Source organism: Ixodes scapularis, unplaced genomic scaffold (genome assembly GCF_016920785.2).
Source record: "Ixodes scapularis isolate PalLabHiFi unplaced genomic scaffold, ASM1692078v2 PGA_scaffold1__304_contigs__length_218370807, whole genome shotgun sequence".
In the NCBI taxonomy this organism is placed as follows: domain Eukaryota; kingdom Metazoa; phylum Arthropoda; class Arachnida; order Ixodida; family Ixodidae; genus Ixodes; species Ixodes scapularis.
In genome coordinates, this window is record NW_024609846.1 from 214,902,209 (window position 1) to 215,046,387 (window position 144,179).

Below are 144,179 nucleotides of genomic sequence, written 5' to 3' on the forward strand. Positions count from 1 at the left end.
CTAAACACGAGCCGAACGCCGACGCAGCATTTGCATCCAATCTGCGCCGAGTGCTGGTATTTGACGTTGAAAATCCAGCACGACTGGCTCGTTATCTGGGGGGCGATGGAGTGCACCATCAACGGAGCGTTGAGCGGAGGGTAGTGGCCAGGGCCAACCCCCTCTCCAACGAGACAAGGCCTCAGTACTCCTCCCGTGAAAGCCGTTGGGAGTAGCAATGATGCGATTGGCTGGAGTCGTTTTCTAGGACCTTTTGGAGGAGCCAAAGGTACTTTTGGAGCATAAGTACACACTTGATTTCTATCCACACCACTGTGAATATAATATGTTAAAATTTCTGTGTTGGCCTATCCAACTAAACAAGAAAAAAACATGCCTTGCCTTCACATTTACGATGACGAAAGAAGGACATTGAAGACAAACTGGCAACACAGGCTTCACGCGTCTGTGCAACGACAAGTTTGATTTCCTTAAACACAGAACTAGCTGTTTAGTTGCACATAGCAGCACTAGGCATGGCAACAAGATGGTGATCAACGAACGACATCTGAAGGTAGAGGCTTGGGCGAGTTGGCTTTTCATGACTTAAAGGTAACAGCGCAAAAGATGACTTGCACACTCGGACCACATCCACACCGTTAAAAAGGAACTTCTCGCGTCGTGCTATCAAATTTGGTTTGTATCTTCTTCCTTTACACCAATAAAAATTAAGAAAAAAAAACTTTTATTACGCTTAATTTTTTTTTCTTTTTCTGCTGCTAAGTAAGACAACACTTATTCTACATGGTGTTTCACCCTCTTCTAAACGATTTTATGTACTTGTTACTTTCGAGTGAAGTCTAGGTACAACAACAACTTCTCAGAAAGTGATATACGGTAGAAAGATGGCTAATACATGTCTCACTCTGCTTCACAATATTTGCTGCTTCGATTTCTCTTGTGATTGGGTGATGAGTCTTGCTGATTATGGAGTAGTTTTTAAAGTTGGCCGAGTATCCGCAGTCATGGTAGTGAATGCCCAGAAGTCCTGAATCGGCTACTTGGATGCTGTCGTTCTTGTTCTCTTAATCGGTTGTTAACACATCTTCCTGTTTGACCGCTGTAAAGTTTGCCACATGAAAGGGGAAGGGAATAAACCACTCCTTCTGAGCAAGGGATGTAACGGGTTTCATGACTTTTTGTACAGCCTGTATCGGTTTTACAGCGAACCTGTGATGCGCTAGGATCTGGGAACAAAAGCGTCCACGGATGTTGACAGAAAACTCCCCATTGGTCGTGGCATGTATGAATAAAGAAAAATAAAAAGGGGGCAACCAGCATAAGTCAGCCTTCCTTGGCATTATTAGACAGTGAGCTCCTGATCCCTCGTCATAATTTCTATGCATCGTCCGAGAGGTCGTCCTCTAGGCGTCGTCCTAGAAGTTGTCCTTGAGGTCGTCCTCTACACATCGTCCTAGATGTAAAACAAATAACAGCTTCGCTGATCCTTCACCTTTGCGTGAAGTGGAAGGGCTCTATTAAGTTTTTTTTTACATAAACCCGAGGGGTTGCGGGGGTCCGAAAAGACAACATCAATATTTGCTCGGTTACCAATCTTTTTAAGGATATGGGATATGTTGTGAATGTAGGGGATAACTGCCGGCCTTTGGTTTCAGTTTGTTTCATGATTTGCAAGGTGTCGTTTTACCCTTTTTGATTTGTTTAAAGAGGCTTTCAGCGACTGAGGTTAACAGGTGTGATAGTTAACCCGCTCTTCATATCCTGGACACGTGTGCTGCAAAGCTTACTTGGACTGAATGCGGCCAAGACTTGATAATAGAGGTTTTAAAGCACGGATTCACTATAACCTTTTTACCAACCTAGAACGAGCCGAACCATAATTAAGGAGTGGTTGTTTTCCCCCTAGGTTCCTATGACTAACATGCATGGTCGGGCAAAAGAAACAGTCTAAGATCCAGAAATCTTAAAGATCCTTGCTCAGGAAGCTCATCTACTAACAGGGCTAAACACGTTTTAAAATTGGAGAGCATGCTGGGCACAAAGTGCGGGATGACTTATTCGTTGATGTGTAGGAGTACTAAAAAGTCATTACGTAACGAAACACTTTTGTGACTTTTGAGAGGTCTAGGCACATTCGAAGTAATCCGTCGTGATGTGCGAGACATGGATCAGTGAGAATTGCCACTATGCAGCATCCAATGCAGACTCCCTTTTTTTTTTTTTTTGAAGGTATGTGTTTCTGTTCTAAGTTGCAAAGATGGAATTGAGATATCAATGTAAAGGAAGAAGACAAAAATACAAACCAGAGTTGATAGTCAGTGCGTTCCTTCTTGACAGTGTGCGTGTGGTTCAAGTGTGCGAGTTATCTTTTGCACTGTTACAGTGATGTGATTGGCCTAAGCCATTTTGGCGCACGTTTCGAAGCAACCAAAACTGTGTTTTGGAGCAGCAAATGTGGCCTTTGGAGCAACCAAAACAGTGTATTGGAGCAGCAAAAGCAGCTTTTTGAGCAGCCAAGACAGCGTTTCGGAGCAGCAAATGTGGATTTTGGAGCAGATATTCTTAGGAAAATAAAAATATTTGTTTTAAGTGCTGTACAAACGAAGGGCACTTTGTGTTGTGTTGTCTTCTGATGTGACGTGTTGTGACAGAACTCACTGGTTCTGTTTTTACTGCTCAGACATCCCACATGTGTACAGTGCTGTAGGCATTGCCAAGCAATTTCGAAAAACCGCTTGCCGTTTTACTCGTTACCGACGTGCCAGATTTTCGTCAAACGTAAGCGAACGTAAAACAATGAATTGCAAGCGTCCCAGCTGGTGCCTCAATCACGCAATCATGTTCGCATGCACGTGAGGTCAACTTCGACAGGCTTGCTGTTGGGCATGCTTCGCCGCGCGAGCGCAGACAACGGCTGTTCGATCGAAACCGAAACCATGCCCCTCAGCTCCGTCGCTAACTCATCCCCAAAATTGTGCACAAAATGTAACTTTCGAGCATGTGACAAAAACGGTCAGTGGCGCGTGCTTGCCAGGCCGGCAAACAAGGTACAAGCTAAACCCACAAGAAATAAATAACCTGAGTGCATCGATGCAAGATATTGCAAGCCAGCCTCAAAAAGTTCTTGGAGCGCTTTGTGCAACGACTGAACTCGAGACAAACAAGCACGCTGTGCGGGTTCAGCGTGCCGACCTTGCCTTCTTTGCTTTAGATCACTTCTCTTCACCAACTTTCTTTCACGGCAGATTTTTCACGTATCGAGGTCCCTCTAGAAAGAAGGCCCACCGAGAGGAATCTAGATAATCAATACTTTGACGGAGCAGTCTTTGAATTAAAGGTGGATTTTGTAGTAATGTCTGATGTAAACAAGAACAGGAATGGTGATGAACATGCGGCGGGACTTAGTTTCATTTTAGAAAGTACCATATCTGCAGTGATGTGGGGACGGATAGATTCGACGTCGCGCCACCACGGTGACTGAAAGGCAGTGACCAAATATGGTAGTTTTCCTACGGCCGTTGCCTCAGCTCACAAAGTAACTCCTGCCGCGCAATAACGTGGTTTCGTTTCACAGCATGACGTCATGGCTGGTACCCGGCACGCTAGCGTCCGAGCGTCTGCACACATCCGCGTCTATCGCTGAAAATATTAAAAAAAAGAGACGAGAGACGAGACCCACAAGACGAGAGCGCGAAACACGAGACGCCGGGAAAACCATGCAAGACCCGGTGGACAATTGATGCACGGTACTTTGTGTCAGGCGGCCGCTTGCGCCACATAACGCACGCCTGCTCAATTACAGTTCTCAGTTTAGTTTCGGTTTTGAAAGGCGAACTAAATTGGTCCTTTGGCACAGGCTTGGCGCAGGCTTGGCACAGATTACCCATATTTTGGCGAAATGTAGCAGGATGTAGCAGGGTTAGCCCCTTGGCGCAGTTTGGCGCAATTGGCGCAGCAATCGCATCACTGCTGTTACCTTTAAGTGACAAAGGATACATAGTATGTACTGCTATGAATAGTAATTTTAGGTACAAAATAAAGTGTAAACCAAATTGTATTTTTCACTAAACTAATGTAAGGATAATCCTGAGGACACAAATTGATGTTTCATTCAAGTTTCAAAGCTTGTAATAAAACAAATCTTTTATTCAATTAAAAAAAATTATATTAGGAAAATGAATGACATTTTGTATGTAGAACCTCATAATAACAGAGATCGGCATGTGAATGATAAGTATGCTTTCTTAAAACAATCCAGCAAAAGTTCAGGTTATTCTCAAGCCTCCTCCTACTGCTTCACCTAATTTACTCCATCTATTCTGTTGTCTGTACCTCAACCAGATTAAAACATATATGAAGGTGACAACTAAACAATGGAGTTCAAATAAAAATAAACCTATAAAGCAGTTCATATAAACTGTCTTGCGAGTACCCTCGCTAAATCACGAATTTGAAAAAGATATAGCTAGAATACCGCAGTGTATCATAAAAAATAGTCACAGTATAATTCAGAAATTTTTACTACAACTAAGAGCTGTTACATTAACACTCACGAAGTTCTTTTTTAACATACCAGACGCTTGCGTGCTTAACGTCCTGCTGTGGGAGAATGGTTTCCCTTTAGCACTCTGATGCACTGTGGTGAAGCAAGATAAGCAAAATTGCGATGCTTACTTCGCAAAAACCGCTTCACTGCAGTACACAAGAGCATGGTAAGAAGCGCATTTCACAAAGCTAACTTACACGCCAGAGCAGACTAGGAACATAAGGGATGTTGCGAAAATTCCGAGTATGTATTGTCAGTGTTTGACACTGGTAGACAGACCAAATAGGATAAAACATTATTTGTGGCTAAAACCGGAAGTTCTGAAAATTTGCACAAGCCTACCATAACGATCCTGACGTGTAGTGGGGCCTGAGTCGTCATTATATTTTCAGTATTTAATAAAGTGAAACCAAGTTTTGGTGCAATGTTGGGGCAAGTTCCTAACATTTGGGCTAAATGTAGCAGGATAAGCCCTTTGCTGCAGCAATCACATTACTGGAGTAAACAATCGAGCTTTACGGTATTGCGTAGAAGCGAAATAGCGCGTAGGTTTAGCAATGTGACAACGAGCTTTTATTAAAAGAGGCACGTTTTACTACAATTCAAAATGTGGCTTATAAAGAACATCTAACATTTGTTTAAATGTAACAGTTTCTACCATGTATGATTTCTAAACGTTCCATGCTTTCATTTCCTAGAAATCTACGTCAACATGCTTGTAAAACTATTCCAAGTCTTTGATCCACGGTGCTTCGTCTTCAACAAAGCTTACCGAAATGGGGCATTCACCGCCTTCATGGCGACTGACCGATTCTTACTCGGTAACCTGTCTTTTATGCGGCGTTTTTGTCTCGACCGATCTTGAAGCCCTGTTTGCATAGCAGCAACATCTCTATGCATTTTCCCTTAATCCCGGTCCTCTCATGCAGCGCGTTGATTCGGTAAGTAACTGGGCACTCTGCAAACTTCAAAGGACTGCATATGGGCAAAGGCATTTGATGTGTCAACAGTGCAGGCACCGCTTGCCCAGAAGCATCATCCATATAAGAGATCAACATAAAAAGCTAGTACATACACCAACAAATAATTATGTCCTCGCGTAAATAAGAGCTACTCGCCAGTACGTGAGGATACGTTCCGCAAAGAATGTTGTTCGAGAGTTATCTTCAGCCCTTGGCAGCTACATTAGCCGCATCAACTACGGTCATCATATTCAATGCAGTCATGTAAATGGCATAATGCGCTAGGGAAGTGCATCACATTCAAGTCGCTAGACAGAGAATCGAGACGCCGAGTGCGCATTCATTTTTCCCATGTAAACAGAGTTTGCGTCGCATTCTGGAACAAGAAGGATTGTGAGAAGGCGCTCGCCACGGGAGTAAGCCAATAGCTGAAAACATGGCGGCGGTGGAGAGCGGTTGAGTGTGGTCGCCCGCAGTTATCTGCCAAGAAACGAGAGCTTTTATTGCCATCATAAGCAAGCGGAATATAGCCAAGCTCCTTGGTAAAGGCGGCCCCCATCCATGCCTCACGAAGTGCAACTTGAGGCTTTGGCGCAAGCACGAACGACGCCGAGAGCCCCGAACACTGGTACCGCAGAACGAGCGGCTCCTACCTCGGTGCCATTCCCGCCTGCGCTGTGACCTCTCCGCCTCGGGGTCCAGTTGTTTTGGCGCGATCTGGCAAGGCAAAGCGTGGCAGCGTCATCCGAGCAGTCGGAAACGATCTCGCTCGCCGGGACGTTCGTGCCCACGTCGCCTCTGTTCTGGAATGGCCCACCCGGAGTCTGAGGCACTTGGGTTTCCTTATTCTTGTGTCTCGTAACTTCTTGTGCAGCACCAAAGACAGCGGGCACAATCTTATGCTTGTCAAAAGGGGCCTCTGTGCGCGAAGCGCCGGAAAACGTGACGTGGGGCAGCCAGTGCCGGAAACACAGCTTTAATTCTGAGATGTGACTTTGCATGGCACAACCTTCGCGTAGGACTTGATGCGCAACCATGTACACATTGACGCGTTGACCTCGTTCTAAAGACGACTGAAGTCGATGCACTCAAGCCACGTTTACATAAATGCGGCCATTGTTTTGAACACTGTAAACTAAATGAGTATTTCAAAAGGTGGGGAATTTCTTGCCTTTGAAAACCAACTGTGATATGACAGTTTCCTCGTGGTATGGCGCATATCTGTGCCTTCCATAATTTTTCGGAAAACTTAGCACCCCCAATTCCCAATTTGTGGTTGCCATGACACTGAGGCACGCAGAATTTGTTCGACATGTCAACACTGACACTGCAACATAGCGAGGACACCCGGGAACATGTGCAAATACAGTATAGACCACTTACAACGTAACCGCTTATAGTGCAGGACCGGGTATAACGCGGCTTTTTTAAACCACCGGTTCGCCTCCCATAGAACTCCATGTAATTACATACCGCTTAAGATGCAGGCGCGCGAAGGGAAATACCGGTTATAGTGCAATTTCAGGAACAGCCCGCCGACCGCGCCGACCAACTGGCGCAGCGAGCACACTTCCCTGTGCAACACTAGATAACAGCGCTAGCTGCAAGCGGCACTCGCGGGGGCAAGGATGGCAAGGAGGCTGCTCGAAGAAGCGGGGAAAAGCGAAGACAAAGGCTTCAGTCGCTTCAGTTGCCATAGCGACGGAGGGACGCACGCACGTGTCGTTCACGGCGCAAGGCGTTAGAGCGAGCCCAACCAGCCCAACTTTCCCAACCGCAATGACAGACCAATCGCAGGTCGAGGAGAAGTGTTCGCGCGCGTTGCATGCCGGTTGCCGGTCGTGGGCCGGCTTCTTCTACCTGCAAACATGGCGTCGGTGGTGATCGTCGATGTGAAAGTAACGTTGGTCGACGTAGATGGCGTGGTGGAAGCTCATCGTTCCACGTAAAAGCGCTATCCTCGACTGTGAATTTTCGTTGTGTGTCGCTATGATAACCCAGCACGTACTAGAAGGGAAGATCCACCTACTCGTGCAGCGATGTCGTGGCGGCACTCTCAAGACAGCAGAAACGCCCGTGTTTGTTTACTTCAACTACAGTGGTGCTTTCTAAGCATTTGTGTTTTCGAACATCGCCCGGATTTCTTATTTGGAGCATTTCATGCCTGTGCTCAAGTTGAAGGTATTACTGGCGCGTACCGTATAAAGGATGCGAATTTTCACACGTGTTCATCACCGGAGAAAAGTGATTAGTAGGGGTGTGCGAATACTCGAATATACGAATTCAAATCGAATAGAAAGTTCCCGAATATTTAGATTCGCGAATCGAATTTCGAGTATTCGGTCACTCGAATACTAGAAATACAAAAAAGCCGTTTTTTTTCTCCCGATGTAAGCGCCGTGATGTTAGACAGACTATGGGAAAAATAGCTCTTAATCCAACCATTCCACAAAAATCTAACGCACAGGTTAGAAAAAAGAAAAGTAACGAACGCCACAAACTTTATAGCACATAGATTTACTGACGATCGTGACACAATCTACACTTGAATCACAACCAAACATTCCGTTTGCGCCGCTTCCAGAGAGGAATTGTTGGGAGGCCGAAATCGCGCGCCATGCCTAATTCTTTTCACGAGTAAAGCCCCTCGTTTCAAATTGAAGCACCGATGTAAAATACACTTGGCCGCACACACAGAAATTGGTGACTGCACGATCACAGAAAGAAAACCACGTTAACCATGCCGATGAAACCAGCCGAGTTATCATAGTCGTTCTTTTGCAACCGCAAGCCGCAAACGCCGCAAATTCTGATTTGGAACGAAACGGAACGGAAAAATAGTGTGCCTAGATTTGAGAGGGTTTCCAACCGTTCGATAGCCGCATTTGAATTACGAACTGCGAGAAGGTGACGAAAGCGTCGACTGGGATCGGGCAGGCAGGGCACGGAGGGTAGGCGTCGTTGCCCTTCTGTTTGCTCACCTTTCTCCACGCTACTACACAACACATGTGCACTTACGACCAATCTGCACTGGAGCCGTCTCCATGGTTTCAGTTGGGTTTCAGTTTCGCTTGCTCCCTCTTTTAAATCAAAGCTCTCTAAAACAGGATAGATAGACGGAAAAATGGATGCAAAGCGGCAGTTGGACGGTGTCTTGCGCCGCCTATCCACGTTTCTTTTTACTTCAGATTATATTGTTTAAGTCTGTTTACTCAGATTTAACACCTATCCGTTTATTTATGTGAAATTAAATCCCAAGTGCCCTTCTTCTTCCTTAAAATGTAAACCAAATATCGCAAAATGCCCCTTTTTTGAGATATACAAATATTTATTAAAAAAAAGTCACGGTGTTAGGTTGTGCTTTTAAAAAGAAGGCATGCGTGGCTGTAACTGGTTTTTTTGTGACGTTTAGGGTGGATAGATTATATTTGTGCCATAAAATTGGATCTTTAGTGCCCAACATCCAACAGCAACTGCTTTTATTTATTTTTTTTCACCAGAATTTTTTTTACATTTTAGCTTTTGTTTTGTACAAGATACATATTCTGCAACAGGCGCATACTCTGCATATATAATGATCTCACTCGCAGCATACTTTGAAAAATTCCTACAAATAAAATCACTATTCGATATTCGGCTTTTTTTCCTTGATTCGATTCGCTATTCGATTCGAAAACTACTATTCGGTATTCGCACACCCCTAGTGATTAGGGTTAGCAATCCTAAACACTCGCAACGTCCTCCCACGACCCGCGATGCCGTTAAAAAGCTGTGCCATGCAAAAGTCACTCATTTCTTTCAAAATGTGACACACTTGAGAGAGAAGTGCACTAGTCTGGTGAAATAAAGACTTTTCTCAAACTAAGCTTTATTTTTTATCTAATATAAAATAAATTGTTTCACAAAGGTAAGTTGTCTCATGGCATGCATTTTGGCCTGAAAAACTGATGTTTTGGTTACAGAACGGTACCGCTTATAGTGCGGATTTTCGCGACTCCCGCGACATACCTTATATGCGGTCTACACTGTAGAACAAACGGCCATAACAAGAGCACAGACTACATCTGCATGCTCACTACGAGAAAATGCAACTAGCAATTCACGTCTACACAGGCCATGGCACGATGAGACACAATTCTGGGCAATCATTGTGATGCTGGTGCTCTATGACCCGTTATGGTATGCTGGTATGCTGGCACCATCTGTGCGATGAGCCTGGAACTGCATTTCACTACAGCGAAGGTTTGGTGCAACCTTCGAGATCAAATCTATGTACACAATCTATGAGAAAAAGTTGTTTATAACGTTGTCAAAAGATTTCCGAGGCAAAAAGGAAAAAACATGATGCCTGAAAACATAGAAAATATGCAGAAACTGAGCGTTGCATGGCTGTCCCACAAAAAGTGCCAGCGAGTTCTCTCGTCCTGGACAATATTTAAGATGTTACGGGCGGACGATTGTAAGCCGTTGCATGTGTGTGAACTAGCCACTCATGTTTCGGGAACCTCCTCTGGATCAGCAGAAGGGGTGTATTCGACGGTTACAATGACAAAAGGGTAGATGAAGGAAACTCAACAAATGGGAACAAACTTTGAAGCTCTCAGACGAAGAATAACCAACCTCACTGATTCGGTGCACATGGTTTGGTCCATTTAACCTTGTAAAACAACCAGCATAAAAAAAAATTCGGCAGGGACATTTAAAGATTGCTTATGTGTAAGAATGCAAAAGCATTCCTACATACAGCGCATTCCTACGAGCAGCGCGCCACGTCTTTCTTTTCTGCAAGGCGCTCTGGCGGTGACAAGACGCTCCCCCACTGCACAGGCGCAGCGAACCCCGCATGGTTCGCGCCGGCTTCTGTGACTAGACATCTGCGCCGTTGTGCTTTTCCTTGTGTTTTTACTTTTGGGGCACGTCCCTTTAACCTTGAGTGCTTCCGCCAACTAGTGTGACAAAGCATCGCGTTGCTGTGCTTTTCTTTGTGTTTTTTTTTCTGAGGCACGTGCTTGATAACATATTTTTATGACCATCTTTTGGGCACAACGCCAATGCTTTTTCACGCAATAACACAAGTAAGGCTTTCACCTTAAAAAAAAAAAAGTTCCTTGGTTTGATTTATGGGCAAGGGCTTTGGGGATGCCAAGAAGGCCTTCAGAGACACCAAACGCTACGTAGACCCCTATTTGAGAACCACCGCTTTAATCCACACATGCATGGCTTGCACTAACATAACATCGCATACGTATGACCACTATGAAAGAGAGAGAGAGAGAGAGAGGAAAGCTGCTTTTGTAGGAATTTTGAGCGATGGGTTAATTTTCTCTAATCTTCTGGGAGGAGATAGCGACATCGGGGCAAATGTGGGAGACACAAAAGAGGGTCCTGCTTGGAGGGGAGCTCCTTTTTCACCTCCTCTTCGGTGGCGGTCGGAGTGCTCTTTGGATGACGTCACAGGCAAGCCATAACGCAGCCAATTTCCTGCTGAGGATCAACAAGCCACCTTTCCCTCGTGACAGCATCATATAGACTTTCTTTCGGCTAACGCAAACTTCAAGCGTGACTCTCGAGACACTAATTTATATGTGAAGTCTTCGCTATATATGTGCCTTACACATATGTGTAAGAACATCCACTTGTTCGTAACCACAGCCTACAAGGGTAATCCTGTCTGACGGAATCGCCACATTGTTTGTAAGTTCCTTGTGACATGTGACGTCCACACTCCTATTTCAACGCATGCAGACCAAAAAGAGGGCAGTCCTAGCAGAGAATACATCGATGCAATGCACATACGCCCAATGCCTATTCAAACAAAGCTGGGGGCTAGACTGCAACTACGCTGTACCTTGCAATGTAACAAAGGGCAAGACAAAGTTTCTCAACATCACACGACTGAAACGGACGGCTTGAATGGGGCACCCTCTCCTGCGGCGAGCTTGGGAAGCAGGACGGTGTCGATGCTGTGCACCACGCCATTACCGACGGTGGCATCGGGGAGCACCACAGTGGCATCGTTGACGGTTATAGCACCTGCTGCGGGAAAGGAAAGCTCCAGTCAGCTGCGCCGCATTAGCCAAGCTTGACACGCACCTCCATTTGGGAAAATATGACGCAATCTTGGCAAAACTCACAACGGTGTAAGAGGAGACTACAGTCGACTTCAACTAAGGGGGGACACAACCCCAAAAAAAAACAAATTCTGCAAAAAAAAACTTGATTTTGAGAAATGTCATATTTACATCCACCAACATCTAGAGAGTATTCCCGGAAAGTTTCATTAGATTGCACTGCATTGTTAATTTTTTATAAATTATTTTCGGTCTACCGATGCTAAAGAAAAGGTAGAGGTTGGAGCACTTTGAACACATTTTTCTCCACCAACATCTAGAGAGTATTCCCGGAAAGTTTCATTAGATTGCACTGCATTGTTAATTTTTTATAAATTATTTTCGGTCTACCGATGCTAAAGAAAAGGTAGAGGTTGGAGCACTTTGAACACATTTTTCTCCATTCCACTTTTTGGCGTAAATTTCACTTTAGGAAAGCTATCGTTTTGTTATTATGTAACATGGGTTCATTTTTATAAGTTTTTCTGGGGTGAAATTTGAAGGTGAAGCTAGTTATGATCTTGTATTTTTTTATTTTTGTCATTTTTTATGCTCAAGAACTAAAATTTTGGACAAAAGATAGAAATCTAAAAAACAATGTGTTTATGTGGATTTTTGTCATGAAAGGTGGTATAATATAAAAATAAAGCTCTATAGCTACCTGCGCTGAACTGTCCAAAAGCAATATAACACATGGAAACAACAAATTTATAAGTATTTTCAAAACGATAGTTTTCCTATGCAGACACGCCCACTTTCATCTTTGAACATTTGCAATTTCTTTTTATACTTCACCCAGGTTAATAAAATTTGGCAGAAATGTTCTCAACATCAACCGAAACAAGCCCTGTAAATATCGTTTAAATCGGACAAGTAGTTCAAACATTCACATTTTTGGGTTGTGTCCCCCCTTAATTTGACCTTGACGGAACACGCGAAATTGGGTCCAATTATTCGAAAATCGAATTAAAAGAAGCGCACGAAATGTTGAATATCCAACACTTTAGGTCAGGTGGGCTAACATTTTTATAACAATCTGCCGCAGGGCAGTGGCCGTGTATGTCCTTCGCATGTTTGGCAGTGCCAGCGGTGACCGGCGAACAAACCACACCGCGCTGCTGGCAACGAGGCACACGTCACCGTTGCACGTGTCACGTCATCGGCGGCCCTCCCTCACAAACAACCAATCAGTGCTCGCTGCAGCGGTGTAGCAACGGTTGTTTTCTGTTGAACCCACCTGATTGTGTCCCGTGCCTCAACGGGTGCTCTCTTTTTCTTTCTTTTTGCAATGCTACGTGCACATTAAAATTTTAAGACTTTTCTTTCGTTGACGGGCGCAGTTGATCGCACTTGTAACTTGCCCACCGCATAATTCAGAAAACAAAAGGCCCGATTTTGTGCATCACGCATGGCCCATCGTGCCTCTAATTTCATTCGACCACAGCCGGTTCTCTCCAAGTCAAATTAACCAATATTTTCTGTTCCAAGATCGAAATAACAAGTTTTTTTTTTATAATAGAAATGTATGGGCTTTCGTCGGGACCTTCGAACAGGGTCGAATTAAATGACAAGTTGAATTAACCGAGGTCGAATTAATGCGAGTCGACTATATTGTCCATCGTAAGATTTACCGGCACGCTCACCTAACTCGCACGCTCTCCTTCATTGAGCAAGAAAGCTTGTAGGCGCCTTTTACCTGCCCAATTGCACAAATGTCGAGAGAGAGGCTAGAAAGATGGGGCTTCCTGACTGTTCCTCATAATGGTTACGTACCCCACCAGGTAAAAAAATTAGAGGATTTCTGGACTGTAGCATTGACCTGGAGGAAGTCCAATGAACCCAAGCTGTAACAAGTTTAGTGAACGATAGAAGCCGCTGGACCGACTAGTGTTTAAAAATGTAATTTTACACAATGCCAGCCTCGAGACCAAAGCATGTGGGTAAGCCCGTTCACAGCCGCGAGACACTTGCAAGCCATATTTTCAAAAAAAGCCGACGTCTTTGTACCATTTAAGCCCTCAATAAGAAAAATCCGCTCATCCGGTTAAACGACAAGAAGGTAATGATGAAAAATAATCTGCTCATACGTGAATGACAAACACTGAATTCACATCTCAAAATATTGAAGATTAAAATTGGACCTCGGCAACGAGTCCAGGAGCAATTAACAGTTCTTTCGGCCGTGCCGAAATTTCTATGCACGGTGCTTCTACAGTCAGACTTCTACGTAAAACACCGAACACGTACCCATATCGAAATAGGTGCCCGTCGACTACCCATGAAAAGCAAGCAAAGGACATGACAAGTACCTGCCCCAGACTTTTGAGCCCACCTATTGTCAGTGACACACTAAGAATTCAGTGGAGCCTCCAGCCTCCAGCCGGTGCTTGTTTCCTTTCATCGGGCTTTGGCCGCGTGTGCCAAGAACTGTTACCAAAGGCAGAAAGCTCAAATGAAGGCGAAACACACATTGAATTCTTAGCCCGTCCCCGATTATACGCGTACTCCTTCACCCTTAAGCCAAGACTGCAGCCAAGGCTACAAGTGCGAGCTAGCCCGCGCTCCTTGCCTCGAGACGAGCCTTTCTAGCACAAGCACTCGTCTGCAAAAGAATGTTCCAAAGCTGGGGTCTCGCGCTCTCGTGGTCTTAGCCTCGGCTGCAATCTTAGCACGAGGGTGAGTGGAGTACCATGGCTAACTGAGATGCTCCTCCGTGCGAACAGTTTCTCCGAGCGTGGCGATGCAAAAGGGTGGAGCTCACCCCATCACGTGCCACATCTGCATTTTTGCATTGGCACCTAACAAACGCCCGTTCCCCGCTACTTCAGGTTACCCCCCATCATTGAGTAGGTGCTTGCTGAATAGTGTATGGTAATCGATCGGCTCAACTGGACTGCTAGCTCGCTCGTTGAGCATCCTTAACGCACTGTGCTGCCTCCGAGCCAACGTAAACAGAACATCTCGGGTCAGTTTTGCGTCATTAAAAACGCCTCGAGATGATTGAACGAGATGCTGGACGGATTTATAGCGGGCAACGTTATTACATCAGCTCGGTTGCGTAACTCCCGCGGACGAAGGTACTCCCCTCTCACCTATCAATTGAAGCCCCATTTAGAGGCTGCATTTCAAAACTGTATTCTTTGGAGATGCTACGCTGAAGCACCACCTGGACACCGTGCTCCGAAACCTGCGTAGCTGTAGTTATCGCAGCAATGGAATGCTGACTGTAGGGGGAAAAGGGTAAGTACTATGGGCAGGTCCGTAACCGAGTTTATCTAATAACGTTGATAGCGGGCCTTTTCCAGGAATGTCTTGTGACCACGGGAGAAGTGCTGAACACATTGCTCACTGTTCACGTCCACGGTCAGCTTCTGTCCTTGGAGGGTCTTGAGCTGGCCGGGACTCAGCCCAGCGGCGTACCACACGTCCGGGACCACATGGTACAGGAGAACCTCTGTGGAAAAAAGGCCAATTTGATGCATGTCGGAGTCGTTGGTCTCTTTGTTTGCTAAGAGACCGAAATTTGTAAGGGGTCTTTGTTTTTGGAGTTATTTCAGAGTAGGTGGTTTCGAAAGAGGAATTCTCAAGGTAATGAATGGGTTTTAAAAAGAATTTAGTATCTTGTGAAGAAATTTTTTTTTAGCTATGATTACTATATTAAAAAAACTGGAACTCAAATGTTTTCAGAGCGCTAAATTCTAAATATTGCATACTTTTTCTTAAAATTATTTGGCTATAACTAGAAAGAACCTGCAGGTGGTTTTGTGCACTTTTTTGTAATATTTTGCTAATAAAATAATTCACCACGTTTTCGGCACTTTTAGTGATATTATTCTGCCATGAAAATAGTTTGTCAAGTTTTTGGCACCTAAAAAGTGAGATCAAGAAGGTTAGAGACTAAGGGCAACACTGTAATATGCGCACAGCTGTCGAAGGCAGGGACCTTCACGAGTCATTAGCCTGAAGGACATTGTCATGCAAGCATTTGGAGCAGCACTGTACAAGAGTTTCTGTGACCACAAGTACAAGCACTTCAGCAGTTTTATGATTGGCCTGTAACCAGAGAAGAGCAAACATAAATTTTGAGCCGAACTCTGCAAATCTGGAACAAACCTTGATATGATTCGGCAGGATCATGGTAAAAAAGCAGCCAGTTGTGCAATGGGTTTTGAGTTGCGCTCGCGCTTCAATGGCAGAACATCGTCGGGGAAGGTTACCCTAACTTCTTTTTTGCGCTACAAAGCAAGTCTCGGAAATTTTTAATCACACCTTGTAAAAGAAAGGCACTCCAGAGAATAGAAATATGCACGATTAAACATTATGACACTATATGCAATCATATTTTATTTATTATTGCGCACATTCGTGGTATTATAAAAAAACAAGTTGAATAAAACAAAACTTATAAAGGAGGGACATTCACAAGTACAGTTGAACCTCGATTTAACGAAGTCACCGGGACCCGCTAACTATTTCGTTAAATCGGGAACTTCGTAAAATCGAGGAAGGCTGCGCGGAGAATCCGAATTTGTTTGTTAAATCGGGAAATTCGTAATTGTGGCTTCTTTAAATTGAGGTTCAACTGTACCATGTTTCCCAATTTTCGTCACTAGACTGGTTGCAATCCTTTTTGTTTTTATTTCGAAGAGAGAAAACACGCCTCGACCCACGACCTCAATGCTATAAAGCCACAATGTTGGGTACTGCACCCAACAAACACATAACACACATTCACACAAAAACTGAACTTCTCTACAGGAGCTGATATGGACTAGGGTAGCGTTAAAGGAACATTGAACAAGGTAGCCTATGGGGACACTTGCTATTACAACCTTTGTTTTGTTTTTATTATGAGCCAATTTCACTGAAACTTGTTACGTATATGTATTTCCTGGTGCCGACTCCAAATTTGTAATTAGGTTTCAAATAGCCGTACGAGATCAGGAGATATAAATATGTTTGTCAACATATTTCAAGCATTTCTTGCGGGGCTTTAAAGGGGCACTGACACCCCAAAGGTCGTATTCTTTTTTATTGTCTAAAACGATGCAAGTTGTAGTCATAGACACGCAAAAAAAATCGCATCGCAAAAAAAAATTTTCTTGCGCGCGCGCGCGCCTTTTTATTTTTGTTGTTTATATTTCCCGCGCTAACCTCCTCGCTTCTTTTGATCGGTGACGTCAAAAATCAGGAAATTTAGAAGCTTTGTAGGCGACATTTCTATAACATTTAATAACGGCAATCGTAAAACATGTTTTTTAACGCAATGACGAACGCACTACAGCCTTTCTTTTTGAAATACCAAAAATCAGATTTCGGTGTGATGTCGCTTCCTGAATTTGTGTTCTCCCTCGGAAACCTTGGCGGCGCTCGAGCAGAGGCTTATCGCCGAGTCGGGGAAGACCGGTTTTTCCCCGCGTCGGCTCCCTTCTATCCCGCCTGCTCACCTCCTCCTCTCTTCGGGTCGCGGTAGCAACGGCGCTTTGCTTCACAGCGTGGTGCGGAGGTCCGAAAGAAAGTCGAGTCGCAGGAGACCGCAAAATTTGACTCACTGCGCTGGCGCGGATCGCGCGGGAACTTCAAATTCGGCATTTGGAAATTGTTTTTTTAATTCACAAATACTGAATTCCCAAGTTTCGAATTTTGAGGGTAATGTCCCGGCATCATTTTCAATCGTTTCGGATAATAAAATAAATTACGATTTTGATGTGTCAGTGCCCCTTTAAGGTAATTTCGCTGCGTCAGACATGAAAACAAAATGCATAACCATGATGCCAGACATTGTTTTTGTGTCCTGCATACACTTTTTTATTTTGTCTTTGGTTTTTGTGCGCTGCGTTGATCTTGCAAAACTTAGAACCATAAATGCTGAAAAAAAATAAGAAGAAAATCCCGACGACGTTTTAACAAAATAATAGTATGAGAGGAAAGAAGGATCGTCCAGCATCCAACTTTCTTCATATTTCTACACAATGATCAAAACCTTAAAATATTATAATTCTGAACAGTACTTGTATACAACCAAATATAGTCTACAAACCTCGATATAGTGAGCTCAGCTCTTGCATTCAGGCTTTTTTGTGCTAAAGTTTATTACCTTTCAGAGCAGTGAGGTTGTTCTTCAGGTCATTCACCAGATCTGGGCTCAGCTTTGCAAAGGCACTGTCGGTTGGAGCAAAGACGGTGAAAGGTCCGTCGGCTGAAAAGGATACACATTATTAGAGTAGGCTGGTAAACTTCTTTACAGGAGCTGTTCACCATGCTGCTAAATGCTGCATCATCATCCAGTAGTGTCGTCTTAAAGGGATGGTGAACCGAAATTTGGATTAAAAAAAAACTATGCTGGAGATGTAGGCGGGACGCTACAATCCCTACAGCACTACTACTAAGGCGATATCTCAAATGGACGGCCATATTTTTGGAAAATGAAGTCGAGATTGAACCAGGCCGACGAGGCGTGTGACCGTGAAGATATCTAGTTTCCTCCTCTCTTCGCTTCGCTCCCTCAAGGCCGCGAGGCGGAAAAGACGCGAGACCGTTCCCTCTCCTTCTCGGAGAAACATGACGTCAACATTCCTGCCAAATGCGCCTCTCTTTTTGAAAAATACGGTCATCCGTTCGAGATATCGCTGTATGAGTGATGTTTTGGTGTTTGTAGCATCCCGTTGCACGCTTTTTCCGCATGTTTTGGGGAATCCAGATTTCGGTTCAGCATCCCTTTAACTAGAGGTGAGCGAATATTCTAAATCTCGAATAATGCATGAGTCGTGTTTGCTATCCGATTCTATATGCGGCACACTTTTACCGTTCAAAGTGTTCGGAGTTCTTCAAATATTTCTCAAATATAAATATCTGAGAGTTACGAATGATGCCTTCAGAATTCTCGGATTTCTTGGCCTCAAGCTTTACTGTTTTGTACTGCTGCCCTGCCACCGAGCTTTGCCACTTTGCAGTGTGCGTCAACGTCCACTATTTTGTGCCCGTCCGCTAGGGGAACTGGCTGGCGCTTAAAGGGGCGATGCAATGATTCTCGTACTTTGCACGAATACCGTTTAAAACAGATCCCTGATGTTAATGACCTGTGAAACACGTGTTCGTTTTTCACCCCATGCAATGCAATAGAAGTTCCAATAAAAAATGAAAGAAAAACGAGCAGCGTTCATCCCCTCAACTCGCAGCCAGAGCAAGGGGCCACGTGGCCTGGAGCCGATTATATGCCGCCAGTGTTGATCATGGCCACGCGCTGGGGTTGGCAAGGCACAGGACACGCGCTGAGTTCCAGACATTGTTATGATTAGGCTATTGTCATTTCAGCGATTGGACATGGGCCACTACCCGGATGCTTCTCGAACTATCGCTTACCACAAGCCCAAATCAAGTGCCCACGCAATGCTCGGGTCCAATCTATGAACCGCATTCAAATATCGTCATTGGGATGTACTACGATCCCCACGTTACGTCATCAAACTTTGCAAAGGAGAGATTGAATAAAAATGACCGCTTTTGTCTTTGAAATTACACCGTAACGAAGGAGTTTCTTGGCCAGTGGCATTGCATGCGAGTATCCTTGAGTCCCACTAGTGCCAGAAACTGTTGTAAAGTGAAAAACATTTCAACTGAATATCGTTGCACCGCCCCCTTAACAGCATCTTGGTAGGCTAGTAGATGGTCTCAGAACTTTCGCTCACTATTGGAAGTCGGCCTTCTCTGGTAAAAATTATAGTTCAACCCCTGGTTTTAAAGGACAGTGCCAGAAAAGAAAACCTCAAGCTATATTCAATGATAGAAATGGCATTTGTCATTTTGTAGCAGGTCTGGTAGCGGGCAAAATGTTGGTCTGGAGCAGCTACTGATGCTTTTGGAACAGGTGCCAAAATATGTTAGCACATTACTTGAATATGACAGAATAAAGCTTGTGGACAGCCCATATTTGATGATGACTAAAGGTAAAATTGTTTTTATAAAACATATAAATTAAAAAAAAAAGATACATAAATATAGCCATAGAAAAAAGCTTTTTTGAGAGAAGGCTCGGGTCCAAATTGGTTCCGCTTAAAATAGGTATATAAATTAATAAATGATTGAAATGTCCACTTCTCAAACAGATCAAAAGCTTCTTCATGTACACCAAGTGCAAGATTAAAGTTTCAATAACGCATCTTCCCCACCCCCCCATCCCACCCATATTTTTGTAAAATTGCAGCGAAAGCCAGCACATTCCCTAAAATGTATATGGATGAAAATTAATTTGCCTAATTTGTATGGAAACTGTGTAAACAACCACCCACAAAAGATGTGAAAATTTACATATGTGCCTCATACTAACATTGCACGTTACTTTGCACGTTTAGCAGCGTTGGAGCCAAGTTCAGTCAGAGTTCAGTGACCTGTCGACAACTGATGCATAGGAGCTAAGTTGATTATCCTACTTATTAGGATAAAGGTCTATATTTGTGCTCGCCTTTTTACAAACTTCTGAAGTGTCGGTCGAACTGTGTTACAGCTAAGCATAATTTACGAGCCCATCGAAATAATGCAAATGCTCTCGTGCATCAGTTGCAGCTACTAGTAGCAAAGCAGTAAAGCTCGACCCACGTACTCCAATACAAGGCAAAGAAGCTTGACGTGCGCCGCACGGTACGAGTCTTTCTGAAATGTCTTTGACACCCGCACTTACTACTTGCATGATTGGACCAAATTGAACTGAAGGGAAGCAATTTAATATTAGGTTTAACAGTATAGACCACTTACAACGTAACCGCTTATAGTGCAGGACTGGGTATAACGCGGCTTTTTTAAACCACCGGTTCGCCTCCTATAGAACTCCATGTAATTACATACAGCCTAAAATGCGGGCGCGCGAAGGGAAATACCGGTTATAGTGCGGTTTCTGGAACAGCCCGCCGACCGCACGCTTCCCTACGCGACACTAGATAACGGCGCCAGCCGCGAGCCGCACTCGCAAGGCAAGGAAGTTGCTCGAAGAAGCGGGCAGAAGCGAAAAGGGAGGCTTCAGTTGCCATAGCGACGGAGGGACGCATGCACGTGTCGTTCACGTGCGTGCGTCCCTCCGCTGCATTGGAAACAACCGCAACAACAGACCAATCGCAGGTCGAGGAGAAGTGTTCGCGCGCGTTGCATGCCGGTCGCGGTCCGGCTGCTTCTATCCACAAACATGGCGTCGGTTGTGATCGTCGCTCATCGTTCCGCGTAAAAGCGCTATCCTTGACAGTGAATTTTCGTTGTGTGTCGCTATGATAACCCAGCACGTACTAGAAGGAAAGATCCGCCTACTCGTGCGGCGATGTTGTGGCGGCACTCTCAAAACGGCAGAAACGCCCGTGTCGTCGTGTTTGTTTACTTCGACTACAGTGGTGCTTTCTAAGCATTTGTGTTTTCAAACATCGCCCGGATTTCTTATTTGGAACATTTCGTGCCTGTGCTCAAGTTGAAGGTATTACTGGCGCGTACCGTATAAAGGATGCGAATTTTCACGGGTTTTCATCGCCGGAGAAAAGTGATTAGGGTTAGCAATCCTGACGTTAGCAACGTCCGTCCGCAACCCGCGACGCCGTTAAAAGGCTGCGCCAGGCGAAAGTCGCTCATTTCTTTCAAAATGTGTGACACACTTGAGAGAGAAGTGTTTTACAAAGGTAAGTTGTCTGATGGCATGTATTTTGGCCTGAAAAATTGATGTTTCGGTTATAGAGTGGTACCGCTTATAGTGCGGATTTTCGCGACTCCCGCGACATACGTTATATGCGGTCTACACTGTAATCGTGGTTTGTGTGGCACCACACACACTCCTACACGAGGACCTTCTTTTCCCTTTCTTGCATCACTCAAGTTCATCTTGACGCAACTATGGCACAACTCTTCACAAAAATGGTATATTGGCGCGATGTGTAGCAGGCTCGCATTCATGGCGCAGTTTGGCGCAGCGTTTCGATCGCAGTATGTTCCAATGAATATGCTTTGCTCGCAATGCTTCATCATGTTTCATTCCACTTATCTTATCAGGGCTATAGAAGCCCTGATAGAAGTATGTGAAATACTTCTCACATAACAGAACAGTTCCTTTTTATGAGCATGTTTCATAGAAAAGTTTCTTAGCCATGATTGAAAGTTGTACAAGTTCACTTCACATTAAATGTAAAATATTCCCATTCTAAAATATTAAAATTCGATTCGCCCAATACTGATTCTAACGTACACTGGGTGCTTCAGTGAAGATATTTAAAAATCACTAAAAATAAGGTGAGAGAAAAACATACTCCTTCTGGGAACAAACTGCCAGCCACAGCGGACATCAGAGATTGCAAAAAAACATACTAATTAACTAATAAATTTGCTCAAATTTACTAAAATAATTTACAAAAAAAAGATGTGTGGTTTTATGCAGAAACTTTCTGAGCAACATCGAAAACCAATCAATCAATTCATTTTAGAAAAAATATACGACAGGCTCTGTATTTTACGACATTCCCAACAAAAAAACGCTCAATTCGGACATATCTATAGTTTTCCCTTTCCTGTTGGAGCGCATCTTTCTGCCAACGGTCCTGCCCCCCGTGGCCGGAAAGCGAAGCCACCGCCTCGCCTCCCTTTTTAAGTGTGGAAAGAAGTATGGCGCACGTGCGTTGTGCATTTAAGCCATCATGGGGCAGGACCGCTGGCACAAATATGGGCTCCAATAAGAAACCGAATCCTAAAAACGCGTCCAAAAAGCGTTTTTTAAGGAACATCGTAACATGCTGCACCTGCCTTAAATCTTTCTCACATAAGTTGACTTGGTGGTTTTCGATAATGCTCAGCAGGTTCCTAATTGGAATTTACTAATCATCTTTTCAATTAGTGAAGATAAATATGTTCACCATATAAAAAGACTATTAGTAAATTTTAGTTAATTATTAAGCTAATTAGTATGTTTTTTGCAATCGTAGACGGCCGCCGTAGCTAACAGTTTGTTCCCAAGTTTTTTTGTTTTTTTTCCAATTACTTTTCTTGGGGGGGGATTATGAAAATCTTTGCTAAAACAACCGGTATACAAGGTGTTCTGAAAAGAAGTACTCACTGCAATAGGGGTCGGAAAACTTGGCACCTTCACATATCAAGCACCTATTTTCATTAAAGGTTTGATTTAGACACATATTTTACCTTGCAAAATTTTAAGGCATAGCTCTTTTTGCTGTAAAAAACTAAAACAAGATCCTTGACGTTTCCAAGGGCGGGCACCAATGCAGATGACCGATTCAAACGAGAGCCGTGTTTTGGCGCCACCTCCTAATACATGCAGCAACCACTCAGACGAAAGCAGACGACAGAGTAATCGTCATTTGCTCGTACTACAGTGGCTTAAAGGGGGTAGTGTAGTTACCGCGTAGCCCCCACCATGCATTGGGAACAGCCATTCCTTGGAAGATGGTGTAGGTGGCGGTTCGATCCGCAGCTTCGTTAGGGTGCCTCCATCGGCTGGCAGAAAGAAGCACCCTAACATGCTTCATAACTAGTATAAATACCTCAAAAACAATTTTTTGTTTCCAGTGAACTTCCAATGACATGGTTTGTGTTTGTAGGTGAATAAAAATGTAAAACTAGCAGACGACAGTGTAGAGTCGACGGCTGCAAATCGATCGGAGCTGGCCGGAGCCAAGCTGGCCAAGCGGCCAAGCCGGAGCCAAGCGGCCAAGCCAGAGCCATAGCCGGAACGACGGTGCTGCAAGCGCCAGCGCCACCCGCGGCCGTCTTCCAACGCTGTGCCGCCTCTCCGGTTTCGTTCGTTACACTACCCCTTTAAGCCACTGTACTCTTACATCTCTCTGCTCATATCCCAGGCAACGTTTGGTGCAAGCTCCCACAGGTGACAAAAGTGAAGCCAAGGAAAAGCTGCCAGACTGCTCATGTTAGAAACAGCCTCAGCTTCTCCCTGTAAACTCCCATTTCCATCCATATTCTCTCCATATTCCTTTATATTCTCAACAAACTTGTCTGCATTATTGCATCAGCCAATTCGACAAATATAGAAGACCAATCTGTGACGGATAAAATGCAAACATCTCTGACAATGATTTACAGCTTTATTTCATGAGAAAATGGCAGATGACAACTTCAGTCGTTTGACTTACATCGCGGCAACAGTCCTGGTGTTCAGATAACGACAAAGAAAATGCTAAAATTTTGCTGCTCTGCACTTCTTTTTAACACAAAAGTACTTGCCTAAATATTCTCAATATAATATTAGCAGTCTTAGCCTCTTGAAGCTCCTTGCAACAAATTTAAACAAGAAAAACTAAAATCATCCATAGTTTCTTTTCAAACGATATAGTGGTTGCTTTTTGCTGTTTATGGTTCTCTTCTACTGTGCAACAAAATTAGAAATCTGCACACACACGTCAATCAGTGAACCGACAACGCTAAATTTCATTGCAAGCTTTGTTACCGTCGGCCGCATTATTTAAGCGAAGCAACCTACCGTTCAGATCATTGTAGAGGTCTGTCATGTTGATGAACGAGTTGAGAATGCCGAAGCAGGGGCAGCGCTGCAGTTCAAAGGCCGCATTGCCCTTGTACAGGGAACACATCACCCCAGACAGGACGTGCAGTATGCCGTTCGAGGCACGGTTGTCCGGAGCAGACACAATCCTTCCAGACGCAGTTATTTCCTGGCCAGAAGAGGGGTGCAATCAGATTCAAGTTCTTTATCTTTTTTATTTTGGAAAGGGGAGGCAGAGAAGTACAGGAGGATGCTTAAGCCTTGCCTTTAAGAGTGGATTGCGATAGCTAAACACATGAATTCCCACTTGTTCCCAAGCAAATGTCTCCGCGTCACCTGGTCAGTAGCGTGTCTGGCTAGCAACTGAAGGGTCGTGGGTTCACATCCCGCCTAATATTCTTCGAATTCTTTTTTTTAAGATACATGAATTACTCCATAAAGTGAAATCATTTGAGACATGCAGCAACCTTTAATTCCATTACATGTCACGTTTCAATCACTATCATTTCACGCATGACGTCACATTTCATGCGAGCAGTGTGGGTTATTTGAAATTCCTGCGCGAGGTCATGTGGCTTTGACGTCATGACCCTATTGACCAATCAGGATTTTCCCGTCGCGCCAGCGACGCCAGACTTTCTACGACACGAGCTTCTGAAAGCTATCGCTTTAAAAAGCAACTCGGATGTTGACTGACGAGCCTCCGACTCCCCCAAGGCAGCGGAGACAGCAACGCATGAATATGCGAGGTGTCCTAAATAGTATCTCCTAGCGTTTCTCCTCACCACTACTTTCGAGATCCCAGAAACCACCCGAATACCAGCAGTTTAATTAAGAGCCACGATGCCTTAGAGGGCAACTCCAATAAAAAATTGAAATGAAACAAATGCCCTATCTCGCTTTAGCGAGGCACAGTACGACCACAGACATTTGTTTTACCGCTAATGCCAAAGTACACTGTGGAAGGGGAGCTGCGATCCCTACTAAAACAGACGTCAAAAAGGTTATCACCAGCTTCTCAGCGGTTTAGCTGTTGCTGAAGCAACACTCGGCAACGCATTGCTCTCCGACGCCACTTTTGTCAAGCCGCGTTTATTCTCCCGTGCCTTTCGCAGCTGTATCCATGGACGATTAGTACTTCTTATTGCATTTCCACTGATGTGGTTGGCCTAAGTCAGGGGTCTCCAAACCATTTGGCTAAGCGGCCAGATTGGAGATCTGTGGCATTATCGTGGGCCAGAAAATCAATAAGCAAATATAAACGAGCAAGCATATATTTGAAAATAAATATTTAGCTAATGATGACGTTATGCAATAATTGGGAACTAGAATACTCACCGGGCATAAATCAAAGCACATAGGAACTTTGGCATGTTCACACAGGGAAGAAGATTAAAGAGAATGATAGTACTAATGTGGACAATGTGTAATAGATGTGACACGCGACACTAAGCACACTACACAGGGAGTTCTCAAGGAAAGAGAACAGTGTTTTTGACCCGGTTAAATGAACTATGCATCACAGAAAGCTCAAGCTCCGTGAGAATGTGACGCTCGCGGTTGGGAGCGCAAACGTTTGAGAACATGATGCTACCTGGATCAAAAGACAACTGAGAAAATAATAAATTTCTCTAGGAGCCGACGTCCACCTAACCCTAACATTGTCAGAACAGAACTTGACATTGTGAACGCTTGTCGGATTTATATCAGTGGAAAACACCTGTCAGCAAGCAAAAAGAAATTGTTTTATTTCTTGCTAACAATTTTATTTCACTGAAATAGATGGTACAGGTGCCTACAATATTGTTTCCTGTTTTGACGATATTAGGCTTGAATGGATGTCGGCCTTAGAGGAATTTAGTTCTTCCTCCGTTACCTCTTGATCCAGGTAATGTCATGCTGCCAAACTTTTGCGTTCCTGCCCAACCGCTAGCGTCACATTCTCACAGTGCTGCTCAAGCTTTCTGCGATGCATAGTTTAATTACCCTGGCCAAGAAACACGGTTTTCTTTTCTCGGGAACTCCCTGCAGATGGGAATGCGAGGACATTTTAATATACATTGCTACCCAGATATAAAACGGGGAACTCAGAATAGTGATGCTGCTGATGACAATGTCCAATGAATAATAAAATGAGAGGACCCTCATTGCAAAAGCAGTTTTCTCTCGTTTTTATTTTGTTTTCTGGTATCTTTCTTTCACAGTTGGAGCGCCTTGTGGTGCCGTTTTTTTCATGTGCACTTATTTTTTCTCCGGTAGCAGGGGGCTTGCTGGGAGCGGGCCGAGGGCCGGGCTTCATTGGAAGGGCCACACCCAGTCACGGGCCGATCGAAAGACATCCGCGGCCCGGATTTGGCCCGCGGGGCCGGGGTTTAGAAAACCCCTGGTGTATGTCATTTTGGAGCACCTTTCGAAGCAGCAAAAAGTATTTTTGGAGCATAAGTACACATTTAATTTTCATTCATAAGAGTTTGGTTAAGACTCGTGTTCAAAGGGGCGGTGCAGTGTTTCTCATACTTTGGCCAATCAACTTGCAGGAATTAATCTGCATGCGTGCCAGAAAACCATGTTTTCTGGCACGCCCTAGTTTTTATTCGAAAAAATCAAAGCATATCGAACGTCGAAGTGCACCTCAACCCTCCACGTTGCCTTTTGAGTGACGTACTCTGAGGGATCACATGGTTTCCCATTGGGTTCTCTCTTCAGAGACCCCAGCTGCATATTCCGCGATTGTCGACCTTTCAAGGATTAGCGTCGTTGAAGTTTGCAGCGAGCGATCGACACAAAAGACAGTTTGCCACGGGGCTGACGGTGAGGGTAGCAGTGGAGGAGGGCAGGTTTTGTTCACTTCCGGACGTCCCCCGCAAACGTGACACCGTAGTTCCCGTAACCGCCGCATGCGGCTGCAGATTGGCAAATACAGTAAAACCTCGTTATAACAGAATGGGATATAACAAACTAATGGATATAACAAAGCAATCATAATTCCCCTTGCTTGCTAATTGTGAGAAGAAATGGACATTGGCTATAACAAGCTAGTGGCTATAACGAAATAATTACGACCGCTCCTTCAACTTTGTTATAACGGGGTTTTACTGTAATTTGTTTTTTCCTTCGCGATTAAGCAGTGGAATAGCAGTTTTTCGGTGCAAGGTGGCACATTTTTTTTTGTCACTTGTACCTAGATAAACAATATAACAAATACAAACTGCAAATTATTTTAACGTAAATATTGTTGCACTACCCCTTTTAAGTCTACTTTGCCTTCTTCTCCTGTGCAACCTTTCGATGGCATCAACAGCAGGGCAGGTTTGACTCCCGAGCTAGCAGTTTAATTGCACGTAGAATCACAAGGCACGGTAACAAGATGCTGATTGATATAGAGCAGAACAAACTTTTATGCATGCTTATTTTAGGTACACAGTCAAACAAATTTCGAGTACCCAAACTTAAAATCATCACAAAAATCAGCATATAAACAATAAATATGCTTAAAAAAAAAAAAAAAAGAAGAATTATGCTGAATCTGTTTGCCGTAGAATACCGCGCATCTGCCCATTCCACATTAAGCACCCATCCCCAAATTTGTAAGATCTGAGAAAATACGCACAGTACATTTATATGTAGAATTGATGACCGGACAAGCGCCCATCCCCCATTTTTTGTGATTATCGTGGGCGCTTGCCCGGTATTTTACGGTAGGTTATTCTCAGGCTTGCATTTAGTGCTCCAGCTACTGTCCCATCGAACGGATGGAACCTCATAAAGGTAATAACTAAACATGAGTTTGCATAAAATATAAACGAATCGAGCAGTCCAGAAATGTTTTCTTGCAGTACTCAAGTACGGTATCCTTGATGAACTTTGAATGTGAAAAAGATATTGTCAGAATGTTGCAGTATATCATATATACTATACACAGTTTTCTTCAGAAACGGTGTCTAACGTCCTGCTCTGGAGTGCTTTCCCGTCAGCACACGGAGTGCTGTGGCGAAACAAGATGTGCAAAATTCCAACGCCTACAATGCGGTTGTCGCTTCACTGCAGCACACCACTGTGCAGTGACAAACGCACTGAATGATGCTATTTATCCAGCCAGAACAGACAGTGAGCACGAGAAGTACTGCAAAACTTCCAAGTTCTGCCAATGTTTGATAGAGAGATCAAATAGAATATGATGTTATATGAGGCGATAATCAAAAGTTCTGGAGATTCGCGCAAGCCTACTGTACTAATTTGGCCGTGTAGCGGTGCCCGATTTATTATGTAGTCAGTATTCACAATGTGAACATAAGCTTTGGCACAATGTTGGTGAAAATTCCTCACATTTTGGCAGAATGTAGCAGGATGAAGCAGGGTAAGCACTTTGGCACAGTTAGGCTCAAGTGGTGCAGCAATCACATCACTGGCAATGTGTTGCGCTCCGACATCACATTCGTAGAGCCATTTCTTCCCCCGTGCCTTTTGCTGCCGTCTCCAGCGACAGTTAGTACTTTGTATTGAGTTTCCAGTGATGCGATTTGTCCAAGCCATTTTGAAACCCCTTTTGGAGCAGCGAAAAGTACTTTTGGAGCATAATTACACATTTCATTTTCATTCATGCCAATGCAAATATCATATTAAAATGTATGTGCTTCTCTCTACTTTGGCTTCCTACTTCTGTGCAAGCTTAAAGGGGCACTGACACATCAAAATCATATTTTTTTTTTATTATCCGGAACAATTGAAAACGATGCCGGGACATTACCCTCAAAATTAGAAACTTGGGAATTCAGTATTTGTGAAGTAAAAAAACAATTTCCAAATGCCGAATTTGAAGTTCCCGTGCGATCCGCGCCAGTACAGTGACGTCAAATTTCGCGGTCTCCTGCGAGTCAACTTTCTTTTGCACCTCCAAACCGCCGTTGGCCGCTGCCACCGTGACCAGAAGCGAGGAGGTGAGGAGCGCGAGAGTGGGGCGCCGGCGGACCGAGAAAAACCGGGCGCCGCCAAGTTTTCCTAAGGGGGATGTAAATCCAGGAGGCAACATCACACCGGACTTTGATTTTCGGTATTTCAAAAAGAAGGGCCGTAGTGCATTCGCACTTGCGTTAAAAAACATGTTTTGCGATTGCCATTATTAAATGTTATAGAAGTGTCGCCTACAAAGCTTCTAAATTTTATACTTTTTGATGTCACCAATCAAAAGAAGCGAGGAGGTGAGGAGCAGGAGAGAAAAACAACAAAAATAAAAAGGTGCGCACACACGCAAAGAAATTTTTTTTCACGATGCAGTTTTTTTTTGCGTGTTTATGACTACAACTTGCATCGTTTTAGACAATAAAAAAATACTACCTTTGGGGTGTCAGTGCCCCTTTAAGATGGCATCAACAGCGTGGCAGTTTGATTCCCTAGCTAGCAGTTTAATAATGCTTAGAAGCACAAAGCATGGTTAGAGGGTGCTGATTGATAATGGGCAGCAGAAACCACTGTGCATGGTTACTTTAGGTATGAAATCAAAAGTAATTAAAATAGGATATTCCATGAAAATAATGTTTGAATGTAACTATTTCAAGCACCCAAATTGATGATTTCTTCAAGTTCTAAAGGTTGTAATAAAACTGCAGTTTATAATTTAAATAGAGAACAAAACTTTTACTATTTGAATATGAACATCAATTACATTTTATAAGCAGAACTTCATGATAATAAAAACCAGCATCTACACTTCAAAAATATTTTCTTAAAAAAGAAAAGAAAAAAATTGTTGAATTTGTTTAAGTTATTTCCAGGATTGCATTAATTGTTTTGGCCAATTTAGCTATAACTTACTGTATTCACTGTGCCATGAAATGGATGGAACCTACATAAAGTTAATAACAGAACGAGGGTTGAGATAAAAAGATAAACATATAGACCAGTTCATAAAAGTTTTCTCGCAATACTCAAGTACCATCGATGAATCTTGAATGTGAAAAAGACGTAGAATATCGCAGTCCATCCTATATACTAGCTGCAGTTTTGTTCAGAAACCGTGTGAAACGTCCCACTCTGGAGGAGCACTTTCCTCTTAGCACGCAGGCGCGCTGCGGCGAGGCAAGATATGCAAATTGTTACATCTACTACACGGTTGTCATTTCACTGCAGTACATCACTGCACGGTCATAAGTGAACCCAATGATGATCTAAAATATATAGCTTGACCGGACAACGAGCATGAGAAATATTGCAAAACTTCAAAGTACTGTTAATGCTTCGTACAGAGATCAGATCAAACGTGATGTTAGTTGACGCAACAATTTAAAGTTTTGGAATTTCGCGCAAGTTTATCGTAACAATTCGGCTGTGTAGTGTGGCCCGATTTTTTTTCTATTCACCTTGAGATCCAACCATGTCGCCACCGTGCGGCCGAAATTGGTGACGTGCGAAAGCGGGGACACTGCCATGAGTCGTCTGCTACGGGCACACATTTAGAAGTGTGAATCTCGATGACGCCAGCCCGTTTCTGCCTGTTCTGAACCCTTTCAGTAAGATGCTTGCTGTTATTGTTGTTGTTTCTTCTTACTAAAAGTTGTGTTGTGTTGTTTCACACGCGTGGAGATTCAGCAAAGCGATACATATTAGGTCAGATGCTTCCATAACCTTAGTGCACTGTGGTTCGTAGAACCACTGGTCCTGCATATTTTTGTTATCTCGCACAGTCCATAGTTTTCATAAAACATTAAATGCTGATTGGAGCTGGGGGTTGATTAAAACTAAAATTTAGGCTGTATGCTGGTTACACAATTCAATCTTCACTGAAGTACAGAACAGTACCGCATCAATTTCCGCTAAAACTGTCTTTCCAACGATACTATGCAACAAAATAAATGCGAGGATCTACACCTTTTTGAGCAGGAACATGGGGAGCCTACGGGGCGACCATGCTTCTATCCCCACTTCGACGATGATGATAGTGCGACAGTAGTGCCACCTCTACCGTAAAATACCAGGCAAGCGCCCACTCAAAATTTTGAGATAATCATGAAAAAATGGGGGATGGGCGTTTGTCCGGTCATCAGTTCTACATATCAATGTACAGTTGAACCTCGATGTAACGAAGTCGGTAAAATTCGCAATTTACTTCGTTACATTGAAATTTCGCTAAATCGAAATTTGGCTTTAGCATGCGGAAAAAAAATTCCGAAACATTTTACGGGTATGAAAACTCACCGAAAATGACATTTATTTAGGGGCAAAGTAGTCCGCGAGTTTTGCTTGCGCCTTGTCCGACAGTAGCAGTGGCGTCACACAGCGTTCGAGCGCCCAGAGCGCTTACACGGCATCTTGCTGCCCATGTGACGCCGTGTACCTCCTCACTACGTCCATTGCGTCGAGCACTTCCCGAGTGCTCGTGATCTCGGCAGTTTCTTCCGGATGGCGTCCAAAACGTTTGCTTTCTCATCCAAAGAAAGAACTTTACGTTTCCTTATGGCAGCAAGCACGTGAGTGAACCGCCCGGTTAAAAAATAAAGCTTTTTAGTTTAGGCGGTGCCAATGTTTCCAACCTACACAGCACTCTTGACCGCACAGTTTACTTGCCCCCTTGCGCCCACAGTGTGCTTGCGCCTTTGCCCCTTTGCTTTACATCACGCTCGCAAGACGATAATCGGTCTTTTCGGTCTTCTCCTAGATGGCACTGCCCGTGCGGTCGCGCGGTCGCGCCATCACGTCGCTCCCCCGCTGAAGTTGGCTCCCGCGCTACCCGCGGTACAGTGGACTATGATGATCAGTGAATGTCAGTGGTGATGCTGTTATGCCGTGTTAACTTTTTGCTCGGCATTTTCTGGCCAGCCTCGCGGAATCCGCTTTGCCGCACGCCTCGCCGGCGCTACCGGCGCCGCATCCTCGGGCAGCCTAGGAACGTTGGAAGGCCTGTCCCCGTGAAGTAACCTATCAAGCGCTCGCGTTTGCGAATAAATTTCTTTTTTTTAACCACAATTTTTTTGCGAAGTTGTTTTTTAGAGTTGATTTATTTATTGCCTTCTATGGCAATGGCGCTTCGTTATATTGAAATAGCAGCAAAATCGACTTCGTTATATAGAGACTAAAAATACATGGGGTCTATGGGCAAGAAATTATGAAAAATAAAATACTTCGTTAAATCGAGGATTTCGTTACATTGAAGTTCGTTATATCGAGGTTCGACTGTACTGTGCATATTTTCTCAGATTTTACAAATTTGGGTATGGGCGCTTAAGGTGGTATGGGCGGATGCACGGTATTTTACGGTAGGTCAATTTCGAGGCCAATATTTTCAGTAATAGTGAAAAGAAGTTCTGGTGCAAAGTTAGTGCAGATTCCTCACATTTTGGCAAGATGTAGCAGGGTAAGCACTTAGTTTGGTGCAAATGGTGCAGCAATCGCATCTCTGTATTTGCTGCTTTTTTTGTTATGTCCTGGCAGCTGCGAACCTCTGGTATAGCCTTTTTTATGTACCTTCTGCAAATCGGGCACACAGGAGGTAGTCATGGCCACTAAATTTCACGAATTCTAAAAGTCGGAATTCGTGGGTTGAAATGTATGTGTACCGCAGCAAGGAAAGTACAGCAAAGGGAACTGAAATGACCTTGCAGCTGTCACCATTTCCACCCCTTAACAAAATCCATCCATGTGCAACCTCACGTTTTTCATTCCTCCCATCTTTCTGGCTTGCCATGTTCTCTTGTTACTAACAGCTAGTTGATCCCCCACCCCCATCTCCTTCAATATCTTTTCTTTCAAGTTTGTCCTTGAAAATGAAATAAGTGTCCTCGTGATCATAGCCTTGGTTGACAAGGCAGAAGAGGAAATATTTTGAGGTCAATTCTGTTGTTCTCTATTGTGACCACAACCAGAGTAAGTGGTGGGCTATACTCCATTCACCCTTAAAGGGCAACCCACTTCGATTTTGCTTTTGAAAAACAATGCAGTCCTCTTCGGTATCAACTAGTAAGACCACACGTTAAATATTACGACCTAGTTCTGCCTGAATGTTTCTTGAACAGTAGGGCCAACTTGGAAGCGCGCCAGGTTACCGAAATCGGACGACTCTAGCGGGTGAATTGAGGCGCAATAAACAGCGCAGTCAAGGCTGGGGCATTGGTGTCGCCAACATTGAGCTAAACGTCGTTAACAATGCTACTTTTTGTTCGTTTTTACTTATCCGGGCAAGCGCAAACAGCGACGTTAGCAGCGTCTCCTCTCGGCGCTCAGCCACGTCCCCGTGATTGGCGTTACGTGCCTGCGTAGCGCTTTTGTTGGCCTTGGGAGTGTCTGACCATTACCGCCATTGGTGTCTGTGATTATTGACTCTTGGAGTTTCCTTCGCACTACATGCGCAGACTGATGCTGCAGTTGCGCAGACGTCGTCACACATTGCAGACACCAAAACGTAATGGAGACTGCGGTGCAGACGAAAGTTGCGCCTTGCACATGCCCGCACCAACGGTGGCCCGCCCCGGTCCAGCCCATTGTCGCGTAGAGGATCACGTAACCGCTTGTACCACCTGGTAGCCATGTTTTTGGTGGCCCAAGGCCAATGTTGCCCGACGGAGCCGAAGTTTCGGTTCGTGCTCATGTTGAAAAAAAGATTTCACAGAATATCACACATTTTTCGCGAAGCAAATGATGTAGTGCCTTTTATTTGTGCTTTTTAATTTGAAATCACTCCTAATCCCGACATTTTCGGAATTGAGCAGAGTTGCCCTCCTGACCCCGGAAAAAGCAACAATTTTCAAAGGATCCGAGCAACCGCTTTTATTTTCCTAACTAATTGGACTATGCAGAAATATGATGCATCAAAATGTGGCCAATTAGTTGTTCTTTAATTAAAAAAAAAAAAAGGAGGTGGGTATGATGCGTGGACAAGATTTAAAAATGTAATTTCTTGAAAATTCAATGTATGTGCGGAAGGTATATAAATGCCAAAACCTCTACAACTATAGGTATGTATGTCCAATTAAACAACAAATAAAAAAAAATTCAAAATACACATGTGCGCCACACCCACAACTATTACTTCTCAAAGTCAGTGTCCTCAAACGGACATCTATTTTTGATTCGTCGGAGAGTTAGCCTCCCTAACACGTGTGCTTTTTAACGAAGGAATGCTTACAATGGTGAAACACAGATAGTACTCACATCCTTAACAGATTGCTTTCTTTATGCAGTACCTTGGTTTTGTCATAGCCTTGATTGCAGTCCCTTCATATTTAGCATTTTTGTCCGCCTTGTTGAGAACATAAAATGTGCACTCCGGCTCGGAACAGCATTAGAAATTATGGTGATGCTTCCTGACAAACATCTGTTAAGCGACACCTCTAACATAATTTAAAGTGTCCCCAAAGCTTTTGAGGTCCAAAACATAGACCACAATGCAGTTCAATTATGTAAATAATGCCAACTTTGTTACAAAGACGGATGCAAGCAGTTAGCCATGTTAGACAAGTGCAAGCACAACTCCCAGGACTATTTTTGACAGCAGATCAGCTTGTGATCAGGCTAAAACCTATGTTGAAACCGAAACTACAGTTCTTTGGCTATTTCCGAGATTGTGGAACATAATTCTCTGCACTAAACTTAATTTTAAGATGGCGCTTGGAAGCCATCAATTACCGGTTAAGAAAGAGTTAAGCCGAGACTGCAACCAGAGCTACACGCGCGAGCTAGTCTGCGCTCCTGGCCTTGAGACATGCATCTCTAGCGCGAGCGCTCGTTCTGCAGAAGAATGCTTCAAAGCAGCGACCTCGAGCTCTCCTGCTTGTGGTTGCAGTCTCATCTTAAAGGTGAACCGAGTACAGCAGGCACACTTGCGTAAGGGTCCTCACTTTTCCGTCTACCCTCGCACACTGCTGAGTGGGTAAATGAAATTGTGCAAATAAATTATTACTATTATATTTTCTGTACTCTAGTTGCCATCCGTCTAATACCATAAAATACCGTGGAAGCGCCCATTTGGTTCAAGCGACCGCCACCGACATTTCCCGAATTTGGGAATTCTGCAAATTATACTTTAAATGCCCGAATTGAACAGACAAGCAACCATGTCTAAATAAACCCAGTTTTCAGTGAAAGTGAGGTGGGTGCTCCCACTTCACCATACGAGCCAAGAAAGCCCATCTTGCCACAGAGCAAGGCAATACAGCAGCTGAAAAAGCAAAGATCCCGGGGCAACCCTTAGAGGAACACTGACAGGGTATTTATACTCACCAAGGTATTTCATATTTGTACATGACACATGAGAGCCCAACTACCCAGAATACAATATGCGGCTCGAAATTCGTTTTCTTTCTGCCCGAAAACCGCCAATCGAGAACTGGCCGGTTTGAGTCACTCTCACTCTCTTCTCCGTGGTCACGTGCCGTTTTCTATGCTTTAGACACAACCACCATAAATAATCAAGGTTGCGTTTTATTGAAAGCACACACTGAAGAAGAGAGGGAATGAGAATCGCGACATGAATGTCTCGGCGGCCTTGTTCAATCGCGCACTTTTTTTCCAAAAATACGGTCACCCGTAAGAGATATTGCTGTATGAGTGATGTTTTTGGGTTTTTCAGAATCCCGTCTCTTGCTCCAGCTTTGTTTTGTGAGCTCCAAATTTTGGTTCAGCATTCCTTTAAGTGAAAGTACCGTTTCACCTTTGAATGATGCATACCTACCCAAAATCAAGGTCGGCAGGTCATGTTTCCAGAAATTTGGATCAGGATGTGCAAGGGTACATTGATAGGCTACAAGTGAAGGGAAGAGTTGTCAGTCAAGCCGTCATTATTGCAGCTGCTTGAGGAATTGTTGAAATAAAACAGCCAACAAGCTCCCTGAAAATGATGTCTTGCTGGCACTTGACCGAAAATGGGCAGAGGCTATGATGAGAAGAATGGGCTCTGTTGGCAGAAGAGCAATGCGAACAGCCAGGAGAGTGCCAAGCGATTTTGGAAGCATTCAATGCAGGTTTCGAACAAGAGTCAGAAATGTGGTCTGGGAAAATAACATTCTGGAAAGCATGATCATTACCCCTTTGACGGTCGTCGCCGTACATGCACGGCGGTGATTACAAATTCGAATGTGCCCACCTAAATGTGAAACTGTGCACACCACTGGAGGTGTTGCTATTTGTTGTCTTTTGTGAATCAAAAACATTATATTCACACATTGTTCTGCTTTACAAGCAATTTACAGTCTATAAATTAAGAGCTCCACGCACGTGGCGCTCACTTTGGATACTGGCCGCTCTGGCGGTAGAGCCGATGGGAGCATTGGCTCTTCTAATGTAAACTTCAAACACTTTTCGGAATTAAATTTTGAGGATTAGAGCTCATGATCCGACAGAGAAGTTCCGTAAAGTACCTCCGGTTAGGAATCTGAAGACAGTGGAACGTCGCGGAAGCGGATGTGCCAAAATGACACAGAATGAAAGAAAGGCGAAAACTTTTCGCCATCAACGTTTTCATTTGATGCTTCTAAACCTAAACTACTTGCAAGCACTGTACATGTTCTTGCTAGACAATTAAGAAAAAAACCAGTGCACTGACCCTCTCTTTATGCTATTCCTTAGCAAACAAGACCGGACCACTGGGAAACATCTCTTGGGGGAAAATCTCAATTGTCCAAAGGGTTAACTGAGACCAAACTGCAGGGTTCATACAAAATTTTTTATAGAAAATTCAAGGGCTTTTCAAGGATTTCAAGGTCACCAGAAGGCAAAATTCAAGGAAGGTTCGAAGAAATGTATTCATTGACAGGAGTTAAGAAATAAGCTATTTCTTGGCCAGAATTTCTCGTTCTACAGCAGCTATAGTTGCTTCCTTTTCTTTTGCTGTTCGGCGAAAACTATTGGCCTCGACCAAAAGTGTCAAGTCATTCTTCGCCTCAGTATCTTCTGAGAAGCGATCCGCCGACTCAAGCACGCAGTTCAGAGTTTTCTGGACTTTCAAGTTCCTCTCATGCGTTCCCTCCAGCTCCATTTCAACTGCTTTTTTCTTCAAAATTTTCTGCTCACAGGCTGCTTTTTGCTTGCGCTCTTCTAAGTATGCAGTGTACTTCTGCCTTGCTAGGTGTACACAGGACTTTAAGTCCTTCGACAGTGGAATATTGAGCAGGCCACCGTGGTTTTCGATAGCGTCGAGGATGATCCGCTGAGAAACATATGAAATCTCTGCCAAGTTTTCAACAGCGATATGCTTGTTAACACTAAAAACCCCTTTCAACGAAAGCTTGGCCATGACTGAGCAGGAGCAGCAGCTTTACTGCTTCCCACAGTGTCGAAAAGGAAGTGTCGTACTTTGTCAGGTGCACAAAAAAACTTATCAATATGCCCTTGGCTTCTTTCATAGCCTTGCAGTTCATGTCGGAACTCGTGACAAAAATCAACCTACTGCCCACAAACCAGGTCCCTCTTGTGCTCAGAAAGGTTTGCATTGATACAGAAATTAAAAACAACTTTGAGCTTCCCAAGGCATCTTTTTGTTTTCGCCGTTTCTTTGGGATCAAAGCAGGACAGCCCTCGGACAATTGGGTACTTGAGAGGACTTTTTTCAAAAAGCTTCAATGTCATTTCAAACAGAAACTTGCGACACTCAAATCTAAACTCACGAATGCATTTAGGGCTCTCCTTGCTGTTTTTCAGTATTTTCTCTGCTGCACAACCTGACAGAAGTTGTAGGAGTAGTGAGACGACACAGCCTTCATTTTCCACAGAACCTCGGCTTCAACAACCATTTCGTGCTTCCGACAATCCGTGTCAAGGGTTGCGGCCTGTGAGGTACTTGCACCTGCACGCTGGTGCCTGGGCGTATCCGGCGCCAAGTCCGATGCTAGTAGGTAAGAGGTGATAGACGAGTTGGAAGCACTGACTTGGCTCCAGATCGGTGCTTTGCGTTATTCAAATGACTCTTCAAAGTGCTTTCACCCATTGTGGCAACATCAATCGACTTTCGACAAATTGCGCACTTTGCTCGGAAGGAGTCATTCGTATCTGGTCTCACCCACTGACGATAGATAGTCTTTGTGTTCTAGCCAAGAAGGCTGATACTTACACTTCCACCCGGCATTTTAGCTTTAGTCTCGATTGAAGGTGTCACACGCTCACCAACACAGTCGATCCTCAACACACTCAACAAAAAGCAAAAATGGCAATTACATGGGATGCCTTGGATTGGACTGGCAGTGGCTTTATCCATTAGAACAAACGACATGCCATGCTGCCAGACGACGCGGCCCCATTTCCGCATTTGATGGAGGATTTTCAAGGAATACAAGGATTGTTTTAACTTTCAAGGATATTTAAGGGCCCTTAAAAGGCTTCAAACGAAATCCAGGGTATTCAAGTATTTCCAGGAGCTGTACGAAAAATGAAACTGGCTCCAACTTAGTGCTCCAGACAACTGAACAGCCAGGGTCTCAGGCTCTTAGCAAGTCTCCGTGGTGTTCGTTATTGCACTTGAAGGAATCGTTCTGCTCCCCTCTATAATCAACTTAATGTGAAAAAAAAAAAAGGTTTTTGTCACACCAAATTTAAACTGTGCATTGAAAACCAACATTTTCTGTCCAAATGTAGTGCAGGTGGTCCAAACCAAAGGCCAAAGTTTCAGAGCTTGCCATTATCTGGTTCAAAAGTTATAAATTTCGAAAATTTGCAATGAAAAAATAGTGGCAGAAAAAGCCCAAAATACATGGGGTGACAGCAACTGGGAATGGACCAGCACCATTTTTTTTTTTTTAGCACTTAGCAGTCAGCTTTTTTAGGGTTCCACCGAGACAAAACAACTGTCACCACTAGAGTTCCGTCAAGACGAAAAGTTGGCAAACCCTGCAGAGTTCCATCCAGACGGAATGACAGTCGATACTAGAGTTCCGTCCAGAGGGAACTATAGCCACTGCTAAAGTTCCAGGAAGAAAAACACCCCACTGAGGCTCTGTCCAGCAAACATGAGGGTCGATACCTATACCCTTGACCCATTTCCGAAGTAACAACTGGCTATGTTCATTTTAATTTAGACTTTTTTATAAGTTGAATTCACTTGTCCTAGCAATCCTATAACATTTTTACTGCTTCATGAAAAACAGTTTGTCCAACCTCTGCAAGCAGCAGATCTCCGGCCTCTATTACCTCATAGACCCATTAAAAATCTCCCATGCAAATATTTCTTTTTTTTAACGAGTTTGTAGTTACTGGGAGCCAGAAACAGTGGATGTGGTGGATATCATTTCCAAATCTTTATTCAGGAAAGACAAGCATTCTAATGCAAGACCTGAGACTGGGTGCATTGTCGTAATGAAGGAGCACTCCCTGTCACCACTTCTCACAATGTTTCACTTTGATTGCAGTGCATAATTTTGTAATTACATTCACATAATAAGAACCTAGTATTGTGGCTCCACCTTGTCAATGATCACAACAACAAAAACATCCTTGGCATCCCCAAAAAAAATGACAGAGAGCTTAACTATTGTTCCTATAGCTTGGACATGAAAAGGAAGAATACTTTCTACTGGGCCCTCAGGACGGAACTCTGCTGGGCCTGCTATCGTTCCGTCTTACGGAACCCTGCTGGGCCTGCTATCGTTCCGTCTGGACGGAACCCTGTTGGGCCTGCTATCGTTCCGTCTGGACGGAATTATAGTGGGCCTGCTATCGTTCCATCTAAACGGAACTATACTGGGCCTGCTTTCGTTCCATCTGGACGGAACCCTGCTTGGCCTGCTATTGTTCAGTCTGGACGGAACCCTGCTGGGCCTGCTATCGTTCCGTCTGGAGGGAACTCTGCTCGGCCTGCTATCGTTCTGTCTGGACAAAACCCTGTTGGGCCTGCTATCGTTCCGTCTGGACGGAACTATACTGGGCCTGCTATCGTTCTGTCTGAACGGAACTATACTGGGCCTGCTTTCGTTTCATCTGGACGCAACTCTGTCGGGCCTGCTATCGTTCCACCTGGACAAAACTCTGCTGGGCCTGCTATCGTTCCATCTGAACGGAACCCTGCTGGGCCTGCTATTGTTCCGTCTGGACGGAACCCTGCTGGGCCTGATATCGTTCCGTCTGGATGGAACTCTACTGCGTCTGCTACTATTCCGTCTGGACGGAACTCTAGACACTCCGTTTTTCTTCTTGGTGAATTTGTTTTCCCTCTTTATCGTGCAGGGGAATTTAGAACGGGGGGAACTTACCTTTGTATTCGGGTAGATGTTCACCCTGACTCTGCGACCTACCAGCAAGGTGTCGAGCTGCACATTGTTTTTAAACTCGATTTTCCTGTGTGAGCCAAGTGCAATGTGGTACTTGATGATGTCGAGGAGTGGCACATTGCTGCAGTAGCCAGGTACATTGTCAAATGCCTCATTTGTGGGGGCGAACAGCGTGAAGGGACCTAGGGAGGATGCACGAACCCAGGCACTAAATTCAGGTAGGCATGGAAGAAATTTACATTGTTAGTCGTTTCGTTTTTGTGTGGACAACAGTATACATTGAAGCGTTTAAATTCAGAAACTCACCATTACGTCACTGCGATTACATGTAAATGGACGTTGGAAAATTTCCAGACGTGCACAAAGAGAATCTCCTTGATGGAGTGTAAAATCTCAGCGGCACCATCAATTTCCTTTAAAACGAAAGTGACAATTTAAAACTCAATTATGTGTATATATATATATATATATATATATAAAAGGACCTTTAGTAAACAAATTTGCTGTCGGGCGCCATTAGGAGTACAGTTTCTTACCCTCGTGATTCAGCACATGATGAAGGCCCACCTTGGTGACGGCTTCGACTAGTTTTGTGAGATTCAGTCTCTTGGCGACTTCGAGTAGATTGTTTCGCTTGCCGGACGGCTTTTCTCCCGATTCCGGCAACGCGCCTGTCAGGGTCTCGATCGTGTGGAGGGACCGCCCAAAGTCGTCCGGTCTCCCGGGCACAGAGTTGAAGAAGCGCAGCGCGAAGGACGCGTTGCCGAGGTAGTCGAGGTTCGGATAAGCCACTGCGAGTGGCAAGACGCATCCGATGGCGAATGCGGCGACTGGAATCACCCCCATTCCGAACGAGCGGCAAGCAGCAGAACCGACAATTGCACGCCCCGAAGTACGACGTAGCTGACGTCACACATGCACCACGTGCCTTCTTGCCGGCCTTGCCAGCCTTGCCCGCTGTTGATGTCGCTGGGGTCATTCCGTTCGTTAAAGGCGTTATTATTATTTTTTTTTTCAGGGTAGACTTATTAAAGTCGCTGGATTTAGCTGACGCTATCGCGTTTAATACGCACTGTCGCGGCAAAGGATTTTGCGGGTTGACGACATAGCTTTTAACAATTGAATCAGAATAAAATCCGCTGTAAAAAACAAGAAATAAAGAGCAAAAGTGCCAAACATACCAGCTTTACTCTAAAGCGAAACATAAAACAAAAAAACATTGCATCATACAAGCACGTTTTCGGTGATCACACACGCTGACCACGGTTCCGGAGACCGCGGGACTACGACGGCGTTACTTCTTGGGCGGAGGCGACGTTTTTTCCTTGTCGGTGCCGAGAACGTCTTGCTCCACTTCCCACAGTTCGATCTTGTGCGTGCGAATGGCATTTTTCACGCACTCTTGGTACTGTTTGAGCAGCGGTGCACAGCGGTCTTCCTTACGTCCTTTCAAGAAGTGCTCCGAAAACCAACTGTTGAAGCACGCGTCGTACTCCTTCTTGAGCTCGTTGCATTCGTTTCCGACACTGTTCATCGTCCGAAAACATATCAGTCAGGCACGTGAAGAAAAGAAGGGCGTCATCAAACGCTTGCCTCAAAACAAACGGACAAATTGCTGCGTTTACCGGCTCACTCAGGCTCACCTCCGAGCCTTGCATCTGCCGCGCTTCTGCTTCGGCTGCTCACGTTTTCCGCTCATACAGCGTGGTTGGCGTGGTTTGTCATTGTATCACTCCGCCAATGGGCCACGGTTAGCTGCTGCGCTTTCGGCCTTGTAAGTTTCGTCATCAAGTTAGGACATTAATTCCGCCTGGAATACAATAGCGTAGGTCAACATAACACAAAGGTTAGATATGTGTATTTTTTAACGAACGTATGATATTTTAATCGTTTACAAAATCGTGCGCCAATGAGGAAAACTACTTGTACGGTGCGCATGCATCATACGCGAACAGGTCATGTTTCGTCTGGTCCGTATGCTTGACATATCACATGCAGTTGCAAGAGGGTAACGCGCTTTTAAAGCCTCTAGTTTGCTGCGCTTTATTACTTATCAAATGAACTCGAGAACTCAGGTAGCGCGCTGACGACACTGAGATGAGATTATTCATGTGTGGCATAGGACGGAGGACGACATAAATTGTAACATCTGTCATGGCCGACGAGATCGGTCTGGAAGCTGAGGAAGCATTTCAAAGTCCTGCGCAAGGTAAGCGTTGGTCTTGAGCATTTGGACTTAAATCCGGTAAAATATACGAACGGGCTATTCCGGACTTCTGTTTGAAACTTCGGATAGCTAATTGATTCCATCGGAGGAATTCGTCGCTATCGATCCTCTATCATCAGCTGATCTTTCACAGCCCGGGGGCGTTCTCAATATATCATCTGTTTGTTTTGAACATTGATGGCGTAACCATCGACCACCCGAACTTTATCCCTTATTTAGTCGAAATTTGCACCAAATACTAGAAACCAAAAACATCCTTCTGCGCGTCTGTTCGTGCCGGCATAATCAAAACTACGTTGTTCGTCGCGAAGATCCCAGCTGAGCAGTCTTACTGCATTGTCCAAGTCACCCGGCCCTGTACTGCGGTGAAGCAACACTCGAATCCTGTAGGGGCTAACCTTTGCCTGTACGTTAAATACCTTGACACTTGCTCTAGGCAGGTGACAACATAAACCTAGGGCTTTTTATAGGGATATTTCCAAGGAAATCAGTAACTGGTTTGGTTGTAAGGATTGGGACGGTTATCTTAGGCTGCACGGCTGTCTTTGTCTTTTCCAGTGCCACATCGAATTGGCAGGCCTGTACAGAAATTCCTTGGCGATGCGGGCCTCTACTCGTACTGTGCCATCTGTGCTCTTTCACTCCATGACTTATTCCCGGATGAATGGGACAGGTACGTGGTATTCGAATACGGCCTACTCTCCGTGAGACCTCCCTCTGGTCGGTCCACGTCAGACATGCGCGACAGTCAGGCAAATGAAACCACACACACAAGGACCACGTGCCAAACTCTCAGCCCTATTCCACTGCCATTGCATGCCTACATAGTTTGCTGTATTCTTTTCAGGCTTTGGGAGAGCTGCTACCTATGAAGGAAGCTGTTGCATGTGCCACACACTACTCATCCATTATATTCAGTTTCACTGATGTCGCATTCTATTAACGTGCATGCAATGCTGAGAAAATGTTGCACCGAAGACTGTGCCACATAGAAAGCACTGCCATGCGAACGTGAACCATCTCACAGTGTACCAAGCTCTACGAATTTCGTATCAAGAGCCAATCAGCTATCAGCTGGAAGCCTAGAGGAGGCACCCCTATTTGTTAGGCAGTAGCTTGTGCCAGCGAGCAAAATATGTTTGGAATCAATTAGTTTATTATACAGCAGTTCATATAAATATTGATATATCACAATAAAAATTCACCTTTATTTCTAAAACGATTAAATAAACTGGGGAAACAAAAGGCTTTTATTTCTTAGTTTATTGGAATATATTCATAAGAGAGCTAACCCCGTAATTGGAATAGTACTGCGTTTGGCATATTCATTGAGAAGGCGCGTGAAAGAGGCGGAGTTCACCTCTCCTGTAACAACATTGTGCAACTGCAGAATATTCATCAGTGGGCAGTCAGTGTTGGAAGCAACGACATTACAGGTAACGCATTACATTTTGCAGTAATGCACTAACATACTTGATATAGTATTTCTAAATTACCAAGGAATAAAGTATTTTGGTTTCTATTTTGTGGTCTCATCTATCAAATTGTTACTTTAACAAATTACATTACGTAATAAATTAAAATAGTAAATTACATTACTTCTGATTAATATTTTTGTTTTAGTTTAATACCAAATTACTAACTCGCATTCTGTAAACTCCGTCAAAAGGATAAATGATCTTTCTTCTCCACGGCATCATTTGCAATATCGTCTATCAAATTACATTACTTGTTACTTTCAATAAGTTTTTTTTTTTCTTTAGCTCAATAACAAATTAATTTGCATTCTTTAGACTGCGCCGAAAAGGGGAAATATTTCTTCTCCACGGCATCACTTAGAAATCCCTCACTGAGAAGGTTAATGTTCCCACCAGGCACATAGCCAGGATTTTGTTTCGGGGGGGGGGGGGGGAGGGGGAGGGGAGGGGGAGGGGAGGGGGATGGGGAGGGGAAGAGGAGGTCCCAACAAAATGGAAGATTTCGGGAAGGGGGGGGGGGGGGGGGGGCCCAGGCCCCATGGGCCCACCCCTGGCTACGTGCCTGGTTCCCACGCTGATGCCAAAACAGACATGTATACGCTACTGAGATAGTTACTAAATACCGTTACTGGTTACTCACTCAGAAATTAACTAGTAGGTATATTACTCGCTACTGTGGTTCAAAGGGAACATTTTACCTCAGCTTGGAAGTAATGCATGATGTTTTCTCGTTAATCTAAATGTGTCATTTTTTCTAAGCTGGCTAAATTACTCTACTAATTATTTTGCTTAATACTACTAAGGTGTAATTAAATTACATTACGAATATGTTGAAAAGAACTACCGTAACGGCATTAGTTTCAGTTACTCTTTCCATCCTGCACTTGCTTAATAATCTCTTGAGTGGTTTTACCAGCAAAGAAAATGAGGAGTTCGCTCATAGTATCGCAGAGTAAAGACCGCTCCAGCTCTAGTGCCCAGCTCTACTAAATTCCCCTTAAATTCTATGACACCTTTGCACAGCAAACATTGTCCTTTTGCTTTATTGTGTCAGTCTTTGTATACTGGATTCCTGACCAGTTCGTAACTTGTGCTCACAAAGGGGCAACGAAGAAGCTCATGCCAGGAACACCCTCGAGGAATAAGCTTCATAATGGTTGTGGGAACAAAGATTCTAATTCTTGTATCAATTTCCTGTTCTTTCTTTATTTCTTTAGCAGTAGAGCATCATTCTGTGTATGAGTGTTGCACTCTAGCTATTGTATGCCTCCAACCACTTATGTTGTCTCTAAGATGTGTCCCTCTGTAAGTTACCTAATGCATTTCTTTTTTCTACATTTTGCCTTCTACAGTTTTTTTAACTGTATTTTTTGTGGAAAAAATAGTTGCCCTTCATTTCTTTAGGGTGCAGAAAATATGCTGAAAGCTACAAAAGTAATTAAGGAATTGCATCAGAATTACTGCCCAAAAAAGTAATGAAATGTATGACTCATTACTGCCAAAGTAATTAAGTTACTGTAATTTCATTAAAGTAATTTGATTACAGCCACATCTGTTTTTTTTTTAAGCAGAGGCCGCTTCCAATATTTGTTGTCAATAATTCCTTGCTTTTTAACACATTCATTCAGGGATAACTATGGCCTTACCGACACACCTTTTTACACATCCTTTTATGGGCTATCTAACATTTTCTCGTCCCGCAAATTACAGGCGCGAGCTGGGATAAGAACCAGGTTGTGTACTTCTGTTGTACACGTTCCCCTCCATAAGTAGCTAAATACTGTTACTCTTTACTTCATCAAAAGTAACAGAAATATGTTTGTCGTTCATTCTCTTAAAATGTAACTATGTAGGCCGTTACTTCGTTGCCGAAAAAAGTAACTGAATACAAGTAACGCGTTGCTTGTAACATGTTAGATGCAAGGCCCAAAAGACACAATGTTGTTCACTGCACGGAAGCTGCCACCCTCTTCCTTGGATGTTTTGTTGAAACATCTAATGAGAGGGGCCTCACCCTCCTTTAGGAATACTGCTGCCGTACTGTAAAGACGAAGACGTCTCGCAGTAAGCGACAGGATCCGTCTGTACTCATTTTGACCTTAAGATACTGTAGTAAACAAAATTTGGCTCCTCGCGGAATGTTGCCAATTTGCCCCTTCATGCATTGAATTAAGAAATATGTACGTAGGTGCATCTTAGATTAGCTTTATGTTATTTTACTCAGACAAACATGTTTCACACACTAAAAGCATAGCTTCTTCGTTCAACAACCGAATCTTGTAAAATCCACTTCGTTCTATGCATAAATAATGCGGCAGGTTTTTTTGTTATAGGACGTGGTATTTTTTGTCGCTTGAAGGTTTTAATTTTAACTCCTCATCCTGGCTATATCCCAAGAAGGCTCCTAAGCAATGAAGTACCGGTTTTCCTTCCTCCTGATTAACGGATTTTCCACCCTTCTGGTTGGACAAGTTACTGCACTGACTCGTGTGTTTGATTAAAACACGGTTTGTGGCTTAGCCCCATGGCCACACGGCGCACATAAAGGTCACTCGATAATTCACAAAAGAAGAAAAAAGCAAAGTTGATTCAGTAGGAATTTAAAAAAGTATTCTACAAATCTGATAAAAAATATATATAATAAACACTATGAAATCACTCGGTAAAAGTTTAATTGTTGTCAAAGGTTGTATCCTCAGCTTATCGTTGAAAAAGAATACTGAAATTGAAAGTAATGTTTGTTAGATTTTGGAAGTATAACGGTATTTTGTTACATTTGCAAAACGGAAACGAATCTCAGTAACGCATACTTTTTTTATGATCAAATGAGTAATGCTATTTTGCTACTTATTTTTGCTAGCGGGCACAGCACTGGGGCAGTGCACTAGAGTCTGAACAGGTGAGACAAAAGAGTACAGTAGTGGAACCAGGTTGCAAGGACAGTTGCATAGTTCAGGCAGATTGTCTCACTTGTGAGAGAATGTAAAAGTGAGGGTCTAGCACAATAGTCCTTGCTAAGCAATAATTTTAAAGCAAAACAAATCATGTTTGCTTTAAAATTAAAGCAACATAAACAAGAATTGCTTACAGACAAAAGTATATATAGATCTCCTGATAAGTGATGCTTGTCTCCATCAATGAAAAGGTTAAGTTTAGACTTAGCCTAGGTGGTGCAAGCTACCGCCCGTCACAAAAGGTATAGCCATTAACATCCATCCACCCATCCAAGGTCAACTTTGTCATTTAAGTTTCTACCGCTACTGGGGGATCTTTATTCACCATTGATGATGATGACGCCGCTTGCAAAATCTCATAAATGCCGGTTTTTTGCTTTGCTGTGCACCTGGACCAGGCTTTGTGATTCCATGAACCCTTGATGATGCATCTTCCAGCATCATTTGAGCCCACTATCGCCCATCAGGTGATAGTGGGCTCAAATAATATGAAGTGTATTTCGCTTTCTGTGATGCCAGAACACTATCAAGGAATATAATGAGCTAGAAATTTTATTTCTGGGCCCGTTTGCTCGAAGCCACTTAACTTTAACCACAGTAAAAAGTTAACTGCCCTTCCTTACTAGGTAGGTACCTACAAGTACCTAGCCAAGTTTGATGAGGGCTGGATGAGCAATAGCTCCCTGTTTTATTATGGGGTGGTAGCTGGTGTCACCTACTGGTTGTAGCGAATATACTAAGTGAGTTTCGTGGAATAGTTCCCGAAAAGGGCAGACCGAAGAACGCGTGCCACCGGGTTTTCGCGACGCAGCGCGGCATACATTTGAGCTTAAGAAGTACTTTTTGTTGCTCATGGTACAGACATTGGGTAAGGTAAAACTAAATTAACCCTTGTTTGAAAATTTTTTAAATGTTTGGCTGCCTGAAGTGGAGCCAAGCCTCGTTTAAATTTCCTTCAATGTTCGAAAGAGAATGACAAAGTTCAGTTCTAGAGACGACGAGGAAGAAGTGAGCTGGTGAAAGGCACACTGGCAGCATGGTTGGCCAGGATGTATAAACTGTATATAACTCTATCATAAATTGAAGAGCGTGTAATTCGGCTTCAGTGAAAATTGGCCCATTACTAAATTACCCAAGCATGGAGGAGAATGACGTATGTGTAATTCTACGCTCCGCGCGCGCTGGCCTTCCCCGTATAAACAATTCGAAGTAAGTAATCATAATAAGGTTTTGATGAACCCGAGTGCCAGGCAAATTTGTTTTAGTCTTTTGCTTTAGAACAGTTGCTACTGCAGATGCCAGCACGTGCAGCGCGTGAAACTACGCTCGTAGCATGCACCTTGGTGCTTGGGAAATTTAGCAAAATGTCTATTGGGACGCTGTCTGCTTATGCGTGCTATCAATACCCGGCCGATTAAGTCAAGGCAATCCACTATAGAATTAAAGAGACGCTGCCATGCCGACAATTACCGCATTCATTTAGGCTTAGGAATGGCCAGAATCTAAAGACTATCTAAAAAATGCGACGAGGTCACTGCTCATGCTTTGTGTTTTAAGTGCGGTAAGGCAAAGCTAAAGTCTCCTGCACCATTCATTGCTGACTAACGCATCCGATATTGCAGATACCACGACATATTAGGTCCAAAGCAAGCGACGCTTGCTCGCAGGGGCACCACCATGTTTCCCCGCTGTTCTTACTCTGCCGGTGACATTACCTAAAATTCCCTCTTGTAGGGAAATGCAGTTAACTTTTTACCGCGGTTAAAGTTAACTGGCTTCAAGCAAACGTGCCCTGTTGTGAACACAAAAGTAAAAATGAAAAAGCTTGTAAAAAAGTTAAAATTTGATTTTATCTGGTATAGGTAATCATTCCTCCATAACTAGTTCTTTAAAAAATCATGTGTGTTGGTCATATGAACCAAAAAGGTCCAAACTTGTAAATAGCATCTTCCTTGTCGTTTGCTAGCTGCACCAAACAAAGTTTGCCATCATTCCTCAGAATCTAGCTTTCAGGGACAAATTAGTCACCTAAAAAGAGGCAGGCCATCCAGATCACCTCTTATACACGTTTGCAAGTACGGCCTCAGGGCGCCGCCATCTTGTTCAGTTGGGGTGCGCTTGGGCGCTGCCATAAACCGATTACGACGCCTCAGCAAGGCGTTGTAATCGGATTATGATATGCGCTCAAGCGTACCCCAGCTGAGCAACATGGTGGTGCCCTGAGGTGGGACTTGCAAACGTTTATAGTAGGTTTTGACAGCCTCCTGACAAAGCTAAAAAGAGGATTAAAAAAACTATTCTTCTTCAAAGGAAAAAAAAACTATTTTAGTTGTGTTTTCAACCACTACAAAACTTTCAAGCCTCTGCGCATGAACAAACAATGAAAAAAAAGGAACAGGTGACGCATGCAACAAAAAGCATGCTGACATGTCTGTAAATTGTGCCCTGATAGATACCCGTATGTCGTCAGTACCATCATGACAGTTAAATGTGCATTGTCATGGGTGATGTTGCAAGCCAGAGCTGGATAGAACAAGAATTCTTGGAAAGCTTAAAAATAAAACTGAGTGATTTTTTAGGCTTTCAATAGAGTTTTAGCAGATTGTTTTTTTGCCCCGATAACGATACCTCTTCTCCCCTCCGGCGGCCTTGTGCGTGCATCGTATCGTTATCGGGTGCCGTTATCGGGGTGAAAAAACGATCTGCTAAAACTCTCTAGTATCAAGCTCACTGGTGAAATGAAATGACAAGAAAAGAAATGCATCAGTGCCCCATCATTACACTTATCACATAAGGAATTCGAGTACATTGCTGCGGATTGATATTGTGTTTGGGGAAAAACCAGAAGAAAAGATTATTTTGTCTTCTTTACGTGTGCTGCATGTGCTACCAAAACCTTTGCACACATTCAAGTCTGTGGCCTGAACTTGACGTAAGCTCATTATGCCGTTTTCTTTTTCAGAGATTTCTCCGAGAGGTGTCTCTCACAGATCATTTGTCACCTAAGTCTTCCTGGTCAGGTGAGGGCCTATCTGTCAGTGCAAAGGTTCTGTCTTTTGATAAAGATCACTATGAGGGGGAGTTGACTTTTGTACTGCATGGGCACCTCAAATGTCATTTAGCAAAAGGTCATTTAGGAGACAGTTGAATCACTTTCCACCTCTGGCACCACGGGAGGAGCACAACTATTCTGTTAAACGGACGTCCCCAAAAAAATATTTTTTTGAGTGCCTGGATAGGACACGGATGTCACAAAATTAAGTTGCCCCAGAATTTTAGCACAATATTTACTTTGAAAGTAAGTATATTGCTTAGGAAATGATCGCAACCGAGCAGTTATAGGATGTGTGCACGCCAGTGCAAAGTTTTGAAGCCCACCCTACAATGTGCTATCCCTTCCACACCTAGCAAGCACTCGTCCTCCAGTTTTTCCAGATTATCCAGAAATTGTTGGTGGGCGCTCGCTCCATATTCTACGGCTTTACAGAACAGGCGTTCGCTTCTTCTCCGGTTGTGACTCCTCGCCGTTTCTCCTAGGTCCGACCTGTCATGCAGGCTCTCATGGGTGGAGAGGGTGGGGAGCTGGAGCCCTTTATTCACGTGCTCAAGGAGGAACCTGGGCTGAATGGAAACTGCCTGCGTGTGGTTGAGGATCTCGTCCTCTTTGCCGTGCAAGGAGGTGAGTGTCCTCGTCTGGCCACTAAGCTCCAGCGTTCGCATCAGTGAGGCGGATGACGTCGCTGCAGTGTGAATTTAGATCGATCTCATTGAACTGTCTCAGTGTGTCCAACTTCGTAAGGCGGCGGATAAGAGAGTGCTGAACTCTGAAGGTCTCTGCACACGTACACCGCAGCGCTAAGCCAATGTTATAGGCAAGGCGCTCAGTTTGATATCGGTACTTTGTCGACACTCCGATGCATGGGACCTTAGCCCTTCTTGCTGACACACAATGCTGCGCTAACTCAGCTTTGAGACAGTGCTGTGACAATGCTGAGAGGGCACTGTTGCAGTGCAGATGTTGTGCTTTGAGCAGATACGAGTTACTCCCGCAGGTCATATTGCGTCATAACACCGATAGGGCAACGCGCTGGATTAGAGTAAGTTTTAGAATACCGAGGTACAAAACCTTTACTCTGCAGTGGGATTGAGTAAATTTGCAACACGACTCAGGAGGCAGTGTAGCAAGCTAGAATTACTAAATTTAATGTAGTGCTTGAACGGAGGCTTGGAGTGTGGTCGTCACGGGGGTCTGGACAGTCACTCACATGCTGTGCTGGCTGTCGCCTCCACCATTGTTGTCAGTCCCCAACCTCCTGAAAACAAGAAATGGGAGGAGACGACAGGGAGGAAGCGAGGAGGAAGCCTGTGCTGTTTGTGCGGCTGATGTCCTTCCTGAATATGTATTTGCGCGTCGCAAGGTTCGCATTTTTTCTAGAAGCATGTAAAAAGATTTTTGTCGTGCTCAGCATATGCTGCGTCTTGTTTGTACGGCCCTTTACCGGGAGTCGGCGCTTTGTTCTCGGTACTATGTCACTTTATCTCCCGTTTTTGTAATGAATTGCTGTGAAATTTAGAGAACCAACTAGGTCTTACCGGATGAGACGAGGCAATATGGACTAAGAAACATTGGCATACTCTCCTCTGCTGTATCCCGTGACATATTCTTTGAAATCAGAAGAGAAAACTTTCCTTTTAGATAGGTCGAAGTTTTTGAAAAAATTGGTTTTGAGTGATCACGGCTGCGCGCCACTTAGTGGTAACTCTTTTTGTTTTTCTCTCTTGTGCTTTCATATCCAAAGGACTGGCCACAGGTGTGACAGGTTGCTGTCGCATGTTTTCCTACAATTTTAGTCTAGTTGCTCGTTTCTCTTCGTTTTCTGCACATCTCAGTGTTATGTATTTGTGCATTTTATGGCCTGTATTAATGTATTTTTAGAAGAACAGTGACTGGTGTTTTTTGCCTGCAACTTATGCCTGTAGCACCTTACTTAGATAACCTTGCACATTACTCTTGAACATTTCAAGACTCCATTTGGTAGAAGCTTGTTGTGCCATTTGCAACTGTTTTGACAGTGATGCCTCGTGTGTTCGAAATTTGGGGGCTCTAACAGGATTTTTCAAGGTGAATGTGGGGTTCACTAATGCTTTTATGCAGTTATGTTTTAGTGGAGTTCCTTTTTTTGCCTGTTTTCTTGCTAACACTTCTCTCTACTGTGCTGGGTCTTGAATAAGAAATTAACAAAATACTGTAACAATATCTTTTTTGTGCGCTTGAAATTTTGAAAATTTTCCACGTGATTCTTTTTCTGGAACAGAATTTTGCAGTTTGGTGTAATATATTCTGTGGACTAAATATTTGTGGATTTTTTACAAACATTTTGAGACAGCTTTTTTTTTTGCCATTTAAGACAACGTGTGTTCTCTAAATTTGCAGTTAGTTTCAAGTCCGTGAAGATTTCTAGAATCTAAATCTTGCACAAAATTTACCTGTTCTTTGAGGAGATTTTCGTAAGTGAGACTTTTATGAGTTGCCAGTACTGCATCTGGATGGCATTCTCACAGCATGCTTTTGATGTTTGTTATTTTGAATATATATATATATAAAAAAAGCTTGTGCCTTTTTTGTGAGAATTAATGACTTTCATACTGTTTCAGGTATTTACGACGCTCGAACACGAGTTTTTATATTTTACGTGGCACTCAGACTGAGGGTGTCTCGAGCCCTGGTCGAAATGTACGAAGAATCGGTCGTCGAGATGCTGTCCCAAGAAGTGCACGAACAGACTGAGTACGTTGAGCTCTCTTGTCATCTTTCAACATGTAGACCACCAGTTGTATCCATGTAGGAATCCACTGCCACACAGCCTATCTGCCAACTGTTTGTTTTTGCAACAGCGTAGTTACCCTTTTCATGTGTACATTCTGAATCTGGCACAAAATGTTGCAACTAAAGATCTATTGATCCGTTACTAGCATTTCCAAAGACGAGAGTTTGAAACCTGTCCATCTCTCGTGCAGGGAAGAGCGCAAAGAAATTGCGAAAAGGCAGCGAAACAAGAAGCTCAAGCGTTTTCTCATGATTGGTCTTGCTACGGTGGGAGGAGGTGCCGTCATCGGTAGGTCAGACATTGTTTTGCTCACTGGTCAAACGTTCAACAAAAACCATTCCTTTGCAGCAATTGTGCGAGTTAATCGAACCTAAAAACATTTTAACCCGTTTGGGTCCCTAGAAAAGTGTTAACAAATCTGGAAATTTGTACCCCAAAAATGAGGTGTGAAACAGTAGCAGTGATGTGATTGCTGTGCCAATTGCGCCAAACTGCACCAAGGGGCTAACACTGCTACATCCTGCTACATTTCGCCGAAATATTGGTAATCTGCACCAAGCCTACGCCAAAGGACCAGTGTAGGTCGCCTTTCAAAACCGAAACTAAACTGAGTAGTACCGTAATTGAGCATGCGTGAGCTAGGTTGCGCAAGCGGCCGCCCGTTAGAAAGTATGCTGCATCAATCGTCCATCCGGTCTTGCATGGTTTTTCCCGCCTTTTCTCATTTCTCGCTCTCGTGGGTCTCGTCTCGCATCCTTCTAAAAAATTTTTTACCAAAAGATGCAAGCGTGTGCGGACGCCCCGATGCTGGCTTGCCGGGTACCAGCCATGCCGTCATGTTGTAAAACGAAACCACGTTTTTACACGGCGGGAGTTACTTTGTGATCTGAAGCACTCGCTTCTGAAAGAAACGGCCGTGGCAAAACTCTTTTTGGTCCCTGCCTACCAGTCACCATGGTTGCATGACGTCGGGTGTTCCTGTGCACACATTGCTGCACATATGGCACTTTCTAAACTGAAATGTAAAAACCGCTGCAAGGTAATCAGCAATCCTGTCCTTGTTTAAACGAAGCGCTACTGCTAAAATCCCTCTTTAATTCAAACACTGATGTGTCGAAGTATTGATTACCTAGGTTTTTCTCGGTGGGCTTTCTTTTGAGAGCGACCCCGGTACATGAAAAGTCTGTCACAAAAGAAAGTTTAAGACAAGTTAGCTAAAGCAAAAAAGGCAATGTCTGCACGCTGAACCTGCACAGCGCGGTTGTTTATCTCGAGTTCAGTTGCACCAAGCGCTCCAAGAACTTTTTGACCCTGACTCGCGATGTCTTGCATTGATGCGCTTTAGTTCTTTTTTTTGTGTGTGTGTGATTAGCTTTATTGTTCTTGTTTTGTTTGCACTTTTTAACCTTCTAAATTAGCTTGTGCCTCGCCGGTGGCCTGGCAAGCACGCGCTGCTGGACTTTTCTTTTTTTGTCGTATGCTGGACCGTTACATTTTGCATACAATTTTGGGGACCAGATGGCGACGGAGCGGAGTGGCAGTGTTTCGGTTTCGATCGAACAACCGTCTCCGCTTGCACAACGAAACGCGTGCAACTGCTAGCTGCCGAAGTTGCCCTCACTTGACTGCGAACATGATTGCATGACAGAGGCACCAGCCGGGACGATTGCAATCGATTGCTTTACATTTGCTTGCTTTTGACGAAAATCTGGCATGTCGGGAACCAGTAAAACGGTGGGAGACGTTTTGGAATTGCTCGTCAACGCCTACAGCACTGTACACTTCTGGGATGTCTCAACGTCTTTGGAGACATTGAAAGTGGACATTCATTACTTGCCGAAAGCTAAGGGAGGCTTGCAGCAGCCTTGCAGAGAGTTTCAAAAAGCAAAAGGAAAAACACCCGCCAATCGTACTGCACCTTTTTCATATGTACAGTTTCGTATTGCACTGCAGTAGTTACGTTTTTCATCTGTCGGATACTGCTTCAATTTATTATATCATACAGGGTCTGTCCCAAAACTTCCCGGAATGATTTTTTGTGGTCGGCAACGCCGCCTGGCGTGGTGGGGCTTCAGGTGGAGAAGTTAGTGGGGGATATAAGCTTCGAAACGAGACCGGTCTCAGTTGTCTGCTATCAGTTGCTGAGGCAGGTCACGCTTCGCGCAGAGGCATCTACAGCACCCTCGTCGAGAAAAAAAAAATGGACCAGTTTTTGGAGCAACGTTATGCAATCAAGTTTTGTGTGCAACTAGGTAAAAACGGGGCGGAGACGCTCGAAATGCTTCGGAAAGCCTACGGCGACGACGCGATGAAAAAAAGCCAAACTTTCATGTGGCACAAGAGGTTCCGGGAAGGTCGGGAGTCCGTCAACGACGACGACCGCTCGGGACGCCCGACGACATCACAAGCGGATGACTCGGTGCAAAAAGTGCGTCACGTTTTGGACAAGGACCGGCGATTAAGCATTCGAATGGTCGCAGACGAGTGTGGAATACCCAAAACAATCGTTCATCGCATTTTAACAGAGGATCTCCAAATGAGGAAATGTCTGCGCGAAGATGGTGCCAAAGGTCCTGACGCGTGAGATGAGGGAAGAGCGTTTGTTGAAGTGTCAGGAATTGCACGAACGCTTCGAAACAGACCCAGAATTTTTGGACAGAGTGATCACAGGGGATGAGACGTGGATTTTCGAGTACGATCCCGAATCAAAGCGTCAGAGGAGCGAGTGGCACACCACGGAGTCTCCTCGCCCGAAAAAAGCAAAGATGAGCAAATCGCGAATCAATGCAATGCTCATTGTGTTTTTTGACAGAAAAGGTGTGGTTCACAGTGAATTCGTGCCACAGGGACAAACATTCAACAAGGAGTTTTACTGTGAAGTGCTCAACCGGTTGCGAAACAGGGTTCCACGAGTTAGAAAAGAAATTTGCGACAACTGGATCTTGCACCATGACAATGCGTCAAGCCACACCGCGCTCATTGTCTCCGAGTTGCTGGCCAAAATGTGTGTGCCAACGCTGCCCCAGCCACCGTACAGCCCCGATCTGGCACCACCGGACTTCTTTTTATTCCCAAGAATCAAAAGAACCCTGAAAGGAACTCGGCATGGGACGCTGGAGACGGTAAAAGCAGCTGCGACGACCTCACTGAAGGAGGTTCCTGTTGACGGCTTTCAGGGCGCCTTCAGTGATTGGGTTCAGCGTTGGCAACAGTGCATCGAAGAAGGGGGAGATTACTTTGAAAAGTTCTGAAAATATTGTAAACTGATATTGAATAGATGATTTATAAAAAAAACGATTCCGGGAACTTTTGGGACAGACCCTGTATAACTAGTGAACTTTATGCTTTCATATTTACTACTAAGCTGGTCATTTTCAAATAAATTTAATATGTGCAGTTTGGTTCTTATTTATTTATAGCGGGTACATATATATGTGTCATTTAACTGAAGCTTTGCAAAATATGTCGTGTCATTGGCATTTTAGTTAACATGTTGAAAGACTCCCAGGTGGTCTAACTTGACCATAATTTGCTTATTGCGGCGAGCGAAGTGTTCTTCCTTTGTCCAGCACTTAAAACAAATATTTTTATTTTTCTAAGAATATCTGCTCCAAAAGCCACTTTTTTCTGCTACGAAGCACTGTTTTGGCTGCTCCAAAAGCCACTTTTGCTCCTCCAAAACACTGTTTTGTTCTGCTCCGAAAGGTGCTCCAAAACGGCTTAGGCCAAGCACATCACTGCAGTAGACAAAATCGTAGAGAACCTGAATCTTGTAGATGGTTGAGCGTGTTGGTTATTAATTCACGATAAGGAAAGAGGGACATTTAAGACAAACAGACAAGACAGGCTTTCGCCTGTCTTGTCTGTTTGTCTTAAATGTCCCTCTTTCCTTATCGTGAACTGAATCTTGGGTAGAACTAGTGTGCTGCTGTGGTTGTTTTGGTCATACACTACGAGCGTTTTGGTATCTGCTTTTTTTATCTGTCCACACAAATGCATTGCCGTGTTACAATGAGATTGACATGTACAATAGGGCATTTTTAATTGAACATGCCAATTACTGGAGCGTGTATTGGGAGGACATGATAATTGGAAAGGCAGGAAGTCAAGAGGGGACTGTACTCTTTCTTTTTGTGTTTCTGAGATTTTGAAATTAATGGGGTTTTTACCTGCAGCTGTATTTAAATTGCAAGGGGCTACTCAAGCGGACGACCACTTGTTATTCGTTTGGATAATTTGGGATCCTACAATCAGAAATCGAGGCTCGAATCTATTTTATGGTAGGCTTAAATTCTGTCAGTATTGTTTTACGCGTATCTTTCTTGCGGTCCGTATCATTTCACTGAGACACGTTTCATGGATGGCTCTTCGTTGGCACACGTTTCATCGATACGCATTTCATTGACATTGTGGCAATGAATGGAAGCTCCTTTTGCGAACTGCACACTCTGGCTATGTTTTGTCAATAGAAAAATTTGTTTGCTATGTAAATTGCTCACTGGAAGTAAACCAGGTGACTCCGATAAAACAAAAACATATCCGCAAGCTCTAAAGGATCTGGGTTCGGCAAGTTAGGCTTTCAAACAGGATGCACTACGCACAATTGCGCCTTGCTTCGCTATTGAAAAGAAGGTATCCACAGTAGCTTGCAATATAGGTCGGTGAAACGAACATGAGTGCCCTTTTAATGAAATGTCGCAGTGTCACTGGAACAATCTGTCAATGAAACGTCACTTGACGAACTGGTTGCCACCAGGTATGGGTAAGAGTAAGTAATTTCCCTGCGTTTAAAAAATAAAAAATCAACTTTACCCGAAAAGTGCGGTGGGCAACGAATCGGGTTACTAAGTAGGTAGTTGGGAATCGACAGAGATGTTGTGCTGAACTTGCCTTTTTATCGACGAAGAGAGTTTCATCAAGAAGTGGAATACTACATCTTGCAAATTTGCGTAGTACATTTCTACCGTATCAAGACGGAGGCTTATTGCGAAGAAGGCGCCGTGTAACCGAGCTTTCGGTTGCACGTCAAAAGATCCCCAGGTGGTCGAAATTAATCCTGAGTCCTCCACTGGGGCGTGCCAGATGCCCGTCGTTGGTTTGGCACGTAAAGCCCCCAAATTTGATTTGATACCGTATCAAGCAAAAGACAGTGAATGGTGTTAGTTTCAACACTTGTCTGCTGTTCATGATCATACAAAAAAGTTGCAAATCACAGTGCCACGTCGTATCGCATAGGCACCGTTAGCTGATATCCCTCATCTCAGCAGCTCCCTGTCACTGGCTACCCTTGCTCCACAAAAATACCTTCGCGATATAGCGGGCGATTGCACAGAGCTATTACACGTTTTGGTGACAGTACATGTTATGCTTTACTCTCCAAAACTAAGAAGATTTAATGGGGCTCTAAAGTAGTGATCATAATAATTTTAATTCCTAGTTTACTGGGTTCGCTTTCTGAAGCCGGAGGTACAGTTCCTTCACAAGGCTGGACGGTAAAAGCTGCGGAGAGGTGCTTGTGTGGGAAATATTGTTTCGCTCTATGTATATATATGTATGACGTGCCTTTTTGAAAAGTACCAATGGCTGTTGCCGTGTCCAGGCCTGACGGGTGGTTTGGCAGCGCCGCTGATGGCTGCCGGCGCGGGGGCCATCATAGGAGGTGCCGGAGCTGCTGCCTTGGGCTCTGCCACTGGGATAGCAGTCATTGGCTCACTCATTGGCATTGCCGGAGCTGGGTTGACGGGTGAGTAGGGTCTGTCGGACTCCTTCCGATACCCCCCTTTCGTAAAAAACTCGAAGCATGATAAGTTCATGCGCGCACGCTAGGTTAAGGAAGAGACAGCTTGTGCAGCTAATAAGCCCAGCGGTAATTTGCTTTCGACTGAAATCGAATGTGGCAGTTGCTACGCATTGAAACAGCTAAACCAAAGCGTGGACAAGGATAAAGGGGATCGAGTCGAACAAGAGGATAAAATTTCGCATTTAGCTTACGCCGGTGGATAATACAATGGACCTATTTTTTTAAGCATTTCCATATAATGCACGGTTTATCGATGGTGGCTTGCGTAGCAGCGATGTGATGGCTGCGCCGCTTGTGCCCAGGGGCGGATCCAGAACTCCGTTTTGGGGGGGGGGGGGGGGGGGGGGCGGAAAATTTTTAAGGATACTATTCTCCCATTCTTTCTTGTGCAAGGGGGGCCTATCCATGTCAAATTGCCCTCCAAGAAGGGGGGAGCGAGGGGGGTCGACCTTGTTTGGGAGGAAGGCCGCCCCCGTCGCCCCCCCCCCTTAAAGTGGTTACACTGCTGCATCCAGCTACATGTTGCCAAAACTTGAGAAATGCGTGCCAACATTGCCCCAGAAGTCAATATCAGTTAAAACAATATCATAGCTCAGGCCCCGCCACACGGCCAAATTGCTATGGTAGGCTTGTGCGAATTTTCAGAACTTTCAATTATGATGCCAAATATTGTACTATTTGATTTCATTTCTATCAATCACTGACCGTACTCGGAAATCTTTTACAATATTGGTTATGTGCGCGGTTTGTTCTGCCAATTTAGCTAGCTTCGGTGAGTATGCTTCTCACCGTGCACAGGTGCACTGCAGTGAAGCAACAACCGCATCATGGACATTACAGTTATATGCATCTTTTGATTTGCCTCGTGCACCCGTGTGCTAGGGGGAAAGCACCCTTCCAGAGTGGGATGTCACACATGATTTCAAACTGCAGGTATTATGTATATTATATTAGGGCTCCGTGTTTTCGGATAAATCCGAAAAACTCCGAAAAACACCCGCCGGTAAAATTTTTGTCAATTCGAATTTATCCGATAAACTCCGAATTATTATGTGCACATGCCACACCCTACCCTCCCCCCCACAACAAAAAAAGAAAAAAGCATTTTTTTTTTTTACAATTTGAGCAGGGCAAGATCAATGGTCCTGGGAAAATGACACCATAATTATCTTTCAAGTTTTGGACTGTTCTCAAAGGGGGGTATCACAGCTTGTCTCGTTGTGGTTAGTTTATGGAAACAGGTCATCGTACCATTCGTGTCACGACAAAAGCCACTCTTTTGGTTTCCAGTTTGGGCCATGGGACTTGTGATCTAGAGAAAGGAGAGGGTACGTTTCTGGGGGTAACAGTAAAAGCGCATGGACCATAGAGATTGTATGAAATAGGGAAGAGGGGCAGTTGAAACTTCTCTATTACATCCTTAACCATTCCACCTTGCGCGGCCGCATGATAGATTGATGGGATGACTACGAGCTTCCTTGCGGCTACCTCCGGCAGTTTATTGATTTTAAGGTATCGACGTTTATCGAAGCCACACTCGTGTGCGACTTTTGTCGTGGGACAAATTAGTATTGCCAATGACACCAACGCCAAATTCAACTGAAAAGATCTTAATTGATACAAACGCGTTTTAGTTTTTATCTGGCATACGTTTGCATCCGGTTATTATTTATTATTTTAATAGGAAACATTGCAAAATTAATCTCCAAATTTCGGAGAATTGGGGATCTACGAAAAATAAACTCCAATAAACGCCGAATTTTTGCTAAAAAATAAACTCCAAAAAACACCCTCCGAATTTCACGAAAAATAAACTTCGAAAACACGGAGCCCTAATTATAATGGACAGCAATATTCTGACAATATCTTTTTCAAATTCGAGATTTAGAAACAATAATTGAGCTTATTGCCCTTGTTTTATGAACTGCTTTAAAGGCTTATTTTTTCTGTCAACTCTCTCATTGAGCTATTTCCTTTATATGGCTTCATATCTGTTTGATGGCACAGTCAAACACACTAAGACTAAATTATCTAGAGCTGTTGATGGAAGCTTGGAAACAACCTTAACAAATTCGGAGGGATTGATTTTAAGAAGTCATGTATATTTATCATTCACATGCTGATTTTTGTTATTATTAATTCTACGTATAAAATGTTATTGATGTCCACAATAAAATACAATTAGTTTTGTTTTTTATCTGATGTAAGAATTGCAGCTTTATTAGAACCATTAGAATTTGAAAAGAATGCGAATATGGATGCACTAAATTATTCCTTTTATCATTATTTCAGTGGAATATACTATTTGCTTTATTCTTGATTCTGTACCAAAAATAACTATGTACTGCGGTTCATACTGGTACTCATCAATCAAGATATTGTTGCCTTGACTTTTGCTTCTACACACAACTAAGCAGCTTGTGCTGTGTTCGAGGGCATCAAACCTACCGTGCAACTGATGCTAGCAAAAGGTTTCACAAAAGTAGGAAGGCTCAGTAAACATTGTCTTTCAGTCCGACGGGCTAATACACAAATGTTAATATAATATTTGCAGTGGTGCGAAGGAAAATGTAGTGTGTGCTTAAGGGGTGGCCAAACAGAAAACTTGAGAACGCGTGAGGCGGCACTTCCCCGCCATATGAGGTGAAAGTTGAAGTCCGCCGGTCTGTCTTCTGTTTGGACATTCACCGGGCAAACATCACGGCTTTCCTCTTTGCCTCCTCTGCTTTTCTGTGACGTCAGTGTTCGTCAGACTTGACGTCACACGCCACCTGCTAGTGGTGTGCCTGTTGCCTGTTCATCTGCCCTCGTTTCCGTTTTTGGGACTTTTCCGTTTTTGGGACTTAAAGAACAGCAGAGTCCTCAAGCGATTGACTGACGGCCAACATAGCGTGCGAGTGGTTGTCTGAACCCACATGATGAGCGTGCCCTAGGCCTTTGTCAGGGATGGGCAAAATAGATGCAAATATGTATCTACCTAAATACAAATACAAAATAGTTCGTCAAAAATGTATTTAATTACAAATCTAATTACATTTCCAAAAAAGCATTTAAGTACAAGATACAAATACAACCAAATGTATTTGGTCTCCTCCAAATACTTTTCCAAATACGTTCCTCAAAATTTGCGTCAGCTACTTCAGGGCACCTGCAACGGGTTTCTGGGTATCTCATTTTAATTTTGCATCGCACACTCGGGAGTTAGTGTGCGAGGCTCTAGTATCGTAATAGAAATATAATCACAAAAAATGGAACCAGCTTGGATGTAATAGGTGAAGAAAGTACAGAGCTTCAAGCAGCTTTTTTTTGTTGATTACATTTTGGTATAGACCAACAAAGAACCGAGACGACCAAGACGCGCAGCACTAGCTAGAGAATTTTTTATTGTTGCAACTCGCGCCAGTTACGAAAATCTGGACGACCCTTGCATTCAGAATGTTCCAGGCCAAAATATGGATGGAAATCAGGCTGGAAAGCATCACAAGTTGTCACAGGCACTTGTTTAGCCAGTCTGCCAGTGAACGCTGATTTCGTCACTATTCTTGCCCTAGACTAGCACCGTAATCACAAAGTCACTAAACGCTTGTGCTTGATTGAGAGACACTGCATTCGGTGCAGAACATAGTTTTCTTCCTGCTCTGGACAGTGACAATAAATTTGAGGGATGTATTTTCGCCCACCGAATTATATTTAATTACGATTGTATTTGAAATACCCACGTTTTAGTATTTAAATACACACGTCAAATGCATTACCCAATGTGTAATTCAATACAAATGCAAAATACACAAAGTATTTGAAATACATATTTCAAATACTTGTATTTGAAATACATATTTCAAATACTTGTATTTGAAATACTGCCCATCCCTGGCCTTTGTGAAGGACACAAGCAGACGTGGCGGTGAGAACCATTCCCCCTTCGTAAAAAAGACGGACGGAACTGGATCGCCGCACTTTATACGGCGGAGAAATGTTGCTTTACACGTGCTTGAAGTGTCTAAGTGTTGTGTTTGGACAGCCCCTTATGCTACAAAAATTATTTTAGCTGCTCCAAAACGGACTTTTGGCTGCTCCAAAATAACTCTGACCAATCCCATCACTGAGATAGACGAGTCTGTTTCTGTTGGTCTCCGATGTTACCTTATGGCCAATTTGTCTGGGCAAACGCACCGGTGCAGTGCGGTTTGTGGTACACGGAAGGCTAGAGCAGGTGTGGAACGGCTACGCTATTTGCGCCATTTTGCGCGCATTTGTCTGTGCCATCCTGTGCCATGCTGCGGAAACTGGGCCACAGCCAATGCGTCGCACCATTACGCACCAAATGGCAGAATGTGCGCCAAAAAAAAAAGTAGTTTGTGTTGGTTTCGGTCTTTATCGATTGGCAACAGTGAGCGCGTTTAGCTTGGTCGGCCTTGCAATCCTTTGTTCTGTTTATTCTCCCTGTTTATCCCGAGTCAAAAGCCCGCGATAAAAACTCGGGGGTCGAATTCTAAGCGCTACACCACCTGCAACTGGATTGTAATTCTTCAACCATAAGCAAGTTGGTCGAGGTGAGGTCAAGCCGTTAAGCGCCAGATTGCCTGAGGCTCGGCGGCCCGGGATCCGGACGTCAGCCAGTTGAAAACAGATGAGCAAAAGATTCCTTTCAGTACTTCATTGAAGTTGGAACCGCATTCCCGCAAGATAAATCGTGATTTGATAGGAGTGAAACGCGGTCCGATCCGAAACCTTGCCGGCCAGCAGCCCTCACGCGAGCGGTAGACCTGCTCGGTGTACTTTAGCCTTGCTTCTGCCTATCGTTTCGAATACAATATCTCCGTTAATCGTAGTCTGCTGCTTCGATATCAAGTTGCACAATAGGATAAACTCGAAATTTGTTGCCCTGTTTTTCTGCGCAACCGCACGTCCGTTGCTTACGCACGTCACGTGGTTCGCACAAATAATTAATATGTCGAGCACGTGTGGGTTGTGTGATAAGCAGTGCTGGTTTGCATTTTGAGCAGCCGAAAGCCACTCAGAAAATATCAAGGACACTATTTTCAGAAACATATGGTACTTGCTTTTAGAGCGCAGCTCTTAGGGGCCCGTTCCCGGCTTGAGCGGCGTCGGCGTCGCCGTCGGCGTCGCCGTCGCCGTCGGCGTTGGCGTCGGCGTCGGCGTTGGCGTCGGCGTCGGCGTCGGCGTAACCAAGGTCATCCCAAGGTCACGTGACCCCCAAGGTCACGTGACCCCTCCAGGTCACGTGACCCCTCCCAAGGTCATCTCAAGGTCACGTGACCCCCTAAAGGTCACGTGACCCCCAAGGTCACGCGACCTTGAGGGTCACGTGGGGTCATCTTGGGATCACGTGACCCCCAAGCTCACGTGACCCCTCGAGGTCACGTGACCCCTCCCAAGGTCATCTCAAGGTCATGTGACCCCAAGATGACCCCACGTGACCCTTTGAAGGTCACGTGACCCCCAAGTCACGTGACCCCTCTGAGGTCACGTGACCCCCGAGGTCACGTGGTCTGCTCCCCAAGGTCACGTGACCCCTCCCAAGGTCATCTCAAGGTCACGTGACCCCAAGGCGACCCCTCCCAGGTCACGTGACCCCCCGAGGTCACGTGACCCCTCCAGATCACGTGACCCCCAAGGTCACGTGACCCCCTGAGGTCACGTGGGGGTCACCTTGGGGGTCACGTGACCTTGAGGTGACCCCCATGTGACACCCAAGGTCACGTGACCCCCAGGTCACGCCTCCCCGAGGTCACGTGACCCCCCTCCCCGAAGTCACGTGACACCCCCTCCCCGATGTCACGTGACCCCCCCCCCCGGAGCATATTAAAGAATGAGGGGAGGAGGTGGAGGAGGAGGAGGAGGGGTCTGCCCTCCCCTCAGTACCCTTCACTCCTCCTCCTCAAGAGCTGCGCTCCAATTCGGCGTTACAGGGATTTGTAAACGGCTTTCACTTTTTGTTTCTCATTAAAGGGACACTGACAGGGTATTTGTGCTCGCCAAGGTTGTTCTTTGTACATTGCACATGAGAGCCCAACTACCCAGAAAACAATTGGGGATTTGAATTTTGTTTTTTTTTCGACCGAAAACAGCCGATCGAGAACTGGCCAGTTTGAGTCGTGCTCACTCTCTTCTCTGTGGCCACATGCCGTTTTCTATGGTTTAGACACAACCACCAAATATAATCAAAATCGTAGCTCATCGAAGGCACACACACAATATTAAAAATAAAAAAGAAATATGATACCTATTTTCTGTGGCTTCTAAAAAGCTGCAAACACGTTGTTTGGGGAAAAAGAAGTATCACAGCCACGTGACTCTCCTCTATATTTCTCCTTCCTCCCCAGTCCAGTTTCAATTTCGACTTCGAGCAGTTGCATTTTTTTTTTAAGTCACTAAAATATATGTGACTCTGTAGCAAAATATTAATTGGGTTGTCTTCTGACACCATAATAAATCGCCAGGCAAAAAATAAAAAATAAATCTTGGGTCGTGTCAGTGTCCCTTTAAGGCTCACTAAGTTTCAAGTTCTCGCATCTGTTACACTGTATTAAATATTGAGGACATTTCTCGCTAAATGTGGATACGCGCCCGACTACACATCTCACAGGAAAAGAAGACCAAGGAGCATGTGCTAAGAAGAAGATGAAGTGAGGCTACCGGCGCGAGCAGAGCTAGTTGGAACCGTTGATCGATGCAACATCAACCTTCAAGAGCCCTCCATATGTCTAGACTGTAAATATGTTGTATAAATCTCTTTTGTAAACCGGAGTGATCTAAATTATCGAATACACTGTTATCCCATCCACCTAGGTTCCTAACCACTCATGTTCATCTGTGCTACTAAGCACAATTGAAGTGCTCCCGTGCTTGTCTAAGACACAAGCTGAAGTGCAAGGAAAACTGATCTGAGCTGCTTGTAGCCTGCTCCAGAATGTAGTTTTAGCTGCTCCCAGCCTGCTCCAAAACAGCTGTTTCAGCTGTTCCCATAGTTGATCCCAAGTACATTTTACGAGTGCCACCCCTGCTAGAGGGGAGCTTCCTTGTCTGCCCGCCAGTCTTTCGTGTACTAAAGTGGAAAGAGGTTACTGCCTTGGACGGGTGCGGTGCGGGCCCAGACAAATTGGCCATTAGTTTCATTTGGGCGTTGCTTTGGTGATAAGCCGTAGGAGCAGTTCCCTAAGGATGAAACACTGGCCAAATATAAAATGGATCATAGCTCTTCTAGCAGCATACAGACTAGAAAATGCTGACAGGCTAAAATGAAATATAGCCTTCTACCTAGTTTATTTAGTTTGTGGCTGGCCGTCGTAACCATGACAGGTAATCGACGAGACCAAAGGTACGTGGGCCACGATCTTGTAGGTTTGGTTTGCTTTTTGCTACTTGGCAGCTAACACACCAAAACTTTTGACAAGGTAGCTCTAGGCCAGCGTGCTAACTTCCAGTAAATTAAGCCCTTAAATTTTACCCTGAACATTTATTGCCCAGAAGTTCTTATACTCTACAAAATGTGAATGAGGGAACTGCACCCATATCACGCTCTTGTCAAAACCCTCTCACCTTCCAACTCTGCCACTTAGCTCCAGTATAGAATGAACTTTCTGGGCAATCCACAGTGTGAACAGGTGCCACCGCCATCTTTCTTCTCAGGGTACAAGATGAAGAAGAGGGTGGGTGAAATCGAAGAGTTTGCATTCGACACGCTCACAGAGGGAAGGGGACTGCACGTCACGCTGGCAGTTTCAGGCTGGCTGTCTGATGACGAACCGGGTGAGTACTTGCTCTGGGGTCTTTGTTTGTACAACCTCTGCGTTTTATTAGAGTTTGGATGTGTGTAGCCCGAGTTTTCCATCGCCTCTGTCCTTCCCTGCTCTGCTCTCGCTCCAACAGCTGCGTGTGAAGCGAAGGCATGTCAGTGCTTTCCTCATATGCCTCCAACAATCTTTACAAATTGTGCCATTGTGCCTTAACAAATTGCACTGTAGTGTAAACATGAGTGCGTCTTAATAAATTGCGTCATAGTGTAAACAAGAGTGACCTAAACAATAGAGAAGAAAACTATGCGCAACAAAAGAAGTAAAAATTACTTTCCGCAAGCATAGCAAGTGTCTTTGCTTCGTGCTCAGATGCGCGCATATATTGCGAATGCATTCTGCACGTGGGACGTTTGGGTGGTAGATCGAAGGAGTGCTTAAATCTTTTGTGGATCAGACAGAGTATTTTTTGCCAGGAATCTGTAAATCACTGAACTTCTACGGGCATCTGATTTCCAACTTGGAACGGAAATATTTTCTGAGCCACTAAATTTTCGGAATTTTATAAAGCGGGCGACGTCCACGACGTCGCCCGCTTTGTCGGAGTCTTCCAGCACCAACGCGTCCGACATTGGTCGCAGCAGCGACGAGAGCGATTGTTATCGAGAGATGTTGGAAGCTGGTACATCGGGGCTTCGACCCGTCGGCAACCAGCTCCGGCAACGACGACGACGAGATTGTATGGACAAACTCGCCATTATTCGCAACGACCAAGCCGCCGGCACCCACGACTCGGTCGCGAAATAGCGGATCTGCACGCAGAACCGTCGCGTCCAACAAGGCCCAAACGTTGCTGGTGACGTTACGTTTCTATACCCCTCTGGTCGGTTAGGGTCTTTTGGGAAGCAGAACAATGCAACCGGCGACTTCTTCTCCCATACATTCCGTTTTTCCACCACACAATAGACTTTGCGCAACATTTAGAACTGCTTTCACGTTGGGAGCCACGTGAGCATTCTCCTCGACAACCAATGTGCACATTCAGAGAGCGTGAGGGATGGAGGGTAGCTTAGCGAGCTGGCCAGGGCGGGGGCGGGGCGGGGCGGGGCGGGGCGGGGTGGGATGGGAGTGCGGTCGGAGTAGCCGAGTGGCACAAGAGGGTGCGAGATGCGGTGTTGCGAGCTTGGGTGAGCGTGGCTAAGCCTAGAAGAGAGCGTTCCACTACACGGTCATGATCGCGTGGTTTATGGACATCGTGTTGAGAGTGACTGCGTCGGATGTTGTTAGAGTTCTACCAGTGTTGCCTGGTCGTGCCAGATGCCAATCATCAACATTAGTAAATTCAATATTGTTTTACTAGATCTATGAAATTCGCTGAACTTGGTGGATATGCTAAGTAAGTTATGAGAATTCAATTTCAAAAGTAATCTACCTCTTTATTTTTCGTGTCCTAACCCCTTTAACCCCTTAAGTGCCTTGGACGAGCTGAGTTCGTCGGCCATTCTATGGCTAAAAATGCCATGGCCAAGCTCAGCTCGTCCAGTGGTTTTTTCGGTAGCCCTCCATTCCACGAACGAGCAAGGCTCGTCCGTGTAGTTTTGCGGCACTGATCATAGATGGCAGCACTCGTATTAGTTGGCAAATATTTTTTTCGCCTCCGCTAATTTTTTCGTAATAAACTTTTCAAATTATATGTGTAGTACTAGAGGTATAAAAATTCAAAATAAAACAAATATGGCACTTTTAGGGTACTTTTGGGAAAAAAAATGTGGCACTTAAGGGGTTAATACTGCAATCGTAGGCATGATAGGCGTGCTACTCGGGTTTACGTAAAGGTCATCCACATGACAGCGTCGACTACGGTGTGTTTGACATTGGCTGTGTTTCAAATCATACTCGAGGAGATCCGACTTGCTTCCGCAGATCACGTCGCTTGATAAGGCAGATAGGGCCACGTCGGTTACTAGTAGATGTTTGAACGTCAAGGTACAATCCCTTTACTCTGGGGTAAGATTGAGTATATTTTGGAAACACGGCTCAAGCAATGCAAAGATACAACCCTGAGTCTCTGGCATTTCCGTGGTTCGCTCAATACCAAGCTACTCCTTGAATTGACATTCGTATTAAAGGTAGTGCAAAAGAGACGGGACAAAAAGACAAAGAAGCATACAGGACAAGCGCTAATTGATTTGTAGCTTTGTGCAAACATGGATATTCCAGTGTCTTGCAGTTGTAACTTCATGCGAGTTCTCATAAACGTAGTCAAACGGTACGACCTAAATGTGTATTTATCTAGGAGCTGTCAAGTGAGCCTGTTTGCAGATGTGTTGGGAGGGAAGAGAAGAGGCATGTGCTTCGGAGCAAACGTGAAGTCGCAAAATACCAGAATCAAGGCAGGGGTGTGGATGTGCAACAGACGCCAGCTTGGCGTTCCTCGCCCGCTGGAGCGCTAGCTTTGTCAGGGCTTTTTTACAGAGGCGCTACGCACAACGATTTTCGCGCTGTCGAGGCTTAAAATGCGCACCAAATTCCTTTTTTTAATATCACCGTGAAGCAGCGTGCAATACATTCTGTGTTACTACTGCCTTTTTGATCTTTTTAACAAGGTGAAAGCAAAACTGGCTTTAAAAGTGCAATAAAATAGTTTTCCGTTTACATTGTGAAAATGCAGCAATGGAAGGGCTGTGCCATTTGTGCGAAATTGTGTCATAAACGAGAGTCTGCCACATCTTGTGCCAAAATGCCATTTTTGCTAAGAATCATGCCACATTTGTGTTGGTGAGCTTCGACGAAGAAAAAAATTTAAATATTGAATTATTGGTTGGCCCTAATATTCGGAGAAGTAGGAGGAAGGGAAATTAGTAGAAATAAGTATTTCACAGCGTCTCTACTTACTGTATAGCTTGTCTCGCATAGGTGAGAGCACAGTCGAAGGCTCGAACACAGATATTAATATCGCAAGTCACGGAACATTTTTCGCGTTTGATTGTTCTAGCTGACGAAAGAACACACGTATACGAAGGTGACGCTCTGACGCCGTTTGATTGGTCCCACTGGCTCGCGGCGTCGGCTGTGCTTCGACTTCAGCTGGAACGAGCATTTCTTGTCGGCTCGCACGGGCCAGTTGATGCACTGTCCGGCTGCACGCCGATATCCTCTCAATTTCCAGACAACGTCGGCAATGTCGGAAGCTAAAAGTCACCAGAAAACTTTGCAATAGGGTGGGATGTTGGATGCCGTGATAAGAGGGAACCAAGATCTTGTTCTCCCGATGAGATTACTCGACTGTCACGTCTCCCGCATGCCTCCGTGTCGTGACTACGGAGTACTGTGGCACTTGCACCGCTTGCGTCAACCTTCATCACCCCTCACAAGCGCACGCGCGTCGAGCTTCACCGCTTTGCACCGGAGTATTGGTGGTAGTGGCTGGCGCAGGGGAGTGCTCGGGTTAATGCGATGGGCTCGGAAATAATGCTCAGCACTATTACAGGTCTACCTTCTTTGGTCATTGTAGATTGACCTCTAATTTAAAAAAAAAGTTGTGCTGAGAGAGAAAAAAAATATGGGCCTACATTTGAAGAAATACGGTAATCAAGGTAGTTTCCGTGCAGCTGTCGATCGCAGGAGCAGCAAACTTTGACTCAAGTCTGGTTCCAGCACCGCTAAAGAGCGGTGTCACTTTTAAAGCATGATTGTAGGCTTTCGTAATATTAGTTGGTGGTCGTTTTTGCAGTTTATGATATTAAAGTCTCAAGTTCAGTAGGTTCATGAAATTTGGAGTATGCATTTTTTTTTACCACAATGTTTTTAACCCAGGACTGGGGCGGGAGAAGGTAGGAATTTTTAGAGTGGAAAGAAAAGTAACGGGGACAGACAGCATCTTCCACTGTCAGAAATTCTTGCTCCTTCTGCCCCAGTCTTCGGGTGACATCATCATGGCAAACTTTACCAGCTTGTCTTCACACTGACTGAAATTTCATTTTTATTGATAGACACGTTTGCGGATATGCTGGCATTGTACACAAATTAAATTTAAGGGCTAAATAAACTACCGAGTGTAAAATTGGGAGGGGAGAGAGACTTTAGCATCCCAACTGAAGTGTTGTGATACGATTCATTTTTCAACCATTTCTTTAATACCCATTGTAAATGGATTTTTCTCTAACCAGAGCCTTATTTTTAAAAAGGAAGCTCTTTGTTCCTTTTGTGCCCTTTCTATTCTTATTACCAAAGCTAATAAGTAATATGCTCTAATATCAAAGAGTAACCCTCACTCGGTTTCAGAGATGAACTTTTCAGTGATGTGATAACTGCGCCAAACTGTGCCAAGGGGCTAACCCTGCGACATCCTGCTACATTTTGCCAAAATATGGGTAATCTGCGCCAAGCTTGCGCCAAAGGACCAGTTTGGTCGCCTTTCAAAACTGAAACTAAACTGACAACCGTAATTGAGCATGCGTGAGCTAGGTAGCGTAAGCGGCCGCCCAACACAATGTATACTGCATCAATCGTCTATCCGGTCTTGCATGGCTTTTCCCGCCGTCTCGCGTTTCGCGCTCTCCTCGTCTCAAGAATCTCGTTTCGCGTCTTTTAAAAAAGAATTCAACGATAGACGTGGGCGTGTGCGGACGCTCCGACATTAGTGTGCCGGGTGCCGGACATGCCGTCATGCTGTGAAACAAAACCACGTTTTTGCGTGGTGAGAGTTACTTTGTGAGCTGAAGCGCTCGCGCGACCAGAGTCGCGGTCAAGCCGACGTCGTGTGTTGCCGTCCCCACATCGCTGCAGTTATGGCGCTTTCTAAACTGAAATGCATCGACATTCCTGTTATTGTTTAAATCATACGCTGCTACAAAAATCCCTATTTAACTCAAAGACTGCTTGGCTCAGTATTGATTATTTAGGTTTCTTTCGGTGGGCTTTCTTTCGAGAGGGATCTGGTACGTGAAAGATCTGCCATGACAGAAAGTTGGTGAAGTGAGCTAAAGCAAAGAAGACAATGTCTTCGAGTTCAGTCGTTGCACAAAGCATTCCAAGAACTTTTTGACCCTGGCTCGCGATGTCATACACCGATGCGCCCAGGTTCTTTTTTTCTGTGTGTTTAGCCTGTACCTCGCCTGCCGGTCTGGCAAGCACGCGCCGCTGGACTGTTTATAGCCATGTGCTGGCCAGTTACATTTTGCATACTATTTTGGGAACCAGTTGGCGACGGAGCGGAGTGGCTTCGGTTTCAATTGAACAGCCGCTGTCTTCGCGCTCGCGTCGAAGCACGTGCAATTGCAAGCCTGCCGAAGTTGCCCTCACATGCAAGTGAACATGATTGCACGACAGAGGCACCATCCGGAATGTTTGCAATCCATTGTTTTACGTTTGCTTACTTTTTATAGAAATCTGGCACGTCGGGAGCCAGTAAAATGGTAGCAAGTGTTTTTTCGGAATTGCTCGGCAACGCTTACAGTACTGCATGCTTGCGGGATTTCTCAGCAGTAAAAACACAAGCAGCGAGTTCCATCACAACACAAAGTGCCCTTCGTTTGTCCAGCGCTTAAAACAAATACTGTAAACGACTAAATTTTTGCGAGGGCCTAATTTTCGCGAATCACCTACAATTTGCGAAAAATGTGTCTCGCGAACAATTCCGACAATATGTGAACGCTGCAGAAGCTACACTCGATTCGTGAAAATTGGAACCCGCGAAAATTAAGTCGTTTACAGTATTTATTTTTCTAAGAATATCTGCTCCAAAAGCCACTGTTTCTTCACTGAAACACTGTTTTGGCTGCTCCAAAGCCCACTTCTGCTGCTCCAAAACACTGTTCTGGCTGTGCCAAAGGCCACTTTTGCTGCTCCAAAACACTGTTTTGGCTGCTCCAAAAGGTGCTCCAAAATGGCTTAGGCCAATCACATCACTGACTTTTTTATCAATTCAATCACTTTTTCATTCTCATGTTGCGAGAAAACTTTGGAAATGAATAGGATGTTGGATGCTAGCAGATGTTGGCATCTGCTCCCAAAGTGTCAGTGGCTGCTCCAAACCAATATCTGGCTTGCTACAGAATCTGCTACAACAGGGCCAAATGCTACTTTCATTACTGAAAAACTTAAGGCACGCTTAAGCTTCGCCTTTAAGAGTGGAACACGATAGCATCATCGGTCCCCATTCCCAAAGCCTTTTATATGAACCCACGCTTATTTCCAAGGCGTGCAAGCGTGTGTATGTGGTCTAATCGGTAGCATCCCGTGTCACGTGACATGACACGTGAGCATTGTAGGTTGTTGGAAATTCCCGCACGAGGTCATGTGGCTTAGACGTGATGACCCTATGGACCCGTGAAATTTAACGAAAAAGTTTCCCACCAAATTTAGTGTACAAATTTTAACCCTTGTGACGTCGCACGTGACGTCGCCTGTGACGTGACCAGGTGCATGCCAGTACCTTTTGGTCCTGCTGACGCCAGATTTTCTGGGACGCAAGCTCCTAAACGCTATCGCTTTATACGGATACCAGTATGCCTCACCCACGACATCAGCTACTGTTGCATTCTGACCCCTTGCCCGATCGACTGACCAACCCTACAGCAGCATTCTGAAATTAAGTCCTCTCATCTTTTCCAAACACTGGGACGGTCTTGTGTCAGAGTTTATTAATTTTCATCTGTAGTCCCCTTGACCACAGTGTTGATGTGGGGCTTCCTTTCAGCACTAACTTCCAAAAGTGAAACTTGTGCAGCTCTAATGTTTGGACATGGTTGCAGGCGCACTGAAGAAGCCATGGAGGACCCTGCAGAATTCGCGAGAGCAGTACTGCCTCCGTTACGAGTCATCCTACCTGCTGGAGCTCGGTCATGCCATCGACTATCTCTTCAGCTTTGCAGTCTCCATGGCAGCACAGGAGGCACTCAAGTACACTATCTTGTCAGGTAGGGCATGTGATGCAACAGTACCTGTCATTCAACCTAAGTCTGCTCTGCCCGTGTCGTTTTAACATGTTGCTCCCTGATCTCCATTTAGAGATGTTTAAACCCTTCAGAAACCTTCCATACCTGAGTGTGACGAACACTTCAGTAGACTTCTGTTGTTTGTGATAACTTCACCTTTTACTTTTCTTTGGGCTAACCTAACTTCACTTCTGGGGTTCTGATAGTGGTTTATCTATTTTCAAATATGGCTGTATATGCATAGCCATCCAATTTTTTTGCTGTAAAATATCAGATATGGAAGTTTTAGACAGTTTAGTGAATTAGAATACTGAATGATTGAAGCAAATCCAGTATCAATAATTTTCATATTCAAAGCCAAATGCTAATAGGATCAAATATTGATGTGTGAGCAGAGTAATACGCATTACGTAACTATCATATTAGACGTACAAAGCATATGCGTCTGTTTTCTCAAACAGACGTTATCAAACAGACGTACAAAGCATGTGCGTCTGTTTTCTCGCGGAGCATGCGGATGGCAATTCTCCCCAATCAGGAGAAGAAGCCCAGTGGTTTATGGGATGGAGATAATTTCCTGATGCAAAAGTGCTGTCTGTGCAGATCGCATTTTAGCAAATGGGCGTTTCCATGACCTCATTATTCATTATGTTTCTTGTGCAGAACGTGATTGTTGGCTGTATTTGTGCCCTTTGGAAAAGTCAATTCATGATCCTTGTTCATAACCAGTGTCTTTTATGCGAGTGAACACCGTAAATGTAAATTTACAGTAGGCTCGTGATAATTCGAACTCTGATATTTTGTACTTCTAGTTAACTCATTCAAATTAAAAATTTATTTTGGTTGTCCCGCTATGATTTTAATGCATTCATAAGCTGCTTAATTCGTACAGCGTTTTTTTGTAATTCATAGTTTTTGTTCTTGGCGCCCCTTTGAGTGCGCTCTTTTCCGAGCACCGGATGCAGTGCGGATAGGCATCACCCGCAGAGCTTGCATCCGCCAGAGCCGTATATTGTCACAAATAAAAACATAAACTTCATTAATTAAACTTAAAATGAATGTTTACTTGTGCGAACTTGTGCCGAGAAACATAGAGTAACAAAGACCATAGATACTTTGATGGTGACGGAAGTAGACAGCAGCCATGCGAAGCTCCTTTTGTAAGCTCGTTAGTATCTAGAAGTCTCCAAGCTCGAACAAGTAACAAGATTTCCGAGCCACCTGGGACATTTCAGTCATGCAAACACAAGAAAGATAAAAAAAGACAAGCGCTGGCAAGGATCAAACCCCAGCCAGCGGCGGGGGAGTCGAGCACGCTGCTGATTCAGCTGTTCACACGCGGCAATATAGAGAGTTTGGCCATTCATTGAGAAGTATAGGAGGCAAATGAGGAGGCGCCATTGCCTAAAAGCAGGATGGGCGTGTTCCAGGCCGTGCGTCTTCACAAATTGGAATGTGGCCAACCAGAAGCCCTGATGGTAGCGAGAAACAATAAGTGCATCGGAGTAACTCTTGGTGACTGAAAATATGGTGCACTTGATGTTTCCTTCACAACCATGCAGCATTATGGTGGAAGATATATAAAGATGTAGAAGATATAAACAAAAACCACTATTGTTGGGTGTCTATGAATTGTGGTAGAATTCGTCTAGGACAACCTCAAGGACGACGTCCTAGATGACCTCTAGGGCGATCTCAAGGATGACCTCTAGGACGACCTCAAGGTTTACATTGAGGATGACGTTTAGAACGACCTCTTAGGCGATCTTGAGGACAACCTTGCAGACGACGTCGAGGATAACTTCCTAGGGTACGACGTCAAAGACGACATCTAGGAAGACCGCTAGGGTGACCTCAAAGGTGACCTCTAGAACTACCTTAAGGACGATGTTGAGTGCAACGTCAAATACAACGTCTAGGAGACGTCTAGGACGACCTCTAGGATGGCGCCAAGGTTGTTAGGTCCTTTGAAGAGGGTTCGAATATGAAGGAGTCTGCGAGTGGGAGCTGAAATGGTCTACTGTGCATTAGGCCAGAAAGTCTAAGAAATCTGGGGAGGGGAAGGGGGAGGGAGTAGCTAAAGAATGCTATTGCATTAAAAGCATGTGTGACTAGCAGAACGATCGACGTAATCCAGGCACCGAGGGCTGGGAACCTGCCGTCCGAGCAGTCAGACTTTGTCTGAACAAAACAGAGTTTGAGCGGCAGATTCGATTCTTACATCTTTTTGCACGATCATAATCGAAACATCACGTGTACCATATTTTCATCCATGAAGAGTTGCTACATTTAACTCTTACACACTTATTAAAACTGTTTATCACTACCACTGCTAGGGGATTATTTTCGGCTTCTGGTTGGCCAAGAGAGCATGTCAAGCCCTCTTTCTGGTTCTGGTGCACGCCCTGGCTCTGCCTGCTCTTCCCATTGACCAAACCCTCTGTACATAAGTCTCTGCCTTCCGCGGGTGTTGCTTCTTTGCAGTTAACCGATGCCTTGTGAGAAGTGCGTTCAACGAAGCTCAAGCGGGCACACGTGAGCTGTGAAAACGGGTGCCACACGGAAATTTCCGTAGCAACTTGCACGGATGCTGTGACATGGCGGCATGGCATAGTTCCACGTCACAGCATCCGCGCAAGTTACTATGAAAATTGCCGCGCTGCGCCCGTTCTCATCGCTCATATGTCCCCTGCTTAATGGTCCACATTAGGCAACTTCTTGACCCGATGAACAAAGTTAATTTTGTTTTGAGTTGTCATGTGCTGTCTAAATATAGTCCACGATAAACAGCATTTTTGAGGGATAAATCAACTTATGTCATACATTTTACAAATGTTTCATGTGTGGCATACCTGCTTATGATCAGTAGGCCTATGTAGAGGAAATCATCAAATATCTGCTTTCTATGTGTAGCCATTCATATGGCAAATCATAATTTTATCTTGCAACATATTTAGATGCATTTGTGATAATTCAAAATTTCGATAATTCAAACAAAATTCATGGCTTCCTGGAGTTTGAGTTAATGAGAGTCTACCATAGTATCTATTATAGTTTTTTTTTTTCAATAAACACTCTTCTCATAACCAGTCCAAAAGGCCGTAGTTTGTTACATTACAAGTATTCTATGCAATCTTAAAAAAAATGATGCTAAAATCGCTGCTGTCGCTGCTCTGATTCTCGACGAGATGCGTTAGCATTTAGCGGAAAGGTTCCAACGACTCAGCAAAGGATCGAAACTCCAACCTCGCAACGGTTTGCATAGTGTTGTCTTCGGAGAGCCAGTCTGTTCTCCCGGGCGTTGGTGGATTCGGAAGCAGCCACCACAGCTTCCCTCGATTGCCGCCTATGGTCCGCATACTGTCCTTTCTGCATTTGCGAAATGTAGATATTACACTGAAGAATGACAAGCAGGAACCTTGAATATTGAACATTGTGCGCACCACTTAGATAGGTGTAGTGGCATTAATTTTACAATGCGAGCGTAGTTTCCAAGTGGCCGTGAGCTAGTGACAACACGACGACTGAACCGGAATTGGTGCGCTTCCGAGTGATTTGGGAGATGCATGATGGCACGTGCGCGGTGAACCGCGCCTCATGTCGTGTCCGTCGCGTTCTCTGCGAGAGCGAAAAAAAAGGGGGACGTAAAGAGCAAACAAATGGAGAAAGAGCACGGCGGGAAACTCGCCACGGCCTCGTGAAACCAGTCCAGTCCTGTCCAAGCCACGACCATCCAAACGAAAGACGGCTGCATGCACTGGGGGAAAGAAATGCTAACACATTTAAAAAAGAAGGGCTGCGTAAAGTATTAAAGGAATGCACATTTGCAAGAAATGTTCTACCGCACTTCCGTGGCTAAGTCTTTTTTATTCAAAAAGCGAAATATTGGCGCTGCCTAAAGTTATTCAGTATTCAGTGTGATGCTCTTTTCTTGCTACTCTTCAAAACTAAGTAATAGTACACGGTCCCAGACTTTGCAAGTTAGGAGGCAGATCCGGAGCCATGTCTTGGATACGCATTTTTCCGAGTGAACCTCTATTGTTATATAGCATAATGACTGACCCAATAAACCTTCACAAGAATTTTAATTGGCTTTCTTCCTCCGCGGGCTTCCACGCACAAGCTTCCATAATTGCGCGGTTGCCCCTTCCTATGTTGGCATAGTTTTCAAAATGTGAAAGTGTGGAAAGTGAAATCATTTTTCATGTGAGATTGCGGTTTTTGGATCACCACGAGAATAGTCTACCATCGAATTGAGTGGCAGCTAGTGGCACCTATAGTAGTCGGTGGCAGTGGTAAGAGACTGGGGCACTGTTGATGCAAGCAGCAGTTTGCGTGGACACAGCACAACACAGTTAGTGCAAACGAGTGATTGCCATTTTTTTTGTGCGTTTCTCTCGCAACTGCGGAGGGCTGTACTCATCCGGGACAACAACATAATTGGCAAAATTCGATGTTAGTCCTTCATTTGTCTGAACAAACTGTGGAACTGGGCCAAAGAAGTGTTCTGCAGTGTATGTCGTGCAAGTTTTGTGCACTGCTGTAGTAGAAGGCATGGGCATGAGTGTGGGGTTTTAGGAAGGGCTTTCTCTGTCTGTGTGGTCATGCGCAGAGCATTTCGGAGAGCTGTGCTCTCATGCTTATGCCTTTGTCAGCATATATGACTTGAGATGGAGTATACAGTATTTACTCGCATAATGAACACACTTTTTTTTTCCGAAAAATTGACACATATTCGGGGGGTGCGCTCATTCTATATACATGGGGTAAAATTTTTGCATTTACACACTTTGCACAAATGTAATTTTAGGTGCCAATGTGGCACGACAGGGTGATGAGACAAGTCCCCACTGACGGATGCGCACCCAGGGCTGGTCGTGGGCACGCCACGGTAACCATGCTTTATAAATTGCAAACTTTTCATAGGGCGCTTTTGGCAGGCCTTTTGCCAAAGGAAAAGGGCCCTACGAAGCTCACTTAGCACGGAGAGCGACGCAACCGTTCTTAGGCCTAACCACTTTCACGATTTCTATCCGAAAGCGCACCACAGACGACGGCATGTTTGTTAACATCAATGCCTCCGATGGACGAGGCATGTCCGGAGCTGGGCGATTCCTCGACCCCAGCTTTGTTAGGTGTGCGCGTCGCTCGGTTCCGCAGTTGATCACTTCCGCAACTACGCACTTTCAGCCACTACGAGAGCGGCTCGGCTTGGCTTGGCTTGACTTGACTTGACCTAGCCGCTTGGCGGCAAAAAAAAAAAAAAAAATTGGCTTGGTGGCTAGCTGCGTTGGACGCAGTTCGAGACTTGCGGAGCCGAAATTTGGAAGTGCACTCATTATGCGAGGGGAAAAAAAAGGTCAAAATATTGATGCCCGTTTTGCAGGGTGCGTTCATTATGCGAGTGCATTCAATATACGAGTAGATATGGTAGCTCTCTGCGATGGAATGAGCATTTGCCCTTAGTTACAAAATACAAAGTATCTTCTTTTGTCAGGTAAAAAATGGGTTATGACAACATTTTTAGAAGCGGTGAGCTTCACAGCCAAACTCATGGACATTTATACATAGCATTTGCTTGTGTGGATTGCCTGTTATGTTCAAAGAGATTTTGCTGTCATGCCCAGGCCTCGAAGTCACTGGCAGTGTCCCTCTCTTTCTATTCCTTTATGGGTTTCCAAATTAATATCTTTTTTTAATCACTGACTTGCTTTGAAGGATTTCTGGTGGGCACTCTTTTCCAACTTTGCGGTGTATTATTGATCCCACTGAAACCCGGCACACATAGCTGCATAGTTAATATGTCACGATGACGTTGTCCTCCTATTCCCAGTTGTGCACTTCTTTATGGCACATGTTGCGAGGAAGAACAAGAGTTGCATGCCAGCACAGCGGACAACACCCTTTGTTCTGCAAGTGTCCTGTACACACTCACAGATTGCGGCACTCGCTTTCTTGCAACGTGAACAGGCCTGATTGCTGCCATCACTTGGCCGGCGACCCTAGTCATGGTGGCAGGTGTCATCGACAACCCTTGGGGCGTGTGCATCCGACGTTCAGCCGAGGTGGGACGTCATCTTGCCGAAATCCTGCTGGCCCGTCAACAGGTGACTCGGCAGATTTTCTCTTAAGATCCTTTTTTTTCCCCAAGAGCGGAGTTGCAAAGCTTGTGGCTGACCTTAGATTCACTCTGAAGCATCTGGCAGGGTCTGTTCCAGCGTTGCAAAGAAGTGACATTTGGATTCGGTCATTGCATCTGGCGAGATCTGTTGTGTAAAAATGCTAAGAGATTGGTTGGCATAGGGAGCCTGATCTCTTCAGCTGCTGTAAGAGTAGCGTCATGGAGTGGGGCCTGAACTTTGAGAATGCTGCTGGAATTGCCCCATCAAGCTGACTTTGTTATGAGACCAGGATCCGTTGTAAGGGCGCCAATTTGCAAAGAGCTTGCTGCGTATCATGTGCTCTTACATGTTGCTCGGCATAAGTGGACCCAAATTACGAATAAGCAAAGTTAGTTTTCTGATTGTGCCTGTTCTTATTTCGACAGCTATCGTGCGTCTAGGGCAGCCTTGGGTTTCCGACAACACCGTAATTTGCAGTCTCTAATGACTTTCACATTTCTTACACTGAGATAAATTAAGATTGTTGAATGAAAATTCACAGGGTCTCGTATGTTAACCCTAAGAGAACTTGAAGGCGAAAGCCTCAAGCGCCGGTACATTAAGGGGGGACATTGTCTAGACGTTGAACTTCTGAACTACTCAGGTGATCGGTATGAAATTTGCAGGGGAGATTTAACTTCAGATGTAGGTGTACTGTGCAAAGTTTCAGCTCCCTAGGGCAACTTTACATACTTGCATAAGATGTGTCACTCTTCGTTAAGAAATCTATGATATACAAATGAAGCTATTAAGCATCATTTTAACTGCTTGAGTATAAAGTGGGCGATGTGGGACTTTTTATAACTCAAATGTAAATATTTCAGGAAGAGTGATTACCTCAAAATATGATATACATATCTGTCCTACGTCAATTTTTGTAACCATAGTTTTTTCTCAATGAGGACTTTATTGTAAAACAAAATAAAGTAGATAGCCTGATTCCCTTGTAAATTTCAGTTCAGAAACATTTTGGTTGTGGTATCAGTATAATTTTACCTTCGAACAAGAGATTCCTTCATATGAAATTTGCAGCCAGAAGTGGAACTGAGAAAAATGCATTGAAACATTGAACTCTTTTACTTTGTTATTGCCTCACACTGCGTTGAAAATATTTGATATCAACGTAACTATTTGGCGCATAGTTATGAAATTTAGTGTAAGGGTGTATAATTAGTTTCTAAAACTGAAAACCTCAAAATTGAAAAATTAATTTTTTGAAAAAACTTGGGCCCATGTCCCCTCTTAAAGACAGACGCATGATTTACTTTGTTTCACGTTCTTTTTTTTTTACATTGTGTTTATTTGTTTGATATGTTATTTCCATATTTCACACACACAATTCCTTGTAGTCCTCTTACTTTCCTTTAATTCATTTTAATTCCTCTTCATTCACTTTGATTCCTCTTAATTTGCTTTATCATCCTTCTTAATTTCATTCCCTCCGATTCGCCTGAGTGGTCACGTAAACGTTTTGGTACCTTTTGTGTCGTCAACGTGTTTTTTGCTCAAGGACCTTGAAGGTCGTCCAAACGACGAGACATATAAGGCTTTCGCATTAATAAACCCTCCGTCGAGCTTCGTAAATACCGTGTAAATGGGGGAACGCATGTTTCAATCGTGGACTGACGAAATGAATCTCTTCATCAGGGCAAGCGACCGGTGACCCTGGTGGGATTCAGCCTGGGAGCTCGGGTCATTTTCTATTGCCTCAAAGAAATGGCAAAGAGGAAAGGTTTGTCATTTTCCTAGCACTTTTTCTGTTTGTGGACCTTTGGAAGTGCAATGGCCTGTGAAATTGTCGAACAGGGTGCGAAGGGATCATAGAGGATGCGGTTCTCCTGGGTGCCCCCGTTCCGGCTCACAAGGAGGAGTGGAAGCCCATGGCACGGGTCGTGAGCGGCAGGATCGTCAACGGCTACTGCAGGTACGACTGGCGTCCAGTGACCCTCAGAGTCGCCTTGCGGTAGACCGATATTTATTTCTCCCTCAAGCGTGGCGCAAGTTTCGTCGATTGAGGAAAGTACAATTTTGTAGCCTTTTCACATTCATAGAATCCTGCGAAAGAAATGTGCCGTAGATGCCGTACGTGCGATGCTTTTGCAACTCACGAGCATCTCTAATAAGAAGCGTTTGTTTTTCCGGGCCAGTGCTCAGAAAGGTGATAAGCACGAAATTTGCCGTTCACGTCTGATCTTGGGGAACTTTTGTAGTATTTTTCAAGGTTGATCTACTATGTGATGCCTTAAATATTATGTCACTGGAAGACGGCTTCCTCAGACACTGCCCCGTGGCATTGTGGCTCCCCCTGGGCCTCAGGAGCACCAAGGGGAGGGTTCAGACCCTGGCTCGTCTCTTCCCCTAGGCATCTTTGATGCACCCCTCATACCTTCGGTTGCTTTCCACAGGAGGTGTGCGAATATTCGAAGAGTCGAATAATTTGCATATAGGGTTTGCTATTCATTTTGGTACCGCGTTTTTACCGTTCAGTATAATCTAGGTTTTCAGATATTCGAAAATTACATGTCTTCGGAATTCTCCCGCTACACTAGTCAAGCTACACTGTTTTGCACCAGTGCTTCGGTGTCAAGCCTCACGTCCTAGCACTGGCGTGCATGCGTCAAACTTCGCTGCTGTGCTTCTGAGTGCTAGGAGAAACGGCTCACTTGTTAGAGCATCTCCGTTGGCTCGATGGACTCGTCAAGTTTGTAGAGTTCAGGTCGTCCCAAAGCGGAGAGAAAGGACGAGGAGAATGTGCTTGTAAACTCTAACTATATTTTATTTTGCAACTTGAACGGGAGGACCGATCGTGGTCCCCACACCTGTGCCGGACGGACAGCATCTGGGATCGACTCGTCGGGGTCCCTTTCTTCTTTCTCTTCCCCGACGATATCCTCTTTTCCGGTCCTCCTCGCAACGCGTCTCTCCGTCCTGGCGGCTCTCTTTGTTTCTCAAAGGGAGGCAGGCCGGGGAGAGATATCTGATTCCCGATAGCGCTTGCCGCTTCCATCTCGTGTCGGCTTCTTCTCGTCTGAGAAACCGCCTTGGCAGGTGGCTACGTCTACACCGACGTCGCCACAGTACTCCCCCCCCCCCAGTGAGCGGGCGAGCGTTTGAGTGCCGTTAGGGCCCGTGGGGCGTCTTGTGGGGTGAACGGAGGAGGGGAGCGTTCGGTGTCGAATGGTCTGTGATGCCAAGTCGTGCTGGCCAGCGGACGCGGCGGCCGGAACGTGTTCGGCTGTCTGGCCTTACCTGCGGAGCGCCAGCGCACGAGCTGTCGGCAGGAGGGAGAGCGTCTGATGAGGGCGATGTTCTTTCCGGCGGGGGTGTAACAGGAGCCGGCGTGGCAGATGGGGCGCTATCAAGATAGGCCGGTTTCACGCGGTCCAACGCAACAACTTCCTGGCGTCCGCGGATTGCAAGTGTCATATTCTTTGATCCTCGCCGCAGCACCTTGTACGGCCCGTCGTATGGCGCTTGAAGGGGCTTCCGCACGGTGTCATTTCGTAGAAAAACATGCGTGCAGGTCGCCAATTCACTGCTTACGAAGGAAGACGGGCCGTGGTTTTGACGCGGTGATGTGGCGCGGAGTTGCGTCATGGCCTCTTGGAGTTGGTTGGCGTAGCTTGTGGGGTCGGGACAATTAGCGGCCGGCACGGCCTCGAAAAATTCGCCCGGGAGTCGAAGGGTTGTTCCATAGACCAGCTCCGCGACGCTGCAGCCGATGTCAGTTTTTAGTGCTGTGCGCAGTCCGAGCAGAACGAGTGGCAGCACCTCCATCCAGTCTTGGCGCTGATGGGCCTTGAGGGCGGCTTTGAGCTGACGGTGGAAGCGCTCCACCATGCCGTTGCTGGCGGGATGGTAGGCGGCCGTTCGAATCCTTCTCGACCCCAGCAGCTTCATGAGGCTGGAGAAGAGATTGGACTCAAACTGCCGGCCTCGGTCTGTGGTGACTGTCGAGGGCGTGCCAAATCTCGAAATCCACTGCGCGATGAAAGCGCGTGCCACTGTGTCCGCGGTGATGTCGGGCAGCGGGATCGCTTCCGGCCAGCGGGTGAAACGATCGATGCACGTCAGCAGGTACGCCTGTCCCTGGGATGGTGGCAGCGGTCCCACAATATCTATGTGGATGTTATTGAACCGCGCGTCAGGTTGGTCGAACTTTCCCAGTGGTGTTACAGTGTGGCGCTGAATCTTGGAGCGTTGACACTGCAAACAGGTGCGGGCCCACTGGCGTACGTCCTTGTTAATACTGGGCCACAGAAACCGGGATGTTAGAAGATGTTGTGTGGCCTTGATACCGGGATGAGAAAGTCCATGAAGCGAGTCGAAGATCTGGCGACGAAACTGTTGAGGCACGTATGGGCGCGGGTATCCCGTCGATGTGTCGCAGATGAGGTTGACAGGACACATAGGAAGGGGAACCGCGCGGAAAACGAGCTTGCCGGGTGTTGTTTGGAGGTCGCGCAGTTGTGCATCCTCGCGTTGTACCTCTGCCAATCTCTCGAAGTCGATGGCGGCTAGTGAGTCGACGGTGCAGGCGCCTATTCGCGAGAGAGCGTCCGCAACGACGTTGTCTGCGCCGTGGATATGACGGATGTCGGATGTGAATTCCGAGACGGAGGACATCTGCCGCAGCTCTCTCTGGGAATGACTGCCGCCATCTGATCTCAGAGACTGGAAAGCGTGGACGAGGGGCTTGTGATCGGTCAGCACAAAGAATGTGCGACCTTCTATGAAGTGCCTGAAGTGTCGTAAAGACAGGTAAACACCGAGTAGTTCGCGACCGAAGGTGCTGTACCGCCGTTCAGTGGGTGTTAACTTCCGGGAGAAAAAGGAGAGCGGTTGCCACTGTCCGTTGACTTTCTGCTGAAGCACTGCACCGACGGCATTGTCTGAAGCGTCGGTGACCACGGAAAGTGGGGCGGCTTCCTTGGGGTGCGTAAGCATGGTGCTGGTGGCGAGGAGCTGTCGGGCGCGGTCGAATGCCGATGTAGTGCACTCGTCCCAAGTTATCTCTGCAGTGGAGCTACTCACGCCCGAGAGCATCCGGTGCAGTGGCTGCAGCTTCTCGGCACAGCCCGGGAGAAATCGGCGATAAAAGTTTATCATGCCAAGGAACTCTCGGAGTTGTTTCTTTGTTGTCGGTTTTGGGAACTCTTGGATGGCCTGCACCTTGCTGTTGAGTGGGCGGATTCCGAAAGAGTTCACCGTGTGTCCCAGGAAGTCGAGTTCCGGCCTGCCAAGCACGCACTTGCCCACATTGACGACAATTCCGTACTCGGCGAGGCGAGTAAAGAGGGTTCGGAGGTGTCCGAGGTGTTCGTCGGCAGATTGGCTTGCCACAAGGATGTCGTCAATGTAGGCGTAACAGTATGGGAGGCCCCGCAACACCTGATCTATAAAGCGCTGGAACGTCTGTGCGGCGTTTTTTAGTCCGAACGGCATACGCACGAACTCGAGGAGACCGAAGGGCGTTGTTACTGCCGTCTTCGAAATGTCCGAGGGCTCGACCGGTATTTGGTGGTATGCACGGACCAGGTCGATCTTGGAGAAGATGGTACTGCCGTCGAGCGATGCTGTAAAATCATGAATATGCGGGATCGGGTACCGGTCTTCGGATGTGATCCGGTTGAGGGCTCTGTAGTCTCCACACGGGCGCCAGTCCCCGGGTGTGGACTTGGGGACCATGTGGAGGGGCGAGGACCAGGAGCTCTCCGACTGGCGGACGATTCCCAACTCCAGCATATGCTCGAACTGTTGCTTGGCGGCACGTAGCTTGTCCGGTGGCAGTCGGCGTGGACGCGCGTGAACCGGAGCGCCTGACGTCTCAATGTGGTGCGTCACGGTGTGTTTGATGGGGCGCTCGTCGGGTCCAATACGCGTCAGCTCCGGGAACTCGACGAGCAGCTTGGCGTACGGCGACTCCTCAGCCGGTACCGCGAACGTGGGGCTGATGGATTGCAGGGACGACGGGATGCCTTGTATGGTAAGACTTGTCGCTTCGTCTCGAAGACGTCTCCCCTTGAGGTCCACCAGTAGCCCGAAGCGCGTCAGGAAATCAGCTCCGATAATGGCGTGCGGGATAGCCGCACATACAAACACCCAACGGAAAGTTCGCCGTAGTCCGAGGTCGAGAGTCAGTGACTGCTCACCGTACGTCGGGATGACCGTGTTGTTGACGGCCCGGAGCTCCGACCTACAGGGGTGCTGGCGATCTTGTGCGCTTGCAGGGACGACACTAACTTCTGCTCCGGTGTCCACGAGGAAACGTACGCCAGTGGTGCGGTCCGCCACAAAAAACAATGATCGGCGGCTGTCCTGAGCGGCGGGAGCACTTGCCACCGTTAGTGCTCTGCCCTGGCGTTTTCCGACTTCGAGCATGGAGGCTCGCACTTGCGAGCTGAAGCACCAAACCGTTGATGGTACCAACAGTCGCCGGAGTCCGCGCGGGACGATGAGCGAGATTGTCGTCGAGGGCGTCCGCGTGACGTGCTGCGGCCGCGGAGAGCTTGCATTTGCGCCACCATATCAGCGAGGCGAGAGACTTCAGCTCGAAGTTCACGTACCTCGTCCGGAATGCCGCGGGCATGGACTGCTGAGATGTTGGGTGATGGCGCCGCGACCTCCATGATTTTGTCCGCGAGCTCAGCAATCTTGGCAAGGCCGATGTCACCTGCCGATGCGAGCACCATCCGCACGTTGCTTGGTAGCCGCTGCAGGAATAGCTCGCGGAGGAGCGAGGCGTCGATGGTAGACGCCTTGTCCCCGAGGAGCTGCTCCATTCGACGCAGCAGCTGCGTAGGCGTCCGGTCGCCCAGTTCCTCGGCAGTGAGCAACTGCTGGAGACGCTTTTCTTCCGAGGCGCTGGTCCGGCGAATGAGCTGTGCCTTTAGTGTGTTGTAGGCGTCTTCTGCTGGCGGTGTGATCAGCAGGTCTCGCACCTCTGTGGCGATGGCTGGGGAGAGGCTGGATACGACGTGGTGGAATTTTGTCATGTCCGCTGTGATCCGACGAGTCGCAAATTGCGACTCAACCTGGACGAACCACAGCTGCGGGTCCGCGGGCCAGAAGGCAGGCAGCTTGAGGGCGACTGCCGAGATGCTGCCGGATGGCGTGGGGTCAGTGTCCGGCATGACTGGGCTTGAGGCTGTTGCGTAAGGTTGTTTTGCAAAACCGGGTCACCACTGTAGAGTTCAGGTCGTCCCAAAGCGGAGAGAAAGGACGAGGAGAATGTGCTTGTAAACTCTAACTATATTTTATTTTGCAACTTGAACGGGAGGACCGATCGTGGTCCCCACACCTGTGCCGGACGGACAGCATCTGGGATCGACTCGTCGGGGTCCCTTTCTTCTTTCTCTTCCCCGACGATATCCTCTTTTCCGGTCCTCCTCGCAACGCGTCTCTCCGTCCTGGCGGCTCTCTTTGTTTCTCAAAGGGAGGCAGGCCGGGGAGAGATATCTGATTCCCGATAGCGCTTGCCGCTTCCATCTCGTGTCGGCTTCTTCTCGTCTGAGAAACCGCCTTGGCAGGTGGCTACGTCTACACCGACGTCGCCACAAGTTGTTTCCCTATTCTCAGTCAGCATTCTTCAGTCCTAATTATAGTTTGACCCCCAATTTTCGAGGAAAGTTCTGAAAAAGAAAGCTTTGAGCTATATTAAAATAAAATAAGGTGGTTGTTGCTTTGCATGCCATGTTACGTGTTAACTCACCTTATCAGGGCCCCTTTTCTTAATACAAGCCTGTGAAATGTTTCTCGTGCAATAAAACTTCCTTTTCATTGGTATGCTTTCAAGGAAATATTTCTAGCCATGATTTTTTAGAGTGTTTATGCTTAGTTCACATTTAATGGAAAATATTTGTTTGAATATATTCTCATTTTCGTTTTTATTTATTTTACCTTAAGGGCCCAATAAGCGCATTATAGCTTATTGTGTTATCTGTAGCGTCTTGAAATATATGTGTATTGCATTTGTTAATTTAGTGGCGAGTATTGATTAACCTGTGCCTCAACAGACATGCATCTTTAATGTGATGGTTATTTTTTTTATAGTGTACCAATAAGTAGGCCTTCGTGGCCGTTTTTGGACACTACCAGAAAATAAAATATATTATTATTATTATTATAATAATAATAAATGGAGGGGGGGAATCATTCATGTTACACTGAAAAACAAATAGATTCAGGACAAATATTTATACTGTTTAAAGGGGGAAAAAAAATCTAATATTAATAACAAGAAAAATGTGCTCTTATACATGATTGAATATCTTCCGGGTCTGTAAGGGTGACAGTCGAAGATGGGGGCTGTTCCAGTGCACAGTCAAATTTTAAGATTTGTATTCTATTTCCAATCAAAGATTTTATATTTGCACACCTTTACCTTGTACAGTAAAGAACCCATATTTCTTTTTCTCTCTTCTTAAGGATGAAATGTCTTCTGTAAAGAAATGTTGATTGCCACCTATAATCCTTAGGGAAGATTTCTTTCGAGTACACCAAGCAGTCTCTGCTGCTATTTGGGCTTTTTGTTTAAACCTCCCCCCCCTCTTTCTCTTGGTTACTTGCTCTCCCCTTTGCACTTAATTTTCTCGTCACGTCCGTAGCATGTTCTACCTCTTCCTCTGACACTCCCCCAAAATTATGTTTTCTTTGTGCAAAGTCTTATATAATGTGATGTGGCCACCATATTCTGGCACTGTAGATATGGAGTCCATAACTCTAGTCTCAAACCTGGCACAAAATCAGTAATATATTCATAGTTACAGGCTTGTCATCCTCAACCAAACTGGTCAAGAATCAAAAATAATTTGAGATTGAAAGAGCCCCTGGTTGCCTCGACTGATTGCCAAGGTGCCCTTCACCCTCTTGACATTTAAAAGGGCTTAAAACCTGGCAAACTTTGTCAGCAATTAAACAGAGAGAGAAAATCTGGAGGGTCTAACTCATGGCCCCCGTTGCAAGCCTGGGCTATTCTCGAATTGTGCTTAAACTGGAAAAATATTGCTTAAGCGTAAGGACAATGGGGTAGCTCGGCTGGTCAAGGAACCTCTAGATGTAGTCTGGGAACATCTCATGAAACCTGAAAAAAGTTGATCCAATTGCAAGTGTGAGTCCACTTTTGGATGGAAGTTTGCAAACATTTGGAATCTCAAAGAATTTGCTAATTCTGTTTCCTACTCAATTTGCAGCACACTTTTACTGTTTGAATATATATATAAAAAAAAAATAAAAAATACAAATTGTTTTTTTTTTTATTTTAAGCTTCACCACTTTGCACTAGTGCTCTGGCAACCAGCTTCACCGCTTTGCACCGGAACATGTGCCTTCTAGCTCCCCTCCTTTGCACCGGCGTGGCAGGAGAAATGGCTGATGTGTCAGATTATCTCGATTGGCTTGCTAGTCTCAAACATTTTGCTCCCTGTTGTAGGTCAGCCTTTCTTGCTTAAAATTACGAGCAAACCCCTAATAAAAAAAATAATAAAAAAGACGGTGTTGAAATAGAAAAATTTTAAGTGTCCAAATCAATAACGTAGGCATTGATTGCTTGCAATGTTACATTACATTTTACCTAACTCATCTTATCAGTGCGTTTTTTACTTATACCTTGAACCGTTTTTAGTTTTTCGGAATTTCTGACTCAGCGGCCCCTTTGTTGTCTTCAAAATAAAATTTCTAGCTACAAACAGAAAGGGAGCAAACAAGAGAATTAATGCTGCCACCTGTTGGCACAACTGCCAACTAAGTCATATGTGAGCTTGGTTCGTTCAAGACGGCTCAGTGCCTAAACTAGGTAAAGCAGATGCGTATGCTTGTCCTGAACGGTTTGGGGACGGCTCCACGTTGACGAAATTTGAAAAATTTTCTAATATGAATATATTCACACACCTCTACCTTGGACATTTTTTGAACATGGCATTAGCTTTGTCAAGCACTTGCTTTTTTTTTGTTTTTCCGAGCGGGACAGAGCATATTTATATCTTCTGCCACAGAGGAGACTGGCTGCTCAAATTCCTGCACCGGACGTCTTCAGCGACCCTCAAGATAGCCGGCCTGCAAGCAATCCGCTGGAACAACAGGCGCATGTTCAACGTTGACCTGAGCGACGTGGTGAGTTCTCTTGTGGCAGATGTATTTTGAGCGATGCGAAGCATGTCTGTCAAAAATATTCCGTTCATATTCAAAATATTGAATTTTTGTACAGACCTTGGTAAGTAGTCGGTAGAGGGCATTTTTAGATGAATTCCATACTACACATAAAGGTCCAAATGAACTCCCACCGCCAAAGATCATTGTCACAGGTTCGGATGTTAAAGATCCCATTTAAACAAACACATTTGTAATTTGACTTGGACCGCTGTCCAGGTGTTAGGACCACACCTTGGCGATAGACATCCTGAAAGGCTGGAGGAAATTGAGAGCAAAGCATGCCGACGTTACGAACAGTATTTTATGTAAAATAATTCAAAAGTAAGGAAAGGCGCACAGGACGTACACACAGTCGAAAGAAGGAAAGAAAAAAAAAATAACACAAGTCAAATCGAGGTTGTCATACAGTTTTGGAGGGGGAGAGCCGAGTCAGCGTTCCAAGGTGCAGGTGGAGGTCCGGTTTGTTGCGCCGCCAGTCGGGGTCGAGAAGTCATGGTGGCTTGGGTGTTGTAGTGACGCACAGCACTCACTCACAAGCACTCACACCCCTCTCCGTCGAATACCTTCTCGGTGTTCGAAGAACCATACCGCCGCGGACCTGCTCAGCGCCGACCATCCACACCGTCGCAACCTTGCTCCGCGATGTGTTCCACAAAACCCCGCGCGCGCGGGCTAAGCTCGTGCTCCTGTCCTCGGCGCTCGCGCACCCCACTCACAAACACGGCAACGGACAACAACATAACCATTGAAAAGCAAAAGTAGCTATTGAATTCTGTGACACTACCCCTTATTTCAAAAAATATTCACGCAGGAATATTTAAAAAAAAATCACAAAAATTCAATGCGCACTATCTTTCACGTTTTACCACTGCTATTCCTCAAGCACGTCCTGAAACAATGCAATCAGTAACAGTAATTCACCCCAACCATTCAAAATATATTCATAGTCTACATAAAAAGAAACAGTTTGAACTCTGCTAAAGAACTAACTCACTCTACAGCTTTCTCAATACACACTAATTCTAGACCACACAGAAGACACTTCACTTAGGTGCACACACAGATTCGAATGTATCAAAAATCACTTCGTGACCCAGCTATCGAGAAACTTCGATTCGCTTTTTCCAATGTCTTTGCGTAACACATCAGCAATCTGAAAGTTTGACAAGCAACGATAACACTCAGTTTTGTAGTACCATAACAAAAATTCACGAACTTAAGAAAGCGAAAACAAAAACAAAATATTTTACCAGTAATTAGCACAACCGGTTAGGAGAGAACCCAGTCTTAATCTTTCGATGAGATATGCAATTCACTGATTACTCATCTAACCTCCAAGCCTTGGCCTTCTGTCTTCCCAGCTTACTGCGACTCTCAACCGGATCTCAGAGTTAGAGGTAAACTTCGCATGATCTCTCGTATTCCAGATGATCCAGATTTTCACGTTAGCATAGCGTGTGCTCTGTCTTTTGGATGAACTTTTCACTGCATGGCGGTCTCGTCGCCTGATGACCTTTCCTTTGCGCTGCCTGAGCAACATTCTTTGCGCGTTTGACTTGCATTTCAAACGAAGTTCGCGCTTAATTTTTTCACCCATAGATTCATGCTCCCCTCTCTTAGCACTCGTTGTGCTTTTCTTAGGATCTCTACCTACAACGACGGGGTGCACCTCAGTGTCCCCTTGGTTCGTCAGGCCTGAAGCTTCAGCTTCCGTAGTCGATCTGGGATAGAGTTCTGAATCTCCAAAGGACGCATCCGCGCCTCTCATCTGGCCATCAATCTTTACCAATAGATTGAAACCGTTGACACTTGTCGGCTCCAAAGCTTCCCTCCTTTGGGAGCTTTCAATTTGTGCTGTGAAATCCTCAAATGCCTTATCAGCACTTTTTTGTAGGTCCTCCTCAGCTTCCAGAAGTGCTATCATCTCTTCAAGGCGATTGCACTCCACCTGAAGACGAGCCGATTCCATCGCACTCTCCTCCCTCCACTGATGTGCCGATGCAGATGCAAGAAATAACTGCTCGTTGTCTTGGCGCTTGTCACAGGATCTGACACATCGTTTGACGTCCGCCTGGAGTCCGGGCCAGTAAAACTCGCTGACGATACGGAGTGTGGTTTTCTCTGCCTCTTGGTGTCCAGCCGAAATGCCGTCATGAGCCATACGAAGCACTCCGTCCCGTAAGTTCCTAGGGAGCACCAACTGGTAGAATTCCCGCTCTGATGTCCGAAAAACTCGGTGCAACAGTCCCCGGTGCATGACAAACTCTTCGGTGTCCTCCGAGTTTGTGCAGTTGGCTACCTTTCCGACACGGTCGAAGAGCCCCTTTAGACTGCTGTCTTCTTTTTGTAGTGTCGCAAGTTCTTCGGGCTTAGCAGTTGCACATTCGATTATGGGTACTCTCAGCGGGGTGGCATTCTTTGCCGCCAGTCTCTGAGACCTTGTTTTCATGGCTGCGGTGGCACAAATCTCTACATCTTGCTTCTCATCGTGAGGCAAACCCACTTCAGTTTTCTCTGGTCTATTCCAGCCTGCTTCCGGTTCGCTGGGAGCACGCACATTAGGGAGGTTACCCAAAATCAGGTCATATAAAGGGTTCTCCATACACTGAGCCACGACGTTCCCACTGTAGAAAGGAGTCTCAACATGCACCCTGGCCTCAGGCAAGACCCTTGCAGTCCCGTCCACCCAAGTACACGAGACTCGACGTTCCGGTCAGTTTGTCGTCTGGTACGAGGCTTCGGCGCACTACGACAGTGTTGCAGCCTGTGTCACGCAACACAGTGACAGCTTGTCCGTGCAGTTTTCCGGCAGCTACAGGCATGTCCCCCATCAGGCGAGAAGTCCCGGACACCGCGTTTACCACTGGCACCTTGGTGCCGTCCCTCAGCTCAACATAGCCACCTTTCACACGACCAGATATTGCGTCCACCTCCTCCCTGCTTGCTTGAACACAGGAAACTTGAGATCCTCCGTCCCGGTTCCAACATTGACTGGACGTGTGACCGAACTTTCCGCAACTTCGGCAGGTCTCAGCTTGGCTGCTCGGTTTCTGACCGCTTTTGCACTGTGCCGCTAGGTGTCCACTTCTGCCGCAAAGAAAACATTTTCTAAGAAGTTTACTGGCCTTGTACTGTTGACCGTTCGATGTCGGTCGAGATCCACTGGCTGCAGTGTCTGGTGTAGCCTCCTCTCTTCTGGCCGGCTCCTGTTCTTGGGCCTCCAGATAGCGGTCTGCGAGGTCAGCCATTTCGCCTAGCTGTTTGCTCTTTCTTTCTCTTAAGAAAAGCGACATTTTTGACGGAACGCTCCGAACGAACTGCTCCGTGAGCAGCGAATTCCGTAAGGCGGCAAAATCCTTCGCCGTCCCGGACAGGTCGACCCAACGGTCAAACAGGCTAGACAACCTCGCCGCATATTGTGTACCGGTTTCCCCTTTTTCCGGCTTAGCACTTCTAAACTTGTCTCGGAAGCCGTCCGCAGTTAACCGAAACCTCTGCAGGAGCTCTTTCTTTACGTTATCGTATTCGACAGAATCCTCCGGGGTTAGCCTAGAAAAGACTCCAAGTGCCTCCCCTGCCAAGCATACGCTAAGCGCAGTGGCCCAGTGTTCGCGGGGCCACATCTGCCCGCTCGCTAGTCTCTCAAAGCGCATCAGGTAGGCATCAAGGTCGTCTTTCTTCTCGTCGAAGGTGGGCAGCCAACGCTGAGGACTCTTCCATAGCGTTGTCCCGGTCCCGTTTTCGGCAGAGCTACTGGTAACAGGGATCGGCGACGCGTTCTGTAATTCTTGCAGTTTGATCCTCAGCTCTAGGGTTCGGTGCTCCGCTTCGACACTCCTCTCTTGCTCTTGCGCTCTCGCGGCTCTCGTATTCTCCCTCTCTTGGTCCACCCATTCCTTTAGGGCCGAACCCTTGAGCCCGAGTTCTTTTCCGCTGGCTATTAGCTCGTGGAGCTCCATGGCTGAAGTCGCGCGGACCCTTTGCTGAATAGTCTGACTCTAGAACCTCTCCTCTGCTCCCGATCGGTAAGCCGGGTTGTGTGCTCCCGCAACGGCGTCAGCCTCACAACGCGCTCCCTACGGCGTGGCAAACTCACTCGCTCACTCTCCTCCTCTCAGGATAGATCGTCACAGTGGACAGCAGGTCCTGTCGCGGACGCCAGCTTGTCACAGGTTCGGATGTTAAAGATCCCATTTAAACAAACACATTTGTAATTTGACTTGGACCGCTGTCCAGGTGTTAGGACCACACCTTGGCGATAGACATCCTGAAAGGCTGGAGGAAATTGAGAGCAAAGCATGCCGACGTTACGAACAGTATTTTATGTAAAATAATTCAAAAGTAAGGAAAGGCGCACAGGACGTACACACAGTCGAAAGAAGGAAAGAAAAAAAAATATCAAAAGTCGAATCGAGGTTGTCATACAGTTTTGGAGGGGGAGAGCCGAGTCAGCGTTCCAAGGTGCAGGTGGAGGTCCGGTTTGTTGCGCCGCCAGTCGGGGTCGAGAAGTCATGGTGGCTTGGGTGTTGTAGTGACGCACAGCACTCACTCACAAGCACTCACACCCCTCTCCGTCGAATACCTTCTCGGTGTTCGAACAACCATACCGCCGCGGACCTGCTCAGCGCCGACCATCCACACCGTCGCAACCTTGCTCCGCGATGTGTTCCACAAAACCCCGCGCGCGCGGGCTAAGCTCGTGCTCCTGTCCTTGGCGCTCGCGCACCCCACTCACAAACACGGCAACGGACAACAACATAACCATTGAAAAGCAAAAGTAGCTATTGAATTCTGTGACAATCATCCACTCCATTTTTATGGCTAGTATACCTTATTGACGAAAAACATGGAGACATATCTCACCATGACCTGCAATCTATTATGCAATCAGCTTCCTGTTACTGTAGTATTCTCAGTAAAAAAAAAAAAAGCAGTCATCTTATAGATTAGGTGTGGCCAGGTTAACCCAGCCTAAGAGCTGCAAATAGAGCCACGAAACTTCCAGGAGCCATGGGGGGGGGGGGGGGGGGGGGGGGGGGGTATTTTTGTTTAGTGTAATAAATGAAACTCGAAATACTTTCAATCTATCCCGGTCAAAAGCAGTCCAACTGTACGTGAGGTAGCAGTAGCACATTACTACCAAACCGCAACCTGTCTTTCAATTTAAAACGTGCACCATTTCTCTTTTTGGGGAAGTGCTCGTGTGGGAGGGGCGGGGGTAGGGGAGGAAGCCGCGAGCCGCACTTTAACACGCGAAGAGCTTCGCCGCAGCTTGGCCACCCCTGTTACAGATAGAGGAAAATGCTGAGTCATGCTTTTGTTGCATTTTATTCTACCGCAATCACTGTGTAGCAATTAAGCCTTTTATGAGAAATTAAATGAGATTGTTCTATTTACCATTTTATAGATCTCCTCATTGTGTTCAAGTAAGAACATCTGAAATTTCGAAAGTAACAACGACCGGCAGCATGTGCTACGATTGCACCTACCATTGAAGTGGGTGGTAGCTTTTTCCACCCGGCCGACAGTAGTGCCGGCAAGATGTGCGACCTGCCGGTGCAAGTAGCCAATTGGACCACCTGGGTAGAGCTTGTGGTTGTTCTTAGACATGTAGCAAATGCTTTACCACATCAATTGATGAAGTTTACTCACGTACGCTAACCTTCCTAACGCTAACGCAGATACATTATTATCAGGTCCTGTTATTTAAGATTCTAGAGGGTGCCCACACGTTAATCGCTTACCTGGCAAACTTTTTTACGACCGCAGATTGAAAGATTGTACACCCCGTATCCTTCACCGTTTATCCCCTCACGTGGAATGGGCATTTTATTGGAGTCTTAAAAGCACAGCAGATTCTTTTTTCACATACCTCGAGGATCCCATGCAAGAGCGCACTGCAGCGTATGAATGTTACGAGCAATCGCGACAGCTCGATCTTTCCATCCTCGGAAAGGCTAAAGCAGCGGTTCTCAACCCTTGATGTATTCAGGGGCCATTGGAGACCCACAACAGTGATGTAGGACCCCATGTCAGAAGGGGAAGGGGGCAGAGGGGGGTATAAAATAAGACGACTAATTGCAGTGTGGAAAGGGCATCCTCTACTGTTATAGGCAGAAGTGAGAAGCATCAAGTAAAAAGATGAGTGGATGGATAGATGGTAACAGCTAACCATCCATGACAACATGGTAACGGGTGGTAGCTTGTGCCACATAGCCAGGGACAACAAAAAAAATCAATTCTCTTTTCCAGAAAGGAGGGCGGGGGGGGGGGGGGGGGGGGGGGTTGAGGCGAGAATTTTGCAGTCCCCAAAAATGGTTTCTCGGACACTGGCGGGTCCGCGGAACCCGATTTGACAACCACTAAGCATAGAAATGAAAAAGTTTTCAGCGATCAACTTCATTACAAATTTGTTCTCCGCAATTACCCCCATCTTGCAGGTGTCCGGTCACACGGACTACGTGAAGAAGATGGACATCATCCTGAAGGCGGTGGGCATCCAGACGTGCGACGACGTCTTTGACGTGGACTCGAACATGCGCAAGTCCAAGTCCTACGCTCCGGAGAGGGGAGACAGCATGCCCGGCTGCCAGCTGCACCGCTCCAAGTCGGACTCTGTCCTAGTCAGCCGCAAGATGGTTTCCCTGGTGGGTCCCCGCACCTTTCTCGCTGCGGCCGGGTTGCTAGGAGTGCATCTCCGACTATTTATTGTGTCCTCATTTGTGGTCCCTTGACTTCCACCCGACGGCGTCGTATCTGTCACGCCGTTGCCTGCTGCAATCCTGGCAGTGGCACAGGGATGGATATGACAGACGGTCGTTCTGCTGTGGTTTGCTTTCAGCTTTACAGTGTGTGGAAACTCGAACAGCCGCGACAGCAGCGACGCTTGCATTCGCTCGTTCTTTTTGGCGGAACTTCTACGAGCAATTGCCGGGGTCGCGTCGACCAATGACGTGACGCGATGGCTCCCGCAATGTGATTTGTCGAGACTTTGGGATCGCTTTCGGTTTATGGGCGGTGGAGGACACTAAACACGCTGGCCAAAGACGCGACCTAAGCACCGTAAGGTGACCTCACTCCGATTCCATCCTCTTCAGCTCAGTAGGCTACGATTAGTGGAGCGGATTGACGCGGACCCACTGTCGGATACCAACTGTGCGGCTGTGCTCATGCGGCGCACCTTAGCTTTTATCAACTTTTGAATGTGCCAGTGCACACTTTACTCGGAACAGACTTCAGTCAAAATCCATCTCAAAGTATGTGGAAAAAGTATCTGCGTTCCGCATACTCCTTGTACAACAGGCCAAGATCTTCATTACTATCTAGGTCTGTTGTAACGAGTTTATACTGCAGTTAATTGCGTGGAGATTTTGGACGTTACTATTATTGCTCTTTTTAGGCGCATTGCGCATTATGCTTCGACAAAAACGTCAAATATTTTGGGCATAGCAGACATAATACTGCAATTATTGTTCAAAGACGCCTTCCAACCATGCCCCCTGGTGTCTGCTCCACGGCTCAGAAAGAGGGAAATCGGTCACCCATGAGTTTTATTTCGGTTTTGTTAGGACGCTTGGAGCCTGTAAGTTGAGGTATCACTGTAAATAGATGGTCTTAGAATTCACTCGAGTGCCCCTGGGGAAGCCAAATCTAATTTAAATTGTTTTTACTTCTCTTTGGTTTCCTTTGGCTGTTTTACGATCGGCTCGCATTGGTGCAAGTTCGATTTTGGCAGCGTTCTCGCGAATCTTGCATCAATCTGTACTGTAGTTACGGTTAAGCAGACAAAGCGGTGGAAGGTACGTGCTTGCCAAGCCAATCGGCCGCCCGAATTTAATCGCTTGAGCCTGCTCTCTAAACGAGAACATGCGTAGAGAGTGTGATCCTGTGCTGTGAGACTGATAATTGCTCATTTATTTAGCTACAACCACTAAATATGCCGAGCTTCAGAGTTGACAGTTATCAGAAGCTTTATCTGAAATCGCCGGAAACGCTTTTCCGTCCTCCAGTCCACGGTCCGCGACGTAGCAAAACGATGCTGCCCTAGCATCCCGACACTACCTAAAAATTGGCAAGTCACGGTTTCTAATCGTGTCCGTCGCCAATTGTGCCTGCCGTGCACTGGCGACAAAACGGCGGCGCGGCACCCACGAGGCTATTGGGAAACGGGCCGCCGGTACTCTAAGCCGGGGGTGCGAACATACGGCCTGTAGGCTGCATACGACTTGCGGCCCGACTCAGTGCAGAAACCCACTTTCTTTCCTCGCAAAACAAAAGGAGATGTAAAACAATGCGTTGATTACCTTCCCTCAAAGTTCCAGCAACGGTTCGAGGCGTTAGAAGTCGAGAAAGCAAACTACGACCCGTTCCGCAATCCTTTTTCCGACGGGGAAAAAGAAAAATATTGCTGGCTTGAAGAAAGAGAAATATCGCCAAAAAATTTGGGTTGCGAGACGAGCCAATGTCACTGTAATCTCGGTGCGTTTGAAAAAGTTTTTCTCATAATGCCCAATGATTTTACACTATAGAATTCACCGTCCACTGGGCTATGCGACTGCTCAAGCCCGTGCAAAAACAGCGGCGGAAAGAGTTTTAGACAGAAATTTTGCAGTCTTGCCGACCCAACCTCGACGACTTGTTCAGTCGCCCGACCACCGTGGACGAGCGTTGGACGTACCATTTTGGCCCCGAAACGAAGAAATATTAGAACCACGCAGATTCAACCCCGTTCAAAAAGGGCAAAACTGAGCCGTCATTGAGGAAAGCGATAATTAGCGTTTCTTGAGACTGCCATGGTGTGCTTCTGACACATTGTACCTGTAAGGATCCAACAGCCACTGGAAACTATTACTAGGACCTCCTGACTAGGCTACGTGAGGCTACAATGCATTACGGGAAGCTCACCGAGGAAGGGTGTTGGCTCCACCGCAATGCACCGGCTCATTCTTCGCAGCAGACGGTGACGCGTGCGGCTGATTTAAGTTACAAAATTATACCTCCGCCCCCGTGTTCACCCGGCCTGACACTTGGTGACTTCTGCCTCCTTCCTTGCGTAAAGAACCCTCTGCTTGGCAGGTGTTTTCAGGGCGATGACGAGGCGAATGTCGAGGTGGAAGACTTTGTCGAGATCCAAAATGAGTACTTGCACATCCAGGGTATTCACCCACTCATCAATCTGTGGGAGAAGCGTGTTGCCTAGTGTGATGCTTATCAGCATATGGTTTAACCTCACCACCCACGCTCGTGACTGCAGCTCTCTTTTATTGCGGTAATAATACAAACTTAATGAATGCTCCTTGTACTACCATATGAACAAACTTTAAAGAACCTAAAAAGATATAGTTTGCTTAAGGGAAAGTTTACTCAACTGAATGCTTTGGCCACATAGGTGTTTTGCTGGGGAATTTTACGAAAGTTTGTTCATCCGAATACGTGGTTGTTTAAACTAGAGTTTGTTCAAGTAGTATTTCACTGTATTTTTGAGTGGTCAGGCAACCTGTAAGCATAAACAGAGACAAACTCAAAAAAGGGAAGACGGACAAGTGCTTTTCCATGTCTATTTTTGTTTGCGCTTAGATGCTTGCTGAACTTCAGGGACAAACTAGTTCGAAACCGAGTCTTATTCGGTGGCTCTACACTTGGCGGTAAAGGGGAGGCTGACAGCTTGAATTCAGTTCCGAGGCCTCCTCGAGTTTTATTAGCATAAAAAGGTACATTGTGGCTTCTTGAGAAGTATCGTCTAGCATTCATGGGGAAGGCTGAATGGGGGATTAGTGTATGGGAGGGGAAGGGGAGAGGGTTAAATGGAAGTGAGAAGACGCCTCTGGAGCATTGAAGGGATTCTGAACATTTTTTTTTTTTGTTTGTCAGTGTTGGGGTTCTGTTTTGGGTGCAAGGTGTGGTATCAGAGGATAACGAAGGAAATAAAGAAAAAAGGGAAAAACATGACGGTGAGCTTGAAACTGATTGCTGGCATCCGTCCCACAAGCCTCTGCGGCTTTGACGGGCCTGAAAATACATGGTGTCTCTCTCAAAAATATAGTGGTCGTTTAATTGCAAAAATAAACTATACCAGTGATGTGATCACTTCGCCAAAGTGCTTACCGTGCTACATCCTGCTACACTTTTCCAAGATATGCGGAATTTGTGCCAACGTTGCGCCAAAACTTATTTTCACTTCGTTACAACTGAGAGTGAAAAATATAATAAATTGGGCCTTGTTACAGGGCTGTATCATTACGGTAAGCTAGTGTGAATTTCCAAAACTTTTGATTATCGCCTCAAATAACATGATATTCACTTTGAGCGCTGTATCAAACATAGACAGTACTCGGAAGTTTCGCAATATTTCTTACGCTCGTTGCCTATTGTGAATGGTTAGCTAGCATTGTTGAGTGCACTTGTCACCTCGTATGGCATCACAATTTTGCATATTTTGCTTTGCCATAGTGCACCCGCACGCTAGGCGGAAGGCACTCCCCCAAAATGAGGGTTAACACACGGTTTCTGAAAGGGCTAGTATATAGGATAGCGATATTTTAACAATTTCTTTTTCACATTCAAGATTTATCGAGAATACTTGAGTATCGCAAGAAAACTTCTATGAACTGCTCTCTATGTTTATTTTTTATGCCAACCCTCATTTAGTTATTACTTTTATAAAGGTTCCATCCGTGCAATGGCACAGTGAAAACAGTAAATTAAAACTAAATTAACTGAGGCAGTGAATGCAAACCCACAAATAACCTAAACATGTTAGTGAGATTTTTTTTTAATAAAGCTTATTTATCGTTCACATGCCTTTTGTTTTGTTAATATGAAGTTCCGCATATAAAATGTCATTAATGTTCCTAATCAAATCTCAAAAGCTTTGTATTGTATCTGATTTAAAACTGCTGTTTTATTACAACCTGTAGAACTTGAAAAAAAAAAACAAAAAAACATAAATTTGGGAGCTTGAATTTATTATATTCCAGCATTATTTCAGTGGGCCCTACTATTTAGTTTGTGTTTGATTTCATACCTAAAATAACCATGCACAGCTGTTTTTACTGTCCTTAATCAATAATTCAATATACATCTTGGTACTGTGCAATGTACCTCTATGCACAATTAAACTGCTAGGTAAGGAACCAAACCTGCCATGCCGTTGATGCCATCAAGAGGTTGCACAGAAGCAGGAAGGCAGAGTAGATGTTAACGCAAATGAGATGTGGGCTCATGCTCCAAAAGTACTTTTTGCTGCTCCAAAATGGACTTTTGGCTGCTTCAAAAGGGCCTCCAAAATCACTCAGACCAATCGCATCCCTGCTACACTCATTGCCAAATGCTCAGTGTCCGTCGACCACATATAGCGTAAGTGGTCCAGACCAGTTGCCAAATCCAAATCGGAAGAAACCATTGTTTTATTAAAAGTTGCGCGATTTTCGTAAACTTTCAATGGGAACAGGCCCCATTTTCCCGTTGAAACTCTCAGGAAATGGCTCGTATAACTTTTGAATGAACCGACGGCTAGCCTCGGAAACTTTGGCCTCTTGTTTTGGTTACTAGCGCTGTGTTTGGTTGGACACTGAGCTTTTGGCTACGCATAGTTTATTTTGGGGGAGAGGTCACGCAGTATGTATTGCATTGAAGGAACTAATGTAGATTCTTCTTATTATTATTATTACTCGGCAGAGAGGTAACGACATCTCCTACGTTGCGCTCGTCGCAGGCGAACCCTCTGGGCAGCCACCTGAGGAACACGGAGCGCCCCCTGAGCTACTCGCTCGAGAGCGTGCTCAGTCGCAGCAGCTCGGCGTTTGGGAGCAGCGCCGCCACGGACGCCCACCACTGGTCGCCCCGGGGCTTCCTGCGCTCCACCCGCAACCTGCTCAAGCCTCGGGGCGGTGGCGGCGGCACCTTCGACGACGACGCGACCAGCGGGGTGGGCTCGACGGTCGACAGCTGGGAGTGGAACGCCTGGGAGGAAGAGGCCGCCGCCGACTCGAGTCCACACCCGCACGGCAGGCCCCAAACGTGATGCGAGAGTCGTCTCTATTTCGTTCCCTTCGACGAGTGCTAATCGATTTCCACGTTGGCGTTCGGTCGGGCGCTTTTCTCCCGTTGGGTAGGGTCGCTGATGGGATCAGAAAGGCACGGCACTTCTTTTCGATGCCCAAAAATGCATTTGTTGCCTTCCACAGTGCTTTGGCCTAGTGTGCACTCTCGAAGCTCCCGAGATGTTGAAAACATTGTCAAAGGCTTGCGCCGAAACAAGCGGGAGACCTCCCTGCCGTTTCCCACTTGTCGTGACTATATAGAAGTGGCTTGGTACGGGGAGAAAGGCTCATTCTTTTTGAGTCCTTTCATTGAAACGTAGTACAGACGCTCTATAAACTCAAAGTAGGCACTCGTACGAACAGAGTCTGTTTTGTCGCGTTCGTATGGAGGATCCCTTACCTGGAGGCGTGATGAAGAACAGCGCACAAAAAACAGGACAAGAAGAGACATGCATAGAACACGCAAGCGCCGACTCGCAACCAATATTTATAAGAGGAAGCAGAAAACGACATTCGAACGTCGTTTTCTTCTTCCTCTCATAAATATCAGTTGCGAGTCAGCGCTTGCATGTTCTATGTGTGTCTCTTCCTTTTCCTGTCTTTTGTCTGCTGTTCTTCATTGTGTCTCAATACCAACTGGCCCAACTCAGCCCATTGATTCCTTTGTTATTTCTTAAAAATTGCTTCCTCGCTGATTTGGAGCAGCAAGACGAGAACTTTGTGGAGTTGCACGAGGGATTCAGAAGAGGCTTCTAATTTTGGGCAACAGACGGAATGTTTTGGCCGTTTTTGCCTTGCTCTCTCATCCGTAACGGTGGGAGGTGCTGCGGATAATTTGTCTGAAAATCAAAGGGAAACCTACTTTTTCCTACTCGGCATATCAGTTGATCGAGCGAGGCTCGTTGCACAAAGTAGAACTATTGTATACCTCTTGGCGTAGATAGTACAAATTTCTGTGTATTTACACTGGTACGCATATCATGTGTCAAATGTTGTACTGCTGCATACCCGGGGTAATGTTTTTTTAGGAGTGAAACAATACTTCCCTGACTTTGAACCCACTGAGTATAAAATATTGTAATAATCAAACTTAGTCTCAACAGCACAACCTCTTTTAGCTCATCTCATGATTTGTGAGCATGATGATTCACAAAAAATGGTATACGGTGTTTTTTTCTAGTTACGTCACTCTTGGTTTATACATCTTCTTTTGATCTGAGTAATGCTTTGTGCTGTTTCAGCATGTGAATGAATGTGTACAGAGAGGTTTATCTAGCCGGAACATGAGATTGTCAAGTTTGGCTATTTTTATCCCCCTAGTACTAGAAGGCTGCCAACAAAAATACTATTTACTGCTAGACTGCAATATCATAATTTGTAGCACTGACTGGGGTGGTTAAGTTGAATGTTTAACGCTAACCTACAAAAAGAAATTGCAGCGAAAAATCAATATCGTCTTAGCAAAAACTGGTCCGCTTAGTTAACATGAGAGAGTTGCAAGTTTTAGTAACTTATACATAGACCTAAATAATTTATGCCTCAGCATTCAGAAATCTGAGATTTATTACATGGTACATACTTTGTTTTTTTATTACATTTTTATGTTACTGAACTTTTACTCTCTTTTTTTATTGTTTCGTGTTCTATTCTACTGTAGGTTTCCTAAGAACACCTCTATAATCTCTTGTCAATACCCAGGTCGGAAAGTGTTTAAAAAAGACAAAAGACTTGGTTGGCAAAAATTTCTGTAGTTTTTTTTAGTCTGCTCACAATTTAAGTGCCGTGCTGCTGAAGTTTTTTTCACGGTGTTTTGGGGGTTCTTGCTTGATCTTTGTTGTTTGTTAGTGTAGTGTGGTTTTGCAATTCCTAATAATGTGCAATATTGATTTAGTATATATATGGCACCGGTGATCTCATAGATTAATATATTTATTCTTTATGGGACCTCAATAATAAGTTGATAATAAGTCACGAAATATACAATACCTTTCTGTTCCTAGTGTAATCTGTTATTTTATTTTTTTGTAATCCAAGTTATTTTCTCCATTCGCACATATACATGCTGCTCCGTTAGGAATTGTGCAAGGGGGTAGATAAGTGCAAATGTAAAAAATACACGCACATAACAGCACGCTCGCCGATTTTATACGGCACATGTAACGTACACAGCCCGACGCAGTTAGCACGAACGCAACAATGGCATTTTCTTGCATTTCATCGTGGCAGCGTATTAACGGACACCAAGGTTAGTGCTCCGACTGAGTACTTTTATCACTATAGAAGGCTCGATGACAGACCTCGAGTTCCGAGAGAAAGACAGCAGAAAACCGACGGTCACTTGCACTTGTTTGCGCTAACTGTTGTCAAACTTTGTATCATGGAGGTCTTTGTGTGTTCGACAGACTCTTTCACGGGCTTTCGTGGTAATGGTTCTTGCAGTTTTTCCTGGGTGACAGGTTGAGATGGAGTGGCCTTGAGGATTTGTGTTTTGCGAGCAAGTTTAGGCTGTTGGGCCCAGATAAACATTCTTCTTATTTTTGAATCCCATGTGGATGGGATAGGACCTTTCAAATCGGTACCCGAGACAGGTATACGTTAATAATTAAAAATAAATGGCGCAAAGGTCAAGTACACATTGACGGAACAAGCGCTAACTCATAACTGTCATTTTAATACTTATACAGAAGACGAGAAAGAGCTAGCTTTTCATTCTCTCCTTTCTTTTCAGCATATAAAAATCCTTGCCAAAATGAAATTGCCTTAATGGGAAGAGGAAGTTAGGTTCAAGGAACTGAGAAATAACGTGAAGAAAGAAAGAAGAGCTTCACCTGTGGCAAAGTATACGTGGTTCAGTCAGGTCGCTGCATGAACACCAGGTTACGGGAGCATGCTTCTTCACTCAAGTCAACGCCAGCGGGGCATCTCACAGTTGTAAGAGACTGCAACTGCGGACCGACACCCACGGAGACAAAGGCCCTGCGAAGGTTCCGTGAGAAGAGATCGAGGAAACTGTATGAGGCGATGATCATCAAAAAAAAAAAAAGAGGAAAACTCCCGTGTCAGTGCATCATCAGTGGCATTAAGTGACAAAGAATTTCATTACCTTCATTTTCCTACTTGAGGTTGTTTCAGTGGTTTACTGTCAGCAACTTCCTCTTTCTTTCTGCATTTTCTCAGTTTTTTTAATGTAACATCCTCCTCTTTCTTTCTTTGCGTTTTTCTCAGTTCTTTGAACATAATTTTCTTTTGGGAAGGTTTTTTTTTGTATGCTCAAAAGAGAGAAAAAAAATCACAGCATCTCCACGTGGTGAATAATGTTGATTGGGGCAAAGCTCTGGTGGTGCTGATGATACTGATTTTTTTGTTCATAGGTAGTGCTGATGGTGCTGATTATTTTTATTGCTCATAGGTAGTGCCGAGTTCCGGGTTGCGTTTCGACTTCATTATTACTGCTTATTACTTATTACTTACTTATTATTACTATTACTTACTTATTAACCCCAGCTCTTGAGTTACTACCCCACCTCAGAGCCCCCTACTCGTCCCGCAGCTGTGGCCGAGTGGTTAAGGCGATGGACTAGAAATCCATTGGGGTCTCCCCGCACAGGTTCGAATCCTGTCGACTGCGCAAAAATTTTTTCCTTTTTTAAGAAGACAGATGGGATGGCAATCGATGTGAGCACGGACCCTGGACGGACAAGGCTAGACCCTAAGGAGCTTCGCCCCTAAAACAAATGCTACCGCTTTCTCGTCTTCGGCATGAGTATTAAAATGATAGTTGTGAGTTTGCGCTTGTTACGTCGGTGTGAACTTGACCTTTGTGCTATTTATCTGTAATATGCATATGCATAGTCGTGGGATTCGACAACATGGCATAAATCGAAAAAAGAATGCAAAGTGTACATGTACGGTTGGTCTATTTCAGTTTCTAACAATCTTTCTTGTATTAGGAGTACCTACACCTACTGTGCAATGCCTTTGCTGCGAGTTTCTAAAAAGACATTGCTTTTTTACAAAGCTTTTGGTGCATGTCCCTGCTGAGGTCTTGGACAGTAAGTGTGCCAGACTATAGTTATCAGGAGCCTGTTGTGGAACTTTTGAGCGCAAGTGTAACATAATTACGGGGCACACCAAATCTAGATAGCAGACAGTCATACCTTGCACTGACAAGGGATGGGAAAGAAAGTAGTCATTAATAATTATCTCTAGCTCTTTCTTTTATTGGTGCTCACTTTAAAGCAGTCCCTTAGTTCATCACTTTCCCATAAAAATGTGCCATCTAATTTTATTGGGTTCATGAAGAAGCATTGGTAGGTCAGTAATTGGCACTTTTGAAAATCAACAGCAATTTACGTGGATGTTTTTTTAATGTTGTTGCAGGACAATATCTTGTGATTCTGAAGTTTGTAAGCCGAGTTCCGGCTCTGACTGATTTGTCCACTAGCGCACTTAAAGGGCAACTTCGCTTCATTTTTTGTTTTGAAAAACAATGCAGTCCTCTTCAGTATCACCTAGGAAGACCACACGTCAAATATTACGACGCAGTTCTGTCTAAATGTTTCTTAAACGGTCCGGCAAACTTTGCAACTCGCCAAGTTGTCGAAATCGGCTGACTCGAGCGGGCGAATTCAGGCGAAACCAGCAGCGCAGTCAAGGCTACGGCATGGGCGGAGCCAACATTGAGGTGAACGTCATCATCATGGCCCCCTTTTGCTTGTTTTTACTTCTCCGGTCGAGCGTAGCGCATGATGTCAGCAATGTTGCCTCTCGGCGCTCAGCGGTGTCCACGTGATTGGCGCCTGCGCAGCGCGCTTCTTGGGAGCCTCCGGCCGCCTACCGTGGTCCCGCCGTTACCGCAGTCTTCCGCGTCACAACCATCGTCGTCGTCTCACCTTTTGCGATTATTGTCTCTCGGAGTTTCATCCACACTACGGACACCACGTGTGCAGACTTGTGCCACAGTTGTGCAGACGTCGTCGAATGCCGTAGACACCAAAACGTGGCGAAGATTGCGGTGCAGACGACACTCGCGCCTGCCACACGCCCGCCCCAATCCCGCCCGTCATTGGGCCGAGGATCACGTGACATCTCGTACCACGTGATGGCCATGTTCTTGGCGGCCCGAGGCCAATGTTGCCGGACGGAGCCGAAGTTTCGGTTTCGATTTCCGCTCGTGTTTAAAATTAGATTTAAAAATATATGTCCCATTTTTCGCGAAGCAAACTATGTAGCGCCTTTTACTAGGGCTTTTTAATTCGAAATCACTGATTATCCCGAAATCTTCAGAATTGAGCGGAGTTGCCCTTTAACCTCCCTCTCTGTCCATTTTATAATTTTGAGCTGGGAGCAGGAAGTTTTTAAACGATTCAGCCCTTCTGCACTCTACAGTTGTGTACAGCCATTTTACAGTGTGTAGTCAGCCGAGTGTTTGCGTCCCACAGAAGTCATGTTAGAGCGCTTCCTGAACCTTGGAGATATCTTGCCCGACCTTCCCCTGTTGTTCGCTGAGTGGTGCCCATTGATGGGCTGTTTACGGAAGGAAATAAAATACCATGGATGAAGTACTAGTGAAGACACATGGCAGCTTAGACTGGGCAGGAATAGCTAAACAAAGGGTGTCAAACTGTATGCTTATTTTTTTTTAACTGTATGGTTATTTACACCTTCTGATCTGCTTTGAGTCTTAGCCTCCAGCTCTAGAAGCCAAGCTGCTGGCACGATAGAATGACTGGCTTTAGGCACTAAGCAGAGGGTGGGGCGAGCGACTAGCCCTAGCTGGTTATATCCTGTAATCCTGTTGACTCGTAAAGTGATAGATTTCTTGAAATTGTCTAGACAAAATCGTGGGGTGCTAAAGAAAAAAAAAAGTGAAAACCGTTTACAACTCCCTGTAACGCCGAAGCCGAATTAGAGTGCAGCTCTTGAGGAGGACTGGGGAAGGGTACTGGGGGGGGGGGGGGGTCACGTGCCCCCCCCCCCCCCCCCCCCTTCCCGAGGTCACCGAAGGTACCCAGGTCCTCCTGAGGTCCTCCCGCCGACACCGCTCAAGCCGGAACCGGGTGCCTAAGAGCTGCGCTCTAAAAAGCTTGCACCCCATTTTGGTTGTCCCTAACAAACTTCCTGTACATAGAATATGGTGCAATTGTGTGCACCGAGACTCATAGACTCGTGCTGCACCCCTTTGCATTGTCCACGTGACTTGGTCGCATGGCGCTTATGACATCGCTTCCATGCCTCTGTTTTGTATTTGCCTCTCCCTGTATGGCCTCCCCTATAACATATCCTACGTTAAAAGATTAATATATCTGTTTATGTAAAGGACTACAGGCACGCTTGACTGCAAGGGCGGTCGTGGAAAGGTCCTGCCAGATAACGTAGAAACAAATGAAGCGAAAAACATCGGTCGTGACGTTAATTCTATTGGGTGTTGGATTGTTAGCTTTACCCATCCACGGTGTTTGCCTAGAGGTGTGGTTGCTGGTAGCTGTGTATTTTTGTAACAGTAGGCCTTGACCGGGACAATCATTTTCGGGGGTGTTGTTAGAGCTGCTGCACGTTCCAGTTCCAGGGTAGTAGCTGTACCTGGTGAAGCGGCTCAAGTTTGTGGTGAACACTGAACATTCCTGCCATAGAATGTAATATCAAAGCATGATCACATTGTGTTGAGCAGGAACTGAACCGCCTAGGGGTGGCACTGCTGTGTTGTCATTTTTGAAGGGTGTTCGACTTCAATGAGCATTTCCTGCCTCGACTGGATGCAGAGTTCCCTGGGGAAAAGCAGATGGGTCATTGAAAAAAGGTCCTTGAGGGCAAGAGATTCTGTGCAGAATTCTCGCCGTTTTTGCAACATTTCCTTTCTGGGACCCATACGAAACTCAAAGTTATATTCCCGCTGCTGTTGTTTCCCAAAATGACATGGGAGCAGGAAATTTGTTCGCTAGGACCATGAATGGTGTGCTGTTAAGCCAGAAGCACACTGACTGTCTACAGGGTCCATCGTGTTGTGTTATGCATTTTATAAAGGGACCCCAGATGCTTTTAGATCATTGTAATGATAATGTTTTGATGTCTGCAAAGCTGCCATGCATTTGAAGTACCATTGTTTGTTGATCTGGGGTTTGATGTTATTAATGTTAGACAGTAATTTGAAAGACTATGATAATTTAAATTTGTGCTGTGTTCATTAAAGTACATTAAGCTACTTTTTAACCATACACATAGATGTAATAGTAATTGTTGGTTTGAAAAGGTAGCTTTCACACAGTCAAAATTATTACTACTTAGGAGGGTGCCCTTTCCTTGTCCACTGGCATACCATGGGGGAATAGCACGTAAGAGTGGCCACTTTGTTCGGGTTTGGCAATGAACTATCTGGGGCCATTGTATAAAATATTTTTGGTTCAAGTAAATGAATACACCTTTTATGTGTATTATGGTAATATAAGTATATCTTGCTGCCCTTCGTAGCTTCCTGTATTTTGTTTATCTTGGTATTATGACTGAGGCTACCTCTGCTCAAGTTTTCATTCATGACAGAGTTCATTCAACAATAATGTTTAGTTCTGCAGGGCACTATGTTTGGTCACAAGTTGACAGCAGTTACCACTCATCAAACCTCGAGTCATTAAAAAGGAGAGGGCACTCTTAGCCTTTTATCTGAGAGTTCCAATCTGTTGTTGCAGCTTAATGCTTGATGCATATTTCTGAAACAACATTAGCAACAACTGTGGAAAATGCTGGAAGGGGGAGCGGGCCAGGAAGAAATGCCAAGACGCATTTTAGCAGTTGTGTCGTCCTAGACTTGCCGTGCACTCTGTAATTGTTACCCCAATGTTTTACGAGTTTCATTCTAGCTTTGTAGGAGACTCGCTGTAGCGTTGAATCAAAGTAGAGTGTGAAGTTGACTGTTAGTCGTGTAGTCGTTGAGTGCCGTGACAATCACAGTAGCATTATGTCTGATTCAGACATTTGCATTGGTTTTGTTGAGACGATTTCACGCTCGAGTTTGGAGTGGTCGGAACGATAGGAGCAACTGCCGTCTGGACAGGCGTTCGCCGTAGGAAAAGTGAAGCAACCGTGAGCCAGGGTTGTCCCGCGTACCTGTCGTTTTGGTTGCCGTGAGCACAACCGATGCAAATGTGCGAACCAGTGTTTGGTGACGAGCATTTGCTCTGATGTTGGGACCCGCCCGAGTGAGCGAGCTTCGTGAGGTGGTGCTCGTGCACCGCCTCGATGCTTGCGTGAGCACTAAGTGTCTTTGCGGAAAGAATTGTCGATCATTGGTAGCGGCATTTGCCATGGCAGCCCAGGTCGTGTACCCGAGTAAGGCTACATTTGGATGTTGTCCCGGTGGATTAGACATTGCTGCTGGCATCCAAAGTTGGGTGACAAGTGCTAAGTTTATGTATTACTGTAGGTGCTCAGTATTGGCCTTCTGGCTTTTTTTTTTTTTTTCTGTTATTCCCCGAGGTAGAATTTTTGTGGCAGAATCCCACAAGTTGTAGTACCGCACATTGTCGGGTTGCCTTAGGATTTGTCCGAGATTTTGCAATGTTTTTGTCGGTGTGTCTGTTCGTTTCAAGTAGCGCTTCCTTCCTGACGCTCCCATTTAAGAGGCAGGCTTCTCATTGTATGTATAACGGGCACTGGACATTTCATCAAATGCTGTTTCATTGAACACCGTTTCATCGAATAAGTCAACATTTCACTGATTGCCGATTCATTAAACGCCCTTTCATTGAATCACTTAATGCCGTTTCATAGAATTTTACTTTACCGAATTCTGCAGCATTACTCTTGCTTCGGAGTTTTTCTCATCCTGCCATTAAATCACAAGAAATCGAATGAATAGCTTGGTCACTTTTTCCCAAAATGTTTGGTGACACAATCATAAAACACAACAAAACTACATCTGGAAAGGAATGTAACTATTCTTTGCTGTGCCTTTTTATTTTGTGTTTATCTATTTCCTTGTCTTTTTATTCGATTTTAGAATAGCTCCCTTTCTAAGAATGAAGCTTGAAAAGCCGGAAAGTTCACGGTTCTACCTATTACAAAAAATAAACGAAGAAGACATATTTTTTTTCTGTCTCATGCGACATCGAGACATGTCATTGCTTCAAGGGCACCTTCGTGCTTGAAACAGATACATCTTTTCAAGGACGAGGACACACCCTTGAAGGGAGATATCTTCGTCACTGTACCCGATGATCATAGGTTTCATAAAATGTCAAGATGAAGTTCGCGTTTATTAATGACCACATTATCAGCTGAGGTCATGAGTTACTATGAAAAAACAGAAATGGAAGGTGTAGCAGAGAAAATAAAGTTTCTTATTATTAGTTCCCCTTTTTGTAGGAGAAGAATGGTCTGCTATCGTTCTGGTGTTACAAGAAAACTAATTCCTAGATCAAAAATTCCTTCTGCATGCTCAACTAGGCGGTGTTCAATGAAAGGGCTTCAAGGAAACGGCGTTCAATGAAATGGTGTTCAATGAAACGGCTTCGATGGAACGGTATTGAATGAAATTTCGTTTGATAAAATGCTTGACCCAGTGTATTACATGGGTTAGTGAAAGCTGTCTCGTTCCATAAAACATTTTGTTTTCAGACATTGTGTCTCCATCTAATAGGTTTTACCTTATGGGCTACCCTCTGAATTTTAAGTGAAAGATTTCACGCTCAGAAATTGCTTTCGGAACTAAAAGGAATTTTGTAAACAATGTTTACAGCAAGATTTTTTTCTGGGAAGCTTTATAACATATCAAAATGAAGTTTGCTCATGACTGAAAAATGTCTTCAGCAGTGATTCAATCCCGATGTACAACTTGCAAGCAAATGTTGTTTTTTATACCACTATGCTACTTATTGGGATGTTTGGGAAATATTGTGTTGCATTCTTATCCAGAGGGACGTTAATATTTTGAGAGCAGAATGGTGGCATTTCGTTGTGAATGTTTGAGTTCCATGTTCTTGCGTGGATTCCACGAAAATCCTGTTGTAATTAACAAAAAGAAAGGTGTAAGTAAAAGTTGTTGATAAAGTATTTATGATCGTAAAATCGGTTTCTTAATTCCTCCAACCACGACAGCAGGCATTGCAGCGCTGTTCGTCAGTATGCAGCACTTCAGGCAAGGACCTTGGAAATTTGTTTCAATGGACGTCAGAGCTGCATGAAGTGTCAAAAACATTGTTTATTATCGCAACACAGAAGCATGGCTCAAATTGTGTTTTCGCCAAAATGTCACTGTTGCACAGTCAGCGCCAGGAAAGCGTGCATGAACACGCTTTTTGACGCGCTTGAGGACCAAAAAGAAAAATGAGCATTCCGAACAAAATGGTTACATGTCATACTCCGTGTCACTGGGTGCACTACAGGCGAAGGCAATTAACTGCAGGCGAGGGAAGAAAAGGCAAGCACTAGGAAGGCTGGGGAGGTTGAGAGGAACGGGTGTGTCACGGATTGACCCGCGTGCAGAATCCCTGTCGTAAAAGCCCTGCGTCATAGCCCGTGCACATTCTGCATTCCCCACGTGCCAAAAGCCCCGTCCTCACTACCCCCATTCCATATTCCGCTTCGCGCTCCAACCAGCATTTTTTTCATGTCTTAACCTAATATGATGAGGGTCGACCTGCAAAGGGTATTTTAAGCGAATTAGGAACAACAAAATAAGATTAACTTGAAAAAAAAAAAAAAAAAAAACCAACGGAGGATGACGTACAAGTGGTTGAGCGCATAAACCTGCGTAACAAGTGATGCACTTAGCTGTCAGACGTAGAATTATAGCCTTTATCTACCTAGACTTGGGGTCTCAAACACGCGACTCGCTGGGAAGTGGCCCGCCGGGAACCGGTTAAGAGTCCCGGTGGTGGTGGTGGTACGGTATAACTTTATTTTTCAAAAGGTTAGGGGACCGACGAGTCCCGGTTGGGGCCCTTAGTCCAGGTTCCCATGCCTCGAGCGCCAGAAACGGCATGCACCATAGTGATCTCATCTCGTCAATTGTGCGCCATAGTGATCTCATTTCATCGATTCATTTTCGCTCGAAAAGTATCTCTGCTCTTTTAACGTATTCGCATAGTTTACACTTATCTGTGTTCATTTGCCCTTTGTTTCGCTTTATTTGTTGCCTCCCAGCTTTTTGTAATATGCAACTAGGCTGCGAGCGCGAGCTATTCGTTGAAGAGTGCATCTCAACTGCGCGAACTCTCGATCAGCAGCAACAACTGCCAAAGATAAAGGTTTGACATCGGGATTCGCCTTCAAAAAGTATCAGCATTGAAAGACAAGTATGTGTTCAGAGGGTAATTGTATAACCCTTACAAAACTGATGCTTTTCTGTTGAAAGGCTGTTGGAGGAAGTCACCAGAGGATATAAAATGTCAATAGCGTTTTGTCTGACTTTCTCTAGCTTTTCTGTTGACTTTCTTTTGAATATTGGCCCACCTTGTTATAAGAAAGTCAAGAGAGTTTCTGTCGCCTCCAAGATGCTTTTTCTGCAGCTTTTCAATTGAAATGCTACAGCTTTTCAACTGAAAAGCTACAGAAGATTAAAAAGAAAAAAATCTTTACACTTTAGCTATTCATTCAACAAAGTTTTGGAAGCTTACTATGGGCTTTCCACTCTCCTCCAAATTAGCTGCAGCAAAGTGACATAAAAAACGCGAATATTTGTTTTTAATTGTGTTAGTAAAGGGTGTCTCTGTGGCATTCGAAGGCACTACCTCATACATCCCAGAACTACACATAAAGGCCCGTTCACACTCTTGCGACCGAGTAAGACTGAGAGAGACCAGGCCGGTTTTTAAGCCTCTTGTGATCTTTAGGACCAGCTCTGCTGCAGTGCATCCGGTCCTAAGAAGTCGCTAAAGGCTTAAAAACCGGTCTGGTCTCTCTCGGTCTTACTCGGTCGCAAGAGTGTGAACGGCGCTTTAGAAACGAATACAAACACCATGAAACGCTGAACACCTTAATCACAGTCCCGCTGACTGCTCCAGAGCCTTATACAGCCTACATATTGAAGGTAATCATTTGGCCGGTGACCACCTGAGCACTTATTAAGGTTCCAAGTATTCGATCTTCTCCTCGGGAGTCTGTCAGAGGGAAAACAGTGTTTCGAAGTTCGTGGACGATATCTCTTACTAAAAAGCATTGGTACAACTAATAATATTTCGGCGCGGTCGCTAAAACAACATCCACAAAAACGGCTCCTAAAAGAAATATCGCTTCTCTGCATAGCACTACTCAGAACGAAGCGAGTCAAGGCAGTTTCTCCATTTTCAAATAGTTATTTTGCTTTTTTTACTAGTGGACTATTTCATATGGTCATTAAAGTCACCATAGTCACTTACGAAGTCGGAACCTCAGGGCATGCCTTTCGAACGCCTGGCCTCCAGCACGCGCCCCATGCCTTCCATCGTGCTTTGACTGCACGCGCGCACTCGAGGTGCACGAACGCTGAAGCGTTGTCAAGGGTAGTGGGCTCGCGCTGGAGGCTGGACAACTGAAGCTGCTTCCCGTTCTCACCTTGTAAGACTATTGAGAAACTTGGCGACTTTCGACATCTTGTCGAGGTGTACAGTGTTCAATAAAGAGTCAACAAAAAGTCCGTAGCTTTTCTATTGACACTGGCTATAGAGTCTACTGAACATTTTCAACACGAAGTAAACAGAACGTCTGCAGTCATTCTGATGAAAATGTCAACAGAAAGTCAGCAGAAAAAAAATCAACATAAACTAAGTTGACAGCTTTTTTTTTTACTCAGGCTGAAGAAAATCATCAGAAAAATTTCAACTGAAGTTGACTAACGTAGAAGTTCGGGCTAGTTGGTATTTCATTAGTAAAAATTAAAACAGCGCAAGGACACGGACAAGAACGTGCGACGCGACTGGCGCGCCGCCGCGCGGCCGGTACCGAAGGTAGGCAGTGAGAACCCCAGAGAAAACGAAACCGAAACCACGCCGCGTACGTTGGTACGCATTGAAGTCTGAGTGGTGCGGTTGCGCTGGGTTCACAGCATGAAGTGCTGCCTGTGCTGCGTCATTAAGTGCTTCAATAGTTATGCGTCGTATCTTGTGGAGACAAAGTTTCACAGTTTTTCACCTCGCCGAGGTTTTCTGGGACAGCGACAACGGTGGACCCGTGCCGTACGACGCGAGAAATTTAGTCTCCCGATCATGTCTGCCACTGTGTCGGCGCGGCTGACATATTCTACACTGTCGCTTTGCGCTCTGCGTTTGTTTTCGTACCAGTGACGCCTACATATCTCAGCTCGAACTGAAATGCCATCCCACACTCACGGGTATGCAGTGTGAATTTCGTTGGACGAATGACCTCCAAATAAGTTTCGTCCCCATCGTACGTGTCGATGATATTTCCGAACTAGTATGGCACGCAATCTGTACTTCACGAAGAAAGATTTGAACGTTAAAAAAGTGACAAATATAAATCTAAAGAAAACAACAATGAAACTCGAAATCACTGGAAAATCGAGGTTTGAGTATGAAAGTTTATGTGGTGTGCTTTTCTTCCTTTTGGATGTGGAAGCGCTGACACCCCAAGTTCTGTAGACAACATTTTTTTTCTCGGCTTTAGAGCCACCTATCGCAAAGTGGTTCGAACTGGAAGTACCGTCCACTGGTCCCTTCCTACCTGTAAAGTGTGCACCTCCCACGATGAGTGGTATTATCTGACAGCCTTTGACGGTCAAAGCAGTTCTCATTTAGTTACGCCGCCCAAACTAAATTACCACCTGGTTTCGCTATGCCAACTCTTTTTGTTATAATAAGTGTTGTGCCGAGTGACGGTCATGTCAAAGTACCTGTGCGCCGAAAATCAGCACCTCGCACAACAGGTTATTACACAACAGCTGACCGCAAAAGCCCTTGGCGGCCAAACCGTGTGTTGACCGACAACTTTGTTTTCTCGGCTTTGAAACCACCTTTCGTAAGGTTGTTTCAATTGGAAGTACAGTCCACTCGTCCCTTCCTACCTCTAAAGTCTCCACTTCCCCCAACCAGTGGTATTCTCTTGACAGCCTTTTCATGGTCAAAACCGGTTCCCATTGAGTTACGCCGCCCTAACCAAATTTTCACCTGCTTTCCCTATGCCACCTTTTTTTTTTGTATAATAAGTGCTGTGTCATGCTACTGTCAAGTCCAAGCACCTGTGTGCCAAAATCTGCACTTTGCACAGCCCGCTATAACAAAACATTTTGGGTCCAATATATACAGCTTTATTTCTTTATTCGTTAGAAACATAACTTTCACACCTGCTGTCTTAATGAAACTTGGCACTCTTCGTGCAAAAACTTAGTGAACACCTCACTCGCCTCCAAATATCATGGTTCCAGCAGTCCTAGGTTTACAGCGACGAGCGAAATAAATTTTCCACTCAAAGTAATTGTGGTGGCGGCCGTCTTGTTTTTCGGAAAATTGCTCCAACTCCTTTTTGGGCCGCAACTAGAGAAATTATCCCTAATAATGACTGAAACTCAATATATAAGAAGTGGAGAACAGCTAAATGCCCTTCTGCCCCAGCACTCATGCAACGTCACCCTCAACTTATCGGCTCAAAAAGCAAAAGTTTCGTCCGTGCGCGCTTCCGCCGCCACAGCTCGGCATGCGGAAAGGCGCCGCAGGCTGCTGAACGCGCCTCACAGTCGAACGCCAGCTCCTCCGCTAGCGGCGCTGCGCGCGTTTTTGAAAGCGCCCCCTATAGTTCCCGCACGGAGTGCGAACAAGGCGCTGACTTACAACTGAAGTTTATTCGTGCTAACATCAAGTATAAATATTGTAACGTCATGACAGACAAATATAAAATACATGTAATGGACGCCACGTGCTGCTTAGCCACCTTTATGCGCTGTCACTGTGTGTCTAGAAAGCAACATTCCTTTTCGGATAAACATATTGAGGGAGTGCTGACCAGAGTGTTCTCCCAATTTTCCAATTTCCCGCGCCTCAATGATTTCTCCGAGTGAGTTTGTCTTTATTTTTTTTTAATCACTTCACACTTGTCGAAGACGGGAGTGCAGCAGCAGTCACGGCAATGCAGGCCAAGGTGACCTGACAAAGCTCTAAAAACGTTATACTTACGTTCTCGCAAGCGATCATTGAGGCAGCGCCCCGTTTGCCCGACGAATCTCCTGCCGCACGAGAGGGGAATAGAGTACACTACTCCTTCCACACAGTTCACGAGTCGGTCGTGGTGTTTTTTGGTGCAACCCTGCTTTCCTTTAGAACAGGAGTTCACTTTTCTTCTCAGCCCAGACAGCTTTTCCGGAGCCGAAAGAACCACATCAACACCAAACGTTCGGCCAACTTTCTTTAGGTTGTGCGAGATCTTGTGCAGGTATGGTAAAACGGTTACTTTTTTGGCCTTACAGAAGGTTATTTTTTTTACTTTTTTACATTAAGGATTTGTATTATTCGATTCCTCGTAAAGACCTGTTGGTATCTGTTGAAGACTGTATTGACAATCATGGTACCGTGGCGTTTCAGAATTTATCAGGACTTAGTGTGAGTCACTTTCTAGAACGTTTATCTTTTTATCTCAAGTCGACATTCGCTACCTGGAATGACGGTGTTTTTCTTCAGAGAAATGGCGTTTGCACAGGGTCGTGCATAGCCCCTGTACTTAGCGATATATTTCTTGCGTTCCACGATAGAGTCCTGTCAGGCAAATTGGAAGGAACCAAGATGGGAAAAATGTTTAGATTCGTAGATGACTATTTGGTGCTCCTAGATTGTGACAAGGAAGATATGGATCCTGCTGTGTCGTTTGTCCTATCAACGTTTAAAGGGTGTTTGGAACCGCTAGTTATGACGCATGAAGTACCTGTAAATGGGGCCATTAGGTTTCTGGATCTGAGCCTTCAACTTGGTCATGGCCATGTATCCTGGATATATGAGCCGAGGGCTAAGAAACCCATCTTGCCTTTTTCCTCAGCGCATTCCAAACTAGTAAAAAGGGGAATTGTTAACCTTTGTTTTAGAAATGCCTTGTTCAAGTCTTGCCCCCACAGGGTGAAAGAGAGCATCGACACACATGCATCAAGGCAGATATGCGGGATATCCGTCTTACCTGTTGACGACAGTTGCTGAGAGCCTACTGCAAGCACGCGAGGAAACGACCCAGCAGGCTCATAGGGCTAACAAAAAGTAACCGTTTTACCACACCTGCGTAAGATCTCGCACAACCTAAAGAAAGTCGGCCGAAGTATTGGTATTGATGTGATTTTTTCGGCTCCGGAAAAGCTGTCTGGGCTGTGCAGAAAAGTGAACTCCTGTTCTAAAGGAAAGCAGGGTTGCACAAAAAAAAAAACACCACAATCGATTCGTGAACTGTGTGGTAGGAGTGGTGTACTCTATTCCCCTCTCGTGCGGCAGGAGATACGTCGGGCAAACGAGGCGCTGCCTCAATGATCGCTTGCGAGAACACAAGTATAACGTTTTTAGAGTTGTGTCAGGTCACCTTGGCCTACATTGCCGTGACTACTGCTGCATTCCCGTCGTCAAAAATGTGAAGTGATTAGGAAAAATAAAGACAAACTCACTCGAGAAATGCGCGGGAAATCGGAAAATTGGGAGAAAACTCTGTCAGCACTCCTTCAATATGTTTATCCGAAAAGGAATGTTGCTTTCTAGACACACAGTGACAGCGCATAAAGGTGGCTAAGCAGCACGTGGCGTCCATTACATGTATTTGATCTTTGTCTGTCATGACGTTACAGCATTTATACTTGATGTTAGCACGAATAAACTTTAGTTGTAAGTCAGCGCCTTGATCGTCTACCTTATTGTTCTTGTCCGTGTCCTTGCGCTGTTTTAATTTTTATTCAACAGAAGGTCAACAAACTTTCTGTTGACCATGTCAACAGAAAGTCAGCAGAAAAAAAAATCAACATAAAGTTAATAGAAAGTCAACAGCTTTTCTTTTGACTCAGGCTGGCTGAAGAAAATCATAAGAAAAGTTTCAACACTAAGTCAACAAACTTTCTGTTGACCATGTCGACAGAAAGTAAAAAAAAAAAACTTTCAACAGAAGGTTAAAAGAAAGTCAACAAGAAGTTGACACGTTTGCAATAAAAAGTAAGAAAAGCATTTTTTATAGGGGAAAAATCTCCAGGAAAACAATAATAGCCAAATTAACTGATTGTTTTTTTAGAGATATGTTAAGCTTGGTTACTTCATGTGTGAATTGAGCAACGGCAGCGACAGTGTACTTGCTCTCATGCTATATTAAAAATGGAAAAATGTTGGCGAGGCGGGTTCATTTTAATCACTTATATCTAGGGTTCCGCGTTTTCGGTTTCTATTTTTTCAAAATTCGGCGTACTTTTTTCGGTGTTTATTTTAAAATTCAATTTTCGGTTTTTTTTCGGCGTATATTTATGCCCACCAAAATTTATCGGCTTTTTTCGGTCAATATAAAATAAACACCACCGGACACCGGATCAGATGATCCTTGTAGCCCTGATATTTTTGATCACTCAAATAATAACGGCACAGATATATTGAAAAAGAAATGGACACTTTGTTTGGCAAATGTGTGCAGCTGTAAAGAATCAATAAAAAAAAACAGAAGTAAAAACAAATCAGATATAAAGCCTATGCCGCAAAAAACATGGAACTTCACCTTTTGTAGATTAGGATTACGTGATATTATTACATTAAACACACATATACTTTGCTAAGTTCTCCTCGTTGATCCGCACTCTTTCTTTCCTGTTAATATGACCCTGAGCTTCGAGAATGCCCTCCCAACGCTAACACTGGACACTGGCAGGCTGAGGAGATGAAGCGCTGCCCGAGTCAAAATCGGCCAATCAACCAATTGTGAGCACCAAAAGAGACACGGTGCGACGTTTTGAAGCACAATTGTGCTTCAAAACGTCGCACCGTGTCTCTTTTGACACAGTGACTGACATGATGCAAGCTCTGCATGTTGTGTTAACACAACATGCAGAGCTTGCATCATGTCAGTCTTCCTTACAACGAGTTTCAAAACACGCTCGTGCATGGCGAAGTCATGGTGCATTTCGGACTTTACGTTCCGATCGATGATGCGCACAACAAACCAAAACGTCGTGATGGCATCCGTGTATCCCATACATTCGGAAACGTTTCGATAGACACTGTCGTTCCACTTTTTCGCCACGGCTCTGCGGTACGACTGGAAGGTTAAAATGACCGTTTCCGGTTAAAACTGATTTTCAGAAAATGGATTCGACGTACTTTTATCGGTTTTTATCGATTTAAATCGAAAATGCCGAACCTAAAAACTGACGTTTTTCGGTTAAAACCGAATTTCCGAAATTGAATTCGGCGTACTTTTATCGGTTTTTATCGGTTTAAACCGAAAACTCCGAACCCTACTTATATCACATCCCACGTAGCACGGGAACGTTCTGAGAACATTCCGGGAATGTTCAAAATAACATAGACAACATTCTTGGAATGTTGAAGATTTACGTAAGAACATTCTATCAACGTTGTCAGAATGTGGCGCAGGCACTTATCGCTACATTCGGGGAATGTCTTCAAAGGGATATTCTTAGAACGTTCTGAGAACAACATAGAACATTACCAGGTCATTCAATCAACATTGAAACATCCTAACAAGGTTCTAAAAACGTTCTCGGTACATCCAAAGAACTTCTGCAACATTCTCTGAATGTTGCAAATTTACGTAAGAACATTGTATCGACGTTGTCAGAATGTGGCGCAGGCACTTATCGCTACTTTCGGGGAATGTTTTCTAGGGGATATTTTTAGAACGTTCTGAGCAGGGCCAGAACATTTAATCACCATTCTAACAAGGTTTTAAGAACATTCCCAAAACATCCAAAGAACATCTGCAACATTCTCTGAGGAATGTTTACAAAGATTCCACCATTATGGCTTGCTTAGTTTACAGCCCCACTGAGCGATACTACATATATTGATATAATAAATCTCCTCAAAGAGCGATCAATAGTTATTAATCGAAATATATTTTTTCCAGGCCTAGCACAATCTAGCCGCTTTTCCCGCACATTAGCCAGAGCCTGTACTATAACGGCAGTTTACTCCTACTTATCAGAACGTGCTGCATACATAACCGATTACTCACTCCGAGTGCTCCGAGCATAAGAACAGATACCTACAGCATCCCACACTCAAGCGGGACATACCTTGTTCAAGGTATTGAATCCGAGATGCTAAAAATCGGGTCTATTCAAAACTGCCCCTCTATACGCCAAGCTCATTATTAAATTTTGAAAACCATTGCTTTTCTCCTACCACCTTATTTCACATTCCTCGCTAGACTCGTATAAGATAAAACTGATCCCTTATGCTAAGTTTTTAAAACCTCTACTTAATTTGCATATTTTTGGCACAAGGTGGCATATAGTGGATGGTGTTTCGAAACACAAGTTGCTTGAAAGCCCCGTAAAGTTGGCTTCACCTGCGAATATTCTAGGAGTGTTCGCAAGGGAACGTTCCAAGAATGTTGCACATATGAATGTTCAAAGGGGAACGTTCCGAGAACATTGTGCATACCAATGTTCGCCAGCAAACGTTTCTAGAATGTTGAGCAGCTTACCTTGTAAGGAATGTTCGCATACGAACGTACCTAGAACGTTCCGAATGGTGTTTTAACGTTCCTTCAACATTCAGAACACCCAGGGAATGTTCGCACGACATTGGATGCTACGTTGGATCAGGTTAGGGTCGAAAGCAGTCATAAACGAATGAAATCTAAAGATGTGACCGGCAAAACTGCGAGTTTACGAAAAGCATAGAACACGAGGTCTCTTTTCTTTAAAATCTTTGAACCCCCCCCCCCCCCCCCCCCCCCCCCCCTTCCTCGATCTTTCCGGTGTGGGCTATTTGACACCCCCCCTCCCGCACCCACATGAATTTGAGACCACTGATCCTCTAGGGATAAAATATTTTTAAAACGGTGTAAAAAGAATGGAGTGTTTGGTGCTGAACGTACGTAATAAGTGTGGCGCCATGAGCTTCGGGTTAATATTTTTGATAGAACCCACTTCGTCGGAACTGTGAATCCGCGTGTGCTTCAGGGTCGACGAAAGCTCCGATTCAAAGCTCATTCATTTAAAAACTAACTTTCAATGTTTTGCCAGTGACTAATATTTTCTGTTTGCTCTCAATTTCAACGTCACGAGACGTGCATGTGTATAGCGTACGCCCGAAGAACGGGAAGATTAATCCAGTTATTTCTTACTGAAATGCAGACTTACTGCCTCTTCGTTAAAAGCAGAATTCTCCTCGCGCTGAGGACTCGGCCGTCTGACACGGGGGATTCGCGTCATTGACTTCTGAAACAGACAGGGGCTTTTGAAAGCGGGGCAAAAAGGGCGGGGCGTTTGCCGCGTTGCATTTGACGCGGGGCTTTTGATATTTTATGTTTTCGTGCACCACCTCCTCTCCTCTCTAACGTTCCAATAGGGTAGTCTGTTGCAACGCAAGAAGGTACGGCGAGGGAAAGGAAGGCCTGGCCGGGAGGAGAAAGCAGACAGAACGCTGAAGAGGAGAGGGGAAACCTTCTTTCCTCAGCGTTCCGCCTGCTTCCTCCACTCCGGCCTTCCTTTCCCTCGCCTTACCTTCTTGAGTTGCAACGGACCATACACCTTTCCAAAAAACACTCGACCCCGAAACCGTTTCCGAGCGCACTCACTGGGTTTGAGGCTGCACTCTCATAACGTCCCTGCTAACCCTAACCAAGTGGACTGCGATTTCGATTGAGGAGTTTCAGCAACGGTGTCACCGCCCTGGCGGCCGGTCGCCGAAAGAGAGCGAGGGGGATAGGTTCGCTGGGCGTTGGCTTTGTGTGAATGCGTTGGCCGCGAACGTAGGCTTATAAACTTCGGCAGCAAGAATATTACGCGGCTCTAGTGTTCCGGTATGAGCAACAGAGGTGACACGATCTGCTACGACTAGCTACGACCACCCGCCGCAGCGATGCAGGCGTCGAAGGAGCGCAACCTGTGTACAGTCAGTCGCCGTCGCCCGACGCCGGTCGTTTGGCATTCAGGGCTTTCCGCCCCGGGTTCTTCGCTTGTACTTGGAACCGAGTATTATTCCCTGTGCTTGTGTATGTGCTCAGTGGCTGGATATGGACCTCATAGAGCAGAGTTCTTCAGACTCGACAGCGACTCAAAGTTGACGGCGGAGGGGCTTGCAGCACCGCTTTCGGTTGGTGCACGGGTGCGACGACTACACGGATAAATTTTAAAGGGGTCATGAAACGCTTTTCCAACTTTTTCCTGTTTAGCTTTCCTCCTCAACTCATAAATCGCGCATTCCACCACACAGTTAAAGAAGACGAAAAGGGGGAGTCCCCTCTTGCTCGCACCCTCGTTTGTGTAATCCCGGACACATCCATTCTCCCCCTAGAAGATTAGCCCGTCGCTCAAAATTCAGACAAAAAGTTGCTTTCCCCACCCCGTTCATTCCGAAGCTGACAGTGCTGTTGAAGCTGCGTGCTCGTTGGGCCAGCCACACTTGCCACGTGAGCGTGGCAAATGTGGCTGCAGAGAATGAAGTCAGGTGATGAAAGGGAGGCGGTTGATTGGTCCGGCAAGCGCGTAGCTTCCACCACAATGTCAGCTTAGGGGTGAAGGGAATAAGTGAGGTCCGGTTGCGTGTGACGTCAGTTTGGACCCGTTGACGCGCTTTTGGGACCGCGGATGTATCACAGTGAAAAGGCAGAGAGGTTGCGAAGGGGAGGAGGTACGAAATAGTCCGCTTTGTTTTCAAATTTTCGCACTGAAAGTCAGGCTTTTGACTTTCTACCTTTTTTCTTTTGGTCCACTGAACGATGTACTATTAGTAAAATCCCAATCTAAAATGATTTACCCCAACCCAAAAATCGTTTCATGGGCCCTTTAAGATTGCTGCTAGCAAGGTGGGCCATAGTCGCTTTATGTTGACACGATTTTGAGTGTAAGTACTCCGTGCAAAGGCGAATCTATCGCGTTTCTAATCCACCTTTGTTTTTGTTGTTTTTAGCACGCACACTCTTAGAAAAAAGGGTATGGATAGTCCTCCCTTAGGGGAGGAACGGTCTTGTAACCTATGTTCCTTTAGAAAGAGAGAAACTTTCGTCCCTGAGCAGGGGAGCAAAGTTCCTCCGTCGCCTGCATCTCATTATGGCGGCCCTGAATCGAGCAAATCGAGCTCAATAAGGCTTAAAGAGGACGCTACATCTCTTGTACAGGACGAGAGGAGCAGCAAATAAAAGCGTAAGACGAGCTTTCCGCGAACTGTGTTTATTTCCGAAGCCAGATTCCCCGAACAAAATACAGAAATTTGCGTTTCGAAAGCAGTTACTCGGTCTTCTCGTCGACAGCACTGCGATGTTAAACGGTGACAACCGATACACAGTTACTTCGCGCACCTTGCGTCTTACCTTTGGTGTTCCTCGAGTCACAATTCTTTCGCCAATCGCACATCACGGAGAAATGGCAAACCAATCCGCGAAACAAAAGCCGCTCTCAAAAGAACAAACTCGAAGCCGCTGTTTAACGCGAGCGTGAAAGAAGGTTAAATCGCTTGCCACCAGATGGCAGGGTCAAGCAGAGTAATTGCAAGTTGCTAGGCTAGGTAGCGCTAGGTACCGCCCAATTCATGTTCTACAAAAAATAGTTTCATTTTCTCAGGCCACTATGGCACATGAATATCTTCTACTATATACACATTACGCATAGTCCAAGCATCAGGTGAACATACATTGAGCACATACACATACATGGCACATACAAACATCAATACAGCGGCACACCACAATAGCCCGAACACTACCCCGTGTTTGCGTTTCCGTCTTTTATACTGGTCGTTTTGAACGTACAGAATTTTTCGGTGACTGAATAAGCAATAAAAAATATTACCAGCATGTTGATTTTTTTCCAGCAATGTCATACCTCTGAGAGTATTTGGAATGGCTCAGGGGATGAATCTCTTATTAAAAAGCAAACGCTCGATCACGCCGTAATTATTTGAAAGCAATAAATCAAGCCACTCCAATGCGGTTCGAAGCCATGAGTTTGTTTCCCCTCACGGCACGTCGTGGCCTGAATTTCTATTGTAGTGTTTGTTTTTCTATTTGTGCTGTTCGCGCAAAGCTGCAATTGCCGTCTTGAATTAATCTCTGTAGAGCGGATATTAACTCAGCTGGAATTGATGCTTCACGGGCTGACAAATCGCTTTTCGATCAACTTGAACGCAGTCAAAGCTGCGACTTGCGGCAGGTGTTAAGTGTACGGAGCTACGCCGTGGCGAGCTCGAAAACCTCTAGCGCTCATCCCAACGCGCCACTTGGAGGGCAGTTTCTCCAGGAACCGTAGTATATTTAAACAGCAAAATAAAGGGTAGCTTTTTTAGAGCGCAGCTCTTAGGGGCCCGTTCCCGGCTTGAGCGGCGTCGCCGTCGGCGTCGGCGTCGGCGTCGGCGTCGGCGTCGGCGTAACCGCAACCCTCGTAACCCTCGTGAGGGTTACGAGGGTTACGAGGGTTAATCTTATGAGGGTTACCCTCACGAGGATCACGAGGGCCACGAGGGTTACTTACCCTCGTAACCCTCACGAGGGTTACGAGGGTTAGTTACCCTCAAAAGGGTTACCTTCACGAGGGTTACCCTCACGAGGGTTACTTACCCTTGTAACCCTCACGGGGGTTACGAGGGTTAGTAACCCTCGTGAGGGTAACCCTCGTGAAGGTAACCCTTTTGAGGGTTACGAGGGTTAGTAACCCTCGTGAGGGTAACCTTCACGAGGGTTACCCTCACGAGGGTCACGAGGGTTATGAGAGTTACCCTCACGAGGGTTACTCACCCTCGTAACCCTTACGAGGGTAACTCTCATAACCCTCGTTACCCTCACGAGGGTCACGAGGGTTATGAGAGGGTTAGTTACCCTCACGAGGGTAACTCTCATAACCCTCGTTACCCTCACGAGGGTCACGAGGGTTATGAGAGTTACCCTCGTGAGGGTAACTAACCCTCGTAACCCTCACGAGGGTTACGAGGGTTAGTTACCCTCACGAGGGTCACGAGGGTTACGAGGGTTAGTTACCCTCACGAGGGTCACGAGGGTTATGAGAGTTACCCTTACGAGGGTCACGAGAGTTACCCTCACGAGGGTCACGAGAGTTGCCCTCACAAGGGTTACTAGGGTTACCCTCACGAGGGTCACGATGGTTACCCAGGTCGTGACCCCCCCTGGGGTCACGTGACCTGGGGATACCCCCCGAGGTCACGTGACCCCCCCGTTGACGTCATAGGCACTGATGACGTCGTCAGTGACGTCACTGATGACGTCACCGGCATCCGCATCGTCATCGTCATCATCACTGATGACGTCATTAGTGACGTCACTGATGACGTCACCGGCATCCGCATCGTCATCATCATCACTGATGGCGTCATCAGTGACGCTACTGATGACGTCATCGGTATCGTCACGTGGCCCCAGGTCACGTGACCCCCCGACGTCACGTGACGCCCCAAGGTCACGTGACTCCCACAAGGTCACGTGACCCCCAAGGTCACGTGACCCCCCGCCCCCCGAGGTCACTTGACCCACCCCCCAGTACCCTTCCCTCCTCCTCCTCAAGAGCTGCGCTCTAATTCGGCGTTACAGGGAGTTGTAAACGGCTTTCATTTTTTTTTTCGATTTTACCTACTATTTTTTTTTAATGCTAAAATTCCACACAGTAAATATACGTACTTTCCGTCACGATTGCGTAATGTTGTCCTTTCCCCGGAGCGCAATCGCTCTCGGGGACGAGACAACCGACAGTCACATTGGCCACTGTACGATAGGAGCTTACTGCTCAGACCAGCGATCCAACATGACTACCCGCACGTCGATCGATTGCACCTAATCCCTCAAGTGGTATTAAACTTTTTAATGTAAAGCGGAATGTCAACCTGCGACACCCCGCCCCCTCTGATCACCGCCCGACCAGCGGCATCAATGCCCGACGGTTTACGATCTCATCTTGTTACACCACTGATACGCGAACACACGGTCACATCGGCGATAATTCCAGTCTTCTGTTCACAACAACACTGCCATCACGATGTTGCTGCTATGTTACTGACACGCACAAATACAGAACCACGTTGAACGCCGGTTGCACTCGGCATTGGAAAACAGAACCGAACTCAGCACGGAAGGCACCCAAGCAGCCGGCAGCAAAACCTGCCTTTCTTGGACGCAGTTCCTGCGATTTTCATAACGTCGAAAACGTCGACACAGTTCCGCGTGGTTTCGCTACTGTAGTTACGTGCCGCGTGAGCCCCGCAATCCGGAGACGGCCAGACGGCCATCCTACCCAGTGTACGTGGTGCTGCTGGCACTGCTCCGGAGCTTCGCTGTTTCTAGCGGCTTCGTTTGCTCATTTGATAAAATTAGTGATAAAAACGTCAATGCAACCGAAATGTTCTGCACGTTTAGACTAGAAGACAGAATTACAGGCGGCCTTCGCTGCCATTGAAGCTCAATCAACTCAACAGCTATTTATTAAACAACGTGCGCGACCTGCTCGAAAAACGAAACCGAAAGAAGATGAGTCGGGAAGACGAAAGCTTGCTCCCGTCTGCCTGGAGAAGGAGAAAAACGTTTCGTTCCTCCCCTTTTCTGGTGTCCGCTTGGGGGCGCGCCAGTAGAAGGGAGGAAGACGCGCCGTTGCTACTTTTTTCCTCCATTTTTTCTTAGAGTGCACGACCGATTGAAAATGTTGAACATTGAAATCGCGCACAAAGAGACGTGGACAAACGAGGAAGGAACACAGAACACAGACAGGCGCGCTTCCTCGTTTGTCCTCGTCTCTTTGTGCGCGATTTTAACCATGTTCAACGTTTACCAACTCGGCCAACTTAGTACTCTTCTACGATTGAAAATGCTTCTGTAGCGATCACGGAGTGAATGTCTCGGCCTTACATTGCGGAACGCCCAATAAAAAGTCATATTCGTTCAGTGAGAAAACTTCCCTTTCGAGTGACCTTCTTTGATTGATAATTTCGCTCGTACTTGAATGCTTTAATCAACACGATCGATTAAATTTGCTTCCCTAGTTAGGACATTTTTGTGCCACATGCGGCACTAATGCTTGGCACGATGTATGCTATGGCGGTATTGTGAATTGGTTTACTTCCGAAGCTAACAGTATGACAGGTGGGACCATTCAATTTGCTAAAAATGTGATGATATGGGAATGTCGTTGCATAACTAGCGTTTTACGTTTAAGATTGATAAGAAACATGCTCATGTGAAGATGCATGTCTACAGCATAAGCTTTGCAGATCCAGAATGGATGTGCTATAGGCTACAGGCTCAAGACTTTTAATGGAACAAATTGGTGATTACACGGCAATAAATATTGTGGTGGAAAACTGCCCATTGACTCGGTGAGTTTTGATCGTGACCATTGGTGCTGTTGGCAAATTAGGTAATGTCACACCTTTTCCCTGACCATCTGGCTTCGAGGGACATTGCATCTAGATGTGCTTAAATATCTTTATTTCAAGGTTCAGTGGACCCCTCTGCATCATTACAGGAAGGCGCTCTCAAGCCACAACAAACAGCAGTGAATATACAATGCATAATAACAGGCACCAGTGTCCAGGCGTATAGTCCGCAGAAGCCAATTTGAGCCTAAAAATGTTTTTGTTTTGTTTAGATAGTTTGCATTTGGTGTATAATTTGCAGGGTCCGATTTCCGCGCCCAGTGCATAGTCCGCCAAGCTGGTGCGTTGCGTCTTCGTGCTTTTTTTCCTGGGTGCCAGGTGGCATTTTCTTCAGAAGTTCTTCGCCGAACGCTATTGAGCCTGAAGAACTGCTCTTGAGGCCCATATCCAGCCACTGAGCACACACAAGCGCAGAAAATAACACTCGGTGCCAAGTACAAACGAAGCACCTGGGCGGGAAGCCGTGAATGCCAAACGAGCAGCGTCCGGTGACAGCGACTGACTGCGTTGCGCCCCTTCGATGCCTGCATCGCTGCGGTGGGTGGTCGTAGCCAGTCGTAGCGAGATGATCTTCACTTCAAGCAAGAAGTCTTGCCATACCACAGTCAAGATATGTGTGCAAGTGTTCGACGACGTGGGCTCTCTCACGTTGGTGCAGTTATCATCAAGAAAGGTACTCTCGTGGACACTGTTAGCTATACACTCCGTGCGGGAACTATAGGGGGCGCTTTGAAAAACGCGCGCAGCGCCGCTAGCGGAGGAGTTGGCGTTCGACCGTGAGGCGCATTCAGCAGCCCGCGGCGCCTTTTCGCATGCAAAGCTGTGGCGGCGGAAGCGCGCACGGACGAAACTTTTACTTTTTGAGCCGATGCGTTGAGGGTGACGTTGCATGAGTGCTAGGGCAGACCTAAGAAGGGCATTTAGCTGTTCTCCACTTCTTATATAATGAGTTTGAGTCGTTATTAGGGGTAATTTCTCTAGTTGCGGCCAAAAAAGGAGTTGGAGCAATGTTCCGAAATGCAAGACAGCCACCACCATAATTGCTCTGAGTGGGAAATTTGTTTCGCTCGTCACTGTAAATGGGACTGCTAGGATGATGATATTTGGAGGCGAGTGAGATGTTCACTAAGTTTTTGCACGAAGTGTGCCAAGTTTCATTAAGACAGCAGGTGTGAAAGTTATGTGTCTAACGAATAAAGAAATAAAGCTGTACGGGATATCCAATACTGCACCCAAAATGTTGTGTTATGGCGGGCTTTGCAAAGTGCAGATTTGGGCACACAGGTGCTTGGACTTGACAGTAACATGACACAGCCCGTATTATACCAAAAAAAAGGTGGCATAGAGAAACAAGGTGAAAATTTGGTTTGCGCGGCGTAACTCAATGGGAACCGGTTTTGACCACGAAAAGGCTGTCAAGAGAATACCACTGGTCGGGGGAGGTGGAGACTTTAGATGTAGGAAGGGGCTAGTGGACTGTACTTCCCAATTGAAACAACTTTACGAAACTGGTTCCAAAGCCGAGAAAACAAAGTTGTCGGCCAACACACGGTTTGGCCGCCAAGGGCTTTTGCGGTCAGCTGTTGTGTAATAACCTGTTGTGCGAGGTGCTGATTTTCGGCGCACAGGTACTTTGACATGACCGTCACTTGGCACAACACTTATTATAACAAAAATAGTTGGCATAGCGAAACCAGGTGGAAATTTAGTTTGGGCGGCGTAACTAAATGGGAACCATGGCTTTGACTGTAAAAGGCTGTCAGATAATACCACTCATCGTGGGAGGTGCACATTTTACAGGTAGAAAGGGACCAGTGGGCGGTACTTCCAGTTCGAACCACTTTGCGATAGGTGGCTCAAAAGCCGAGAAAAAAAAATTGTTGTCGACAGGACTCGGGGTGTCAGCGTTTCCACATCCAAAAGGAGGCTGATCAAGAAAGAAAGCACACCACATAAACTTCCATACTCAAACGCCGATTCTCCAGTGATTCCGAGTTTCATTGTTGTTTTCTTTAGATTTATATTTGTCACTTTTTTTACCGTTCCAATCTTCCTTATGAAGTACAGATTGCGTGCCATACTTGTCCGGAAATATCATCGACACGTACGATGGGGACGAAACTTCTTTGGAGGGCATTCCTCCAACGAAATTGGCACTGCATACCCGCGAGTGTGGGATGGCATTTCAGTTCGTCCCATCGGCGCTGACACATGTAGGCGTTACTGGTACGAAAACAAACGCAGAGCGCAAAGCGGCAGTGTAGAATATGTCAGCCGTGCTGACACAGTGGCAGACATGATCGGGACACCAAATTTCTCGCGTCGTACGGCACGGCTCCATCGTTGTCGCTGTCCCACAAAACATCGGCGAGGTGAAAAACTGTGAAACTTTGTATCCACGAGATACGACGCATAACTATTGAAGCACTTAATGACGCAGCACAGGCAGCACTTCATGCTGTGAACCCAGCGCAACCGCACCACTCCGACTTCAATGCGTACCAACGTACGCGGCGTGGTTTCGGTTTCGTTTTCTCTGGGGTTCTCACTGCCTACCTTCGGTACCGGCCGCGCGGCGGCGCGCCAGTCGCGTCGCACGGAGTGTAGGCGCGACCACATTGGCGTTTCGGAGGCCTGCGGCGCGACGGTCGTCGCTGCCGGTTGCCGGCGGAAACCAGTTTTCGGCTTCAACGTCACGACGTGCGGCGCCGCACACCCAACCGCTCCGTGCGCGGTTCAGAGCTTGACGCCGCACGCCGCAGAAGAGAGGAGCCAATGGGAGGTGGCGTAGATAGTGACGTCGCGATGCCATGGCAACGCTCAAGCCGGTCCTCGGCGCCTCTCGAAGCGAAGGACGTGTTTGGTGTCGTCTGCTCCCCCTATTTCCCCCCGATGCCTTCCCCAACGGAGCGGTTCCTTGAAACTAACCAATTCGGAATTACAAGTGAGTTTCTCCGTGGCACTTGTTGCATGTCGTCTCTGTTGTGACGGATGTCGTGTTGATTTGGTGACACTTTCGAAAGTAGCCTTCGTCTCTGGCGCGCCGCCGGGGCAGCAAAGCCCCGGCGGCGCGCCAGACCTCTCCTGTCCTTCGGTGTTTCGGTAGAACCAACCCGGCCGGACCCAAAACCTGCGCCTCCTTCCCTTCAGAGCGCGGCGACGTCGCAAGATCAACGAGCAGGTTAGGATAATCACATTCACGCTGATCACCAGGTCATTATGAACTCTTACCGTCTAGACAGCGAGTGCGGAACGGAAGAATCTAACGAAGAGCAGACGACGAAAGAGCGGGAAATCCGACGGGAGGCGCGATCGCGGGAACCAGTGCTGTCACGTGACGCCTGCAAAACGGAGGCCAATGTGGACTCCTCGCGTTGGGACGCCGGACGGCGGTACCGCCCGGCGGCGCCGCCCGGCGGCGCCGTTCACGCTAGTGTGGTCGGGCCTTCACACGGCAGCGGCGGCCGTCCCGTACCCCCAGCGCCTCATAGCAGGCGCCGTCCGAAACTCCGCGCATGCGCCTTGTGGCGGACTCGCTCTTCCCGCCTCCGAGCACACCCTCGCTTTGTCGTCTGCTAGGCACAGAGCAGACGACACCAGAGCGCTCGCCAATTTTCTCTGAACACGGTTCAGCGAATCACCACGTAAGAGGTGTCCACGGTTGATTCCCTGACTCCGCTGGCTAAGGATAATCGCCACTAATTGTATTATCACGGTAGACTACTTTTTTTTTTATGGGACAAACTTGCAGTTATACTCCGTTTCACTTTAGGTCTAAGCGCAGCGGATGCTACGAGACGATAGGGCTAACCAAGCAGCGACAAAATGGAATGGGATCGACAACGGCGATCCCATTCCAGAGAGAGACATTGCTGCAGTGTTTAACGAATATTTTTCTTCCATTTTTACTAACGAGTGTTTGAACACTGTTCCCAGCCTCCCCGAGCAACCTTACGAAACCATGGCTCCAATCAGTGTAAGCGCAGCCGGTATTCAAGACCTCATTGCCAAATTAAAACTCTCATCGTCCGCCGGTTCCGACAACATCAATTCCAAAATTCTAAAAAATACTACCAGTATCTCAAGTGAGTTCTTAAAATTAATATTTGACCAGTCACTATCTGAAAGCTCCCTCCCTTCTGACTGGAAGGTTGGCAGGATCGTCCCAGTTTTCAAACTGGGAAGTCGCTGTTTGGTTTCAAACTATCGTCCAATATCTTTAACTTCAATCGCATCTAAACTTCTTGAGCATATACTATATTCGCAAATTATGAGTCACCTAACAACTAATAATTTTTTTTTTTCAAAAAGCAGCATGGATTTAGAAAGGGATTCTCCTGTGAGACGCAGCTTTGCGACTTCATCCATGACCTACATACTAATCTCGAGTGTCGGGCTCAGACTGACGCCATCTTTCTGGATTTTTCGAAAGCTTTTGATCATGTTCCCCATCAACGACTACTATCCAAACTGGCTTCACTACGTCTTGACCCGCTAATCTTCTCATGGATACGTGACTTTCTTTCTTACCGCGTGCAATACACCGTTACTAATTACCATGAGTCTGCCCTAACAAACGTTTCATCTGGTGTTCCTCAAGGGTCCGTACTGGGTCCCCTACTTTTTTTAATATTCATAAATGACCTTCCGGCCACCATTTTATCTAATATTCGCCTGTTTGCAGATGACTGTGTCGTATATAACAAAGTAACAAGTTTGCATGACTACATTCAACTTCAAGATGATTTAGTAAAAATTAATAAATGGTGCGAACAGTGGCTGATGCCATTAAACAAATCTAAATGTAAACTAATCTGTTTCACTAGAAAAAAAAAACTGTTTTGTCCTACCAATATTACTTGGGCTCCGATTTAATTGAGACCGTTCCTTCGTACAAATATCTTGGTGTAAAATTAACATCAGACCTTTCATGGAATAATCACATTGAAGCCATCTCCGCAGACACCTCCAGGACCCTGGGAGTACTCCGACGTAACCTTCGACCTGCTCCACCAACTGTCCGCAAACTGGCCTACGACACACTTATCCGACCTAAATTAGAATATGCTGCCTCCATCTGGAACCCCCATCAAGGCTACCTTATCAATCATCTGGAAGCAATTCAAAACAGGGCCACTCGTTTCATCCTCTCCACGTACGACAACTCCATCAGTGTCTCTTCCCTAAAAAGTCAACTCAACCTTTCTTCTTTGCAGCTTCGTAGGAACATCTCTCAGCTCTGCCTCCTTCACAAAATTTATTATGACTGTCTTGAACTTAAAACAGCATTATTATCACCTCCCGATCGAACATCATCTCGCCTCAACAATGACTGTACCATCAAAAGGATCTCTGGCTCAACAAACGCTTTCAACCGATCTTTTCTCCCACAAGCTATCAAAGACTGGAACAGCCTCCCATCCTCCATCGTCACCATCGTAGAATCAAACGCCTTTAAATCAAGTCTTCAATCGCACTTTTTATGTTGTTAACTGTTTACCAACCTTTTCCTGAATGTATTATTTTTTGTCTGTTTTTCCAATGTATAATATGAATGATCCCCCCCTTATGTAATGCCCTCACGGGCCCTTAAGGTTCAATAAATGAAATGAAATGAAAAGCGCACTTTTTGCACCTTATTGTGCCCCCCGGTGATGCACTCCGTGACGTTGCACCTTTGCCGTTATTTGATTGGCTCTGCCGTTTTGTAGCGTACACTGCACTCGGACTTAAAGGGGCACTGACACATCAAAATCATATTTTTTTTTATTATCCGAAACGATCGAAAACGATGCCGGGACATTACCCTCAAAATTTGAAATTTGGGAATTCAGTATTCGTGAAGTAAAAAAACAATTTCCAAATGCCGAATTCGAAGTTCCCGCGCGATCGGCGCCGGTGCCTTGACGTCAAAAATTGGTGAGACCTGAGAGTCCACTTTTTTTTCTCCACTCCCTGCTGTTGCCATGGCGACCCAAAGCGAGGAGGAAAGGAGCGAGCGCCGGCTCGTTGCGGCGGACCGGTTTTGAGCGGTGTCGCCTGTTTTCCGTTGGAGGATACCAATCCAGGAGACGGCACCACAACGAACTCCCGATTTTTGGTATTTCAAAAAGAAGGACCGTAGTGCGTTCGCAATTGCGTTAAAAAACATGTTTTAGGATTGCCGTAATTAAATGTTATAGAGATGTCGCCTACAAAGCTTCTAAATTTCCTGATTCTTGACGTCACCGATCAAAAGAAGCGAGGAGGCGAGAGGCGGGAAAATCAAACGCCAAAAATAAAAAGGCGCGCGCGGGCCCGGGAAAATTTTTTTTCGCGGTGCGGTTTTTTTTGCGTGTCTATGACTGCAACTTACATCGTTTTAGACAATAAAAATAAATACGACCTTTGGGGTGTCAGTGCCCCTTTAAGGTGAAACGGAGTATAACGGTCTATTTCTGTATCATACCTGCTGCGCTCGTACTGGTTTGCGAACGCATATTGTTGAAGATGCATTGCGAAATCCTGCTTCTAAAAAAGCAAAAAAAAAAAAAAAAAAAAAAAAACAAACAAACGTAGGCAGGGTTAATGCCCCAATGACTCTGCAATCTGCCTCAATAAAATCGCCGGTTTAAATTGAGTTTGAGCCCAATTCGCTAGGGCGAGGGTACCAGACGAGCAGCACTGGCATCGCCTGCTCTGCGCCTAGCAGACGACAAAGCGAGGGTGTGCTCGCAAGCGGGAAGAGCGAGTCCGCCACACGGCGCATGCGCGGAGTTTCGGACGGCGCCTGCTACGAGACGCTGGGGGTACGGGACGGCCGCCGCTGCCGTGTTATAGCTAACAGTGTCCACGATAGTACATATCAACAATGTTGCGTGTTTGAGGCTGAAACTATGACGCATACTTATCTAAACCTAAATTTATCGGTCCGCGGCTACAAACATTTTCGTTGACGTTGCTTAGATCATGTAACCATTCAGGCCTCGAATTAAATGGTGTTGCGAACTCTTCGGTTGTGTATGAAAACCTATTTGCCCTAATAAAAGACATTTTGAAAAGGACACTTGTCTTCTGCTGATACATATCTTCTAATTTACAATGCAGAAGCGAACAGAAAATCAACTGCATACATCTACCAATTAGCATAAGCACCTTTTGCAATTCATTCTTGAGCACACTCAAATATCAGCTTAGGTTGCTCTTGTTTTAGAAGCTTTGCCCTGCCCTGTAAAAAGAAAACAGTTAAAAAAGTTTTACCTTCGTTCTCCTCCTCGCATTTAATACAGACTTGTTTGTCAGCAGATCACACACAGCAGATATCACCGCGGCACATACAACTCGAATGACCGATGAGACTATTGCTATTACAATAAAGCTTTCCACAAAAGCCAAAACGAGGCTTGTAGGGGTGCACAAGTACATCGAAATGAGATTGGCGCTTCCGGGGCTTGTTTACATTATGCGCAAAAACAGGACGATCGGCGACCAGCTGATCGCAATATAACACCAAGGATACCGATGTTTCGATACATAGAACGCAGGATAAAGGCCTCAATCGTCCCTTGTATGCTGTAGTTGTCATACTTTCCATCCAACCGCTTTTTAGCACAATTAACTAGAACAACCGAATGGTTCCCAACACCTTTTAATGCGAGGCCTGAATGGTTACATCATCTAAGCAACGTCAACGAAAATGTTTGTAGCCGCAGACCGATAAGTTTAGTTTTAGATAAAGTACGCGTCATAGTTTCAACGCGCGAACATTGTTGATATGTACCTTTCTTTGGACCCGCATACATTCGGTTCAACTTGATGACAGCTGCACCAGCGTGAGAGCTCACGTCGAACACTTGCACACATATCTTGACTATGGCAAGATCTCTTGCCTTCGACTGGCTTGAACACTTAATTCATCTGTAGCATCACGGTAGGTCTTGGTTGAAATGATGATCGTCTCGCACACGACAACCAAGAGAGAACGACACGCTTTGTTCTATTTATACGCTACCGGTCTACGGGCGTCGCAAATCTATCCCCCTCTTGTCCGCCATGTTGGATAGATCGGAGCGCCCCCTATATTCGCTGAAACTCCTCAATAGGCGCAGCGTGCGTAGGCGCAGTTTCAAACACGGCTGGCGGCCACTCTCCTCCTCGGAATCTTGTCGTCCCTGACACTCTCCCAGCCTTTCTGTGCTATAGTAACTCCACTGAGTTGATAACCTATCTTGAGACCCTGCATGACTCCTACACCACTAGCAATGTTTTCTTTGGACATAGTACATGTTCTACAGTCTAAACAAATTCTACTCGAGTCCGTGAACAACGCCATTCACGATCAGCCTGCAAATTTCAAAATTCGTCGGGAATACCTGTTAGCGGTTTCATTTTTCTCTCCTTGAGTTATACCTTCGCTCAACACTGGTGGAGTACGAGGGAAACGTTTACATTTAGAGGACCGGCGTACGCATAGGCTCTCCTGTCTGGCCCCTGTGTTGAGCGAGATTTTCTTGATGTATGTGTATGCTATTAGGAGCCGAATGGAGGAGACCGCACCGGAGAGCCGGCTGTTCCGGTATGTAGATGATTATCTGATCGTGCACCCAAAGCAGACCCCTCCCGAGTCTGTCATTGAGGCCTTCGCTTCGAGCCCCACCGAACACTCCTTCAAGAGAGAAGACCCGTCTGAAGACGGTCTTCAATACTTGGACCTGCACCTGAATACGCGCCCCGATGGGATATCCTTGGAGTTCAGACAGCGCACACAAAAGCCGGTCCTGCCCTTCACGAGTGCCCACTCCAAAGCAGTAAAACGGGGTCTCGTGAAATCATTCCTAAAATCCTCTGGAACCAGGTCGTGCCCCCATCTCACCGCGCACAGCGTGCTTCTACAGACAGAGAGGCTAAAGAGGGCAGGGTACCGTGAAGACTTAGTGGCAAATACACTGAAGAGGCTGATCACCGCCATCCGGGCTCCGCCAGCCGCTACTGCTCCTCGCAAAAAACGTTTTGCAGTTATCCACTTCTCGCACAACACCACACGGATCATGAAACAGTGTTGTGCCCGTTACCGAAAAAAGTAACGAAATAGGGTTAAGCGTTAGTTTGGTAAAAAGTAACGCGTTATCAAGCTACGTTACTCTTTTACAAACGTAACGATATACCGTTAAGGCCCGTTCACACTCTTGCAACCGAGTACGACTGAGAGAGATGAGGCCGGTTTTTAAGCCTCTTGCGACTTCTTAGGACCAGCTCCGCTGCAGCGGAGCTGGTCCTGAGAGATGGCAAGAAAAACCGGTCTCGTCTCTCGTACTCGGTCGCAAGAGTGTGAACGGCGCTTTACCGTTACTTTTCAAAAATAACGAACGTTACATTTACGTTACTTTTACCTTACTTTTCTATTCGAGTACATATGTTTAGCAGAGATGTATGATAAGCCTCCTTAACAAGCTTGGATAAAGATAAAAATTCACAGAGTGGTTTCATAGTGTTTTGATGCGCGAAGCAGCTTAATTTTCGGCATGCAGATTAGGCATTGAAACTGTAAATTACCTGATTCTGTCTCCTTTAGTTGATACATTTCATTCAGACCTGCTGGCCATGGCGACGGACTTTCGTTATTCATGCCCATCTCACGCGCAGAATGAGTCGGAGATGTTAGTCAATCGGCTTTTATAAACTACAGCATGCGAACGAGGACTGCTGAAACACAACCATCCAACCAACACCCCTCATCTGAACGCCGGGTTTAGTAACAGTCCGGTTCATACTGATTTACTTCACTATCTGGAACAGGACACCGGTTACCAGCATACTGGCTACAATCACTTGCTGCCTCTTACCAGCAGTAGCTCTTAATTTTCTGTGAAAAAAAAAAAAAAAAGGTGTCGTGTTTGGAAGTTTTCCTTTGCAGGTTTAAAATCTTTTTTTTTATTTTTTATCATGACCTTAGGGAAGTAAAGACTAATCAAGCGAAAGATTCTTCTCTGTACAAAAGTGGGTCAGGAACTTTCAGGCAGCGAGGGGGAGAGCGAGGGTAAAAATATACCACAGAGGGTGTTTCTTTTTTATTTTTTTTTTGAAACTAGAGAAATGAGCAAATCGCTTCGCCACTAGTTGTCCACTGTTGTAAACGGATTTCTCTCCACGGCTTCCCCCCCCCCCCCCCCCCCCCCCCGCTGTCGACTTCTGCTGCACAAAGCATGGGGGGGGGGGGGGGGGAGAGGAGGGAGGGGAGGAGGCTGTAACGCAGTCGTTCGTTCAAGCGTTGTGGGTGGTGACGCGATGAAAAAAAAAAAAAGAAAAAGGAGGATGAACGGAATTAGCTGGTAGAAGAAGGTTTGTTTCGCCTTCAAGAAGTGAGTCTTTTTTTTTAACTTTACTGTGACGGATGCTGGTTCCGTGCAGAGATAAGCTGGTGCAGGATTTTGAGATAAGCTCCTGCAGGATTTCACCGGTTTTGGTCAAAAGTAAAGAGTAACGAAATTTGACAGCCGATACCGTAAAAAAGTAACGGAAATACTTTACTCGTTAGTCATTCAGAATACTAACGAGTACGTTACTGCGTTAGCGAAAAATGTAACGCGTTACCAGTAACGTCGTTACTAGTAACGCGTTACTTCCAACACTGCCATGAAATAACTTTTTTACTTTTTCCAAATAACTTTTACATTAAACCGTCAATGTTCACTGAATGCCGAACAGGCATCCGTTTTCGTCTCGGTTTATTAACTTCTACACAAAAAATTAATGAAATATCGACTTTTTCTTTCTCTCCAACTGACCGCAAAACAAGCCGTGACGTACGCTGTTTCCGGAACCGGAAGTTCTCTCGGCAGTAGGAGAATGGGAGCGTTAGCGGCGATGAGTTGGGGTGCGCCGGTAGGTTTTACTGCGCTGATGTCACCGACGTATTTTCTGAATCGGCGCATCTCATCGCCGCATCGCAGCTGAGCGAAATTCAATGAGATATGTTGCGCTACAGCGACAGCATGGGACTAGTCCCATACGCCGGTATGCCTGTTGGGAAGTGCGGCGAGTCTTCCGGTGAAGACTCCAGAAGTCAACCCAACTGTCATTGTTGGTAAAAGGCGGCCCGTGTCAGTCGTTTGCAAAGCGACGTAGATGGAAACGAATTGCCGCGGCGTTTTTCGCGGCCTCGGAGATGCAGGAGCGAGCCGACGTTAAAAAAGATACGTTTGAACTACGAGTGTCAGCAAGAGCCACGTAAATACCTGTTCACACTCGGAGCGGATGCGCGCGTTTGATGGAAGTGCTGTATTCGCGCTGTTGGTCGCTTCGGGACCGATCTTTTACGATTGCAACTCGATAGTCGATACTGACGCGACACTCGGCAAAGAAAGGTTGGACCGGCATTGCATGTATACCTCCCACGAACTGTTATAGCTCGACAGTGACGTGCAGTCTGTCAGAATAAAAATGGCATACCAATAACAAAGTTTACATACCGTGTTACGAAGGTAATCCATACGGCGTTTATTTCAGCTCTATGTCACACAAAACAAGAAGATAGAATCGACGAGAGTCCCTTTTCGACGAGTGTTCGTCAACACTGCCTCGGAAAACAAGGGGAAGAGACTGACCTCACCTCTTAATCTAAAATTGAGGTCAGCGATCAAACTATAATACGGGAAGGGTCCACAAGGGTAGCGCGGGCATATTCCATTCAGCACGCCAGCCGGTCGTAGGCAGACGGTCTTGCGACGAAGCAACGCTGTGCCGAGTCGGAGTGCCTGCTAGGCCTATAATCTGAGCAGCTTGCTTCGTCGGAGTCGGTGGATTCGTGGCCATTGTCGCTCCTCTCGGGTGTTTGTGGATCCAGCGTTCTTGTTCGTCGAGGTCTGTCTTAAGTACTTTTTTTCTTGCTGCTTGAAGTCGGCACGCGCGAGAAGAACACGTAGAAAAATAAACGTTCAGTCAGTCAGAGTTTTGAGAGGAAGGAAATCGAAGGAAATAAACGTTCGACGGCCGTCGCGACCCAAGTAACTGAACTCGGCCCTGCCCTACTGCGCACGCGCAGTAGTTGCTTCGTTTGCCACACGGTAGATGGCGCTTGGCTCTCAACATTATCAAATTCGGCAATTTTCGCCACACATCTCTAATTATGCTACAAAATGTGGATCTGAATATTATTTAACAAAACTTTTAGGAAACATTCGCCGGCTATTTATTGTTTACGATCGCGGTGCTGGTGAGGTAGGCTCTAACCCAATAGGCGACGTGGATTCGGCTGACGTGCCCCGTTTCCGCGGATGCATTGTAGAAGGGAAGAAGGCGCAAAAGAGTCCAGTTTTCTATTGAAAGTTCTATAGCAAATAATTTTTTTTGGCTCCCTATTTTTGTGTTTTTGTGTTTCTTTTCACACCTTTTACGACGTGCGGTGGATAAAATTCGATTTTAAAATCATTTCATGGTCCCTTTAAGGGACTCGCCTCTCGCTTCGAGGTAGGGGTAGTGTTTAGCTGCAGGCAAAAGCTTCAACAAATATGCAGAACGGTGAATACCTCACCCTCCGCGATCCAATGCAACAAAAAGCACGGACAGCAGTTTGTTAAGTGCAGGAAGGAGGTGGTTTATACCATCCCTTTTTCGTGTGTGTGTGTGTGTGTGTGGGGGGGGGGTATATAGGGCAGACCGGCAGGTGGCCTAAATGACCGCCTGAGGGAACACTCGCGGGAGGTGAGCGAAGCCCCCGACGACTCCATGCATCCAATAGTCGTACACCGTATGACGTGCGACGGTTGTTCGCCCAGACACGAAGGTACGCGCGCATTGGGAGTACACCGGCAGAGATTTGGCAGGGAAGTCGCCGAATCGCACGTCATTAAGAGCTCGGTCACTAACGTTGCTTCGGCTTCTCTAGCCCTTTCCGACAGGGAGATAAAATTCCTCCGTCCCGAACTGGGCGGAAGGGACCAGAGGCCTTGAGGGAAGGCCGCGAATAACCCGTTTTTCCCCCTCCTCCTCTTTCAACCTCCCCCTCCCCCTTTTTCCTTCTCTGCTCCCTCCCCTGATCCTGCTCGATGGCCGTCGTTTGAACGGAGACGAAATAAATGTCGTTGAGAGTTGAAAGAGCTGTATCCGTCTGTTTTCGTCCCTAATTTGTGTTTATTCTTTCCGATTGTTTAAATGGAATGTTGTCGTGTTTTTTTTTACGATAAGTTTTGACAGCGCTGCCTTATTAGCCGCGTGTCAAACGACAAAGCGCTTATCCGTCGAAAATAATTGACTACAGATGATAGCCGAAATTCATGCATTTTTCTCGCTAACAAATAACGTGTTTACCGATGGACAGGACACGGACATACAATTTAGCAACTGTTAACTTTCGAACAATATATTGTACGTACCACACGATGCAGCGTTATCTGAAAATAATTTATTTAAGAAAGATCTAAAATAACACACATACAGTCGACGACAATCACGTCTTGACGATCGGACGGCATCCAAGATGAATTTGTTGTGGGGAGAACTTTCTTTTTTCATACCAGCAGCAATGCAAAGGAACGGGCGCGACTGACTCCAACCCGAACAACTATTTTTGGCTATGACTGAGAAGGACTCTACGCGGATTACCTCTGGGAGCGGGGAGAAGAGTTGTCATTATTCGCAAAATCGCGTCGAGGGCCGTTCGACGTCATCCCCCTCCTTCGTTTCCCGTAAAATACCGAGCAGAAACTCTTGAACGGCCAGGCACTTACCGGCCCTATTTCTCACAGCGGAAGATAACACAGAAAGGGTACGCAGCATGCATCAGAAAAATTAGCTGGAAACTTTCAAGATGGGCCAGAAAACTTCGAATGTAAAACCGCAAAGGATGGGTAGAGAATCGCGCTGAGCGGTTTTCCACAGTCCAAGAGACTGCCAAAAATTTTCCAGCTGATTGGGGGGGGGGGGGGGGGGGGGGGGGGGGGGAGATTCGCACCAGCCGCATCAGCATCAGCAGCATGGCGGCGGCCTAGGAACGTTTTTTGGAAAGGTGTTCCCTCGCCCTCCTCTCCCGTTCGGCCTTTCTTGTTCGCTCTTTCTCTCTTCGTCTGGCGTTGCCTTCGCCTGCACTCAACTCCAGAAGATAGGGCGTGGGAAAGGAAGACCGGGAGAGGAGGAAGCTGACGAAACACTGGTGGGGATCCTCTCCTTTCCAGGGTTCCGTCAGCTTCCTTTCCCTCGCCCTACTTGAGTTGCAAGGGACTATTGGGGAGGAGATCGAACAGTCACGGCTCTAGCGGCACGCTTCAGCAGTGGGGGCAACAAACCGAATTTTCTTGTTTGTTTTTGATCAGCGATATCGAAGATGACGATTCGAAGGCCAGCATTGGTCAGAGCGAAGCGCTCGTGTCCAGGCCGTGCATGACGAGGTTCAATTTCTTTGTTATGCTGTGTTAGTAAACACCGGGCTGTGGGGACAACAACCTCGATAAAGTGCCCCCTATAGTTCGATCTCCTGCCCAATAGCGACACGGCAAAGCGCACTTGAAGGCACTCTAGCTGTAACAAGTCACGGCCAGGGGCGAATCTAGAACTCCGTTTTGGGGGGGAGGGGGGGGGGGGGTGGAAAATTTGTAAGGATGCTATTCTCCCATTCTTTCGTGTGCACCGGGGGGTCCACCCATGTCAAATTGCCCTCCGAGAAGGGGAGGAGGGGGGGGGGGGGTCGACTCGGTTCGGGGGAGGGGGGGAGGGGGCGCCGCCCCCGTCGCCCCCCTTGGATCAGCCACTGGTCACGGCAAAGTCGTTGGGCATCAGCGTCGCGTTCACGCACCGCAGGGTGCGTGAATAAAAGCGTTCCAAAGAAAATAGGCATCTGACCATTTTGTTCCGAACGCTTTGCATTGCCAGTGCTACAATAGTATTTGTTTATGAACGATTTATTTTTATTTTTTTTTCAGAGAGCGCGTGCAGTAAGCATCAAATCTAAAAAAAAAAAAAAAAAAATAAAGGACAAAAAAGTATTCCTAGATATAAGGGGGGGGGGGGGGGGGCAGCGGATCTAGGTTCGATTGCGGAGAGCAATCTTTTTCGAGGATTTAGCAACATCGACGACGGACTGCCTACATCGCCAAATGCAACAACGACGACGACTGCAACTACAACATCAACCAGAAACGTCGTTTCCAGTGGTGAGAAGAGCCCGTAACAGCTATCGCTGGAAAAAGAAACAAAAGCGTTCGGAACAAAATGGTCAGATGTCATCCCCCTAGAAGCGTACATGAAGGCCACTACAGGCCACACTCTAGCCAGTATAAAATGGCTCTGACTCTAGCGAACATCGAGTGAAGCGGATACCGTCGCCACCCCTTGCCCCTCACACAGTGGCGTAGCCTGGATTTTATTTCGGGGGGGGAGGGGGGGGTCCAATAGCATGTCCCCCCCCAATGACGAAGCAAGGTGAGCTCGGATGGTACGTACGCTCACGCAAAGATTAGCGAGGCGCCGTTACGATATTCGCGACTCCAATTCACTATAGGTGGCGCTAGTGCCACTAAATAAGCTACGCTTCAGAGTAACGACACTTCGCCATATTTTGTCTTAAAATCGTGGTTGCCAGTTATCTGAAGCTTTATCTGAAATCGCAGGAAACGCGTTTCCGCCCTCCACAAATGTTTAAACAGTTCGCGAAAGAGCTAAGCAATATTTCATGACCTTCCTAACACCGAGTCTAATGCTGATGAAGTCGCACTTTTGAATCATGACGATCGGCATTTGCGTCTGCTCTGCATACGAGCCAAAATGGCGGCACCCACTACAATGTCGGGAAACGGAGTGCCGATACTCTAAGCGCAGCTTATCTAGTGGCTCTATGTGGCACCACTCGTTTTCCAAAATGGTGGGTTTAGTGAGGGCAGGGGGGTAAAGGTGGGTGAGGAGGAGTGGCAAATCCCGTGCGCCGACATCCTGGGTCCCGAGTGAAACATCACGAAAGAGAGCGACAGAACACGAGAGAAAGAAACCAATGTTGCCAACTTAAGGACCACAGTCGCAATGGTAATCGCAAAGACTGAAAACTCTCAGCAATATAAATAGTGATAATTTAGCGTTGTAAACTAAATTTTGAGCTATTCTAACGCTTATAAA

The 144,179-nt window shown here is 45.6% G+C and overlaps 3 protein-coding genes across 4 annotated transcripts; 1 reads left to right on the forward strand and 2 right to left on the reverse strand.

Moving 5' to 3' along the window:
* Window positions 1-10,691: 10,691 nt before the first annotated feature.
* LOC8052939 (transforming growth factor-beta-induced protein ig-h3) lies at window positions 10,692-41,248 on the reverse strand. 2 transcript variants are annotated; one of them, XM_002399874.5, is made up of 6 exons: window positions 40,829-41,248; window positions 40,275-40,474; window positions 24,091-24,280; window positions 17,716-17,817; window positions 14,968-15,072; window positions 10,692-11,544 (listed from the first exon to the last, which is right to left on the reverse strand). In XM_002399874.5, exons 1-6 carry the CDS (start codon window positions 41,136-41,138, stop codon window positions 11,396-11,398), a joined length of 1,056 nt encoding a protein of 351 aa, XP_002399918.3. In that variant the 5' UTR covers window positions 41,139-41,248; the 3' UTR covers window positions 10,692-11,395. The 2 variants fall into 2 exon arrangements, with proteins under 2 accessions (XP_002399918.3, XP_029831289.2); XM_029975429.3 differs by having other exon boundaries at window positions 10,692-11,541; window positions 40,829-41,220.
* A 213-nt stretch (window positions 41,249-41,461) lies between these two features.
* Window positions 41,462-41,979, reverse strand: LOC120850677 (TP53-regulated inhibitor of apoptosis 1). Its single transcript, XM_040223287.2, has one exon. The coding sequence runs from the start codon at window positions 41,824-41,826 to the stop codon at window positions 41,587-41,589; it is 240 nt and encodes a 79-aa protein (XP_040079221.1). The 5' UTR covers window positions 41,827-41,979; the 3' UTR covers window positions 41,462-41,586.
* A 73-nt stretch (window positions 41,980-42,052) lies between these two features.
* LOC8052938 (transmembrane and coiled-coil domain-containing protein 4) lies at window positions 42,053-106,672 on the forward strand. Its single transcript, XM_029975428.3, has 15 exons — window positions 42,053-42,501; window positions 43,078-43,192; window positions 49,914-49,971; window positions 50,489-50,630; window positions 52,607-52,739; window positions 52,970-53,067; window positions 58,379-58,522; window positions 66,233-66,352; window positions 73,092-73,256; window positions 79,245-79,381; window positions 81,083-81,167; window positions 81,242-81,359; window positions 89,428-89,545; window positions 96,025-96,231; window positions 101,298-106,672. Exons 1-15 carry the CDS (start codon window positions 42,447-42,449, stop codon window positions 101,604-101,606), a joined length of 2,004 nt encoding a protein of 667 aa, XP_029831288.1. The 5' UTR covers window positions 42,053-42,446; the 3' UTR covers window positions 101,607-106,672.
* Window positions 106,673-144,179: the final 37,507 nt, after the last annotated feature.

Excerpts from the sequence above, each read along its gene's own strand:
- LOC120850677 (XM_040223287.2), bottom strand. The coding sequence starts at position 41,826 with ATGAACAGTGTCGGAAACGAATGCAACGAGCTCAAGAAGGAGTACGAC.
- LOC8052939 (XM_002399874.5), bottom strand. The coding sequence starts at position 41,138 with ATGGGGGTGATTCCAGTCGCCGCATTCGCCATCGGATGCGTCTTGCCA. Across the intron at positions 15,073-17,715 it reads CAACCTCACTGCTCTGAAAG|AGGTTCTCCTGTACCATGTG; the intron begins GTAATAAACTTT and ends TTTTTTCCACAG. Across the intron at positions 11,545-14,967 it reads GCTGACCGTGGACGTGAACA|CAGGTGCTATAACCGTCAAC; the intron begins GTGAGCAATGTG and ends CCTTTCCCGCAG.
- LOC8052938 (XM_029975428.3), top strand. The coding sequence starts at position 42,447 with ATGGCCGACGAGATCGGTCTGGAAGCTGAGGAAGCATTTCAAAGTCCT. Across the intron at positions 42,502-43,077 it reads ATTTCAAAGTCCTGCGCAAG|TGCCACATCGAATTGGCAGG; the intron begins GTAAGCGTTGGT and ends TGTCTTTTCCAG. Across the intron at positions 58,523-66,232 it reads TGCCGGAGCTGGGTTGACGG|GGTACAAGATGAAGAAGAGG; the intron begins GTGAGTAGGGTC and ends CTTTCTTCTCAG.